The sequence below is a fragment of the Bos taurus genome, chromosome 9 (assembly GCF_002263795.3).
Source record: "Bos taurus isolate L1 Dominette 01449 registration number 42190680 breed Hereford chromosome 9, ARS-UCD2.0, whole genome shotgun sequence".
Taxonomy (NCBI): Eukaryota; Metazoa; Chordata; class Mammalia; order Artiodactyla; family Bovidae; genus Bos; species Bos taurus.
Window position 1 is genome coordinate 79580227 of NC_037336.1, and position 130816 is coordinate 79711042.

Sequence of the window (130816 nt, forward strand, 5' to 3'; positions counted from 1 at the left end):
GATGGTAAAGAATCCACCTGCAATACAGAAGACCTGGGTTTGATCCCTGTGTCAGGAAGATCCATAGGGTCACAAATAGAGACAACTGAAGCGACTTAGTACACACACATACTTAAAATGTGAAATTTTTTCTGGTTTGTTATGTATTTCTTTGCATAAACATTTGCATGTAAAGAAAAGCCATCAGAGACATTCTAACAGGCATGTTCAGGTGTCGGATAAATTGGACCTCAGTGGACTTTTACAGCTAAGCTGCTGCTGCTGCTAAGTCGCTTCAGTCGTGTCCGACTCTGTGCAACCCCATAGACGGCAGCCCACTAGACTCCACCATCCCTGGGATTCTCCAGGCAAGAACACTGGAGTGGGTTGCCATTTCCTTCTCCAATGCATGAAAGTGAAAAGTGAAAGTGAAGTTGCTCGGTCGTGTCCAACTCTTAGCGACCCCACAGACTGCTAAGACATGGCCACGAAATAGAGACCCCTGTCTCCAACATCCCTTCTAGTTCAGGCTACTGCATGTCCCAGTGTCCTCTTACTGTTCTAATCATTCCTGGTATTGAAAGCCCATGAACTAGAACTCAAAATAACACTGACTGCTTCTCACCAGCATGCCCTCAACATACACACCTACAGAGCTTACCTGTTTTTTGGTATGTTCATTGTATTCTCCTGGAAGATTATGTGCACTTTTAATTAAGGTCTTTGCAATGTGATAATAATAAACACTTATGATAACAAGTGGTATGAGGAAGTAGACCAAGAAGATGAGCACTGAATGAATCTTTGGATGTAATTCATCCGTCTGAGGATAGGGTATACACGCCGTGAAGCTGCCGTTATCCAAGCTGCCAACGCGTGCCACCTGGGAAAATATGGCTTCGGGAATAGCCAACAGCACGGAGACCACCCAGATGCCCACGGCCTTCACGCAGGTCCACAGCACTGCCCCTGATGTCTGGATATCCATGGGGTTTACAATGGCTCTGTACCTGGGCAGACAGTACATCTCAAATTACTCTCTTAAGAAAGAAAAATTAAAAAGAGAAAGGAAAAGAGAGAGAGATTTTACTAAGATGCCAACCTGTTTACCATAGCCAAGACATGGAAGCAACCTAGATGTCCATCAGCAGAGGAATGGATAAAGAAGAGATGGTACAGATACACAATGGAATACTACTCAGCCATTAAAAAGAGTGAAATAATGCCACTAGCAACATGGACGGACCTAGAGATTGTCACACTGAGTTAACAAAGTCAGAGAGAGAAGGAGAAATATCATATGACCTCCCTTTTATAAAGAATTAAAAAAAATAATTTTTAAAAAATAATTTTAAAACATAACAAATAAACTTATTTACAAAACAGAAATAGACTTAGAGAATGAAAAAAAAAATTTTTTTACACTTAGTAATGTAAAAAAAAAAATGAATTGTGGTTTCCAGGATTAATGATGAGAGGAAGGAAAGGAATTGACATGTACACACCACTATATTTTAAATGGATAACCAACAAGGACTGACTGTATAGCATAGGGGACTCTACTCAATGTTATGTGGCAGCCTGGATGGGAGGGGGTTTGGGGGAGAATGGATACATGTATATGTATGGCTGAGTCCCTTTGCTGTCTATCTGAAACTATCACAACATTGTTAATTGGCTATACTCCACTATAAAATAAATATTTTAAGTTTTTTTAAACAGAGAGAGGTGCCAACACCCCATTATTCCCAAGCTGTAATGTAGTGTGTGGAATAACTAAGAACCCTGGTGTCTCTCTGTCCAAAAGTCATTCCACTGCTTATGAGCACAGAAAAGATGAGAAAAATATTTTAAATTGTCATTTCCCAAACTTCAATAATTTGCTTACATCCTTCACCAGTATTTTCTCCATCTACACATACTGCAGGTATTATCATATATTGAATAATTTTAATTAAATGATTTTATTTCCAATTACTACTGCAAGTATTATAACACATAATCATAAAATATAAAATATTCACAAAATAGTATTATTAAAATTTACCTGAATACTTTTCTAGAGCTTCTGAGGTTGGGTCTCCTACCTTTTTTTTCCCCTAAGGACATTGAGAAACCTCAGAGAAGAATATATACTGGGGTTTTCTCCCTAATTTAGTCATAAGGACAGAAAGAACTGGAAATGGAATAGCATTCTGTCTTTATAGCTCAAATTTCTTTAATGTCAAGACCTCATGAAGTCTTTTCCTACCTAATACCATCATAGTGGTAAATGAACCACACTCCAGGACACAATAGCTTAAACACCTCATTCAATTACACATGACTATTAAGTAAGTTAATAATAATGCAAAAAGAACAAAATCATATGTAAATCTCAAATTACTTATATCTGTCTTTAAAAGCATATCAGGGTACCCATATACCTAGGATTTTAACAAGATACAGTAAAAAGTGATTTTAGTCAAACAAATTAGCATTGCTATTTCATCTCTGATATCCTTTAGAATATCGCTTAAGATCTTTTTCTGCATCTGTAAGTTGGGGATAAAAACATCTCCCTCAACGTTTTGTGATTAGAAAAACAGTACAGAGTGCCTATTACAATGTCTGGCACCTAGCAGTTAGTTACCATGCCATGATCCTGGGCCTTCTCTTTATTTATGTTTGAGTTAGTCTGATATTTCAAAAATTCAGAATAGTTTAAGCTACAAAACAAGCAGATTAAAGTCTCTCTCTGAGGTTCTGTAAGAATTCATGCCATTGCCCATAGGAGAGGAGCAGCTCCCAACCTCAATAAAATAGTCTCTCTCCTTCCTGACTTGCACCAGGTGTCATTTCCAGACCCTCAACAGGAAAGCAGCAGTTCACATTTTCATCTAGAAGGTCTTCCCAAGAAACATACAGAAATGAAAGCAAAGCAACAACAAGCAGCTTCAACTCCAAATGTAATGAAGTTGCAAACACGATGCAGACCTTGCACGTGGCAGAACTCAACAGGCGTGAGTTTCTTTCTCCTATTCTGATTAACTGAATGTTCTTCCAAAGCTGAAAGAATTACAATCAGTAACTAGAATGAGCTAATGCATCTTCTTTTCTAAACTTTATCAGATGAATGCATTCAAATAGTTTGGTTTGTTTTTCAAATCAGAGAGCACTGAGTGCTACAAAGAAAAGTAGAAGTCTCTCATTCCATCTCTGGTCCCACTCCTGAGTTAAAACAAATTTCAAATCATTACCTCCTTACATCCAAGAAATGTACTTCTGCCATTGTCTCTTGAATTAATTATTACAGACATTAGCTCTTGACATCCTGTTATGATATTTAAAGATTTTCTTTCTCATACCACCTTTATTCTTCTCATTCCTAACTTCCTGATTTAGTAAGATATATTACATTTTTACAAGATAGTCAATGCAGTATTATTATGGCTAAACAAATATTGCTTACTGCAGAGTTAAGTAGTATATTATGATGATGTGTTAAACTTAACTTTTCAGTCTGCTATTAAGTAGGAAAAGCCATTAAGAATTTCTTATACCAGGGAAAGTAATAATGCATCTTAATGGTGAAGAGTCCAGGTTTTGAATTGGGTTCAGACAATGGTTTCATCACTGTGAGATTGTGGAAATGTTGCTTAATTTCAAGTCTTATTTTTCTTCACTTTAAAATGGTAATAATTACAGTGTCTATTTCATAGTGTTGTGAGGATAAGAAACAAACAAACAAAAAAAGTTAGCACAGTACTAAGGGCAATTAATCTTACACCTATCTCCAAATCCACAAGAAATTAAAATGTTCAGTGAGATGAAGTATGAGGAGGTTAATTACTAATCAACACTTGATTACTATGTTCTGGAAGAAAAATAGAAGTGTAAACCTGTAACAAAACATTTCCAAACCATTTGAAGCATATATTGGAATGTACTATGTAATTTCACCACCAGTAATTCCAGTTCCTTGATTTAAATTTTCAAAATGCACACCGAGCAGCAAGAGTAGGCTCTGGACCACACAGAAGAGGCAACCAACTTTATACTGTTATTAAAGTACTCACACTATGTTTACAAAGTACGTGATACACATAAACTGAAAAATGTCAGTAAATATATAAAGAATAGCATTTTCTCTGTCCTTTGTCAGAGCCAATTTTCCAATCTCCAAGACAGTAGATTGAGAAAAGTAGTATGAAATAAACTCAAGCCCTAGGTCTTGCTACTGATATCACTTTTAAAAATGAAAGCATAAAGAGAGTAACTATTATAATGATAGCTCTTCATTAAGTTTTATTCTAATCACTAAGAATTTTTTCACATTCTAATTAAAATGGATTCCATGAAGAAGGGCAACTAAACTAAAAAGTCACATTTTACTTCTGATATACAAAAAAGTGTTTTAAAAGATAATACTGAATAGAAATGGTCATAGAAACAAAATGAGATGCATAAATTACTCAAAGTCACCCATCTTTATAGGAATGTGGTTTTAAAAAGAATACATTACACAAACTAAAAGGTCAGTAGTATTTGGTTTAAAAGACAATGGCTCTCAACTTTCTATTGAATATTGTCTTTCCATCAATGAAGATTAACTTCTCAATGCCAAAGTGATGTAAAGGTATTATTACAAATGCCAAGAAATTTAGATGGACTCATTTTTCATTAATAATTTAATATGTAAATTAAAGTGAAGGATCATGAACACCACCTTAATCATTCAAGTTAAACTGTTTATCTAAACAGCTTAAGTCAACAACCCACTCCTAAGGAAATTTGACCAGGGTTCCATGCAATGATGTCTAATTACACATTTCTCCCCACACCCATCCAGATATTCCTTCTGCTTAAATTCCCCAAATCATGATTGTAGAGAGTCTGGGATAGGGTACTGGACCAAGAGTCAACAGGACTGGATTCTCCTCCCAAGCCTGCCTGGGCTTCAATATCCTCATCTGAAAAATAACACAGTTGAACTAGTTGATCCATAAGGTAGAATAACAGACATTTCCCACTCTTGAAATATATGGAAAGAAGATTTTATATCAAAGATGTATTTTTCAGTACTGTTTTAAGATAGTAAAACTTAGTATCTTACCTGTTGGTAGGGGGAAGAAAATCGTATCACTGGACTTCAGGTAATAAAACTAGAAGAATGTATAAAGTCATGTCTGAAGAATATATACTATTCTAGATGTTTTTGCTTCAAATAAATAGCAGCATTTAGTTGGTGAAATAAGTCTTCTTATTTGGAAAAAAAAATCAAAATCAAACACTTTCCTAGTATTAAGGCAGACAGTCTTATCTATCAGGTTATTAAACTACTGAATAAGGAAAGGGCACCTCTAAGTTTTTAGGGACACACCAAAAGCTTCTACAGGATTGTTGCACATCTATTCTATAGTTTTTCTATGAAATGGATAATGAAGATCCTGAAAGTGTGTGTGACTCAATGGACATGAGTTTGAGCAAACTCGGGGAGATAGTGAAGGACAGGGAAGCCTGGCAGTGCTGCAGTTCATTGGGTCGCAAAAGCTCACACATGACTTAGCCACTGAACAATAACAAAGTGTGTGGAAGGGAAAGGCTAGGCTGTGCAATTTTAAACTAATGCAAATATTTTTAAAATAATGGCTTTCTTATTTTTTTTTTCAAGCTTCACATCTCTGTCCATTTTAACTCCTTTTACTCTAATTCTCTGATAGAGTCTCTCTCCTCCTCTCCCCTCTTCCTCCCTGCCCTTCACTTATCCCTCCTTGCCCAGGTACACTTCCGCCCCTCTCCACGGCCGCAGCCTCTGCCCTTACCTGTCGGCACTGAGGGCAGTGAGCGTGAACACGGACACCCCCACGGAGGTGAGCTGGATCACCGGGATAAGTTTGCAGCCCACCTTCCCGAACATCCACTCGTCGAAGAAGTAGCGCGAGGCATCCACCGGGACGCAGGTGAGCAGCAACAGCACGTCCCCAGCGGCCAGGTTAGAGATGAAGATGTTGGGGACGCTCCTCATGGCGCTGTTGGTGATGAAGATCTTCACCAACATGATGTTGCCCAGCAAGCCCACTGTGATGATGATCAGGTAGAGGGACGGGATCACACAGCGGATCACCAACTCCGCAGTGGTCCCGTCCGGGGCGGGTAGGAAATCCCTTTCCGACATCCCGGGAACGAAACCGCTCCGATTCCCGCCCGCGGGCTGGGAGAGGTTGGAAAGAGACTCGGGTGGCATGGTCTCTTTTCCAGGAGAGTTCGCTGGAGTTTCCGTGGGGCCAGGTGCCCAGAAGAGTGCAACTCACTCTTAGGCTGAATGGATTTCCCTCCCGCCAGGACAAGCTTCCTGCCCGCGAGGATCGGGTCACACCGCCTGGTCCCCAGGAAGACCCGGCGGGTGAGAAGTGTCCACAGGCTCCAGCCCTTCACTTTTAGAAGGGGCGCGTTGGCTCCTGCTGGCTCCGAATTTAAAAAAGAAAAAAAAAAGCAAAACAGTTGAGTCTTTGTTCCAGTCCTCAATGGATTGTCCTCGCTTCTAGCTAGCGGAGAGTAACCCTTTTGTGAATAAAGAGTTATCGCTCTGGAATTAATTGAAGTACCTGTCAGACTTTTCGCGGGGAAGGCAGGAAGTCATCCTGCCACTGTCCAGCCGCTGAAACACTAGGAACTAGCAGCGAGGCGGTTGGCACTTTGCGGGTCCCACAGCTTTGCTCTTGTTCCTGCAGTTCCTGCAGTGTTGTGTGGGATTGGAGGGGCTCCGAGTCCTTTCTCTCGAGGGACCTCCCTCTATAGATGCATCCTTACCCGCCTCCAAGCAGAAAGCCCCCAGGCAGAAGTTTGTGAACCTCTGAAGATTTGGGGGCTGAGCTGGTGAGTCCCTGATCCTCTCACACTGAATTTAGGAAAGCAAAAGAGTGACAAAGGAGGAAGTAAGTGAATGGTAGCCCCTCACTACTTTTCTTCCTTGATCCACTTTTCTCACTCCAAGGACAGAAACTCTTTCCTATAGTCAGCATACTGTTTTTTTAACTTACATTTCATTGAAATAAGATGACACCACCCTTATGGCAGAAAGTGAAGAGGAACTAAAAAGCCTCTTGATGACAGTGAAAGAGGAGAGTGAAAAAGTTGGCTTAAAGCTCAACATTCAGAAAACGAAGATCATGGCATCTGTCCCATCACTTCATGGGAAATAAATGGGGGAACAGTGGAAACAGTGTCAGACTTTATTTTGGGGGAGGGGGGCTCCAAAATCACTGCAGATGGTAATTGCAGCCATGAAATTAAAAGACGCTTACTCCTTGGAAGGAAATTTATGACCAACCTAGATACCATATGAAAAAGCAGAGATATTACTTTGCCAACATAGGTCCATCTAGTCAAGGCTATGGTTTTTCCAGAGGTCATGTATGGGTGTGAGAGTTGGACTGTGAAGAAAGCTGAGCACCGAAGAATTGATGCTTTTGAACTGTGTGTTGGACAAGACTCTTGAGAGTCCCTTGGACTGCAAGGAGATCCAACCAGTGCATTCTAAAGGAGATCAGTCCTGGGTGTTCATTGGAAGGACTGATGCTAAAGCTGAAACTCCAGTACTTTGGCCACCTCATGTGAAGTTGACTCATTGGAAAAGACTCTGATGCTGGGAGGGATTGGGGGCAGGAGGAGAAGAGGACGACAGAGGATGAGATGGCTGGATGGCATCATTGACTCGATGGAAGTGAGTTTGAGTGAACTCCGGGAACTGGTGATGGACAGGGAGGCCTGGCATGCTGCAGTTCATGGGGTCACAAAGAGTTGGACATGACTGAGAGACGGAACTGAACTGAAGGTACACAATTCTTAAATGCACCGATCAGATATACACCATTCAGAACCTACAATCTAACCACTATCCCCCAATGTAATCACTGTTGTTCTGCCTTTTATCATCTGAAACAAGTTTACCTACTTTTGAGCATCATATAAGTGGAATTATAAAGTGTCTAACCATGTGTTAAACACTTCTTTGGGCTTCCCTGGTAGCTCAGCTGGTCAAGAACCTGCCTGCAATGCAGGAGATCCCAGTTTGATTCCTAGGTCAGGAAGATCCCCTGGAGAAGTGATAGGCTACCCCCTCCAGTATTCTTGGGCTTCCCTAGTGGCTCAGATAGTAAAGAATCTGCATGTAATGCAGGAGGCCTGGGTTCGATCCCTGGGGAGGGAAGATCCCCTAGAGGGCATGGCAACCCACTCCAGTATTCTTGCCTGGAGAGTTCCATGGAGAGAGGACACTGGCAGGCTCCTCTGCGATCATAGAGAGTCCACGGGGTCCCAGGGTCAGACACAACTGAGTGACCTTCACCTACTTACTCTGAGCCAGCTTATTTTACTCAACATTATATCTGTGAGGTCCACCCGTGCTTTTGTGTACAGCAGTTTTCATTGCTGTATAGTATTCTAGTATAAATATACCATTGTCTGAATATCCCTTCTAATGTTGCTTGACGTTTGGATTCTTTCTAGCTTTAGCTAACTTGAATAATGTTTCTGAAAATATTATTGTGCCTGTTTTCTTGTGCCTTCTTGGATTTCATTACTTAAAACAGTCTGTTATTGAAGTTAGCTAAATAGAATGTTTATATAATACATTTGAATATGTGTTAATGAACTTTATATATCATAGATAGCAAAGCAATTAATATTACATGTAAGTCGAAAATGTCTCTAGGAATTTTATCTTGTTATTTAAGTTTTTACTTAGCATCCAATCTCATTATGCAAAATAAATAAACTAAAACCAATCGTCTAAACTCTGAAATCTCTCCGCCTTTCAAATTGCAACTATCCATCTTAGCCTATTTTATATGAAAATATATTGTAGTTTAAATTGCTCTATGCATAGTTTTATTCTCTTCTGATTGTATTTGGACAATATTAATGATTTAGACAAGAAAAATGTCTAGTCTAAAACTGGATTAAAAAATAGCCAATTGCCTAGAATTGCAGAAATAAGGCATCTGAATTATTGATCTTTTCCACTCAAGTGAATCCTTATGCATTTACTCAAAGGCTTGGGTTGTGGAAGTAAAGAGGATAATAAATGTGTAAATAATGATGACTGTCCTAATATTTTATTAAAATATGTTACAAATCTATTACATTATGTATGAATTATTTTAATACATCAAAAGTTACATATAGGTACATGAGTGTTGTCTCGTTTGTATAGAGTCAATATCATCAGAGATAAATACTACTGAAAGGACAGACGTTTTTATTGAAATCATTAGGTTCTTCAGCATCATATCTAATTTAATGTGTATAAATTTTGAATCTTAATTTTACATATGAAACAATCAAAATTCACACAGACAAAATAACTTGCTTAATTTCATAAATCACTAGTAAAACTATATTGAAGTTTCTTTCAAAACTAGTTTGAAGTTTATTATATTTGACTTCAAAGTCTATTGTATTGCATTGTTCCCAGAGAATAAAATTGCCTGGAAAAAAATGTGATTTCTATATAATTGAAGGGTGTATTTTTAATACTGACATTTTCAATGTTTTTAAAATGTATATATCACATATTTCATTGCCTTAAATTGAACAAATACTGTTCAGAACTATATATAAACATTTCTTGCTGTTTCAAACTCATGCAAATAAGTTGGAAATCACAACCAAAAATAAGGACAAAAATCAGTCAACTGAAACTACGCCAATGATGGCACAGACAACATATAAGTAGATAAGAATATTTAAAATGTTAGGAAAACCTTATTTTGTGAGTTTGAGGAGGAAGAGGGGAACTAAATTGTAAGGAGAGACATGGAGAGTATAAAAATACATATATGGAATTTATGTAAAAGAAAAAGCAATATTTGTGATGGAAAGCTTTATAGGATGAATGGCTGATCAAATAATATAGTACAGAAAGAAAAAGACTGAAAACAATGAATAAAGTATCAGAGCACTCTGGAAAAATTTCAGTGACCTAATATATCTGTAATTAGGTCATCGAAGGACAGGAAACAAAGGAAAAGGTTTCTAAATAGTTGAAGAAATAACAGCCCCAAATTTTTCAAATTTAGAGAAAGTAGATCCCAGGTAGAAGAAACGTGAAGAAAATTCTACCAAGATTGAAAACTAGAAGTTTTCCCACTAAGGTCAGGAACAAGGAAAGGATGTCCTCCTTCATCACTTTTATTCAACATTGTACTACAAGTTCTAGGACTGCAATAGAAAAAAAGACAAGCAAAGAAAATGAAAGGCATGCTGATTTGGAAGGAAGAAATAGAACAGTCCATGTTAGAGAATGGCATGATTTTCTATGTAGAAAATCCAAAAATTCAACAACAAAAAACAGCTCCTCGCACTATTAATAATAAGCAATTACAGCAAGGTTGCAGAATACAAGGTTAATATATGTCAATGTATTTTTTCATATACCAGCAATAAACAAGTGGAATTTTAACTAAAAATTAGAATTTCATTTACACTAGCACCCCCAAAATAAAATACTTAGGTATGAATCTGACAAAATCTGTACCAGATCTAAGATTATTAAAGCAGATGAATCCATGAGGAATGCAAAAGGGCCCAAATACTGGGGACCACATCACCTGTAACTATGGTGCCCATGGGAGGCCCACTGCTGCTACTGTTGCTACTGCTAAGTCACTTCAGTCGTGTCCGACTCTGTACGACCCCAGAGATGGCAGCCCACCAGGCTCCCCCGTCCCTGGGATTCTCCAAGCAAGAACACTGGAGTGGGTTGCCATTTCCTTTTCCAATGCATGAAAGTAAAAAAGTGAAAGTGAAGTCGCTCAGTCCTGTCTGACTCTTAGCGACTCCATGGACTGCAGCGCACCGAGCTCCTCCATCCATGGGATTTTCCAGGCAAGAGTACTGGAGTGGGTTGCCATTGCCTTCTCCAGGGAGACCCATAGGCACACACAAATAAAAGTATATTTGGGGGTGATCACTACCACATGAGTTTGTCTTGTCTACATTTCTGTGTAAATGTGTTTCCTAATTTCACTCAGGCAGTTAGCATACAATGGATACGACATATATGGGAGATAAAACAAAACTGGACTACCCTGTCAAAGACACCATTACAGGAAATGAGACTAGGCATAGAGAAATCAGCACAAACAGAATTCACCTTTAATGCAAAGAGATGTTCAAAGGATAAAAGCTTCTTGCAAAAATATTCAGCCCCATGATATCTTATTTTAGGGAGAAGGCAAATGATAGCAAGCTTCTCAGTCTGGTAAAGAAGCTTTAACTAAATCTCTTCCAAAGGGAAGAACTGTTAAGAAAATGTGAGTGAACAAAATAGTGGGAAGGAGCTTGTGCTCCAAATCAAACAGGGATTTTAGATATATTATTACAAATAGAAGTTGAAGTAGCCCAGGATGGGAGGACTATGTCTGGAATGACATCACAGACATTCACCCTGTGAAACCCCTGTAATTGGTGAAAATTATAAACAAACATAAATAATCACCTAATGTCTCCAGAAATTTTTCAAGACACATACAGCAATTAAAAAAATATCATTCAATATTATCTACTAAATCAGTGAAAACATCCAAACTCTGACATTTGAGACTCAATCTTCTTTTCCTATCCCCACACTAAGCTCAGAATGACATTGCCCCTCTCCAAGTGGGAGCAGCCAAGAACACAGGGCTCCCTCTCGCCCCAGAAGAGGAACAGATCATTAAGTGCCACGAAGAACCATGGTAACGTGACAATCACACACAAAAAAAGACAATTCTTCAGAAACTAGATTTAAAGTCATAGACTATTATGATCTAACTGATAAAGAACTTAAGACAGCCACCATGAACAAACTCAATAAGCTATAAGAAAACTCAGATGTTCAGTAAGCTCAGGAATAAAGTTAATGAATATGAGGAATATTTTATTAAAGAGATTAAAATTCTAAAAGCAAATCAAACAGAAATTCCAGAGTTGAAGAACTCAATAAATGAGATGAAACATTAGAATGCACTGGAAAGAGAGACCATATGGTAGAGAATATTCACGAGTTCGAAGAAAGAAATCTAGAAATGATACAAGTAGAAGATTTAGAATTAAGATGTTAAAAAATGAAGAAATTCTGTGACAACTATCTGACTTCATTAGGAAGGGCAACGTTAAAACAATGGCTACCCTAGAAGGAGAAAAGAGGAGAGAGCAGAGAGCTTATATAAAGAAATAATAGCAGAGAACTTCCTAAACCTGGGGAAGAAACTGGAGATACAAGTCCATGAAACTAAGAGAACATCTAATTGCCTAAAATCAGAAATGTCTTCTTCAAGACACATTATATTAAAGCTCTCAAAAGTTAATGACAAAGAAATAATTTTAAAAGTGGTCAGGGAAAAAAAGAATATGAGGAACCTCCATTAGACTATCAGCAGAATTTTTTCAGCAGAATCTCTACAGGTCAGGAGAGACTTTGGAATGATACACTCAAAGTATTCAAAGTATTAGAAGAGAAAAAAAAAAAAAAAACTCTCAGCCAAGAATACACAGCAAAGTTATACTTCAGATATGAAGGAGAAATAAAGGTGTTCCCAAAGGAGCAAAAGCTGAGAGAGTTCATCGATGCTATTAATAGATCTGCCTTACAGGAAATAATGAAGGTAGCTCTTCTATCTGAAATGGAAAGGGAAAAAACTACACAAAACTTTGAGTAAGATGAGAGAGACAAACAGTAATAATCTGTATCAGAATAGGTTGTTTAAAACCTAATTGTAGTAAAAGGTTAAAGGGAAAAAAAGCAGTAAAAGTAACTATAATTACTTCAGTTTGCTAACAAACTCACAACATAAAAAGGGATAATTTAAGACCACAAAAATGGGGAAGAGGAAAAGGATGGAACCCACATAAGAAGATGAAGATAAGGTATTATTGGCAGAAAAGGGACTATATTATCTACAAGACACTTTACACAAAATTCATGGTAACCACAAAACACAAATCTAGAGCAGAGACACAAAACATAAAAACAGGAAACAGAAAACCACCAGATTAAAACGGCAGGCCAAAAAAGGAAGGAAAAAGAGACAAAAGAAATACATTACAATCACATAAAAAGATAAAATGGCAGTACTAAACCAAATTTATCATCCTTATATAATGTTATAAATCAACCTTACCTCAATTTTTTAAAAGTTGTTCTTCAAAGAGATAAAACTGAAAAACCTTTAGTTAGATTGACCAAGAAAAAAGAAAAAAATTACCAAAATCAGGTATGAAAAAGGGTCATCACTTTGGTACTTTGCAGAACACAATCAAGAAAGTAGTGAGATGATACACACAATGGAATTTATAAACCACGTGTTTAAAAAGGGACTTGTACCTTGAAAATATAAAGAGCCCTTATAATTCAATCATAAAAGGATAAATAGCTCAATTTAGAAATGCACAAAGGATCTGAAGAGATATTTCTCTAAAGAAGATATATAATTGACTGATCAGCACATGAAAGGATGCTCAACATCATTAATCATCAGCGAAATGCACATCAAAACCACAATGAAAAACTCACTAGGATCACTATGATTAAAAAATAAAGACATCAGGAAACTCTGGTGGTCTAGTGGCTAGGTCTCTGTGCTCCCACTGCTGAGGGTCCAGGTTCAACCACTGGTCTGGGAATTAATATCCCACAAGCTGAGTGATGCAGCAAAGAATAAAATGAAATTTAAAAACTAAAGACAAAATCAAGTGTTGACAAAGATGTGGAGAAATTCAAATCCTTAGAGAAATGAAAAATGGTGCATTCACTGTGGAAAACAGTCTGACTATTCCTCAAAAGATTACACAAATTACCATATTACCCAGCATTCTACTCCTAAGTATATGTACAAGAGAATTAAAAACACATACCTATACACAAATTACGGGCTTCCCTGGTGGTTCAGATGGTAAAGAATCAGCCTGCAATGCAGGAGACCCAGGTTCAGTCCCTTGAATGGGAAGATCCCCTGGAGAAGGAAATGGCAATCCACTCCAGTATTCTTGTCTGGAGAATTCTATGGACAGAGGATCCTGGCAAGCTTAATCCTTGGGATTGTAAACAGTCGAACACGACTGAGCAACTAACACACAATACACAAATTATCATAGCTTTATTCATAATAACCAAAAAGTAGCAACAACTCAAATGTCTATCAAGCAATGAATAAATAAAATGCAATCTATCCATACAATAATATTCCTATATTGCGTTAAGGAATCAAGTACTGACACCTGCCACAATGCCCATGAAGACTGAAAACACTATGCTAGTTAAAGAAGCTAACCATAAAAGACCAGATAATGTATGATTCCATTTATATAAAATGGATTATATGAAATTTATATGAAATGTTCAGAAAGGGCAAATCTATAGAGGTGAAAAGCTGCCTAGGACTGGAAAGCTGGGGGGAAATGGGAATAGGAAAAAATGCTAATGGGTATTGGTTTTGCTTCCCTGGTGGCTCAGAGGTTAAAGCATCTGCCTGCAATGCGGGAGACCTGGGTTTGATCCATGGGTGGGGAAGATCCCCTGGAGAAGGAAATGGCAACCCACTCCAGTATTCTTGCCTGGAGAATCCCATGGATGGAGGAGCTTGGTGGGCTACAGTCCACAGGTTCGCAAAGAGTCGGACACGACTGGTGGTTTCACTTTCACTTTCATGTTTGTGTGCACTCAGCCATTCAGTCATGTCCAACTCTGCGACCCCATGGACTTGTACCCTGAACTTACTATGTATGTTCTTTGATTTATATCAATATACACAACAAAATCTACTACCTAGGAAGAGGTTATTTCTGTTGGAAAGGAGAAATAAATACAACTGTTACAATTTCTGATTTGTTGATTAAAAACAAAAATATTAGTCATTTTCTTAATGAGAAAAAGTTTGTTTGGTGTTAAAATAATGTGATTTCTGTGAGTTTTCCAGCTAATAATGTTACTTGTAAAAAAAATTAGCTAGATTGCCATTTAGTCAAAGTGGTCCATATAGTCCAAGCTACGGTTTTTCCGATAGTCATGTATGGATGTGAGAGTTGGACTATAAAGAAAGCTGAGCGCCAAAGAATTGATGCTTTTAAAACTGTGGTGTTGGAGAAGACTCTTGAGAGTTCCTTGGACTGCAAGATCAAACCAGTCAATCCTAAAGGAAATCAACCCTGAATGTTCATTGGAAGGACAGATGCTGAAGCTGAAGCTTCAATACTTTGGCCACCTGATGTGAAGAGCTGACTCACTGGAAAAGACCCTGATTCTGGGAAAGATTGAAGGCAGGAGGAGAAGGGGATGACAGGGGATTTGATAGTTGGATGGCATGACCAACTCGATGGACATGAGTTTGAGTTAGTGGACAAAGAAGCCTGGCATGCTACAGTCCATAGGGTTGCAAAGACTTGGACATGACTGAGAGACTGAACTTAACTGAGACTGCCATTTATGTAGCAGTGTCTTCACCTTATTCAGAAGAAACTTCAGTGAAATAGTTTTATCCACCTTCTGGTTTCAAGTGGGATTCACAAAAATTTCATTTTATGCCAATTAAGACATAGAATTGGAATGAGATTGGATATGAAGGGAAAAAATGAAGACTGAAAAACTTGGGGTACCAGAAAATGTCAGGAATCTTGTAATCTGTGTAGAAATATGACTTCAAAGAATATGCATTAGTATGTTCTTAGTAAACTCTACCGAAAGATAAACCTCAATGTCTCTTGGTGGGATATCTGTGAAATAATTTGCTCAGAAATCACCAAGGCACTACCTAACACACAAGGAATTTGTGAAAAATTATTATCTTGACAGAGCAAGTAAATATTTCAATTCCTGGTAATTAAATAGTATTTCTTATTCTACAAAGATAATTGAATTACTATAGTACATTAGGTTTTCATTCTAAATGTTTGGTAGAACCACAAAAGAAAACAAAATAATCCCAAATTGGAATTCTTGACCTGAATGTGAAACTGATAAATAATCTGCCAGATATCTCTCAAAAATAAGTAGGATTATAATTTCTTAGGAGTTAGTAGTTCCCAAGCATTTCACCTGAATTCATATTTTGTGCTTAAAGGAATAACCACAGTGTGATTTGATGTTTTCACCTCTTATGGCATATAAATGGGAAGTAGTTTATACAGGCAAACTACTTGGCTTAGTTTTCAGTAGAAGAAGGTGCTTTCTTTTTTTCAAATGTCATGAAGTAAACAAAAAAATATTATCTTCAAATTCAACATCAAGTGGGGATTGAATACATCTCTAAAATCATTTGATGTGGCATCAGTTCAGTTCAGTTCAGTTGCTCATTCGTGTCCGACTCTTTGCAACCCCATGAATCGCAGCACGCCAGGCCTCCCTGTCCATCACCAACTCCCGGAGTTCACTCAGACTCATGTCCATCGAGTCAGTGATGCCATCCAACCATCTCATACTCTGTCGTCCTCTTCGCCTCCTGCCCCCCAATCCCTCCCAGCATCAGAGTCTTTTCCAATGAGTCAACTCTTCGCATGAGGTGGCCAAAGTACTGGAGTTTCAGCTTTAGCATCATTCCTTCCAAAGAACTCCCAGGGCTGATCTCCTTCAGAATGGACTGGTTGGATCTCCTTGCAGCCCAAGGGACTCTCAAGAGTCTTCTCCAACACCACAGTTCAAAAGCATCAATTCTTCGGTGCTCAGCCTTCTTCACAGTCCAACTCTCACATCCATACATGACCACAGGAAAAACCATAGCCTTGACTAGACGGACCTTTGTTGGCAAAGTGATGTCTCTGCTTTTGAATATGCTATCTAGGTTGGACATAACTTTCCTTCCAAGGAGTAAGCGTCTTTTAATTTCATGGCTGCAGTCACCATCTGCAGTGATTTTGGAGCCCCAAAAAATAAAGTCTGACACTGTTTCCACTGTTTCCCCATCTATTTGCCATGAAGTGATGGGACTGGATGCCATGATCTTCATTTTCTGAATGTTGAGCTTTAAGCCAACTTTTTCACTCTCCACTTTCACTTTCATCAAGAGGCTGCACTCCTCAAATAAGACTCAGGACTACTAGCATGTCTTTATCCCCTAAATACTCATCACTAACCTACACTATCCCTTGTGGCTCAGCTGGTAAGGAATCTGCCCGCAATGCAGGAGACCTGGGCTGGATCCCTGGGTTGGGAAGATCCCCTGGAGAAGGGAAAGGTGACCCACTCCAGTATTCTGGCCTGTAGAATTCCATGGACTGTATAGCCCATGGTGTCGCAAAGAGTCGGATACAACTGAGTGACTTTGGGAGCGTCCCTGTAGCTCAGACGGTAAAGAATCTGCCTGCAATGCAGGAGACCCGGGTTCAATCGCTGGGTGGGGAAGATCCCCTGGAGAAGGGAACCCACTCCAGCTTTCTTGCCTGGAGAATCCCATGGACAGAGGAGCCAGGCGGGCCACAGTCCATGTGGTCACAAACAGTTAGACACCACTGAGCAACTAACACTACAGAAAAAACAAAACAAAACACTATAACCTACAATGTATCTCAACTGGCAATTCAGTCAGTTCAGTTCAACCCAGTTACTCAGTTACATCTGACTCTTTGCGACCCCATGGAGTGCAGCACACCAGCCTTCCCTTTCCATTACCAACTCCTGAAGCTTGCTCAAACTCATGTCCATCCAGCCGGTGATGCCATCCAACTATCTCATGTCATCCCCTTTTCCTACTGTCTTCAATCTTTCCCAGCATCAGGGTCTTTCCCAGTGAGTCAGTTCTTCGCATCAGGTGGCCAAAGTATTGGAGTTTCACATTCAGCGTCAGTCCTTCCAATGAATATTCAGGACTGATTAGGATGGACTGGTTTGAGTTGACAATTCAATATTTTATGTCTCATTAGCGCCACCTGCTGAGTTCTGGTCACATTTCAGAAATCTCAGTTACAAGCAAATGTAAATGAAACCAAAGTAACAAAAGGATGACAATAGAAGGATCAAATCTCCAGCATTTTCTTTTTATTAACGCTATTAGAATAGAGGTGAGGTAACCAGAGCAGTGGATGTCAAGTTAAAAAAGAATTAGCTTTAAATTTCATTTATATAACTGTGATACTTGATTAAGATATTTGACAAAAGCAAATATATATAAGCCATGCCTGTCATTAGGCTTATAGTAAAAATTATATAAAATAATGCATGTGAAAAATCCTCCCAAACCACAAGACAGTAAAATTTTTTTTTAATTATATACAATTTAACCCATAATGGAATGCCATTTTCAGTTTAACTTTTTTCAAAAAATTTCAAAATGCCACAATTAAGCATATGATCTAAGCTAGTCTACTACTTTAAATTAATTAATCAAAGCATTTAGGAAAGCTTAAATATTTCATTTTACTGGAAAGATATTTCTATACTTGACATTTAAATCCCTGTCTTGGTATTTTTCCCATTCCTAAAAATAAAGGGCCTAAAGTCGCATTTTATTTTTCAGTTCTGAAAATGCTTTGAATCATATACACTGAACATGGCGTATAGAGACTCAACTGACAAAAATGAGGGGTAATTCAAACTTCTGACTTCACTGAAATTACTGAAATGAAGAACTTAATGTGGTTAAGTATCAAGTTTATAGTATTCATTGTTAGTAAGTTTTATACAAAACAGAATGATTCTGTTTAGAAAAAGTTCTCCTCACAAACTTTAACTCTTTCACCACCTTCCTGTAGAGCTTGTCTGAAGTAATAAAATAACAATAAATAATTTAAAAATAATAATAAAAGTAAAATTAAATAACTCCATAGAACTGATTAAGTACATTTATCACACTCATTTTTTTCTACCATATACAGAATGCAGGTACAACACCAGGACTGAGGAATCAAACAGTGACTGTGGATGAGTCACTGTGGATGTTTTCTCATCCACAGTCACAAATCATATAATAAGCAGCTAACTAAATTTGGAAGCCTCTAAATATCTGTAAACATTTCAATATTTGCCACTTTTTCCTGCACTTTCAGTTTTGTCTGAATGCTTCCTTTTCACATAGAGTCTTTGATGTTTGGAAAATATAAACATAGCCAAAATATTGAAGTCACTCATACTCTCCAAAGGCAAACATGAATGTTTAGCAGAAATCTTCCTGTGGCCCAATTCCTTCCTATATTCACATTTTCCTGGCTGTAAATCTCTGGTGATGCCCCTGAGGTTTCTCAGCATGAAGAGCCCAATTATAAAATAGGAAAAGCTCCACTCAAAGCCAGTGCATGCAGTTACAGAGTGCTCTGGAGAGGTTAAAAGAGGGATATGAATTCGGTCCACTGACTATAACCTGCAGCGATACTGCCAGGGAAGACAAGAATTTGAATGAGAGTAGGTTGGAAAATAAATTACCTTGTCGCCTTCCATCTCCTTGGGTCAAGGCTAAGGGTCTTTTCTTTGGTGTTATGTAGAGATATCATCTCCATCATTATTTTTTTCTCACACAACTAGTCTGTGGTCAGTAATCTGCTATTTTTTTGCACAAATTGTCTTTTAGAGAAGGGAAAGTGTTCTCATTCACTGAATGGGAATGATTAATCATGCTAACAAATGTCTTTCTCAAAATCCATCATAACTTTAAATCAAGGTGAGGGTATTAATAGGACTTTGTATTTATTTTCTCTTTCTAGGTGTGTACATCAATGTGTATCTAGCTAATGTCAACAGCAGAAGAAAATAATATCATGCTTCAAAAAATGCAGTCTTCTTAATATTTAGTTAAGAGGTACTGACCTGATAAGGACCATCAGTAAACATTTCAGTCAAAAAAAAAAAAAAAGCACTTGCATCTACAAATACTTTTAATTTCCATAGCAGAAACTTTAATTCAAGGTGAAATAGACTAGTCCTGAGACTAAGGATGGTGGCATAAAATATAACTATCATAAAGGTCAATACTTACTGATTAGGGTTTCTATGCCAAATATCCAGCTAGACAATTTACATTCATTATCTCATGTCATATTCTTACCGACGCTATGAACATATTATTATGACTGTTTCACAAGGAAGAAAACTAAATATAGAGCGGTAAACTAATATATATATATATATATATATCCCAGGTCATTCAGCTAGACAGTGACAGAAAAGAGAACTGAAATCTAGCGCATCTCCATTCACTAGGAAAAATGTGTCCTGGCAAGGAGCTACATAGGCTAGGATTAAGAGGCACTCTTTTCTAACTCACTTAGAATCAGAGTCGGCTCACCGGGCTCTGTGCCTGTGGGGCTGTCTACCCAAATTCAGTGTGTTCTTCCCATTCATACAAAGATGTCAAGTGATCTACCTGACATCCTGTGTGTTGCCAAATGTTCTAAAAATTCAGGGAGAGAAGTCTGCTGTTAGCTCAGTTGACCAGAAATGGGATCATAACACATATATTTAAATTTAGCCTGAAGAAAGTACAGAATTTGAACTAGGAGTATGAAAAGGAAAAGGGCAAACTAAGACATTTTTGGAAAATGCAAAGGATCCAGATGTAGAAAAAAATAAGGCATGTGCGAGGTACAGGAGACAGTCTGAGTAACAAAAGCACAGATTTTTTTCAGAACGATGGGAGATCAGACTGGAAAAAAAAACAACTTGTGGAATTCTCAAAATGTTAAAGTAAGATGTGGGATCTGTGGTCATAAAAATCTGGGGAACAGTAGAGGATTTAGGAGAGACACAGCAAAGACATAGAAAGATGATTGTTCTAGCATGGGGTATGGAGCGGCGGCTGTGTGGCGCTGGAGCGACTGTGAGGAGATACCCCACATCCAAAGGCAAAGAAGAAGCCCCAGCAAGACAATAGGAAGGGAGAAATCACATTTAGAATCAAACCCCATACCCACCAGAGACGCTCAGAGGGCTCAAACAAACCTTGTGCACACCAGGACCCAGAGACCCCACAGAGACTTAGACAGAACTGTGTTTGGGTTCTCCTGAGGAGGTACAGGTCAGCAGCGGACTGCTATGAGGGCAGGGGCTCTGGACGCAGTAGACCTGGGAATGGCACAAGCCTTCTTGGAGGAAGTTACCATTAACCCACCATAGAGCCACCAGAGCTTACACAAGACTGGGGAAAAAGACTCTGGGAGGGCTCAAAGAGAACAGTGTGCACACCAAGACCCAGAAGAAAGGAGCAATGACCCCACAAGACACTGACCCAGACTTGCCCATGAGTGTCCCAGAGGAGTGTCCGTGAGGAGTCTCTGGCAGAGGCGTGGGTCAGCGGTGGCTTGCTGCAGGGTTGGGGGCACTAAGTGTAGCAGTGCATGCAAGGGACCTTTTGAAGGAGGTCACCATTATCTTCATTGCCTCCACCATAGTTTGGCTTCAGGTCAAATAACAGGGAAGGAACAAAGCCCCAACCTTCAACAGATAGTTGGATTAAAGATTTACTGATCATGGCCCTGCCCATCAGAACAAGACAGTTTCCCCCTCAGTCAGTCTCCCCCATCAGGAAGCTTCCATAAGCCTCTTATCCTTCTTCATCAGAGGGCAGACAGAATGAAAACCACAATCACAGAAAACTAACCAATCTGATCACATGAACCACAGCCTTGTCTAACTCAATGAGACTATGAGCCATGCCATGTAGGGACACCCAAGATGGATGGGTCATGATGAAGAGTTTTAACAAAACGTGGTCCACTGGAGAAGGGAATGGCAAACCACTTCAGTATCCTTGCCTTGAGAACCTATGAACAGTATGAAAAGGCAAAAAGATAGGACACTGAAAGATGAACTCCCCAGGTCAGTAGGTACCCAATATGCTACTGGAGATCAGTGGAGAATTACTCCAGAAAGAATTAAGAGATGGAGCCAAAGCAAAAACAACACCCAGTTGTGGATGTGATGGATGATGGATGTAAAGTCTGACGCTGTAAAGAGTAATATTGCATAGGAACCTAGAATGTTGGGTCCATGAATCAAGGCAAATTGGAAGTGGTCAAACAGGAGATGGCAAGACTGAACATCGACATTTTAGGAATCAGCGAACTAAAATGGACTGGAATGGGTGAATTTAACTCAGATGACCATTGTATCTACTACTGCGGCCAAGAATCCCTTAAAAGAAATGGAGTAGCCATTATAGTCAACAAGTGTCCAAAATGCAGTACTTGGATGTAGTCTCAAAAACACCACAATGATCTCTGTTCATTTCCAAGGCAAACCATTCAATATCACGGTAATCCAAGTCTATGCCCTGACCAATAATGCTGAAGAAGCTGAAGTTGAATGGTTCTATGAAGACCTACAAGACCTTCTAGAACTAATACCCAAAAAAAGACATCCTTTTCATTATAGGGGACTGGAATGCAAAAGTAGGAAGTCAAGAAATACCTGAAGTAACAGGCAAATTTGGCCTTGGAGTACAGAATGAAGCAGGGCAAAGGCTAACAGAGTTTTGCCAAGAGAACGCACTGCTAATAACAAACACCCTCTTCCAACAACACAAGAGAAGACTCCACACATGGACATCACCAGATGGTCAACACCAAAATCAGATTGATTATATCTTTGCAGCCAAAGATAGAGAAGCTCTATACAGACAGCAAAAACATGACCAGGAGATGACTGTGGCTCAGATCATGAATTCCTTATTGCCAAATTCAGACTTAGATTGAAGAAAGTGGGGAAAATCACTAGACCATTCAGGTATGACCTAAATCAAATCCCTTATGACTATACAGTGGAAGTGACAAATAGATTCAAGGGAATAGATCTGATAGGCAGAGTGCCTGAAGAACTATGGATGGAGGTTCATGACATTCTACAAGAGGCAGTGATCAAGACCATCTCCAAGAAAAAGAAATGCAAAAAGGCAAAATGGTTGCCTGAGGAGCCCTTACAAACAGCTATGAAATAAAAAGAAGCAAAAGGCAAAGGAGAAAAGGAAAGATAAACCTATTTGAATGCAGAGTTCCAACGAATAGCAAGGGGAGATAAGAAAGGCTTCCTCAGTGATCAGTGCAAAGAAATAGAGGAAAACAATAGAATGGGAAAGACTAGAGATCGCTTCAAGAAAATTAGAGATACCAAGGGAACATTTCATGCAAAGATGGGCTCAATAAAGGACAGAAATGGTAGGGACCTAATAGAAGCAGAAGATATTAAGAAGAGGTGGCAAGAATACACAGAAGAACTATACAAAAAAGATCTTCATGACCCAGATAATCATGATGGTGTGATCACTAACCTAGAGCCAGACATCCTGGAATGTGAAGTCAAGTGGGCCTTAGGAAGCATTACTACAAACAAAGCTAGTGAAGGTGACTGAATTCCAGTTGAATTATTTCAAATCCTAAATCCTGGATGATGCTGTGAAAGTGCTGCACTCAATATGCCAGCAAATTTGGAAAACTCAGCAGTGGCCACAGGACTGGAAAAGGTCAGTTTTCATTCCAATCCCAAAGAAAGGCAATGCCAAAGAATGCTCAAACTACCATACAATTGCACTCATCTCACATGCTAGTAAAGTAATGCTCAAAATTCTCCAAGCCAGGCTTCAACAGTATATGAACGGTGAACTTCCAGATGTTCAAGTTGGATTTAGAAAAGGCAGGGGAATCAGAGAACAAATTGCCAACATCTGTTGGATCAATGAAAAAGCAAGAGAGTTCCAGAAAAACATCTACTTCTTTATTGACTACGCCAAAGCCTTTGACTGTGTGGATCACAACAAACTGTGGAAAATTCTTAAAGAAATGGGAATACCAGACCACCTTACCTGCCTCCTGAGAAATCTGTATGCAGGTCAGGGAGAAGGTGATGGCACCCCTCTCCAGTACTCTTGCCTGAAAAATCCCATGGACAGAGGGGCCTGGTGGGCTGCAGTCCATGGGGTCGGTAGGAGTCGGATATGACTAAGCAACTTCACTTTATTTTTTCACTTTCATGCATTGGAGAAGGAAATGGCAACCCACTCCAGTGTTCTTGCCTGGAGAATCCCGGGGACGGGGAAGCCTGGTCGGCTGCCGTCTGTGGGGTCGCACAGAGTCAGACACGACTGAAGCAACTTAGCAGCAGCAGCAGGAAGCAACAGTTAGAACTGGTTATGGAAAAACAGACTGGGTCCAAATCGGGAAAGGAGTACCTTAAGGCTATATATTGTTACCATGCTTATCTAACTTATATGCAGAGTACATCATGAGAAATGCTGGGCTGGATGAAGCACAAGCTGGAATCAAGATTGCCTACAGAAATATCAATAATCTCAGATATGCAGATGACACCACCCTTATGACAGAAAGCGAAGAAGAACTAAAGAGCCTCTTAATGAAAGTGAAAGAGGAGAGTGAAAAAGTTGGCTTAAAACTCAACATCCAAAAAACTAAGATCATGGCATCTGGTTCCATCACTTCATGGCGAATAGATAGGGAAACTGTGGAACCAGTGACAGACTTTATTTTGGGGGGCTCCCAAATCACTGCAGGTGGTGACTGCAGCCATGAAATTCAAAGACACTTGTTCCTTGGAAGAAAATTTATGACCAACCTAGACAGCATATTAAAAAGCAGAGATATTACTTTGCCAACAAAGGTCTGTCTAGTCAAGGCTATGGTTTTTCCAGTAGTCATGTATTGATGTGAGAGTTGGACTATAAAGAAAGCTGAGGGCCAAAGAATTGATGCTTTTGAACCTGTGGTGTTGGAGAAGACTCTTGAGAGCCCCTTCAACTGCAAGGAGGTCCAACCAGTCCATCCTAAGGGAAATCAGTCCTGAATATTCATTGGAAGGACTGATGTTGATGCTGAAACTCCAATACTTTGGCCACCTGATGCGAAGAACTGACTCATAAGAAAAAACCCTGATGCAGGGAAAGATTGAAGGTGGGAGGAGAAAGGGATGAGAGGATGAGATGGTTGGATGGCATCACCAACTCAATGGACATGAGTTTGAGTAAACTCCAAGAGTTGGTGATGGACAGGGATGCCTGGCATGCTGCAGTCCATGGGGTCACAAAGAGTCAGACATGACTGAGTGACTGAACTGAACTGAATATGGCAACAAGAAGACAATTGATAAACTATTAATATCAGAACTGAACTACAGTAGAAGCAGAGAGGAGGGATAATCCGTCAGGATTATGGCAACACTGATCTTTCCTAACTATGAATGGTTGTTTTAAAAAGTTCCTAGATGTAATATTTGTCCATGTGGGCAAGTTAAAACACCAAGATCTTTTGGAATTGGACATAGGGATAATGGTCAAGAAAGATTGTACAATTATTAAGATCTCAAATAGTGATTTAATAGAAATACTAAAATCAAAGAAAGAACTCCAACACCCATTGCTCTGAGTATTCTTTAACTCACAAAAACTTACACCAACCCAAACACATACTCCCACACCTACACAAAAAGATATCTTCAGCCTATAATTACTACAGGAAGTTGTGCATAGAATAGTTGGCTCAAAGGGAGAGTGTAGCATTATTAAAGTTCTGCTTGAACACAGATAAAGGTCTCCAAGTGGATCTATTTTTAGAAACTTTTATGAAGGACTTGTGCTCAAACCGTGCTTCCACTGTCTTGAAATCTGAGCAGCTTGCTCTTGTTTTGAGTTGCGACATACCCAGAATCGAGGGACAGTCTCTATCATATCTGTGATATCACTCAATTCCAATTGCTCCACCAACTCTGAGGTCTTGCTTTTTCACAGATCTCCTTGTGTCACTTGACAATAGATAAGCAATTTGCAGCCAGGTAGTACCTTAGGCATTCTTCTATTTTCTTATCCATCAAATGTCTATTCATAACTGTTACATATTTTTAACTGATCTATTGACATAAAGTCATCTTTTAGATTATCATTATTATAAATTTTATCCAGTTAACCAAAGAACCCCATAATTATCCTTGTTATTAACATAATTGCTTCTAACAAATTCACTTCTGATATCATCATTAGAAACCTGCCATCTCACCCAAAGTAAGTCCTATATACATTTTAGAGATAAAAAGTGTTATTAGGAAGTTGCAGCACACAAACTCACCTTAAATTGTTTTATCTCAATAACATAAATGCTGGGACTGGTTTCCATTTGCTGCCATGTACAAGTATGCTTGTGATGATAAGGACAGTAAAGGTCACTACACATTCAAAAACCTTTCACTACATCTTGAAAAGTATGTACCCTGAACATATAAAAGTGGAAGAATCATTCCTTCTAAAACTATCTGTGTGATGATTTTAGTTCATCTGACTCATAAAACTTGAGTAATTATAGTCAGTAGCACATTTATATAATCATCTCACATATGGTTTCATATTTTACCAGCTCCAGTACATTTGCATCCTGAGATATATATTAACATTTTAAAGATAAATTAACATATCCTAATACTTAATAAGTAGTAATTCATAGAAAAATGGACATTAAAATTTGTTTCTAAAGGGGAGCAAAAGTGGTTTATATATCAGGTGTTCATAACAGGGAAAGGCATTAATCAGCTTTCAAAAGCTAAATTTGTCTCAAGCTCATTATTATTCAAAGCAATGAATTTTCCCTGGTAACATGTCACAAAGGGAATAAAGAAAGGAAGTTCTAATGATAGCCCAGCAATTTAGCACAGGGTTTTAATTCAGTAATCTGGAGTTTATGCACATAAGACTGATTACATGCATAAAAGTTTGATTCTACAAGCACTTCATAAATTAAAGGAAAGCCATGTATTTCAATAATACAAAATATGTTTCAATATATACTGGAATTAAGAGGCATTTGGAATATACTGCTTCACCAAACATAAAACAATTGTTAATTTTCTTCACACTAAAGCATGCAACAAAATCATTTACAATTTCTCATTATGTCCAACATTGGAAAATTACAAAGAATTGATCACTTGTAGAACCCATATTGGTGAACATTGGGATGCGGTATGGATGCTGCTGCTGCTGCTAAGTCGCTTCAGTCGTGTTCAACTCTGTGCGACCCCATAGATGGCAGCCCACTAGGCTCCTCTGTCCCTGGGATTCTCCAGGCAAGAACACTGGAGTGGGTTGCCATTTTTAAGCATTAACAAAGGAATATTAAGATTGGGCTCCCGAGTTTGACTTTGTAGCAAATAATTTCACAAAAATCATTGATTGTCAGATGCTTACATGCATGCTCAGTCACTTCAGTCATCTCCAACTCTTTGCTACAGTATGGATTGTAGCCCACCAGGCTCCTCTGTTCATGGGATTCTCCAGGCAAGAATACTGGAGTGGGTTGCATGCCCTCCTGCAGGGGAATCTTCCCGACCCAGGGATCAAACTCGCCTCCGCCTTCATCTCCTGCATTGCAGGCGGATTCTTTACCCGCTGAGCCACCTGGAAAGCCTGTCAGATGCTTAATTCCCTGCAAATACTTGGTACTCAGTTGACTTCTTAATTTTAAATATAAAGTTAGAACCACTGTGCTACAAAGATTGCAAAATTGACATTATACTTATTCAAGGGTCATATGATCTTAACTCTTTGGGACATTGTCAGCCAAGAAACAGTGTGAAGGGGCTTTATGCTCAGATAGAAATGGAATAAAGAGGATTAGGTGTTCTTTTCTGCTTTCTGCTTAACAACAACTAGAAAATTGGATCAAAAAAGGTAGCCATCACTGTAAAACAGGAGACAGCCAATGGAAAACAAGCAGCACAAGACCAATCACAGAGAGAGAAGTGAACCATGGGAGACTCGATTGTTAGAACTCATTACCTACAGGCAGTTTTCAGGCCACTGGTCAGGAAGTGAAAACCCTAACAGAGCCTAGTGGCTTCAGTGAATTGAGGAACCAGAGTCAGTGTTTGAGGAGGCAAAGATGACTAGAATTTGGAGAGCAGAGTACTATCAAGGCAGGAGCTAAATAGAGAGAACTTCGGAGATCTGCAGGGGGCTCCCCTTCAGGCTTTGACCAAGTTGTTGTTCAGTCGCTCAGTTGTGTCCAACTCTTTGTGACCCCATGGACTGCAGCACACCAGGCTTCCCTGTCCTTTATCATCTCCTGGAGTTTGTTCAAACTCATGTCCATTGAGTCAATGATGCCATCCAACCATCTCATCCTCTGTCATCCCCTTCTCCTCCTGTCTTCAATCTTTCCCAACAACAAGTTCTTTTCCAATGAGTTGGCTCTTCACATCAGGTGGCCAAAGTTGGAGCTTCAGGTTTAGCATCTGTCCTTCCAATGAATATTCAGGATTGGTTTCCTTTAGGATTGACTGGTTGATGTCTTTGCTGTCCAAGGGACTCTCAAGAGTCTTCTCCAGCACCACAATTCAAAGGCATCAATTCTTTGGCACTCAGCCTCTTTTATTGTCCAGCTCTCACATCAGCACATGACTACTGGAAAAATCATAGCTTTGACTATACAGACGTTTACCTGCTTATACATAAGAATAAACTTCCCATGGCCAGAGAAAAGAATCACCCATTAAGATTTAAAGTACAAACCAGGCTGAAAGTACCTTGTGTCTCCATAGCCAGACCCAAATTAAACTTCCTGAGCAGGGTTGTCTCCACAAAGATTGGCAATTTTTTTCTTAAAGGCCTGGATAGTAAATATTTTAGGCTTATGGTCCATATAATGTTTGTTGTAAACATTAAATTCTCACAAAAGCAACCACAGACAGTACATAAGTGAATGAGCATGACTATGCTGCAATAAAACCTTATTTTACAAAAGGAGTAGCTGATCCATGGACAATAAATAGTTCACTGACCACTGTCCTAGAGATAAAAAATATCGGAAATGAAAAATGCTCTTAACAGGCTTAACTTCAGATGAGATTCTGTACAAGATCAGTGTTAACATAGTGACTATTCATGATGAAACACAATGAGAAAAAGGATTTATAGAGAGTCAGGTATGTCTGGCAACATATCAAGCATAAAGCATAATAATATCAAACATCAGATCAGATTAGTCACTCAGTCGTGTCCGACTCTTTGCGACCCCATGAATCGCAGCACGCCAGGCCTCCCTGTACATCACCAACTCTTGGAGTTCACTAAGACTCGTGTCCATCGAGTCAGTGATGCCATCCAGCCATCTCATCCTCTGTCGTCCCCTTCTCCTCTTGCCCCCAATCCCTCCCAGCATCAGAGTCTTTTCCAACGAGTCAACTCTTCACATGAGGTGGCCAAAGTACTGGAGTTTCAGCTTTAGCATCATTCCTTCCAAAGAAATCCCAGGGCTGATCTTCTTCAGAATGGACTGGTTGGATCTCCTTGCAGTCCAAGGGACTCTCAAGAGTCTTCTCCAACACCACAGTTCAAAAGCATCAATTCTTCGGTGCTCAGCCTTCTTCACAGTCCAACTTTCACATCCATACATGACCACAGGAAAAAACCATAGCCTTGACTAGACGAACTTTTGTTGGCAAAGTAATGTCTCTGCTTTTGAATATGCTATCTAGGTTGGTCATAACTTCCCTTCTAAGGAGTAAGCATCTTTTAATTTCATGGCTGCAGTCACCATCTGCAGTCACCATCTGATTTTGGAGCCCAGAATAATAAAGTCTGACACTGTTTCCCCATCTATTTGCCATGAAGTGATGGGACCGGATGCCATGATCTTCATTTTCTGAATGTTGAGCTATAAGCCAACTTTTTCACTCTCCACTTTCAGTTTCAAGAGGCTTTTTAGTTCCTCTTCACTTTCTGCCATAAGGGTGGTGTCATCTGTGTATCTGAGGTTACTGATATTTCTCCCGGCAGTCTTGATTCCAGCTTGTGCTTCTTCCAGTCCAGTGTTTCTCATGATGTACTCTGCATATAAGTTAAATAAACAGGGTGACAATATACAGCCTTGACATCCTCCCAGTCTGTTGTTCCATGTCCAGTTCTAACTGTTGCTTCCTGACCTGCATTCAAATTTCTCAAGAGGCAGATCAGGTGGTCTGGTATTCCCATCTCTTTCAGAATTTTCCACAGTTTATTGTGATCCACACAGTCAAAGGCTTTGGCATAGTCAATAAAGCAGAAATAGATGGTTTTCTGGAACTCTCTTGCTTTTTCCATGATCCAGCGGATGTTGGCAATTTGATCTCTGGTTCCTCTGCCTTTTCTAAAACCAGCTTGAACATCAGGAAGTTCACAGTTCACATATTGCTGAAGCCTGGCTTGGAGAATTTTGAGCATTACTTTACTAGCGTGTGAGATGAGTGCAATTGTTCGGTAGTTTGAGCATTCTTTGGCATTGCCTTTCTTTGGGATTGGAATGAAAACTGACCTTTTCCAGTCCTGTGGCCACTGCTGAGTTTGGCCTTGGAATTTGGCCTTGGAATACGGAATGAAGCGGGGCAAAGACTAATAGAGTTTTGCCAAGAAAATGCACTGGTCATAACAAACACCCTCTTCCAACAACACAAGAGAAGACTCTATACATGGACATCACCAGATGGTCAACACTGAAATCAGACTGATTACATTCTTTGCAGCCAAAGATGGAGAAGCTCTATACAGTCAGCAAAAACAAGACCAGGAGCTGACTGTGGCTCAGACCATGAACTCCTTATTGCCAAATTTAGACTTAAATTGAAGAAAGTAGGGAAAACCACTAGACCATTCAGGTATGACCTAAATATCAAACATATCACACATAAATTAATATGTATTTATTCTTAGTCCCAGAACAAGAGGTGAAGGAGAAGGCAAAAATACTTGAAGAAATAATAGCTTAATTTTTTCCAAATGTGTTGAAAACAAATCCATAGACCCAAAGCATTCAACAAATTTCAAGGAAATGAGGAAACCAAGGTTTAGACTTGTTAGGTGAAACTCAGCATTAACACGGAATGTTTAAACAACCAGTAATGGAAGAAAAAGATAGGAACTCAGATCTTCCGGATTTACAGGCTGTGTTCTCCTACAGAGCTTGGTTATATGGATGGAGTAGCTGAAGAAGAAATAAGAGATATGTATTGTATAACTAGAAACCATGCAGTTTAGGAATATTTAAAATATAAACTTGTTGATAAACAAGGAGAGCAATACCTTCGATTTAACCATTAGGTCAAGCAATTACTGGCATCACACAAATTATTGACAGTAAATCTCAGAACTAGTTCAATAACTCCAAGCATGGTTATAAAACTTAGAATCAAAAAGCCATACATAGAAATTATTTCCAAATCATAGAATTCACTCTTTTCATTTTGTTGAAATGGGAACACACCCCAGAAAGTTAAATAACTTGCCTAAAATCACACCATTGGTTATAGACCCTTTCTTTTAAGCTATCCCCAACATCATTCCAGAAAATATGAATTATTCATACAGAAAGACAAACCCAATTTTGGCAGGTCAGAGATTTCAGTGAGATGTGAATTGGTTAAGGATTGTGATTTATGAATTGAGGCATCTATCCAGATTGCCTTCTCTCAGCTGTCCTTCTGTGAAGCACACTGTTGCGAGCACCTAAATTGACCTCTATTTCATCCCATTCAACAGTCATTCCATAGCTCCTGTGGAGGAGGGTAAATTACTGTAACAGTTCAAAACTTATATAGAGATCATTTCTCTTTGTTTGCCAGATATACAATAAGCCAAGATAGATTGTGACTCTACTCTGAAGAAGTTAACAACGTAAGTCATGCCTCATTTTAAGCAAGTTCTCTGCAGGATGCAGTATAAGGCTTCCTAGGTGGCACTAGTGGTAAAGAACCCGAAACATGGGCTCAGTCCCACGATAGGGAAGATCCCCTGGAGGAGGGCATGGCAATCCACTCCAGTATTTTTTCCAGGCGGGCTGCAACACACAGGGTCACACAGAGTCGGACACGATGCACACATGCTGCAGTATACATGTCTGCATACATATGTACAAATATACATACAACACAAGCACACACGCTCTTATGTAAGCCCCACGAAGGCAGGGGTCACATCGTTCTCACACATTCCCTGTACCTTACCTTACACAGCAGTTGATACTGTAGGTGTTCAATATTTACTGAATGAATGAAAAAAAAAAAGGGTAAATAAGCACAAACAAAAAAGCATACCTCTGGAGCAATACATATAATTTGATTTTTAAGTACTGATTTGGAACAGATTATTTAATAATAATAATAACATCAATGGATCAATTTCCATGTGTAAGTTACCATGAATAGTGCTTTTCAGCACTTTTATTTTAGCCAGTGTTGTCTTGAGTTCTGCACAAATTAGAGGTTTATCCCCTTTCTGGGTTAAATCACAAAGGTCTTAAATGTTTTTAGTCTCAGAAATTTTTAGGACACCGAGAATATCTGTCAAAAGATTGTACATGACTTCTGGGGCTTAGATTAGTACTGGAACATAGCAGTGATTAATTAATGCCAGAAGTTTCTGTGTGAGTGTATGTGTGTGTAATAGCAACAGTAGTAATGGTAGTAGCAGTGCTAAATCTGGGCTTGCCTTCTATCCAAAGTTGAAAGCTTTAAGCAAGTTTGAGCAAGCAAGTCGATGTGGTTGCCTCAAATTTTAGGCTATTTACTCAGGAAATCCATTGAGGTGTCCTAATCATGTTTAAATTCTTTGAGGCTGGGAGAACAGCGAGAGTTTTAATAATTAAATTTACTCAAAGCCCACTGGGGTTCAATCCCACTAATCCTTGGTGAGCAAAAGTCCATGTCTCGGCGTCTGAGTAATAGACTCTGATGGAAAAGACATTCCTCCCACATAGATTAAATGGACATGAAGAGAGAGAGAGAGACACTGAAGATAGACATAACATGGCATTTGTATATATTTGGGCTTCTCAGGTGGGTCAGGTGGTAAACAATCTGCCTGCAATGCAGGAGACTCAGGTTTGATCCCCAAGTCGGGAACATCCCCTGGAGAAGGGAATGGCAACCCACTCCAGTATTCTTGCCTGGGAAATCCCATGGACAGAAGAGCCTGGTGGGCCATAATCCATGGAGTCACAAAAGAGTCAGACACGACTTAGCAACTAAACAGTAACAAACAATAGCTATCATAACCTGCTTTACAATTTCTTAAATTTCCCAGAAGTCAGTTCTTTCTCAAACTTTTTATTTTGTATTGAGGTATCAGTTCAGTTCAGTCACTCAGTCGTGTCCAACTCTTTGCAACCCTATGAATCGCAGCACGCCAGGCCTCCATGTCCATCACCAACTCCCAGAGTTTACTCAAACTCATGTCCATCGAGTCAGTGATGCCATCCAACCATCTCATCCTCTGTCGTCCCCTTCTCCTCCTGCCCCCAATCCCTCCCAGCATCAGGGTATTTTCCAATGAGTCAACTCTTCGCATAAGGTGGCCAAAGTATTGGAGTTTCAGCTTCAGCATCAGTCCTTCCAATGAACACTAAGGACAGATCTCCTTTAGGATGGACTGGTTGGATCTCCTTGCAGTCCAAGGGACTCTCAAGAGTCTACTCCAACATCACAGTTCAAAAGCATCAATTCTTCGGCACTCAGCTTTTTTCATAGTCCAACTCTCACATCCGTGCATGACCACTGGAAAATGTATTGAGGTATAGCTGATTATTAAAAGATGCTTACTCCTTGGAAGGAAAGTTATGACCAATCTAGACAGCATATTAAAAAGCAGACACATTACTTTGTCAACAAAGGTCTGTCTAGTCAAGGCTATGGTTTTTCCAGGAGTCATGTATGGATGTGAGAGTTGGACTCTAAAGAAAGCTGAGCACACAAGAATTGATGCTTTTGGACTGTGGAGTTGGAGAAGACTCTTGAGAGTCCCTTGAACTGCAAGGAGATCCAACCAGTCCATCCAAAAGGAGATCAGTCTTGGGTGTTCACTGGAAGGACTGATGTTGAAACTGAAACACCAATATTTTGGCTACCTGATGTGAAGAACTGACTCATTTGAAAAGACCCTGATGCTGGGAAAGATTGAGGGCAGGAGGAGAAGGGGACGATAGATGATGAGATGGTTGGATGACATCACAGACTCAATGGGCATGAGTTTGGGTAAACTCTGGTAATTGGTGATAGACAGGGAGGCCTGGCGTGCTGCGGTTCATAGGATCACAAAGAGTCGGACATGACTGAGCAACTAAACTGAGCTGAACTGATAGCTGATTAACAATGTTGTGGCAGTTTCGGGTGAACAGTGAAGGAACTCAGCCATATATCCATATATATATATATATATCTCCATTCTTCCCCAAACCCCTCTCCCAACCAGGCTGCCACATACCATTGAATAGAGTTCCATGTACTATACAGTGGGTCCTTGTTGGTTATCCATCATTTTGAATACAGCAGTGTGTATATGACCTTTCCTAACTCCCTAACTATCCCTCCCAGAAGTCAGTTTTATTCCGTAGAAATGAACAAGAAAATGTGGAACTAGACAAGAAAGGATGAATACATGGGAAGTTTCCCACGTACTTATCTTTTCAGACTCACCTAACAGGAAGCCCCCCACCCCCCAAAAAGAGATCACTCAATATTTCAGAGAAAGCTCTAGGCTGGAATCCACTGATTTACACACAGGCAATTCTTAGATAACTGAGAGGCAGTGTCAGAGCCCTTACTGGGCTGGCCTCCTGCTTTGCTGGCATGCCTGGGTACGCGGCTGGCTGTGCTGACAGTGTAGGTCAGGGGATTATTAGGTTGACTACATGCCCCAGGCTCTTTGTTTTTGTTTTGTTTTATTTTGGGAGGGAGAGAGGAAAGTTGACTGGGGCCCCAGAGATCTATGAAAAAAAAAAGAAAAGGAGGAGGGGAGAGAAATGTGCAGTGATAAGTGCTTTCTGTTGTAAAAGTCATGACAGAAAATAAGAGTTTGATTCTGGCAGAAGCAAACTGGCAATGTGGGTCAAGGAATAACCCTCAGAGATGCCAGGATAACATCTCCTGAGACATGTCTCTAAATTACATCAAAAACTTCTATGAAGGATGTGTGAGTATTATACAAACAGCGACGATTGTATGAGTCCTCTCTGTGTATTTTAACCTGATTCGCATGAGTGCTGATGAATAGGGTTCTCTACGTGCATGGAGAGTCATACAAATATCAACCATTTACTTCAAAATATTCTGAATCTAAATAACTGTAACTAGAATAATTCAGGAAGTACTTCTAGCTGTTGATGCTTTAAAGCAGCTTGCTCTGTCAATCTGATAGTTGAAGAAGTAGGAAAGAAGATGTAATGACAACCAAATAAACACTTTGGTTAAGAAAGTGCATATACTAATGAGTCTAATGTTGGATTTGTTACCCAACTATTTTAATAGGTACTAGATATACTAAGATTATCTTGATTGTATTGCAAAAGGGATATTGATTGAATTCAAAGCTTTCTACAAATTTCCAAAATTATTTATTTCATTAGCAACAAGGTCCCATTTGACTGTTGCACTTCATATTTTCAGAGTGAAAAGCATTAAGAAATCTCATAACACATGATTTAAACTGGACTCGATGATCCTTAAGGTTCTTTCTTCAAAATTTCATAAATCTTAAATTTTTTTAAAAATGTGATGATGAAAACATCCTTTAAAATGTCCTCCTTTAATTTTTGTTTTCAAAAGATTCTTTTTTCTCCTAAAACTGTAACAGATGAAGCCTCCTACCGTGATTGGCCAATTTCACACCCTTTTCTTTGGATCGGTTCGAATGTTCTTCCTCGGGGTCTTAGGCTTTGCAGTCTACGGGAATGAGGCTCTGCACTTCAGTTGTGATCCGGACAAGAGAGAAATAAACCTCTTCTGTTATAATCAGTTCAGACCAATCACTCCACAAGTAAGTTTTCCTGTGTGTACAAATATAAACCTTACTCTACACCAGATAAAACTGTTTCCTTTTAAAATGTAAAATAATATGTAGACTATGCTAATGAGTATTATTTCTGGAATAATGTTTTTAAAAATTAATCATATATTTCAGGTAAATTAATTTAAGTAGATCAAGAGTTTCTTCCAAGTCCAGCATCCTATTATCTACTGATGTTAGAATTATACTCCAGGCTTGTAATTAGAAAATGCAGATAGGGTAGCTACTAAAATAAAGTATATCATCATTGTTAGTAATTGATAAGTGATGATAGTAAAATACAACTACTTTTTCACAATTATTAAGACATCTAAAGTTTTAAACTTTAAACATCTTGAAAATTAAATGAGATATGTCTGGCATTGCTACTTTCATTATATTATTTTAATTCCTCATAAGACTTACAAAACTTAGAATTTTTAAGTTAGCCTCTTTTGAGGGTCAGTACATTTTGATAGTGTATATTTTCATGACATGCTGATGGATTTTACTAAGATATTTCTGACACACTTTAGGTGTTCTGGGCATTACAACTAGTGATTGTCCTGGTTCCTGGAGCTATTTTCCATCTATATGCTGCATGTAAAAGCATCAATCAAGAATGCATTCTTCAAAAACCCATCTACAGTGTGATCTACATCCTCTCTGTTTTGTTAAGAATTAGCCTAGAAGTGGTAGCATTTTGGCTTCAGATTCACCTTTTTGGTTTCCAAGTAAAACCTCTCTACCTATGTGATGCTGTGTCTCTCGGGAAAAAATTGACTATCATAAAATGCATGGTTCCAGAACACTTTGAGAAGACCATTTTCCTCATTGCAATGTATACATTTACTGCCATTACAATAGTATTATGTGTGGCTGAGATTTTTGAGATCATATTTAGAAGATTATGCTTTCTAATTAGTCAGTGACCGAAAGGATGATTAACTGATGTCATGCCACTATTAGTTACCAACCGTTTTTACTTACTTTTATCAGTGAGCACCTCAACTCCAAACATAAACATCTGTTTTTTAAACTGACCTCACTGTGTCTGAAATTTATGTCTAGTATAAAATATAAGACTAAGTTCTAAGGCAGGGATTCTTGAACAAACCTTTCGTTCCATTTTAATTTTTTTCACACATTAAGAAATATACATGGAACTAATGATAACTCATTTTTTAAATAGTACTTTTACAGAGCCCTTTCATACACAACAACTTAATCAATCACAGTATTTTGGCCAGAGAAACTTTTATCAGCTCCTTTACACCGGTGGAAAATTAGGCTCATGGAAGTTAATGTATGTATCCAAAGTCACATAACCAGACCAGGATTCAGCTTTCTTAACTAGAAAGTCATTTCCCTCTCCACTTAAGTAAGCAGCATACATTTTGAGGATGTAATTATTGTTGCACTCATGTAAAATATAACTTACTGAAGTACAACAGTTGTCAGTTAATTATTAAAAGAGTCATTTTATAATTTGATCACTAACTTGAAGAAATGGAGCATTTACATTTTTAATATTATACTCATACTGTTTTCTTGAAATTTTTAATATTAAAGTATATGGTAATATGGCCACTAAATAAATAAAAAATGCTATGGGAAATAATATGCATGGTCTCTTCGCTTCTTGTTAGATGAAAAAAAATCCCTCTGTGCTCATAGCTATTCTATAACTGTAGTTTCTATATACAAGATTAATGAGATAGAAAATTATATTTATATTGTTAGACTTGCTAAATCACTATGAAATGATTTCTAAGGTATGTTCATATTAATTCAGTGCATTTCATTTTAACTGCCTGTTTTACCAATAATCATGTCCATATAATATCATTTAAAAACTTTATGTATGACTGCCTTATACTAGCAGTTTATTAAGGAAATAAGTATATTCAGTAAAAAACTGAGGTTTTCAATTTTTTTCTTAAGCATTATTCAACCCGTAGTTGATATCATGAATTTTTACATTTAAGGATTTTTAAATCATTGAGGCTTTCTCCACATGATAGCTCAAGAGAAATTCAACGAATAGCTGCTTAGTATCTATTATTAAACACGTACCACATTAAAAGTTCAAATACAAAGATAAACAAGACTTAGCACCTTTATAAGACCAAGAATCCATCTGCTAATGCAGGAGACGAAAGATCCGAAGATTCCCTGGAGAAGGAAATGACAATCTACTCCAGTATTCTTGCCTAGAAAACCCCGTGGGTAGAGGAGCCTGGTGGGCTACAGTCCATGGGCTCATCAAGAGCCAGATACGACTGACTGACTAACATGCACACACACACACACACACACACATAAATAATTGGTGCTTTAGTCGCTCAGTCATGTCCAATTCTTTGAAACCCCACAGACTGTAGCCTAACAGGCTCCTCTGTCCATGGGATTCTCCAGGCAAGAATACTGGAATGGCTTGCCATTCCCTTCTCCAAAGGATCTTCCTGACCTAGGGATTGAACCCTGATCTCTTGCATTACAGGCAGATTCTTTACCATTTGAGCTACAGAGAAGTTCTTACATAAATAATTCTTAAATTCTATTCTAGTGCACAGTGAAATGACTTGATCCTTGGTGCTTCCTTTTAAGCTCTGTGAGATGGGGGCAGGTTAACCCTCACCAAAGGCTCAATTTTGCCCCATTACTAAGCCAAAACCTTTCTGAGTACCCTATGAGATACCCTTTTGATGCTTTGAAAATATTATTTTTCCACTGTTCTCAAATTCTTAAATTCCCTTCTCAGGCTGGTTGACTCACTGTCTTAGTCCAATTGGACTACTATTACAGAATATCTCAGCTGGATAAGTTATAAACAAAGGAAATTTATTTCTCATAGTTCTGGAAGATGGAAGTCTCAGATCAGGGTGCAGGCATGTTCAGGTTCTGATGAGAATCTTCCTCTGCATTATAGTCTTGTCATCACAGCCTCACATTGCGGAAAGACAGAGGGCTCCCTAGGGTTCCTTTTACAAGCACACTAACCCCGTTCATGAGGGTTCCATTCCCAAGACCTACTTACTTGACAAAGGTCCCACCTGCTAAAATCATCACACTGGAGGTTAGGATTTCCAAAATATGAATTTTGGGGGGAACACAAACATCTGGCCCATTGCACTCACAGTTGCCACAGAAATTACTGTAGCTACATGAAGCAGGTCTTTGCTGTGCCCAAGGAAAGAAGGGAGAGGGGTAAAAAGACATTCTTCTTGATGGCTTCTTACAAATTTTCTAAGGGAAGATCATTTTTAAAAAAATAGAATTCCCTTAAATATCATTGCCCATTCAAAGATGAACACTTTGATTTATTCTTATTCTGACTCATCCTAGGACATTTTCAAAGTAATGCCTCTTTTAAAGAGAATTTCTACCCTAGCTGTTGGGAAAAGTAACTATTCTCACTTCTGTGTGACTCTTGGATATTGTTCCTTTTAATCCTTTCAGGTAGTTCTTTTCCTGCAAAGATGTTACATTGATCAGGCCTCAGTCAAAGACCCTTTACAGATCTCTGGGCTCCCATGCTTTGCAGCTTCTCCCCCTGAGGCACTCTGTCCTGTCAGTCTAGCCTCCTCAGCCCTGGACTCTCTCTCCCCAACTGACAAGGAGGAAAGATAGCATTTCTAAGCCACTAGAGAAGGCAATGGCACCCCACTCCAGTACTCTTGCCTGGAAAACCCTGTGGACGGAGGAGCCTGGTAGGCTGCAGTCCATGGGGTTGCACAAAGTCAGGCATGACTGAGTGACTTCGCTTTCACTTTTCACTTTCATGCATTGAAGAAGGAAATGGCAACCCACTCCAGTGTTCTTGCCTGGAGAATCCCAGGGACGGAGGAGCCTGGTGGGCTGCCGTCTATGGGGTTGCACAGAGTCAGACACACCTGAAGCGACTTAGCAGCAGCAGCAGCAGAGGAACTCTGGTCACCTCTGCTTCATTTAAGTGAATAGTACATATGTGTAAAGACGCAGATTCTGTGTGAGTTTGTTTGGAAAGTCTTTTTAATTCCTTAATGATCTATATTATTCTATGATTTCATTTTCTTAGTAAGTATATCAGGATTGTTAGCACACAGCAATATATACCTGGATAATAAATGTTACAAAAAATATAGCATTTATAACATATAAATATCAGATATTTAATTATATAAAATATAAAAACTGATTTTTCTAACTAAACTGCAAATGTATCAAAAATGAATAAGAATGTCAAAGCTAAACAACTAACTAGCCACTTGAAAATATATTTAAAGATATATTTAAAGTTATTGCATAAAAAGTTCTTGGGTCAAATAAGATAATTTAAATTGAAGTTTTTCAGTCTGTTTATAAATGAAAAATGGTCAGGATACTACATATTAAATCCTATAAGATGTTGCCAAAATTGTAGTGCCTGGCAAATTGACAGCAGAAAATACACTTCACATTTAAAAAAGAAACAGTAAATGTAATTCAAGCAGCAAATATAAGAACTTCAAAATAAAACTAAGGAAAACAATAACAATTTAATAAGGATAAAGACAGAAAGTAACAAATTATAAAGTGAACAATATACGATCAGTTCAGTTCAGTTCAGTCGCTCAGTCGTGTCCGACTCTTTGCGACCCCATGAATCGCAGCACGCCAGGCCTCCCTGTCCATCACCAACTCCCGGAGTTTAGATAGATCCAAAATTCGTCTTGAAAATAACAATTAGAAAAATGTAGCATATCAAATCATGTGTGAAAGTATATCCTTGTAAGGTTTTATGATATATATGGAGTTATACATTGTCACCTGAAATACACTGATAATTTAAAGATGTATACTATAAAATACAAGACAACTAGGAAAATAAAAACAACAAAATTTTGGCTACTAAGCCAAAAAAGGAAATCAAAACATTCAGTGAATCCAAAAGATGGCCAAAAAGACAAAAAGGAACAAAAACAGAAGGGACAAACTGAAAACAATAACAAGGTAGTAGAATTAGACCTAAAAATATCAAGTTACAATAAATATAAAAGTCTAAGCATTCCAAAGCAAAACAGGGATTGCTGACTACATTTTAAAAAATATGAACAGATCAAATTATTAACAAGAAGCTCACTTTAAATATTTAAAGATTTAATATTTTAAAAATATTTTAATGAATATTAAATAGATAATAAAAAGTAGAAAAAGATATATCATGCAAACAGTAAGGATCAGAAAGCTGAATTAGCTGCATTAATAAATGAGAAAACGCAAGCAGATTTCAGGATAAGGAATAGTGACAAGGATAAAATAGACATTTCATAATGATTAAAGTATAATTTCATTAGGAAGCATAACAGTTATAAATGTGTATGCCACCAATTAAAAAGTGCCAAAATATAAGAAGCAAAGCCTGCTAGAGCTGAAAAGAGAAACAAATTCAATTATAATTAAATATTTCAACACCAGTAATCAACTGACAAAGTAGAATATCAGGAAGGAAATAGGACACACCAATGAATAACTGGAACTAATTCATATTTAGAGAGCACTCTGCCAAACAAAGCGCAGAGTATATCTATTTTTTCAAGTGCATGGGTACCATTCTTCAAGAGAGTACATTTTCTGAGTCATGATAGAGTCTCAAGGATTGAAATCACAATGGAATTGAACTAGAAATAAATATAAATAAGATATCTGAAATATGCTCAAATATTTTAGAAATGAGCAATACATTTTTATGAACCCATTGATCAAAGAAAAAATTACATGGAAAATTTTAAACATAATTTATTAAAATTTGTAGAAAGTAATTAAAACAGTTATTGGCAATATATAAAAAGCTCTAAATATTATGTTAGGAAAAAAGAAAGTTCTAAAATGATTTTAGATTACACCTCAAGAAATTATTTTAAAAAACAGTTTAAATACTAATTAAATAGTAGGTAAATAAAAATAAGAGCACAAAACATTGAAATAGAAGACTGAAAGATAATAGAAAAATCAATGAAATGAAAAGATAGTCTTTGAAGAGACTAGAAAATTGATCAATTTCTAGTTAGCCAAACTGAGATACATTAGAGAAAGATATTCCTTCAGAATAAAAGAGAAAATGAAAATTACTCCTATCATAAATGAAAAAAAAAGCAAAAGGGACATCAAAACAGAACATTTAAATGATTATAAGGAAACGCCATGAACAATGTTGCACCAATGAGTTTGATGCTTATGTGAAATGGAAAAATTCCTTGAAAGACACATATTACTAAAAGCTGACTCAACAGTAACTAGAAAATATGAATATCTCTATACATATTAAAGAAATTAAATTTAAAAGTCAAGAGCTTTCTCAGAAATAAAATATCAGGCCCAGATAAAGCTATCTCAGAAAGAAAATATCAGGCCCAGATATCTTCAGTGGTGAATTCCATCAAATGTTTAAGGGAAAAAAAAATACAATCTCTTTTAGGAAGGACTATTTGCCATGTCATTAAATGAAGCCAGTATAACCTTGATATCAAAAATGCTTAGCAAAAACAGTCTAGCATATGTAATCCAGCAATATACATAAAAGATTAGACATCATGTTCAAATGGGATTTATCCCAGGAATGAAAGGTTGCTTTAACATTTGAAAACCACTTAATGCAATTCAACTAGATTAATGGAATAAAGGAAAAAACTCACCTAGTCATCTTAGATGCAGATAAAAGCACTGGATTACATAAACATTTATTAACATAATGAAATAAACAAAAACCCATATCTCTCACTGTAAGAGAATTAGCTAAGCTTGATAAAAAGCATCTAAAAATACCTACAGGAAATATCCCACTTAATAATAGTGGAAGAATAAATAATTTCCCCTTTAGTCAGGTAAAAAGATAAGGCTGTGTACTTTTACCACTTCCGTTTAGCACTGAACTAAAGCCAATAAGACTAAACAAAACAAAAAATACATACTTAAATATATACTTATTCATTAATGCAGTAAGACAAAAAATAGAAGATATACAGATTAGAAAAGAAGAAATATGGTCACAGACATAATCATGAAATAGAAAATTCTAAAGGACATACTGAAAGTTACTAGAATTTGTAATTAAGTTATCAAGGTTAAAATTTCTGTAGAGTAATAAAAATGAAATTGTAATTTTAAAATGTCATTTAACATTCATAAACATGAAACAGATAAGAGAGAAATTTTACAACAGATGTGCTAAAGCTGTACAATGAAAACTAAAAAATGTTGAAAGAAATTAAAACTGTTTTAAATAAGTGAGTTTTTGGTTTGGAAGCCTTAATCTTTTAAAACTCAGTCACTCGAAACTGATATGTTGATCCAACACAATTTCAGTTAAAATCCCAGCAAGCTTCTGTAGAAATTAAGAAGCTGCTTTTAACATTTACACGGAATACAAAAGACCTAGAATAGCCAACATAATTTTGAAAAAGTAAAATAAAAGTAGACAACTTACATTACGAGCTCTCAAGACTTGCTATACAATATGAATGAATATATATGAAAAATAGAGACAAACTCACAGGTATGGGGGCTTCACTGGAGGCTCACTGATGAAGAACCCACCTGCCAATGCAGGAGATGTGGCTTCAGTTCCTTGGTCAGGAAGATCCCCTGTAGGAGGAAATGTCAACTCACTCCAGTATTCTTGCCTGGAGTATTCCATGGACAGGGGAGACTGGTGGGTTACAGTCCCCGGAGTCACAAAGAGTCAGACACGATTTAGTAACTAAACGGCAACAACACGACTTCCTACAAAGGTACAATAATCAAAAGAGTGTAGGGCTGGCATGCAGATAGGCACAGTGATTACAGGAGTAATAGATCAAAAATAGTTTAACACATATATAGTTATGTATTTTTTAATTCTCCAATATAACTTAATGGTGCTAGGACAACCAGATATCCATGCTGAAAACATAAATAGCCTTTTTTTTAAAACCTTTATCCTTGTCTCAGCCATGGATGTGTAGATGGAACTGGCCAACTCACTGGTCTTCTCTTTTAATCTTCTGCTAGTAACTGTAAGGGGGAAGGGGGAAATCTATTTTAGGAGATGATAAACAATAAGAATGTGAGTCTCATGTATTGGAAGCCAAATTTCTACCATAGTGTACCCAAAAGAAACAGCTATAAGTATATACCATCCTTATTACTTTGGCTGAGCCCTGTCATTTCCCATAAAAGTATGTGTGGCCACAATCAGAACAGAAAGTTTTGCTGTGAGATGACCACACTGGAGTCCAGGAAATGGTGCAAAGCATTTAACTTTTTCCGTCAAAACACCCACAGGTCCAGTCTCTCTCCCTTTTCTTCTTCCTGTGGTTGCTCCTACCCCATATCTCTGCACTTCTCTAACTTGCCAAAATTCTACCCCAACCTGGAAGGGGATATCAGATCCTTCAGCAATTGATTAGAGTTGGATGGAGAAGAGTTTAGGTCTTTCTTCATAGTAAAATATCAGTAAATTCTTAATAGAAAATCATCAACCACAAAATTCAACCTCGTGTTTTTAATATTTATTTCACAGAATAATTTCCACGTGCTGTTATGTTAACAATGTCTGTTCAGTTCAGTTCAGTCACTCAGTTGTGTCCGACTCTTTGTGAACCCATGGACTGCAGCACGCCAGGCTTCCCTGTCCATCACCAACTCCCAGAACTTGCTCAAACTCATGTCCATCGAGTCAGTGATGCCATCCAACCATCTCATCCTCTGTCGTTCCCTTCTCCTCCTGCCCTCAATCTTTCCCAGCATCAGAGACTTTTCCAATGAGTCCATTCTTCGCACCAGGTGGCCAAAGTATTGGAGCTTCAGCTTCAACATCAGTCCTTCCAATGAATATTCAGGACTGATCTCCTTTAGGATGGACTGGTTGGATCTCCTTGCAGTTGAAGGGACTCTCAAGAGTCTCCTCTTGAGAAGAAGCATCAATTCTTCAGCGTTCAGCTTTCTTTATAGTCCAACTCTCACATCCATACATGACTACTGGAAAAACTACAGCTTTGACTGCTGCTGCTAAGTCGCTTCAGTCGTGTCCGACTCTGTGTGACCCCATAGACGGCAGCCCACCAGGCTCCCCCGTCCCTGGGATTCTCCAGGCAAGAACACCGGAGTGGGTTGCCATTTCCTTCTCCAATGTGTGAAAGTGAAGTCGCTCAGTCGTGTCCGACTCAGTGACCCCATGGACTGCAGCCCACCAGGCTCCTCTGTCCGTGGGATTTTCCAGGCAAGAGTACTGGACCTAAGTTCTCCAAAATATCAATTATCTTCTGGTGAAGGGAGTACAGTGCTTAGAAAGAAGACAGCATGTGTTGGCAGGTGGAGCAAAATCCCAAAACACTGATATTTAGGCTCCAACCCAGAACAATTATATCTGAAAGTCTGGGGGTGTGGGGGTAAGAAGGACACCTAGATATGAGCTTTTTAAGAACTTCTACAGTGAACTTTAAGGAAAATCACAGATGAGATTCAAGAAGTAATAGAAAAAGGGTACCTCCAAATTTGTAAGGACAGAGAGACCATTCTGCTTTGCTTCATTAATTCCTCTATGAATCTAGCAACTTCTGACTGGATAGTGTAAATAAAGGAGAAAGAAACTGTACTATCGTTGCATGATTGGCTGCTTTAACAAAATACCACAGACTGGGCAATTTATAAGCAACAGAAATCTATTTCCTACAGTTCTGAAAGTTGGATGGTCAAGTGCCAGCAAAATCAAGTTCTGGAAGGAGCCTTCTTTCAGGTTGTGGACTGCTGATTTCTTGTTGTATCTGCAAATAGTGGAAGAGCAAGCTAGTTCTCTAGGGTCTCTATTATAAGGGTATTAATCTCATTCACGAGGGCTCTGCCCACATGAGCTAATCATATGCCAAGGGCCCATCTCCTGATATCACCTCAAGCATTACCTTTAAACATATGAATTTGAAAAGTGAAAGTGAAAATCACTGAGTTGTGCCTGACTATTTGCAACCCCATGGACTATATAGTCCATGGAATTCTCTAGGCCAGAATACTGGAGTGGGTAGCCTTTCTCTTCTCCGGGGGATCTTCCCAACCCAGGGATAGAACCCAGGTCTCTGGCATTGCAGGCGGATTCTTCACCAGCTGAACCACCAGGGAAGCCCAAGAACACCGGAGTGGGTAGCCTAGCCCTTCTCCAGGGGATCTTCCTGACCCAGGAATTGAACCAGGGTCTCCTGCATTGCAGGCAGATTCTTTACCAATTGAGCTATCAGGGAAGCCCATGAATTTGGGGGAGACACAAATATTCAGTACATAGTACATACATTCTTAAGAGGTAATAAATATGTTGCTCAAATTGGGGAGAACACAGAACTCAGTTCTTTGAAAAACAGGCAGCCCCCTGAGTAAGGTGATGTACTCTGCAAATAGCAGTGGAAAAAAGATAAATGTGCACTGGAGGTAATACAAGGACATAGAGCAGGTTCTGCTGAGGTTTGGGTGAGGGTAGGGGGGAGTGTTGATTACAAAATAGTAGGCAGAGGGAAATTTCAGAGTTTGAGATCTTGTTTCTTCAAGTGATGTGATTTCAATGAAAACAAGCTTTAAGATGAACTCTCAAAACTGGGAACTGAGATAAAATGAAGATGAAGGTTACTGGAGGAAGTAAATAAAGTGTCACATCCTGACAGTATGTGAGGAGAAAAAAGAAAAAGGATTAATGTCACTGATGACAGAAGGAAAAGTTGATGACTACCTACAATGGTATATACAATCGACATCACCAGATGCTCAACACTGAAATCAGACTGATTATATTCTTTGCAGCCAAAGATGGAGAACCTCTATACAGTCAGCAAAAATAAGACCAGGAGCTGACTGTGGCTTAGATCATGAATTCCTTATTGCCAAATTCAGACTGAAATTGAAGACAGTGGAGAAACCCACCAGACCATTCAGGTACAACCTAAATCAAATCCCTTATGATTATAGAGTGGAAGTGAGAAATAGATTTAAGGGACTAGATCTGATAGACAGAATGCCTGATGAACTATGGATAGAGGTTCATGACATTGTACAGGAGACAAGAATCAAGACCATCCCAAGAAAAAGAAATGCAAAAAAGCAAAATGGCTGTCTGAGGAGGCCTTACAAATAGCTGTGAAAAGAAGAGAAGTGAAAAGCAAAGAAGAAAAGGAAAGATATTCCCATTTGAATGCAGAGTTCCAAAGAATAGCAAGGAGAGATAAGAAAGCCTTCCTCAGGGATCAATGCAAAGAAATAGAGGAAAACAATAGAATGGGAAAGACTAGAGATCTCTTCAAGAAAATTAGAGATACCAAGGGAACATTTCATGCAGATGGGCTCAATAAAGGACAGAAATAGTAAGGACCTAACAGAAGCAGAAGATATTAAGAAGAGGTGGCAAGAATATACAGAAGAACTGTACAAAAAAGATCTTCACGACCCAGATAATCACGATGGTGTAGTCACTCACCTAGAGCCAGACATCCTGGAATGTGAAGTCAAGTGGGCCTGAGGAAGCATCACTATGAACAAAGCTAGTGGAGGTGATGGAATTCCAGTGGAGCTATTTCAAATCCTGAAAGATGATGCTGTGAAAGTGCTGCACTCACTATGCCAGCAAATTTGGAAAACTCAGTAGTGGCCACAGGACTGGAAAAGGTCAGTTTTCATTCCAATCCCAAAGAAAGGCAATGCCAAAGAATGCTCAAACTACCACACAATTGCACTCATCTCACACGCTAGTAAAGTAATGCTTAAAATTCTCCAAGCCAGGCTTCAGCAATACGTGAACCATGAACTTCCAAATGTTCAAGCTGGTTTTATAAGGGGCAGAGGAACAAGAGATCAAATTGCCAACATCTGCTGGATCATGGAAAAAGCAAGAGAGTTCCAGAAAAACATCTATTTCTGCTTTATTGACTATGCCAAAGCCTTTGACTGTGTGGATCACAAGAAACTGTGGAAAATTCTGAAAGAGATGGGCATACCAGACCACCTGACCTGCCTCTTGAGAAACCTGTATGCAGGTCAGGAAGCAACAGTTAGAACTGGATATGGAATAACAGACTGGTTCCAAATAGGAAAAGGAGTACGTCAAGGCTGTATATTGTCACCCTGTTTATTTATCTTCTATGCAGAGTACATCATGAGAAACACTGGGCTGGAGGAAGCACAAGCTGGAATCAAGATTGCTGGAAGAAATATCAATAACCTCAGATATGCAGATGACACCACTCTTATGGTAGAAAGTGAAAGTGAAAGAGGAGAGTGAAAAAGTTGGCTTAAAGCTCAGTATTCAGAAAACTAAGATCATGGCATCTGGTCCCATCACTCCATGGCAAATAGATGGAGAAACAATGGAAACAGTGGCTGACTTTATTTTTGGGAGCTCCAAAATCACTGCAGATGGCTATGGCAGCCATGGAATTAAAGATGCTTACTCCCTGGAAGGAAAGCTATGACCAACCTAGACAGCATATTAAAAAGCAAAGACATTACTTTGCCAACAAAGGTCTATCTAGTCAAGGCTATGTTTTTTCCAGTGGTCATGTATGGATGTGAGAATTGGACTATAAAGAAAGCTGAGCACCGAAGAATTGATGTTTTTGAACTGTGGTTTTGGAGAAGACTCTTGAGAGTCCCTTGGACTGCAAGGAGATCCAACCAGTTCATCCTAAAGGAGATCAGTCCTGGGTGTTCATTGGAAGGACTGAAGTTGAAGCTGAAACTCCAGTACTTTGGCCACCTGATGCGAAGAGCTGACTCATTTGGAAGGACCCTGATCCTGGGAAAGATTGAGGGCAGGAGGAGAAGGGGAAGACAGGGGATAAGATGGTTGGATGGCATCACTGACTGGATGGACATGGGTTTGGGTAAACTCTGGTAGTTGGTGATGGACAGGGAGGCCTGGCGTGCTGCAGTTCATAGGGCCGCAAAGAGTCGGACACGACTGAGCAACTGAACTGAATTGAACTGAAATATGATATAAGTCGGCAGCATTGAGCAAGAACTATTACATGAATGCCTTATTTGTGCATTGACAAGATAGTAACTATCAAAGAACTTTGCAAATTGTTCATTACTCTCCAGAAACAAGCTATCTACAAATGTTTAATTCACTAGTGTATACACCCAGCTTAGAACAAAGGCCAAATATCTTTAAGTTTAATGGGTCACTATTCATGTTGAAAAAGCATCTGGTTATTTTATCCAATGTGTCCATATAGAAGCGTAATTTAAAATTTTAAACACATCTCTCCTCTTATGCAAGAATTAAATTCAAAGTTTCTAAAGTCAGAGAGGCTTCTCTGGACGCTATTAATATAATGTGAGGAACTGGAAACGATAATTCCTGAAGGATGCCAAAGGCAATTCATCTCTTTACCTTTTCTCCCAATTAATAAACATCATTTTATTCCTGTTTTTCCCTTTCTACCAGTCCTTAAGCCACAAAAGCGGGGGTCGATGGCGAAACAAAGAGAAGTAAAACAAAATCTCTGGTCCCTCCTGCCAGCAGCCAGCAGAGAGCGCTGGTTCCATAGGCAGCTGGATGGCCGAAGCGCTTAGCTCCTCTCGGCTCTAACCGCTACGTACCAGGCAAACTGAGGTTGTCCCTGCTGCCAACCCGTAGTTGCCTCGCTGTCGCTGAGCAACGGGGAACTGGGTGGGATTTGCCGTGCGCGTTCGTGCGGGCACCCTCCCAGGCGGAAGCGGAAGTGTCGGCGGCCGGCGAGTAGGAAGTGGTGATTCCTGAAGAGGAGATGGCTGCTCTTGCTACACTCCCCCCGCTGCCCCCACAGTTTAAGAGCATACAGCATCATCTGAGGACGGCTCAGGAGCATGACAAGCGAGACCCTGTGGTGGCATATTACTGTGAGTCCTTCCGAGTCTCCGCGGTCCTCCTTGGCCTCCGCTCCCCACCCCCGCCCCCTGGTTCTTAAGGCCGTCCCCGCCTCCCTAGCTTTAGACCTGAGCTTTGACCTCTGACCTGTCCCCGGGGTCCCGCCCTCCTTAGGGATCCCCAAGTTCCCTGCCCGCTCCAGGCCTCAGAAAGGCAAAACCTCGAAAGTACTTTAGCGTCCACCAACTAAACATTTTTAAACGGAATACATGGGCTCATGGACTCTGAAACAGTGTTCTAAAGTTTTCTCCCTGTGTGTACACACAGGAGCTTTCTGTCTCCACTAGGAAATCGTGAAATTAACCTGGGTAGTTAAGTAACTGAGTTGGGGCTGAAAGGAAGATAAGTGTTCCAAAGACAGTAGTGATGTGGGCAAAAGGAAGATTGACTAATTGAAAACATTGTAATGAGTGTGGGTTACTTATGACAACTTGCAGGCCCATTCATAAATAAAGAGTGGCTGCTACAGAACCAACACTTGTATTTACCGATTTGTCCTTCTGCATTTAAACTGCTGTCTTCTACCAGTGAGAACTTGTAGCCTTGATTTTGAGCAATAAATGAGGTTGAGACATTTGGTGACACACTCTCACTTGGGTTGTGATACAGTTGATGAAAAACACAGATCAGACTTGATCACACTTTTTCCTTTGTGCTAAAGACAGTAGTTCCATTATAGGTTATTTTATATTCCACATTCTAACTTTGCTGCAAATAAAACAAGTGACCAAGCAACCATAGTACGCTGAAAAGGATTTTTAACTTTGAGAAGCTCAGTGTAAGGTGTCCTCTTTCATAGACAGTATAAGGTTAGCCGAAATACGGTCCACTGCTATCCCGGCCATAAACCAGGAGTACCCCATTTTCACTCCTCAAATGTGCAAGGCCCTTTCAAACCTCCACATTCTTCCCTTTCTTGGAAATCTACCCTTTTTTCCACTTGGCGAACTCCTTAATTCAGATTCTAACTCAATGTCACCTCTTCTGTGGGCAGTAAGATGATTACTCTCAAGGCTTTACCTCCTCAGTTTGTTCGGATCATAACAACATTTTTGCGTTATACTTGTTTTTCAGGTTCCTCAAGCAGGGACCATTAGTCATTCATTCAGCTTGTATTTATTGAGATTTTACCTGTATGAGTATTACCAGGCACAGTGCCTACAGCATTCATGAAGCTTACATATTGGGGGGCGGGGGAGGGGTTGGATTAAACAGTAAAATGAGTAAATTTATATAGAATATTATAAGATTGTGAAGAAAATTAAAGCTGGGAAAGAACAGGGAGTACCAGGAGTAGGGTGGTAGGAAGTGAGGGAGGGATTTCATTTTCAGAGTGGTCAGGGAAAGCTTCGCTGAGTTCACATCTGAACAAACTTAACAGGAGTGAAAAGCAAGCTTTGCATCACCTGGGCGAGAGTGCTCTCCATAGAGGGGATAGCAAGTGCAAAAGTCCTGAGGTAGGGGCTTGCTTAAAAGAGGATTAAAGTGACTATTGTAACTAGAGTGAATAGAGCAAGCAGAAAAGCAATGTGATTAAAGTCAGAGAGATTATTTCTTGTAACAATTAAGTGGGAACCCTTGATTCTGTCTAGAAGCAGTCCCTCCATGGGCGCTGTATTCTACACGTTTGTTACTCTCCTGGGACCCTTTATTTCCTGTGTCACTATCTTCCCTTTTTTGCTGTTTCTTCCTAAACTTGCCCCGGTTCCCTTTATTTAAAAAATAAAAGGAGCTCTCACTGTGACATTCCCCTGGAGTTGCAGTCCTGTCGGCCCAGCCTCAAAGCTAGGCTTGAAATAGTTGTCTGTAGTTGTCTTTAGATCCTTACCTCATAGATCTTTTTCAGCCCATTGCAGTCTGGTTTTCAATCCCATTATTTCACTGAAACTGCTCTCAGCAGGGTCAAGAACCATGATTTTTATTGCTAAAACCAGGTGTCACTTAAAAAATATTTTTGTTATGAAGCACTGGAGAAGGAAATGGCAACCCACTCCAGTACTTTTGCCTGGAAAATTCCATGGACAAAGGAGCCTGGTAGACTACAGTCCAGGGGGTCACAAAGAGTCGGACACGACTGAGCCACTTCTCTTTCTTTCTTATGTGCGTGTTAAAGAACATATATAATGTGTACATACAGTTCAAGGAATAGTAAAATGAATGCTAATATATCTACCATGCTTGCTGTGATTAGACTTTCAAATTTTTGCTGATCTGGTGAGTGTGAAATGATGTCTCACTGGAGTGAAATTTGCAATTCACTGAGTCTTAATAAGGTTGAGCATCTTTTCATATGTTAATTAACCATTTGTGATTTCCTATTGAAATACCTACTTATTGCTTTTGACCATTTTCTATTTCATTGTTTTAATCTAGCTACTGATCTTTTGGTATTGCAAATGTCTTTTCAAAGTTTATTTGAGAAGTTTGATTTTTGATTTTTCATTCTATTTATGAAATCCTTTGATGTGCAAAAGTTCTTAATTTTAAAATATGACCAATTGAGTAATCTCTAATGATTTATGTTCCGATTTTCTAGGTCTTGATTTCTTTTTGTGTACCTTATTTGAGATTTTGGCTTCCTGAGTTTGTAGATGGGTGTCTTTCATCAAATCTAGAAAATTCTCTACTTTCAATTATTGTTTCTCTGCTATCTCTGTTCTTTCCTTCAATTTTAATTAGACGTGTTGCATTTTCCTCCTTTAGCTTCTTTATCTCTTAATGCTTTGATAGTTTGTGTCCATTTTCTTTCTATGCTGCATTCTGTGTATTTCTCTAGGTCAGTGTTCCCCTTCATATATTGTATAACCCATCTGTTACATTTCTATTAACATTTTCATTTTTTATTTCTAGATGTTCTCTTACTTTGTTTTTAAATCAGCCTCGCCATTTCTGATAATCTTTTAACTGTTTCAGAAGCACTCATTTCTTTAAGTGCTTTAAAAATATTTGCATTTATATTTGCTGTCTGATAATTACTGTATAGGTTATATTTTAGATCTGATTCTGCTGTGTAACAAAAAATGGCTTATGACAGTTTTTTTCTTGTAACTTAGGCACTAGAACTACTAAACCAGTACTCTTCAATCTTCAATATGCAAATAATTCTACAGGAATCATTTTCACATTTCGCAACTTCTGTGTTTCTTTCCTGACAAAGTTCCTTTGGTCAGGGTGGCAAAGTAGTATGCTTCCCTTCATTTATTTATTTATTTTTTACTATATCTTGTTCTCAATTGCCCTTTTCCTACTTTAAAGAATAAAAGCAGGCTCTCCTGCATCATTAGTATTTTTATGGTGAATTGTTCTGGAGGAGAAAGTGGAAAATCCTCCAGGGTGTCCAGAAAAAAAGGACAGTTCTAACAAATTACTGCTGTTAGTGAAACCTCCATTTATTAAGCTATTAGATAGAGCTTCCTGTCTTTATGTGTCTTATTTGGAAGAAAATCAGTTAGAGCACAGAATAAGCCTTTATCTAAAAATGCTGGGCATGGGAAACAAAGGATGTGAAAGGAACATTCTAACATACAGCTTTTTATAAGAGGAGTCACCTGGAGTCCTCTCCTTTCAGGAATAATTGGTCAAGAATGAATCTCAGAAGAAGGAGGAATTTTTCTTAGCTATTAGCAGCCATTGTTCAATCATTTTGGATTTTATACAGAGGAGTGCAAAGGCGCAGTTTGCAACCAAGGTCAAGTGCAAGATGGTATGGAGCATGTTGTCCTTGTTCTTGGGGAACATGGTAAGGCCATGTTCAAAACTGGCCTGTGTTGAAATTTCAAAATGGTAAGAGTTTTCATTATATGATCTTAGCGTTTCGTTCTCTGTTCCTTATTAAAGTGTCATTCCTGAGGACAGTTCAGTTCAGTTCAGTCGCTCGGTCGTGTCCAACTCTTTGCGACCCCATGAACCGCAGCACGCCAGGCCTCCCTGTCCATCACCAACTCCTGGAGTCCACCCAAACCCATGTCCATCGAGTTGGTGATGCCATCCAACCATCTCATCCTCTGTCATCCCCTTCTCCTGCCCTCGATCTTTCCCAGCATCAGGGTCTTTTCCAGTGAGTCAGCTCTTCGCGTCAGGTGGCCAAAGTATTGGAGTTTCAGCTTCAACATCAGTCCTTCCAGTGAACACCCAGGACTGATCTCCTTTAGGATGGACTGAGGTAAAAGCAAAAGGGAAATGCTGAAGTGGGAGTAACTTATTTCATTCAGGTGACAAGCTCATATCAAGGTCTGTAGGTTATCAAAATTTTAGTCTTAGAATCCAGAAATGAGAAAGAGTGTGTGGGAACATGTGTTAATGTTTATTTGAATTAGAGAAGTCATATTTTTCTGAAAAAAGTAAGCCTCCAATGGCTGATTGGTTTGACTTGAGCAGTTTTGCCATTTATGTAGAATGGTGAACATTCTCCTCAAATGAGGTAAATTTTCAGCTCTGAAGTGTTTTGCTTTTTTCAGAAATACATTTAAAACAAGTGATAAGATTAAAATATTATGACTTTTTTTTCCTACCAGAGGATGTTGAAACAAACACTATTTCAGTTTTCCGAATCCTGTCTCATTCTTAGAATAAAAAGAAGCCTTTGAAAGCAAATGATGAGTCTTTATAAGGTCTTTTCTGTATACTTCAGAGGAATTGAGAAAATGAATACTCTGATGAAGGGGTGACACATTCTTTTCTAGTCTTAAAACAAATTTTGAGGCAAACCTAATTAAAATGTCAGCTAAGAAAGATTATTAAAAATGTTCTTTGATGATAAGTCATGATGTGGTTTTTAGCCTATAACCCAGAAGGAATTTAAAGAATTTGGTAGTTTTGCTGTGACAAAGCTTCCATTCTCATCTGCTGCTTTATGTGAATGAATTTTCTCCCTTGTTAAATTCATAAAAGTGAAAGCAGGAATAGAACCAATACTCTGGTTCGTTATGAGGATAAATCATGTTCATTCATAGATAGGCGGTTTACCTCATGCACTTCCAAGGAAAGTTTACTTTTTATACTTAGCGATTATTAAGATAAATAAAATTCATATTGTTTTAAATGTTACGTTGTTATACATAACAATTGCAAAAACTCAATTCCAGAAGAAACATTTTAACACATAGCACCTTCTCTCAGGAAATTTAATAAAAATTTAAATTTAAATTTTTATATACTTTTGTTGCAGAGCAGTGTGATAGGATAATCAAGTAACACCTTTGAGCTTGCAGATACATTTTTATAATAAAATCCTGTAAAGTACATAGAAATATGGGTTAAAAGAAAATAAGACAGTGTATTCTGACTCTTGAAAAAAATAATTTTTTTATCTGAAAAGATTGTAATAGATACCAAATTGCTATGGTGTTTACAGTTGAAAGAGTGATAAAATTTTTAGATGTCAGTACTTGACATCTATAGTACAGAAATTGCATTTTTTACCTGTTTAAACTTCAGATAAAAAGTAGTAAATGTCAACCTAAAAATGCGTGAAGGGATACATTTCTGTAACCTTAGAGCAAACAAAAATTTTCTAAATTCCTAGAGCAAGGAAGAATTTTTTGTGAGAAGAAAAACTAAAGGTTATTTTGCTAAAGTACTCACTGATTTATAAAAGTTCGGTATTATCTTATATTTCCTCTCTGTATGTTGCGCTCTGCCTGGAATCCCCTATGACTTCCTCTTAATCAAATTTAACTCCTATTGACTCAGTACTTTTTACTTTTTTTCCTTTTGAACTGTGTGTAGCTGGAGTAAGCTATGCATTGGAGGCATTATTCAGACACATTGATAGACACTTAAATGTCTGTCAGTCTTAAATGAATAATCGGGGTTTTCCATCCTCTGGATCACTTTTCAGTATGCATTGTGTTTTGATTTTCAGATATTTGGTTGGTGTTTTTGTTTTCTAATATTTTGTTGATCTCTTAAGTTAGTGGTTTTTTGTGTCATTTTTTGGTCATGCCTCTTGGCTTATGGGATCTTAGTTCTCCAACCAGGAATTTAACCCAGGCCCTCGGCAGTGAGAGCTTGGAGTCTTAACCACTGGACTACCAGGAAATTCCCGACTCAGTATTTTTTGCAGATTGGTTTTCCTGAGCTCATATGATGTCTAGAAATGGTATCAAGTATATCCCTCCTCTTGATCCTCTTGATCCTCTTTACCTTTCAGTCTCCTGGATTCTCTTGAAAGACAGGGATTGATACCTTGTTTTCTCTCACCACCTGACACATAATTGGCATTCATAAATATTTAACGAATGCCATTGTTGTAAATGTTACGAATATTCCAGCCTTACTAGAATATTCACTTTGAGAGCAAGAAATATGTCTTAAATTGATGATCATTGAATCTCTTAACTCCTAATACAGTACCAAAGCCATGGTGGATAATTGGAAATTATGTAGTTTACATGTAATATGTGTTGATTGAATAAATATAGGGTAATTCATAGTTTTTTCACATGCTCTTACTGCAGTAAGGAAACATAATGAAAAGAATCTTGAAGCACAGTATTTCATAGCTTGTGGCTACTAGACTGTCATAGAGATGTCATAGGATGTGCCCTCTGTGCTTCCTCATTTCCAGTATTTTGTGATTTCCAGAAATGATTTAGATCTGGCCTTAATGGGAATACTCTAGTGTGTTATCATTTTTTGTTACCTTAGTATTCCTATATTTCTAAGTTGTTTGATCTTTTATTTTCTTTTTAAGTCAGGAATAAGTGTTGAAATATCATATATCAAATTACTTTTTGACTATATGCTTAGAGTTTACTTCTTCGACCTTTTTAATTAGTAATAACAAATTATTGAATTTACTCTTACTTGGAACATCTCACTCCTGGAAAAAATTCTGTTAGATTTTTTTTTCATTAAATTATTTTGAAATAATTATAGATCCACAGTTAGAAGAAATAATACAAAGAGATCTGTGTGACTTTTACTCATTGTGCCCAGTGGTAATATCTTGCAAAGTCATAGTACAGTATCACAGCCAGAATATTGATATTGACACAATCTACCCATCTCTTTTAGACTTACGTAGTTTTCCATGAATTCATTTGTGTATATATCTGTATTTAGCTCTAAATAGTTCTCTCAAGTGGAGGTTCATGTATCCAACACCACAGTGAAGATAGAAGTTGTCTAAGAAGAATCCTTAATGTTAATCCTGTTGCAGCCAGAAGTTTATGCTTTGGGGATGTTCTTTTGTATACTTGTCAATTTCTCACATTTAAAAAATTTAACTTGAGCTAATGTTGATGCGTCAAAGTTTTCTAGAATATCTTTCATATCTGTCAGATTTTCAGATTTATTAGTTAAGAAATTACAAACTTAACCTTCCCTTCCTTTCTTCATACCTGTCACAGTCAGCCCAGTCATCAAATGTTTAAATTTTTACTTACCTTCTTAGTTTCTTTGACATCATACCCTCATCTTACATCTAAGCTATTGAGATAGCTTCCTACCTTCTACTTCAAGCTAAGTGAAAGTTGCTCAGTCGTGTGCAACTCTTTGTGATCCCATGGACTATAGCCTGCCAGGCTCCTCTGTCCATGGGGATTCTGCAGGCAAGAATACTGGAATGGGTAGCTGTTCTCTTCTCCAGGGGATCTTCCCAACCTAGGGATCAAACCCAGGTCTCATGCATTGCAGGCAGATTCTTTATCGTCTGAGCCACCAGGGAAGCCCCTACTTCAAGAAGGTAGTACCTGTTGCTACCTGAAAGTTCTACTTTAAATGCTCAGTGAAAATAAAATTTTATTCACAGAATAAAAGAAGGATAAAGTTAACTAAACATTTAGAAACCTGTGCTGCACAAGCAGTACAATTAATTTATAAAAGCATTGCATTAGGACAAGAATGTTTCCAATAGATGAAAGACAGAGGGCCAGTGTCCTTGATAGGGAAAACACTCATACAAATCCATTTTAAAAAATGAAAACTATGATCCACATAAATGGACAGAAATGTGTATGTACTACTAAAATAGAGCATACTAATTTTTAACGTTCAGCTGAATTAGTAGCAAGTGTAAATTAAGACGGCATACCATTTTTTGACTAAAGTTATAACTCATACAAAATGAGTATGTGATGAAATTCTCCTTGACATGGCTGTGTGAATTTTTAGAAAGCATTTTATCGGAGTATATAGAATTGTAAAAGTATCTGATGTACAGTAATTCCAGTTTTGAAAAGCTTCTGCCTAGGAAATAATCACTAATATATGAAGAACTTTAGGATTATCTGAACAATTATATACGTTTGTGGCAAGCTCAAAAACAGCCTAAACATATATCATGGTGGAAATGGTTAAGTTTTGGTATATCCATTGCACAGAAAATGATGTAATCATTTAGAAATTAGAAAGCATCTTTTGTAACATGGGGAAAGATTGATATAAAAATGCAGGATATAAAATTATATATATACTATTATTTGAACTTTTCACTGCAAATGGTGACTGCAGCCATGAAATTAAAAGATGCTTGCTCCTTGGAAGAAAAGCTATGAAAACCTAGACAGCATATTAAAAAGCAGAGACCTTACTTTGCCAACAAAAGTCCATCTAGTCAAGGCTATGGTTTTTCCAGTAGTCATGTATGGATGTGAGAGTTGGACCGTAAAGAAAGCTGAGTGCCAAAGAATTGATGCTTTTGAACTGTGGTGTTGGAGAAGATTATTGGGAGTCCCTTGGATAGCAAGGAGATCAAACTAGTTGATCCTAAAGGGAATCAGTCCTAAATATTCATTGGAAGGACTGATGCTGAAGCTGAAGCTCCAGTACTTTGGCCACCTGATGCTAAGAACTAACTCATTGAAAAAGACTCAGATGGCTGGGAAAGACTGAAAGCAGGAGGAGAAGGGGACAACAGAGGATGAGATAGTTGGATGGCATCACTGACTCGATGGACATGCGTTTGAGCAAGCTCCCAGAATTGGTGATGGACAGGGAAGCCTGGTGTGCTGCAGTCCGTGGGGTTGCAAAGAGTTGGACACGACTGAGCAACTGAACTGAACTTTTAAAAATGCATCTATATATATATACATACACAGACACACACACATACATAATAAACTTAGAGGAAAAAATTGCATCTTTAGGTTTCTGGATAGTTTTCTTTTGTCTTTTTAAAAATTTTCCTATAAGTGGGCATGTTTCATACCATCATTACTAAACAACAAAAGCTTTACTAAAAGCAAAAATATTTTTTAAACACCAATAGTAGCTCCATCTGACTATCAGAAAAAATAAGTGCCTTTAGTGATAACTCATGATTTGAACATGGCATCATCTTCTGTAATTTTAATCAAGCTGAATTTCACTCCATTTCTAGAACCTGACTGACCTTCTGTTGTCTCCAGACCTTCCAACATTGTTCTCCAGCCCTTGACACCTCTTCCCCTCCTTACCAAATCCACTCCATTTTTACCCTTAAGATTCTAGCTTAAATGTCACTTTCTCTGGGAGGCTTTGTCTTAAACTCCCTGGTTTTAAGATGCATCATCTCTCGGTCCTCATTGTGCCTTGTATGGCTTTATCTTCATTGCTTTTCATATGCCTGCTGTCCCTTCTAGAGTGTAAACTTAAGGAGACTGTACCCTGCTAGGGCCTCTTGATTCATTCACTGTACCAGGTAGTGCTCGGCCACTAAAGATACTTACACAATAAGGAATAGATACTCCAAAAATGATGAATTGATCTGACTTTTGAGGCAGCCATGGTCCCCATAGCTACACCTTATAGTTGTCATGGAATAAAGAGGCCAGATAACTAACATTCATGGAGCTTTTGGCATTCGTAACGGTCCTTTTCTTCTGGGTATCTGATTTGAACCTTATAGTCATCCTGGTCCTTCTGTTACTAAGTGATGGAACCGGAACCTGAATGACAGATGCTAGATGAGAAGTGGGTACATGAAAAATTGTTGAGAGTAGGTAGTAATTAGAATAGCAGTTACAGAGTGAAGGTAAAGGGACTTGTTAAATCAGTGGGAAAACAAAGGGAACCAGTGCAGTAATCTGGAAGATCCCTGATAAGTGGAGAGTGGAAATGAGGACAGGCTTGATGTTACTGACATCAATTTCTGAGCTTTGTATGTCTCTCTCTTTTTTTTTTTGCCTTAATGAAGCCAGAAAATATTTGAGTTCCTACTAAACATAGGCACCATATGATAAATATTTTGACTCTGTGACATTTGATGTTGTGGATAAAGCAAAAACTAGAAAGATTCCTTCCCTTTAAACTGTGTGTTGATATTTAGTATCAATATCAACTATCAACACATAAAGTTGATATTAAATATCAACATACAAAGTTTCAGATTTGGTTTTTAAAAGTTTCCTCTAGGGGGTGGTATTGTACAATTAATAGACATTCAGTGACCATGTATAAATGTTCTTTGAGAGTCATTTCTTTATATGACCATAGGAAAATCAGATGTGGTTGTTCAGGAAGTTGAAAATACATATGGTATATTTCATATACAAGATGTCATAGGACACCAGTGTAAATGTTTAAAGGCTAAATAATAATGAATTTTTATTGATGGTGATAAGCTACTTGGATATTAGGATTAATAATCAGTTGCCTGTTATTTGCTGTTAATCACATAAATTGATTTTAATGACTAATAAATTTGACTAAGCCAATTAAAGATAAGCAGTTTTTTTGTGCTGGTTTCTGAATCTGTAGCAACTAATTTGAGCTCATAGTCCTTTTGTCTAAGTATGTATCATTTCTTTTTTGTAAGCTGACTCCAGATACTTTACTGTAGCATGACAGGTTAATAATAAAAACCTCGGAAAGTTGGACTGCTGACTTATCCATTAACATTCCATTTCTTTTTTTATTTTGCAAACATATTTGCAGACATGAATTTTATATTGTAGAATAGTCATTTTAATAATTACTCCTGTTTTGAGTAAATCGTTTTGGTTTTAGACTCTTTAAGCTAACACACACACACACACACACTAGCAGTACAGTAACTTGTCACAGGCTGTGTGTGTGTGCTCAGTTGCTTCGGTCGTGCCCGACTCTGTGACCCCATGGACTGTAGCCCTCCAGGCGCCTCTGTCCATGGAATTCTGTCAGCAAGATACTGGAGTGGGTTCCCATGCTCTCCTTCAGGGGATCTTCCTGACCCAGGGCTCGAACACGTTGGAGGCGAATTCTTTACCAACTGAGCCATCAGGGAACCCCTGTCACAGTCAGCTACTATATAAAATCGCATTTCACATATTAGTTTAGAACTTACTTTTCCCTTCTCTTGTCCTTTGGCTGTAGTTATCATATATTTCAATTATAAACCTGTAAACCCTAGAATGTAGTTATTTTTTAATTGTCCTTCTTAAAAAGAAATTTATAAAATGAGGAAATAAAATTTTTAGTATATTCCCACATAAATACCATTTTCAGCATTCTTCATGCCTTTGTAGTTGGTTTTAAATATGGTGTCATTTTTTTGCCTGTTGAAAAGTTTATCATTTCCTTAATAGGATTGTCACCAATTCTATCAGCTTCTATGGTGTGAAACAAGCTTTTATTTTCATCCTTATTGAAAGATAATTTTGCTGGGCAAAGAATTCATCCATCATTTTTGCCACTCCTCCCCACCTTTAAGGGGGTGGACTCCAGTTACATATATGTTAGAGCATTTGATGGTTCCCCATACCTCACTGAAACTCTGGTTTTGTGTTTGTTTTCCTTTTCAGTCTTTTTACTCCCTGCTTTATTTTAGGTAGTTTCTACTGCTGTGTTCTGAAGTTCATTAGTTTTTTTCTTTTATGATATCTAAACTACTATTAATCCTGTCCAGTAAACTTTTCATTTTTATATTTCATTTCTGGATGGCCCTTTTGTGTTCCTTTGTGTATGTTCTATCTCCTCATTTTATTCATGGTTTCCATAAAATACTTCAAAATGATTTCCCAGTATTTTAATGTCATCATCTGCTATTTCCATTATTTTGTCATTGTTTTATTTTTTTATGTTCACATTCTTCCTCTGTTGCCATCATTAGTGATTTTTGATTGATTGAGGGACAAAGTGAATTTTAAGTTCTTGAATGTCTGTTCTTTGAAGGGATTAAATGCAACCAGCAATTAATTGCTGTTCAGTTTAATTCTTTGGTGCCTTGTTTTGTTTTTAGCTTTGGGGGGCAGTTCTAAAGTACTCCTTGCTTTAGGGACAGGTTAACCCTGTTTTATTTGGGGGCTGTCTACAGAATATCCTGGGTAAACCTCTGGGGCTCTCTGCTCCTTTTGGTTGGAACTTGAATGCATCCCAGCCCTGTGTGTGCCTTGGGAATAGTCCAGCTCACAGCTTCTGTTCGCTCTTTGGCCTGCGGCGTTTTCTCCTTCACATACACATGGCAGTGTTCACCTGAGCCTCAGGATAAACTCCTGTCTTTTCTGTGTAGCTCCAAACTCTTCAGAGCTCTGCCCCTCCATTTACAGCTGCCTCAGTCTCCCTGAACTCCAGTCCGTTTTCTCAACTCAGAGCACTGTGTTCTGTTTAGGATTCCCTTCCTACTCCTTAGACTGGGATGTACCTCCAGGCAGAATGCTAGGCTGATATTGGTGTCATCTCATATGTTTCCTTTCTTCAGATGTCCTAATCTTACCATGTCTGTTTCCATTGTCCAAAAAACTCTTTTATATATTTTGTCTAGTTTTCTTTGATTGTTCACAGTAGGATGGCAAATATTACTCCTTATGGCCAGAGTTAGACTCTGTGTTGTTATTTTAGTAATCAGATCATCACTATTATTTACTAAGTACCAGCACAGTCTTTTAGTAGGAATTCAGAAGGAGCTAACTTTTCTTAAAGCTATTATATTATGACAGAAGCTCTAAAAATACTTAATGAAGGAATGAGTGAAGTATATACCCTTTATTAGGATATATTCATTCATACTTTGTTTTTATTTTAATTTTGTCCCTTCACAAAGACAATACTAACCATAGAGCAGGTATTTATAATATACTTATGAGTAGAATAATATATTTGGTTCTATTTACTGGAATAAAATTTGGCTTTATTCCTACTTGAGTGCTATATTTATTTAACCGACTAGTACATCACTCTTAACAATTGCTTTTATGTGCCTTTTGTGTCTATATATCATGCATTTCATATTTTTAGATTTCTCATGTATAAATGAGGATGTCATAGAATGTTAATGTTTAGATTTAATGAAACTTTGAAGTATACATGCCTTGAGGATTAGTAAATATTTGTCTCCTAAATGCTTCACATTAAAGTTAGGTTGGAAAGTATTTAATCCTTTTGCAAATATGCCTCATTACTCATCTTTTAAAAATATTTATTCATAAAAATAAACACATTTCCTTGATGAAATAAATATATTTCCCTATAGGTGATTCTAGCTACATATTTATTCTGTTTTACTAGGTAATTTTCCATGTTGGACATCAATTTTTCTTCATACTGCTGCTTCTACAATGAATTACTTGTCCTGAACAGAGTTTTATATAAAAGTAGTCCTTTTTCCCATCTGTATGACTAAAAGATCTTTTGGTGTATAAATTTTCATAAGTAGATTTAACATCTTTTCACTGTATTAATATTAGAAAATGTGTCTTGTTGTACAACTACAAATTGTAAACCATGTAAGATACTCAGAAATATAGAAGCTAGGCAAATTTGTACTTAAATCTTTTCAATTTTGAGAAGATTCTTTCCAGTCCTTCAATTAAAGGTGTTACTTTGTAATAATGTCCTTGTAGTTGCAAAGACTGAATATGCATATAAGCCAAGAAGAAAATGCGTGTAAGTGAAACCATTAAACTGTGTTGTCATTGCACTGTATTTCAAGTGTCAGCCACTTGTATTAAGGTTAGCTTTTAGACGGTAAGAAGCTTATATTATATTTGTGTTGTGAAGAAAATTGATGATGGTTGTGGTGGTAGTGAATTGGGAATAAATCTGATTCTCACTTCAAAGGAGATACCGATAATCTCGATTTTTATTATGAGCAATGGTGGAAGTAGTTAAAAGTAACAAATCAGAAACAAAATTGAACTTTTTACATAGGAATAAATAACATTCTCTTGATAACAAGAAAATACTGATTAGTTTTCTGTGTGTTTGCTTAATGGACTTTTACCGTTGCTGGATAGCCATTTATTTCCACGGTTGCTCTATTAAATAGCTGACTATGCTCCATAGATGGTAGAGTTCATATACTGTCCACTTGGTAATAAAATAAGGAGAAAGACCTCCCAGGGAAATGAAGCTCACTCCTCTATTTCCTCACATTGTGTTACTATGTTGACTAATAGTATATATAAACAGTAAATAATTAACTGATGTCTATTTAATTTTCTGTGTGTATGTTTGGGTGAGGGTTTGCTTGAAATATGCTTGAAATGGTCATTTGAGAGGTTGAGAAAATAAGGAAATCAGTCTTTACACAATTAATATAAAATGTCTTCAGAGAATGCCAAAATAGGAAAGAAGATGAGACACAAAACAGAGAGCTTAAAGATTAGTTTCAAACCAGATGTTTCACACAGGACATAAAATGTTGGCATGTCATAAAAATATGTATGTTTAAAAAACTGTAGCTTGCTCAGTTTGTAGTGATGGAAAGTATATTTTACTTGCTCAAATAAATAATACTGGAATATTCAATATGAAAAAGTATTAAGCTAATTTGAGGTTGATAATTCTAATATTTATAGTGATGCTGATCTGTCTGTGGTCTGTGTTGCTGGTATGTAGATGCAGGGAGAGAGGATTGTTGGGCTTATGTATGAGTGTACGTTTGCCAAAGGAATGTAATAAAAAGATTCAGGGTTTAGAGATAGGGCAGTAAAGTCCTAGAAAAATCTGTCATAAAATCAAAGCTAGTTACAGAAGGAAGTTAAAGGAGGAAAGACTGATTGTAATGAAGAAGTAGGGAGACACCAATGAACTGGAAGCCTGTTGTAACAAACAGAGTTTAAAGTTGGAAGAAAAGCAGTTATGTTTAGAGTGAGTACATGGTATACTGATATTAGCAGTACAGCAGTTTGAAATGGTAATTTAGTTATGAGGTTACTGGCATATAAGGGAGAGTCCGTACAGTTATGGAAATCAGTATTGATAAGAACTGAGAGCACAGCACTGTATATGCATTAGAAATAGATTTGCTTTCTTATTGCAGAAAATTCAGAATTACAATGCATAAGTAAAGTAAGGATTTATTTCCTCATTTAAAAAAAAGTCTGATATTGGCAGTACCCAGTACCAATTCCATGAAATCATCAGGGACCCAGGCTTTTTCTGACTTCAAATCTATAAACCAGCACATGATTACCAAAGTCGCCTTGTGGTCCAAGCTACCTACTAGAGTTTCAGTCGTCCCATTTCTGTTCTAGGCAGGAGGGAGGAGAAAGGGGAATGAGTCATTTCCTTTCCCCTGCCATCATTCCCGTTTTACAGTCCTTCCAGAAGTCAGTCTCAACCACTTCTGGTTATATGATATTTGTCTTAGGTAATAGCATGGCCATATTTTGCTTTGAGGAATAGTGGAAAATGTACTGTTTTGGCTAGCTATATTACAACTCCCTAGTAATATAGGACTCTTGTTAGTAAAGAAGACAGGGAGAAAGGATGCAAATAGGCTGCTAGCTGTCTCTGTCACAAGTCAGCAAAATTTTAAGATGGTGGAAAGATAAGGAAAGACCCTGAGATACATGAGCAATTACAAGCATAACAGTCCAGTGGAAGAGAATGGGTGAGCACTAGACCAGTGTATTTAGAAAGCCTTGAGAGAATACTGTAATAGTGGGATGCAAAAAGAAAACCAGTCATACTTGCCAACTCTTCTCTTAAATACTAGAAGGAATGTAAGAGAATTAAAACTCATTACTTGAGAGAACTGCAAAGAAAATGATTTCTTAAGTGACATTTAGGTTTTAATTAAGACAAAGAGGAAGAAGGAATCTGAGGAGAGGTAAGACAGTTTGCTGATTCTTCAGAATTGTTTCAACTGTTTTTTCCACAATAGTTCCAGGGAGTATGGTAGAAGGAATAGGGCTGTGTGGAGAAACATGGACTTGGTTGGGGCAAAAAGTATAGTTTACAGTTGAGAGGAGTAAGGATGCAATGAGCAGTGATGCTCAACCTTTTGCTTATCTACCCTCAAGTTTAAAATAATTAAACATGAATCTCCAATATTATGTAACTTTATAAATAATTTTTCTGTATTGATGTACTATACATACATACATACATACATACATACATATGTGTGTGTGTGTGTGTGTGTGTATATATATATATATATATATATATATATATAATAAAAATACTACATGTGCCTGACTCTGCAGCCCCATGAACTGCGGCCTGCCAGGCTCCTCTGTTGATGGGATTTTCCAAGCAAAGATACTGGAGTGGTTTGCCATTTCCTTCTCCAGGGGATCTTCCTGACCCAGGGATCAAACCCTGGACTCCTACACTGCAGGCAGATTCTTTACCTGCTGAGCTACCAGGGAAGCATATAAAAGAAAAGTACAAAGGATGAGATAAACATATCAATAAAAGGCTAATATTTTCTTCCCACACTCCAGCCATTCCCTGGACTCTTATGGGTCTCAAAGTCTGCAGCCTCAGTAGCTTAGGGTGAGAACTGTTAGGGGAAATAGAAGCAGCCTGGCACAGAATTTACCCCTACACTCAGCTAAAAGCCTTCCCCTTAAAAATAAGAGCAAGAACACTTAAAAGTCTTCAGAAAATTTTGGTAATACATTAAGACATAATAAGATTAAATTTCAAGGAAGAAAAAGCATATTATCAGTTATAGGTATTATCATGTGAGGAGATGACATTTGATCTGTAATCTCAGTAAAATCAAATAGCCAAGATATATAAAAAGTAAAAACATACTAAAGACGAATCATTAGACAAATCATTAGAGAAGGAAAGAATTTTTTACCACTTGCATTTGGGACAGATACCAGACTGAGGTAGATGCTAGTTATTAAATAGTTAGATTTGAAAAAGCAGAGGAAAAACTGGAAAAATTATGTAACTGAATTTCCAGTTTCTTGGAGATAAAGAGCTTTCCAAGCTTAGAGTTGATAGAAAAATCACTTTGGGTACATAAATATTTTAAGTTTCTGTATTTTAAAACAACATTCAAAAATTGAAAGATGGCATAATACTTGCATCCAAAATGTTTATTTTCCACAGAGCTCATGTGATGTACTTTTAATAAAAGAAATACAGCAAAAATGCTAGAAGAAAAGACCTGACAGCTCACTAAGAGGATGTGTTGGGGAGTTCTGTCACAGTTATAACAAAAGAAGAGCTGACTAAAACAGATATGAAGCTTGAACAACTCAAGAGATGACTGGTTTAAAAAGGGGAGGGTGATCAGCCATGCTTTTAAAAGGCATGGCATGGGGAGAGGTGATTCAAACCTAGTTCTCAGACGACCTGGGTATGTTATTAAATATGCCTGGTTAAAAGAAAGAGAAAAAGAAAATTTTGTCACATTGTGATCAAAGCAATGAATATAATAAGTGGGTTTCTATTTTTGCTTCCAGATTAGATTTTTTGTGTGTCATTAATACCCAGTGCTGGGTATTGTACAGTAAAAATGAAAGTATCATGCTTTTTACATTGTGAGTCAGTGTAAACCAGGACAGGTCTTTAAGAAACTCCATTTTTGCTTCTCATTGATAACTGGATGAATCAAAACCCTAAATTTGGTACAGAAATAAATACATTAATAAATTAAACTTCAAGCTCTGTGAGAGAACCCTAAAAGCCTAAGCCTTTAAAAGTAGTTCCTTCAGACACAGATATTGAATTTAAACACACTCAGAATACATGATTGTATTATTTGTATATTAACACATCTTTAAAGAAGGTGTGAATTGGAAATCATGAGAGTAACTAACAGCTTGCCATGTTCTAAAGCTGTAGCAAATAAAGCCACGATAGATAGTAGACTAACAAGTTACAAAGCAAGATAGACAATATACAGAGTTGGGGCCTTTTGTCCCATGAAAATTTAATATATGATAATGAATGACAAAAGTGGCATTTAAAGCCATCAGGCAGAATGAGCTGTTCTTTCATTCATGTATTTTATCTATTCAGAAAATGTTTGTCGAAGGCCAAGGACTGTTGCAGATGCCAGGGATCCATCAGCAAACCAAGTAGACTACAATTGCCATTATCATGGAGTTTAAGTTGGAGTTGGAGAATCTTCGAAGAAATAGGTTGAATGATTCCCTGCTGAGGAGAAAAGACTAGAGCAGGAAAGGCGATAGTGTTCACAAGATTCCACTTGGGGGTGTGGGGGACAGGATAGCCCTCTTTCCTACTGTATAAGGAACTGCCGCAAGGCAGTTTGTTAAAAAGAAAGCGACCAAACAGAAAATTTGATGAAATTTTTGTTTTGATAGTTATTCTGCATTCATAAAAGAGGATATAGAGGTCTTCAGTACACCTCTAAGACCTTGAGTAGTGAAAATGCAAAATCAAAAGTGAGATAACACAGTCCTGAGACTGATAGGACGTTTAATACCAGTTTTTAATTTAATGTCAGTTTTTTGCGAGTTTGGGAGAAATGGCTGCTTGCATGTGTTGTTGTAGCTGTAACTGCATAGTGGTGATTTGTTTTGAAGGACAGTTGAAGAGTAGCTGTTCAAGTGAGAAAGGTACACATACTGCAAGCCAGCAGTTCTCCTTGATGTCTCCCAACGGGAACTCACGAATGTGCACTCAAGAAGGTCTGGTAGTGCAGCATGGCTTATAATGATGAAAATCTGAGAACTACCCCGTTGTGCTTTAGTTCAAATGTCGTGTCCATACTGTGGAGCCCTGTAGGGCTACGCAAATCTTCAGAGCATAGTGTTGAAACTGAGAGGAAAATTACAGGCAATATGTATACATACTGGTGGTAATAATTGCCACCGAACTTCACCGCTCTCATCACTGAGAACGCTGTTTAGGGTTGTGGTTTCAGAGAAGTTTTTAGCTTCACCCTTATCTGTAATATTTTTATTATTTTTTTTCAAGAGATGGTATTATTGTAGCCACACATTCCAGGAAACAAACTCACTCAGAAGGACAATGCAGATAATGGAGTTCAGTTTATTACACCGATGGGCCCAAGGCAGAGTCTCCTCTTAGCCAAGGACCCCAACCAGTTTTTGTGAAAACCTTATATACCCTAAGTGTACGTGGTCAAACCCACCTCCCCGAAGTCTCTGAAATTAGTCTGAAGAAAGGAAAAGAAAGATGCAATCAAAGTTAACCCGTGATTCGTATGCCTTAAACCCATGATTCATATGCCTTAAGCCTAGGTAGTTAACAGTGGACAATTATCAATAGACCTGTGGTTATACCCCAATAAGCATAATAGAATTTATGATTCTATTTGGTTACACAGATAATTAGGGTATTCTTTTAGGCGACAGAGACTCTAGGTACGAGCCCTGGGGCTCTTCCATCCGGGGGTCTGGTTTTCCAGTTGATATGTCATTTCCATAGATACTGGGCATATAGCTCAAAGTCCACAGTCTGGCCCAAGATGGAGTCCTGCTTTTGAGATGGAGCCTGTTCTGTCTGTTTCCTCCTTCAATATGTTTATTTTTACGTGTATACATAAAAATGACCAAAACAATTCTCCCCATTAACCTCAGCTCAAGTGGCATTTCCCCTCTCCGAACGCATATTGTGTATTTTATCAGTTATCACGTATCTGGCCCTTGGCAAGTGCTCCTATACACAAGGTTGTTTTTCTGAATGCCCCCATTTATCTACTAAATTTAAATTGCAGGTTCTTTTGACAGCCTCAGACTGATCCTTTTATTTTAAATATAATGTAAAAAGAGAAGGCCTTCCTTCATAGAAATGTGTTATCATCATCATGAATCTTGTATTCTTTGGATAGTGTTTTTGTGTTTGTTATATTTGTGAATAAGATCCATAGTAAATTAAAGTTTTATTTCTAAATTCACTTAAATTTTAAATTATTTATTAGAGACAAAACATATTTTAAACATTCAGTCCTGGGAATTATTCATATCATTGTATTTTTCTTTATAGGTCGATTGTATGCGATGCAAACTGGAATGAAAATTGATAGTAAAACTCCTGAATGTCGTAAATTTCTATCAAGGCTAATGGATCAGTTAGAAGCTGTAAGTTGAACACTGAACATTTTTCTGATTAATGTTTATAATGCCATTTTATTTGTGTGTGTGTGTTATTGTAGCTCTAACTGTTGGTGGCAATCAGCAGCGTCATTATAGCTGAGGAAAAAGTAGACAATTTTTTTTACATTTACATTATAGTGCTTAGGGAGTTGAAGGAAAAGTTGGTTTCAGTATCTTTCCCTATACATTATTTCTTGTTCCAGGTTATTGTAGACCTTTGAATCATTCTTTCATAAGTAATGAATCATTTCTAACCTTCCTTCATGCACTCACAAGGATGACTGATTAGAAATTCTTAAATAGCTCTTATAATAATAAAATGGGGGACCTCCCTGGCAGTCAGGTGGTTAAGGCTCTGCTCTTCTACTGCATGAGGGGTGGGTTTGATCCTGGTGAGGGAACTGAGATCCCACATGCCACTGCTACTGCTCCTGCTGCTGCTGAGTCGCATCAGTCGTGTCTGACTCTGCGACCCCAGAGACGGCAGCCCACCAGGCTCCACCGTCCTTGGGATTCTCCAGGAAAGAACACTGGAGTGGGTTGCCATTTCCTTCTCCAATGCATGACAGTGAAAAGTGAAAAGGAAGTCACTCAGTCGTGTCTGACTCTTCGCGACCCCATGGACTGCAGCCTACCAGGCTTCTCTGTCCATGGGATTTTCCAGGCAAGAGTACTGGAGTAGGGTGCCATTGCCTTCTCCGCCCACATGCCACAAGGCACAGCAAAAAAAAAGAAAAGAAATGGGCTATTTATTTAGTGAAAAAGACAACAAGGCAAGTTTCCTATCGTCTCTTCCTCCCACTCTTAGTCCTGTGACAGGATACTCTTATGGTCCAAGCATTCTCCTCTGCCAGCAGAAATGTGGTAGGTGAACTATGATGTAACATCACAGATTGTGTAGAGGCACCAATCCAGGGAAAACTGAATGCATTTGATTGGGTATCAATATATCAGGAAGGCAATGCTATAGTAATTTCACTTAGCATTAAGGGCTCCACCCTGTGCCTCCCAGTCTCTTTTTTAACAGTGTCAAGGTCTACTCATTGCTTCATCTCCTCCCTGGGTTGGGAAGATCCCCTGGAGGAGGGCATGGCAACCTACTCCAGTATTCTTGCCTGGAGAGTCCCTTGGACAGGGGAGCCTGGTAGGCCACAATCCATGGGGTCACAGAGTCAGACACGACTGAGTGACTAACAAGAGAATTAGAAACCTAAATATTTATTTGACCAGTTGCATTATTTTGTTTAGAGAAACAAAACTTAAACATTAAAAATCAAAACACTTAAACCAGTCAGTCCAGAATCTTTCAGATCAAAGTCTTAGTTGTATGAAGCAGCCATGGATAAGAGTGTTCTTTCTACCCTGGTATGGGTGTCTGACCTTCTGAGGCTGTCATCTTCTGCTATTATCTACCCAAGGTAGGCCTGGTGGCATCACTGATGACCACTCAGCTGCCCTTGGAACCTGTCTGGCCTTCTGCTTCTAACACTGCTTCTGTGAATGCAGGAAAAGTTTGAGTACTCTTGGGAGCGAGGTTAGGAGGTGGACGAAAGAATGTGTCTGACAGGTAGCAGTACTTTGTAAAATACCATCTCTTACAGACATTAATGTAGAATAAACCTCTATTAATTTTACAGCTTAACAATAATAGGTGAAATAACAACAGCTTATGGATAAGACAAAACTTAAATGGTTCTTTATAATACACAAAATGTAAAATCACATTTATAAAGGGACTTACCAGGAATTTTTTATTATCTACATTAAATAACAAGGAAGTTTATTCCATGGTGAGAACGTACCTGCTTGTATTATTATAATGTTTATAGTTGGTACACTTCAGGTATATTATGTTATTGCTGCCAGACATTTTATGTTGAGGATGAGATTAAATGGCATACTCCCACTAAATTTTTCTAGAAATAAATTGCCTCTCCAATTAAATTATTTCACAATGTGGATACAGTAAACTAGTGTTACATGTGGGACTTTTTTTTCCCTGTTTTTGTTGGGAGTAAGGATGCCCAGATGTCCTTAAATTCCAATATTCAGCCTCTTCCGGGCCTTAATTATGAGAATATTTACTTTGATGATTTTATGAAAAATTCTGTGGCTTTTTCTAAATTTAATTCTTTATAATGTTCTTTACAATAGTGTGATATTCAGATCTAATATTCTAGAAGGTCATTTTATTCCAATATGACAGTCTCAGTAAAATATAGGAATTAAATTTGTTGTTTTTAAATTACTTTTTCTGTGTGTAGGGAAGGGATGTACTGACTGGAAATTTACATGGGTGTAAATTGTGTTGATTTGAGGTGTATATTTGACTAAATTTAACAGTGTGCTCTGAGAGATACTTTTTAGGATATAATGATCCTTCTCATTGTATTTTTCTATATTTGATAGGAGATATTGAAATAGGAGTAAATTAAAAATTTATATGGCTAGGAAAGAATTTTTTAACTCCATTTTTCTTGTACATTTGAAATATTTGTCTGATGCTTTACATAGATAGTTGGGCATGTTATCTTTTTTTTTGCTGTTTTTTATTTTGATATTTTGGCTTCCCAGGTGGCTCAATGGTAAAGAATTCACCTGCCAATGCAGGAGACACAGGAGATGCGGGTTTGATCCCTCGGTCAGGAAGATTCCCCTGGAGGAGGAAGTAGCAACCCACTCTAGTATTCTTGCCTGGAGAATCCCACGGATAGAGGAGCCTGGTGGGCTGTAGTCCATAAGATGGCAAAGAGGCCAACACACCTGAGCATGCTCACACAAGTTTTGATATTTAGAACTAAATTATACTTTCAGGTTATCATGAGTATCTTTCTTCAACTTTTTATAAACATTGGATTTGATTATTAGGATTTCTTGTACTTGGTATATGCTTCTCTGAGTCCAGAATCATAAGTTCTATATCTCATTTCATTTTAGCTTAAGAAACAGTTGGGTGATAATGAAGCTATTACTCAAGAAATAGTTGGTTCTGCACATTTGGAGAATTACGCTTTGAAAATGTTTTTGTATGCAGATAATGAAGATCGTGCTGGGAGATTTCACAAGTAAGTATAGAAAGATCAAATAAAAATGACAAGTTTTATTACTGTATAACCAGACTTTATCCAGTTTTTTTCTTAATAAGTTCCAGGATTCCTGATTAATGATTTAGGTGTTTGTTTTGGTTTTTTTTTTTTTGAATCTTAGAATAAGTCTGGGTTACAAGAGTGATCCTGGCTTTTTAGATAACATGGCTGAAAGACAAGTACCCAGAGCAAATTCATTTTCTCAGTAAATACACTCTAACTAGCCATTCTTTAGCAGTTAATAAAATCTGTGTTACTATTAACCAAAACATCCTGGTTCAGTGATACTGATTTTAAAAATTTCCAATCCCACCGACTCAAATGATTTGTCATTATAGTAAAACTTAAATACAAAGAAATACACGTAGCATATCGATTCAGATAGTATTGCCACTACATTTTCTAAAATGAAAAGCGTATTGTAAAAACCTTATTGTACCATTTTCACCTATAATATGTGTTGTCACTTCCTGCTAATACAGATTACAGAAGGAGCTCCATTGTGTTCCTAAAATCTGATTTTATTGAAAACATGAACTTCAGAGTGCTTTTTAAAACATTGGAAGTTTTTTTCTCGTAGCTACAAGACTAATTATGCATCTTACATTTTTCATTTAAATTAGATGAACTCTCTTTTCTCTTCCAGAAACATGATCAAGTCCTTCTATACTGCAAGTCTTTTAATAGATGTCATAACAGTGTTTGGAGAACTCACTGATGAAGTGAGTGTATATTCTTTATTGCCTTATTAGCTAGAGATCAATATTGGTTGCTTTTTATTAGTTTTGTCATTGCATTGTTTATTTAGAGCACTTGTCCATCAGAAATGTAGTAAAAACAAAACGTGTAATTTTTAATTGTCTACTAGCTACATTTTAAAAAGTTAAAAACAAAAGGTGAAATTATTTTTTAACAATAAATGTTGTTTTTTTGTAGTAGGTTCTTTAAATCCAGCATGTATTTAACACTTAGTGAGTGCATGGCTACTAAATTGGTCTCTGAACCCCAGGTTCATTGTTTTATTTTATTGAGTTTTTAAATATTACTGATCCTTGATGCTGTTAAATTTATTTATTGTTATTTGGTAAACATTACTGGAGGCAGAAATTTTTTAGGACTGTTTTTTTTTTCCCTATTTTGTTTCTTGCCAGAAATACTATTGTTAGAGATTTGTTTCTATTGTAAAATGCATATACAACTTGATATTTTACGAGGTACTTCCTATCCGTTTTATCAGTTTGTTTCTCAGAACCACTTTGAGATAAGTTGAGCACATATTCATTTTATGTATGAGCAAATTGAGGCTAAGTGATGAACTTATTGCCATTAGTTCAGTGTTGTTTTCACTGTAGTGGGCTTTACCATTCACATGGAAAAATTGTTTTCTGAGAGGAGAGAGATTAATTTAGAAAGAGAAAGAAGAAAAGGGAGTTATAAACGAGACTGATAGAGGAATGTCTTATTAGTGATTTGAAATCTCTGGAGAGATTGCTTTTTATGAAAAATGATTTTTTTTTCAAAATGGTTAGCTGTTCAGAGTAAAGTTCCAAACAAACGAATCTATGAGACAGTTTACATTTTCATAAAACAGTATATCAAAACTGTGCAAAATATTCTTTGTTTATATGTAAAATGAAGTGAAGCTCCAGGGTTGATGATCATAAGCTAAGTTTTTGAGTTGGCAGAAATGTGCAGTACAGTTCAAAACTGCTAAATGAGGGACACCTTGTACTGAGTGTGACTGTCCCTTATATTTCAAAGCATCCCTGACCCTTGCCCACGGAGCATTCCTCCATCAGTCAGATGACTGGAAACCACCAGCAGATATTTCCAAACACCCTCTAGGATATGGGGCAATGCCCACTGAGGGCCACTTCTGTCAGATTTTCTTGAAATAGAGAAGTACTGAATATAATAGAAAACTGAAACTTGGAGTGTGAAAACCAGAGATGCTTCTCACTTACTTATATTTTATAGGTTCTATAAATCCACTGCTTGGCTCCATTTCTGCTCCCGTCTCCTGTCACTATTTATCTAGATTTTTTCCTGTTTTACTAGTATGCATTGTTGTTGTTGTTTAGTTGCCCAGTCATGTCCGACTCTTTTGTGACCCCATGGACTGTAGACCACCAGGCTCCTCTGTCCATGGGATTTTTTTGGAGAGTACCAGGTGGGTGAAGGAGAAAAAGAGACCTGATTAGAAAAGTAAGTCATAAGCCAGATTAGACAGATGATAAAAAGACTGGCATCTTCAGTAAGGGGACCTTTTTGAATAAAGAGCTATACTTTGAGCAAAAGAACTAGTTAATGATTACTGTGGAACTTCATACAAAGTGGGCTGTCTTTGACCTGAGGAATAATATGTTTAAACTTAGATTTAAAATTTGAAGTGCAGGTATACCAACCAAAAATAAATTGCCACAAGACTCTTGGAATCAAAAGACAAGAAATATGCAAAAGAGAGGTGAAAATTCGAGTCAGGAGAGTAGACAAACTCTCAGGTTAAGAAGATAGTTTTGAAAGAGAATATGGTTAGATAAACATCCTGATAAACACCTGCATGTAAAAGGCTAGAGGAAGAAGTGAATAAAGAAATACAATTAGAGAAGAGGATGGAAATGTCAGATGTCAGAAGAGAACGTCATAATGAGGCAAAGTAGCAGATTGGTTTGCCATATCCTTCTGAGTGTCTCTTCCTTCTGAGAGGCGTCTCCTACTTCTTACTTGGAGGAGCTGCTTTTACCCACATATCTCAGAAGCACACACCCAGTTCCATGAAGTTATAACTGCCAACAATGGGGAACCCAGACAATAAAAGTGACAGATACAGGAAAAAGAACAAAATGTTCACAAATCTTAAGTGAGTAATTGAGATTTTGTTTTGTTTTTGCTTTAATTAACAGACATATAAATGTCTCTATTTAGCATGTAATTCATCTGTATTTCAAAAGAAAAAAGAATCTAAGTTTACATTTAGGTACTAGAGCCAGACATCCTGGAATGTGAGGTCAAGTGGGCCTTAGAAAGCTCACTACAAACAAAGCTAGTGAAGGTGATGGAATTACAGTTGAGCTCTTTCAAATCCTAAGAAATGATGCTGTGAAAGTGCTGCACTCAATATGCCAGCAAATTTGGAAAACTCAGCAGTGGCCACAGGACTGGAAAAGGTCAGTTTTCATTCCAATCCCAAAGAAAGGCAGTGCCAGAGAATGCTCAAACTACCGCACAATTGCACTCATTTCATATGCTAGCAAGGTAATGCTCAAAATTCTCCATGCCAGGCTTCAAAAATATATGAACCGTGAACTTCCAGATGTTCAGGCTGGATTTAGAAAAGGCAGAGGATGAGAGATCAAATTGCCATCATCCATTGGATCATCGAAAAAGCAAGGGAGTTCCAGAAAAACATCTATTACTGCTTTATTGACTATGCCAAAGCCTTTGACTGTGTGGATCACAACAAACTGTGGAAAATTTTTCAAGAGAAGGGAATACCAGACCACTTTACCTGCCTCTTGAGAAATCTGTATGACGGTCAAGAACCAACATTTAGAACCAGACATGGAACAGCGAACTGGTTCCAAATCAGGAAAAGAGTATGTCAAGGCTGTATATTGTTACTCTGCTTATTTAACTTATATGCAGATTACATCATGAGAAACGCCGGGCTGGATGAAGCAAAAGCTGGAATCAAGATTGCTGGGAGAGATATCAATAACCTCAGATACACAGATGACACGACCCTAATGGCAGAAAGTGAAGAAAAACTAAAGCGCCTCTTGATGAAAGTGAAAGAGGAGAGTGGAAAAGTTGGCTTAAAGCTCAACATTCAAAAAACTAAGATCATGGCATCCAGTCCCATCACTTCATGGCAAATAGATGGGGAAACAATGGAAACAGTAACATTTTTTTTGGAGGGGGCTCTAAAATCACTGCAAATGGTGACTGCAGCCATGAAATTAAAAGACACTTGCTCCTTGGAAGAAAAGTTATGACCAACCTAGACAGCATATTAAAAAGCAGAGACATTACTTTGCCAACAAAGGTCCGTCTAGTCAAAGCTATGGTTCTTCCCGTAGTAATGTATGGGTGTGAGAGTTGAACTCTAAAGAAAGCTGAGCACCGAAGAACTGATGCTTTGAACTGTGATTTTGGAGAAGACTCTTGAGAGTCCCTTGGACAGCAAGGAGATCTAACCTGCCCATCCTAAAGGAAATCAGTCCTGAATATTCTTTGGAAGGGCTGATACTGAAGCTGAAACTCCAATACTTTGGCCACCTGATGTGAAGAACTGACTTACTTGAAAAGACCCTGATGCTGGGAATGATTGAAGGCAAGAGGAGAAGGGGACAAAAGAGGATGAGATGGTTGGATCACATCACCGACTCAATAGACATGAATTTGAACAAGCTCTAGGAGTTGGTGATGGACAGGGAAGCGTGGTGTACTGCAGTCCATGGGGTTGCAAAGAGTCGGACACGACTGAGCGACTGAACTGAAGAACCCTTAACAAGGAACAGCTTCCTTAGTTATTTGAACATAGTAGCTAAAGCTGGAGAAGGCAGTGGCAACCCACTCCAGTACTCCTTCCTGGAAAATCCCATGGGTGGAGGAGCTTGGTAGGCTGCAGTCCAGGGGGTCGCGAAGAGTCGGACACAACTGAGCGACTTCACTTGCACTTTCCACTTTCATGCATTGGAGAAGGAAATGGCGACCCACTCCAGTGTTCTTACCTGGAAAATCCCAGAAACGGGGGAGCCTGGTGGGCTGCCGTCTCTGGGGTCGCACAGAGTCGGACACGACTGAAGCAACTTAGCAGCAGCAGCAGTAGCGGCTAAAGACAGGACTATGTAATAGGACAAACGATAGGACTTCAAGAGGAGTTGGGGAAGATTTGTTTAGATACTGAGGATACTAAAGAATGAATGTAGTATAAGCATGAAAGGGACATTTTCCCAAAGTTTTTATGCTATTTTCTTTCCCTATCTCATCACATAACCTACTACATACTTCCTTTGCCTTGCATATACACTAAAGTAGGAAATCAACATCTGTTTTGGTGGTTAAAGGATCAAGAAATCAGGAGGGGTCTGAAATAGTATGGAGAAAATTAGGCTTATAGGGACGGCATGGAAAGGACGTCCCTGAAGTTATTTTATTGGGCTTAGATTTATTCTTTGTGTCTTCATGTAAATCCTGCATTTTAATTAGAAAAGGAATTGTACACACAATTAATGTGTACGTATAAGTAGGTACTTTTCACTGCCTTACATATGTTTGTTACAGCATGCAAAATTTGTATATCCAGTGAAAGTTGTATATATCAAAATTATAATTTCTTTGGCATACAGTACTGACATTTCTCATATCCATTATTAAACGATCTTATCCTTAACATGACTAGTGAGTGGGTTTTTGACCATGATTGAAGATTGACAAGGAAAGTAAAATACTGGCAAGATTGTCCATGCATCAGTAACATAATCCCCCAGCCAACCAGTTTGATCACCCTAGTTTCAAATTCTGTTTTCTCTTACTTTTAGTGTTGTTTTGTTCCATCATTTTCCATTTCTAGAAATGGCATCTCCATCATTATCACTGAGGTAATAGCTTTTTCAAAACAATGATTTAAAGTGTTACAATTGTAAACAGTGCTCCACTTTAGCAGCTGCTACCAAAACAGATAAATTAGATGGTCACCGGCGTTAACTTTCAGTTGTAGGTTCTCGTTGAAGAAATCTAAGGCTTGTATTTATTAATTTATGTTTTAAGCACTTGATGCCCAAATCAAGATGCAAACTATTGGAACATTTCTTATTTCAGAATAGCTATTAATCCCATGAGATGTTTTAACTTACAACAGTTATAACTGTTACTTATAACAGTTGTAACTCATTCCCTTCTTTCAACTTTCACTTCAGTTCATTCTGTACTTTAAAAACACTAGCAGAGACAAAGACAGGAAACAGAAAGGTGGGAAAAGAATGAGTTTAAGGATTTCAGGTAGGCAGATTTTTTTTTAATATATACTCCTGTGGGTAGCTTTCAGGACTTGCTATATCTTATTTGTTCATTTATAAAGGAAATGTAGTGGTTATTAACTGCATAGTATCTCACAGTTTTTTGATAAAACTTAAACTCTTCAAAAAGATTGTTCCTCTTGCTTCTCAAAGAATGCTAGTTGAGAAACATTAAAGCCTACAATAACAAAAAATAGGGAAGGGAAAGTCATGATTATCTTATATTTTTATTTGTATATTTTAAAATAATCTTTTAATTTTGTCATCTTTATAATCAAGATAATGATTTAATTAGCATTAAATTTTTAATGCTGTCTTTAATCATTTTAATTATATTTTCTAAAGTTTAAAAAATAGTATTTTTTTTTTGCTATCAGCTCTGAAAAATTTTAAAAGAACAGAAAGGTAGTTGTCAGAGCCAGGCCTTACTGAACTCCAAGCCAAGAGGTCATTTTACCTCTCTGGAATTGGTTTTTCCTCTGTAAATAAAATGGGAAGCATGGTTGAGCAGATCTCTGAGGTCCTTTGCAGCTATCTAGATCTATGATTATACATGCCAAGCATGCAAGAAGAGATGGGAGAGGGCAAATAAAAAACAAAGATGAGAAAGGAAACAAAAAAGGAAAGGAGAGAAGCAAATATAGTTTTTGATTAAAAGCTCCAAAAGGAGAGATGAGAAATTACCCATATAAGTTGTATAAATGATAATGAAAAGTAGAGCCACCAGAAATGATGACAGCAAAAAACTAATCTCTAGTAATAAAAAAGGAGAAGAAACATGATATGGCATTGTGGGGGTTATCAGTGTAGGAGGTAACAGGGTGAACATCTAGGGCCATCTGTATGGCATTTATACATAAAGATGTGAAGTCTTCTAATTAAATTTATTTAACATTTCAGCCTTTTTTTAAAGGTCAGTCATTCACAAGCTATGTTACTACAGATAACCTAATGAATTTTCCTATTTTAGGCTCTTTTTCCATGCTCTCCTCCATCATTGTTTTAGTGAAGAACCTAACAGAGACTTTTCCTTTCCTGGTATTGCAAGTCCAGGCTCCTTCTTGGTACTTCTTAGCAGTCCCTTTTTACATTTGTCAGACCTATCTGCTTACCGCCATCTCCACTTTCACCGTTGTAAACTGGTTTTTTTTTTTAGCTGCTTTGTCTGGGTCTTGCCTTCTCTACAAGTCTTAGCTACGTTATTCTAGCCCTTATGTGCATTTTTCCATTCTCTCAGATTTTCCATGATTGGGATTAACTATATGATTGTGAAACTATAAATGCATTAACTTAAGGTTTATATATTGTATTTTAGAATAATTATACTGCACATCCTCAAAGGAAGAACTTTGTCTCATTCTACTATTACATCGTATTTGGCAGTAACTATAAATTTGGACATTGGTTAAAATCTCAGAGTGAAAACAGTAGCTATTCAGTAGCTGTTTAGCTATAGCTATTTCAAAAGTTGCTATAGTTTCATTTTTCTATCTATAAAAGAAGATAAGGTTCAGACTTGCTTACACAGAACTTCTTTTATAATTCTTATAAAATGCAATAGATATAATCTTTCTTGGTCTATTTTCTGACTTTTTTTCCTTTTAATTTCATGTCAGTATTCATAGTTGCCCCAAATTTTTAAAGTCTACATTTTCTTTAGTCTTTAGCTTTAAAAAAAAAATACTTTATCTGTTGCTATTCTGTTTCTAAGCTCTCCTATCTGTTTGGTAGACCCTGGTTCAATTACACGGTCGGGAAGATCCCCTGGAGAAGAGATAGGCAACCCACTCCAGTATTGTTGGGCTTCCCTGTGGCTCAGCTGGTAAAGAATCCACTTAGAATATGGGAGACCTGGGTTCAATCCCTGGGTTGGGAAGATCCCCTGGAGAAGGGAAAGGCTTCCCACTCCAGCATTCTGGCCTGGAGAATTCCACGGACTGTATAGTCCATGGTGTCCCGAAGAGTCAGACATGACTGAGCAACTTTCATTTAACTCTTTTAACTGTGCTTTATATAATTCCATCTCAGAATTTGATTAAATTTATAGTCATGTAAACTTTTACCATTCCTATAGCTGTCTTGGAATCAGTGACCCAGTTTTAGGTATAGAGTCACCAGAGTATATGTTAAATTTTTTACTTTTCTGTTGTGAAGCAAGCAATGTTCAAACCATAAATAGGTTATATTCCTACTTGAACATCTTGTGTTAACTACTTATGGCCGCGTTGATAGACTTCCTTTTATTGTATTTTAGGTTTATTTCACTTCTAGCCATGTTTGAGGAGCAGATACCATTTTACCTTTATCTGTTGAATTTCTGCTAATTTGAGGGAATCAAATGGTATGTTTTCCTGCCCTCATGGGGGTAGTGTTCCAACTTGGAAAGAGAAGCAGAATAACTGATTGTGATGCTATACGGTGTAGTAAGGGCAAAATACAGTAAAGGGATATACTCCTGCCGTTTGTCTGGCACTGTACTTAGACACTTTTTTCACTTTCACAACCCTGAATTACAGTGAGAAAACAGACTCAGAAAATATAAGTTCCTTATGCCCAGATGCTATGCCCCAGTGCAGTATTCACAAACTCTCTGTGATAAAGGTCCAGCCTCTTTTTTTTTTTCCTTTTAATAGCCATTGTGTTGCAGACTGATTGTTTTGTAAAATACAAGTTATGATTATCTAGAAAAATAACACTTTAAAGAGACATATAAAATACAAGCCAGATTTGTTTTGTCTGCTAAATGCTCTCAATTTCTGTACTATCTTGTCACAAAACTGGTAAACAGTTTGCGAGCTAGCTCTGGTTCTCGGACCATATTTTGATTGGCGCTAACCTACATTCCTCTATTGGAGCTCCTAGAGAATCCTGTTTATATTTCAATCTGGAACTCTCCCTACTTAAAAAACAGAGCTGCAACATAACTAGGATGATCATGTACATGAATAGCTGGCTTCAAAGGAGATGATCTGTTTAAGGTATTCATTTGCAGTGGAAAGTTTGGAATTATTGCTAGCCTGGAAAACCATGGTAGATTAGAAGAAATGCATCTCCTTACAAAAATCATGAGTTTTTCTTTTTTTGTTTTTATTGGCTGTGTTGGGTCTTCATTGCTGCATGCAGGCTTTCTCTACTTGGGGAGGGAGGTAGGGTTACTCTTCATTGCCATGCTGGGCTTCTCATGGCACAGCCTTCTTGTCTTGTTGCATAGCATGGGCTCTAGGCACTTGGGCTCAGTAGTTGTGGTACATGGGCTTAGTTGACCTGTGGCATATAGATCTTCATATGACAGATCTTTGTGGCATATGACAGACTTCATTTTTTTGAGCTCCAAAATCACTGCAGATGGTGACTGCAGCCATGAAATTAAAAGACACTTACTCCTTGGAAGAAAAGTTATGACCAACCTAGAGAGCATATTAAAAAGCAGAGACATTACTTTGCCAACAAAGGTCCATCTAGTCAAAGCTATGGTTCTTCCAGTAGTCATGTATGGATCTGAGAGTTGGACTCTAAAGAAAGCTGAGCGCTGAAGAACTGATGCTTTTGAACTGTGGTGTTGGAGAAGACTCTTGAGAGTCCCTTCAACTGCAAGGAGATCCAACCAGTCCATCCTAAAGGAGATCAGTCCTGAGTGTTCATTAGAAGGACTGATGCTGAAGCTGAAGCTCCAATACTTTGGCTACCTAATGCAAAGAACTGACTCATTTGAAAAAACCCTGATGCTGGGAAAGATTGAAGGCAAGAGGAGAAGGGGACAACAGAGGATGAGATGGTTGGATTGCATAACCGACTCAGTGGACATGAGTTTGAGTAAACTCCTGGAGTTGGTGATGGACAAAGAGGCCTGGCGCGTGGCAGTCCATGGAGTCACAAAGAGTTTGACATGACTGAGCAACTGAACTGACACTGAACTAACATGGATCTTCCCAGGCCAAGGATCAAACCTGTGTCCCCTGCATTGACAGGCAGATTCTTAATCACTGGACCACCAGAGAAGTCCCCAAGTCATGTGTTTTGTACATATATCATACCTTAAGTTTTCATGCTCTCACTATATACTGAAAGTCTCATTCTTAGTAATTATAATAATAAATAGATCTATGAGGGTAGTATTGTCTCTCTTGCTAGATTAGAAATTTCTCTTTTATTCACCGCTGGATAATAATTGCCAAGAACAGTGGCTTGTATCTGCTCTTCAGTTAACTGTAAGTGAATGGAGTAGTTTTGCATGCAGTGTTAGTATAATGTGGTTAAGAGTACTGCAGGCATTGACCTCAAAATTCCATATGCCACTTTGTAACTGTGTGACTTTGGGTAATTTATTAGAGTTATGTAAACTTGTTCCCACGTCTGTAAAATGAGGAAAAGTATAAAGCCTGCTTCATGAAGGTGTCCTGGATTTTAAATGAGAAAATTCATGTAAAGCCTTTAACAAAGTACCTAGCATATAGTAAATGCTCAACAAACATTAGTTTTTGCTTTTCTTAGTTGGTGGATGATCTTCTAGTGTCCTGTGTTTAGAAAGGATATCCTTATCTACTCAATCTTACATATTAAGGTATATTTATTCAGAAATAAGCATTATGTATTATTACTTTATATTTGGATGTCCAGCATATATGGTTGGAGTTCCAAAACAGACTAGAAAGAAAGTGTTGAAAAAATAATGGCCATACACTTTCTAAACTGGGAGAAAAAATACTTGTGGATCCAAGAAGCTCAGTGAATCTCTACTAAAATAAACACAAAGAAACCATACCCAAGAGCATCATGGTCCAACCTGTAAAGATCACTGATGGAAGAAAGAAATCTTGAAGGAGCAGTCTTGGGAAATAACGCATTACACGCAAGGTAACAGTGCTTTGAAAGATGGTTGATTTCTCTTTTTCTTTTAAACATTCTGCCAAGAAGATAATGAAATTGGCATATTTAAAGTACTAAATATACTTTGGCCACCTGATGCAAACAGCTAACTTATTGGAAAAGACCTTGATGCTGGGAAAGATTGAAGGCAGGAGGAGAAGGGGACAACAAAGGATGAGATGGTTGGATGGCATCACCAACTCGATGGACATGAGTTTGGGTAAGCTCCGGGGGTTGGTGATGGACAGGGAAGCCTGGCGTGCTGCAGAGAGGGGTTGCACAGAGTCAGACATGACTGAGTGAACTGAACTGAAAGTACTGAAAAAAAAAAAAAAATGAGCAAAAAACCCTGACAACTCAGAATTCTATGTAGAGCAAAGCAAATAATGAAGGTAATACTCCAAATAGGAAAAGGAGTACGTCAAGGCTGTATATTGTCACCCTGCTTATTTAACTCCTATGCAGAGTACATCTTGAGAAACGCTGGGCTGGGTGAAGCACAAGCCGGAATCTAGATTGCCAGGAGAAATATCAATAACCTCAGATATGTAGATGATACCACCCTTATGGTAGAAAGTGAAAAGGAACTAAAAAGCCTCTTGATGAAAGTGAAAGTGGAGAGTGAAAAAGTTGGCTTAAAGCTCAACATTCAGAAAACGAAGATCATGGCATCTGTTCCCATGACTTCATGGGAAATAGATGGGGAAACAGTGGAAACAGTGTCAGACTTTATTTTTTGGGGGCTCCAAAATCACTGCAGATGGTGATTGCAGCCATGAAATTAAAAGACGCTTACTCCTTGGAAGGAAAGTTATGACCAACCCAGATAGCATATTCAAAAGCAGAGACGTTACTTTGCCAACAAAGGTCCATCTAGTCAAGGCTATGGTTTTTCCAGTGGTCATGTATGGATGTGAGAGTTGGACTGTGAAGAAAGCTGAGCGCCGAAGAATTGATGCTTTTGAACTGTGGTGTTGGGGAAGACTCTTGAGAGTCCCTTCAGCTGCAAGGAGATCCAACCAGTCCATCCTAAAGGGGATCAGTCCTGGGTGTTCAATGAAAGGACTGATGCTGAAGCTGACACTCCAGTACTTTGGCCACCTCATGCAAAGAGTTAATTCATTGGAAAAGACCCTGATGCTAGGAAGGATTGGTTGCAGGAGGAGAAGGGGATGACAGAGGATGAGATGGCTAGATGGCATCACCGACTCGATGGATGTGAGTCTGGGTGAACTCCGGGAGTTGGTGATGGACAGGGAGGCCTGGTGTGCTGCGGTTCATGGGTGGCAGAGTCAGACACGACTGAGCGACTGAACTGAACTGAATACCTTCAAATAATGAAGGTAAAATAAAAGGCATTTTTAAATCAATTAATTCATGACTAGAAGTTCTGCAATAAAGAACTAAAGAACAGCAGAAAGGAAGCTTTTCAGGATGAAAGAAAATGATTCTAGATGACAACTTGAATTTATAGGAAGGAATAAAGTATAATGATATAGTGTATAATATTGATACATAAAACTATATATTTTTTCTTCATTTCTTTAAATAAATATATGCCTGTTTAAGTAAAAATCATTGTAACTATACATATATATATTTGGTAAACCCAAAAGAGAGCAGAGAAAGGGAATAGGGAGAAACAGGAATAGATAGGACTAATATAAAACAAATGGCAAATTTTAAGCCTACATACAGCTGTATGAGTACATACTATAAATGTAAATGAAATAACATTCCAAATTAAAAGTAGAGATTTATAAAAGAGCAAGCCTTAACTTTATACTATTTATAAGAGACATCCTTATTTTGAAAATGAAATGATGAAAAAATAATCAATGTAAATATACTAAGTTAGAAAGATTGGAAGTGGTCATATTAGATAAGGTAAATTTTAAGGTGTTTTACTAGAGGTAAAATGGGCCATTTTGTTCATCAGTTGTTACAGTTCATTAAGAAGATACCAGTTATAAATGTCTGTGTATCTCTTAAGACTTTAAAACTTTATGAAAAAAAAGTGATAGAAATAAAGAAAAAATATAAAAAATCCTAATTATAGTTGGAGATTTTAACATGCTCCTCTCAGTCATTGGTGGATAAATAGTTTAAAAACAGATTAACTAAAATGAATAAAGACTGGCCACATCTCAAATATTGACTAGAATGTGCAAACAAGAGCTTTCATATATTGCTTGGTGAAAATGTTAGATGTAATAACCACTTTGGGAAAAGATTTGGCTGATTTTTATAAAGTTAAACATCCACCTACCTTTTATCCAGCCATTCCTCAGTGTTTATCCAAGAGAAATGAAAACATATCCAGAAAAGACTTGTTCAAGAGTGCTCATAGGAACTTTATTCATAATAGCCTAAAGCTGGAAACAACCCAAATGTCCACCAACAGAGGAACTGATAAATAAATTGTGCTTCTATTAAGGTATGAAAAGGTGCTACTGACGTACCCTAAAACATGCTTCAATTTTGTAGACGTTATGCTGAGCAAAAAAAAAAAAACAGAAGAATACAAACTGTATGATTCGCTTCATATAAAGTATTACAATATTTAACTTTATTCTAGTGAAGAAAATTAGTATTTTGGTGTGTGTTGTATTTTGATAAGAATACATTATACACTTATGAATCTTTTTGTCAAAACTCAGCCAACTATATACACTTAAGATTTGTACATAGCAAGGTATATCAATTTTACCACACCAAAAAAATGCTGAATATTGAACTATTATTAGTAGGTTTGGTTTTTCTTGATAGTATTTGGTTGGCAGTTCTAAAACTGCATACTCTGTATTCAAGAATTGTGCAATTGAGTAAATATATTGAGGGAGCCGGGTTTCTAACTTCTGGGAAAGGAAGGTACATTAGGGGATGGGAGAAGACTAGATTGTGTTATAGTGTTGGATTCGAATTGGCGATGTCCATATTAACCCATGCTTTTAAATATATTATACAAATAAGGCAAACTAGAATATGTATTTAAATAGTTATATATATATAAATATGTGTATAGACAATAACTATGTTTATGTACATGCAGTGTACATACATAGATTTGTGTATACATGCGCATAAAACATAATATCCATATCTCTGTACTGAAAGGACCTAGAAGCAATGATGCATCAATAACAGTGAGCACGTGTAGTGCCTGAGTTTGGATTCTAAATACCCTTCAGGGCTCACAGAACTGAATCTTGGGCTGGGTCAGGGAAAGTCCTAGATGAAGCTGGGCCTTCTTATTCTGCCAGAAAATAAAGAAGTGGTTCACATAATCACAAGCACATATCGGAAAGATCCAGAAGCCAACTTGAAAGTGTTCCTACTGTCTGTATCAGGGACAATTTGACTACCAAAATATGGTCTTAATAGGTAACCCATTGAAAAGTAAGAATTCATGGCTCCCTACTGAAGCATATAATGAAATAAATAAATAATGAAAGGATAGAGAAAGCTTCTTACAGTAAAGTTATGACTAATAAGTAGAGAAGTAGAGAAATAACAATAAAGTTAGAAATCATTCATGGGGTTTAAAACTAGTAGGTAGAAAATTTGGTGAAGAACAAGATGTTTATGTTAGTATCTAAATATCTCCCCCTCAAATTATTTATTAAGTTTAAAAGGAAAAATATTAAGCTAGTAATGGAGAAAGCTGTCTGATACCACCTTAACCAAGTCGTCAAACCTAATACAGCCAGTAACGGGACCAACTAATACTGTGTGCCTCCTAATGAGTTGAAATAAGAAAGACAAACATCTCACAACCTGAACCTAATCATAAGGAAACGTCAGACAAATCCAAACTGAAATGTCAGTGTCCAGAAACACTAATAACAAAGGCTGTCTGGATCAAAGGCTGAAAAGACCTGACAACTAAATCAGGTTTGCTTTTTAAGTTATTAAAAATAGACCCAAGGGAGGAACTACCAAGGACATCACTGGGCCATTTATAAAATTAATTGGGACTGTGTATCAAATAGTACTCTTGTGTAAGTGTTAAATTTCCTGATTTTAATAACCATTGTCTATGAGATTGTCCTTCATCTTGGAAAATGCTTAATGAAAGGGTAAGAGGGCAGAGTGACTTAAATTAGTACTGATAAAAATGCAGTTAACATTTTGCATACTAAGAAGTCAGGCATATGTAAGTAGATTGATAAAATGTAAACAATTGGGTGATCTGAGTGAAAGATTCTGTACTAGTCTTAAAAACTTTTCTCCCAGCTTAATGAAATTATATAAAATAAATTACTTCTGAAAACATATATATCTGTATAAATATAGAGAGAGAGGTTTTTTTTTCCCCAAAAAAAGATATTAGCTTCTTTTCTTGCCCTGGTGGACTAGGTTTTATATGATTAATGCTCATACCTTCTTTGGATGAAAGTAGAAAGTGAAAGTCATGTCAGATTATTTGCGACCCCATGGACTGTACAGTCCTTGGAAGTCTCCAGGGCAGAAAGAATACTGGTGTGGGTAACCTTTCCCTTCCCCAAGGGATCTTCCCAACCCAGGGATCCAACCCAGGTCTCCCTCATTGTGGGCAGATTCCTCTGTCCCTGGGGATTCTCCAGGCAAGAATACTGGACTAGGTTGCCATGCCCTCCTCCAGGCTGTCTTCCCAACCCAGGGATCGAACCCAGATCTCCCTCATTGCGGGCAGATTCTTTATCAGCTGAGCTACCAGGGAAGCCCAAGAATACTGGAGTGAGTGGTATATCCCTTCTCCAGGGGACATTCTTGACCCAGGAATCGAACCAGGATCTCCTGTATTGCAGGCAGATTCTGTACTAGCAGAGCTACCAGGAAAGCCGACTTTGGATATCTTTTGGCTAATTGGAGTATACATTCCAAATATTGTAAAAAATAGAGTAATTTAAATGTGCATTTTAGTTAAGATTTTTTGCTACAGTTTTACTCTCATTTTTGTTTTTTTTGTAAAATTCTAGTTGCTTTGAAAAATAAAAAGGCATAAAATTTTGAATAAATCTACATGAAATGTGTAATTTGTGATTATAAACTTCAATATTTGAATCATTGTGATAGTAAATTTGTTGAATATGTACTTTTAAAGTGATTCTCATTGTGCTATGTCCAATGTTAATAGGAGTTATATATAGCCCTAATTTTTTGTGTATAATATACTTGGGAGATCATGGCATCCAGTCCCATCACTTCATGGCAAATAGATGGAGAAACTGGAAAACAGTGGCTGACTTTATTTTTTTGGGCTCCAAAATCATTGCAGATGGTGACTGTAGCCATGAAATTAAGAGACGCTTACTCCTTAGAAGGAAAGTTATGACCAACCTAGAGAGCATATTAAAGAGCAGAGACATTACTTTGGCAACAAAGGTCTGTCTAGTCAAGGCTATGGTTTTTTCAGTAGTCGTGTATGAATGTGAGAGTTGGACTATAAAGTAAGCTGAACGCTGAAGAATTGAGGCTTTTGAACTATGGTGTTGGAGAAGACTCTTCAACTGCAGAGATCCAACCAGTCCATCCTAAAGGAGATCAGTCCTGAGTATTCATTGTAAGGACTGATGTTGAAGCTGAAACTCTAATACTTTGGCCACCTCACTCAAAGAGCTGACTCATTTGAAAAAACTCTGATGCAGGGAAAGATTGAAGGCAGGAGGCGAAGGGGATGACAGAGGATGAGATGGTTGGATGGCATCACCAACTCAATGGACATGAGTTTGGGTAAACTCTGGGAGCTGGTTATGGACAGGGAGGCCTGGCATGCTGCGGTCCGTGGGGTTGCAAAGAGTCAGACATGACTGAGCGACTGAACTGACTGATACTTGGGAGAATTGTGGGCCTAAGGGTACAGATGTATTTTCTGTGATGTTGTCACCAAGTTAGAGATTTTTACTTTCTTTCATGTCGCTAACTACTTCAAAATGTTATGAAAACTGTGACCAATCTTCCATCCATACGTGTATTGCTTTTTTGCATATAACTTAGGGAGTTTCAAGGATACCCTTAACCCTATCCCCTGACTTTTCCTTGGAAGCCCAAGTCAACCTGTGCACTCAAGTTTAATGTTCACATGTATTCATTAGCAAAATGCCATTCTAGGACAACCAGCTTCAGAATCATTTGCGGTACTTGATTTTAAAAAAACATGGATTCCAGAATCTGCTCTTCATTCATTCATTCACCAAATATTTGTTAATCTCTACTATATTCTAGACACCATTCTAGGCACTAGTAATACAGCAGTGGATTAAATCCCTGACATAGGAATCACATTTCTCTGGTAAGGATAGACATTAAACAAATAAATGTTTAGTGTGTCAGATAAACATCATGGGAAGTCTCTCATGGTGGGGATAGGAAGTTCAGTTTAAATAAGGTATTTGGGAAAGGTCTCACTAAGAAGACAACATGGAAACGAAGCCCCGAAGAAGATAATGAAATGAATCATACAGATGTTCCAGGAAGAGACAAAAAGTGCCAAGATTTGTGAACAGCAGAGTTACCCATTAAAGTTCAAGACATAACAAGAAAGACAATGTAGCTGAATCGAGAGTGAGAGGAATGGAGGGAGGTGAGGGGGTGGGCAGGGAGTTCAAACATAATTGATTGAATTTGACTGCTGTGTTTAAAGTATTATTACATTATAATGGACAGGGTGAAAATAGGGAGACCTATCAGTATATTATTAATGAAGTGAGGGCAGTGGTGGCTCAGACCAGAATTTGCGATAGAAAACATTATGAGTAGTGGTTAGACTCGAGATATATTTTGAATGTAGAGCTGACAGAATTTAAAAGATTCATTGGTAGAATATGAGAAATCAGGGGCTTAAAAATAACTTCAGAGTTTTGGGCCTGAACAACAAAAACAACAAGGCGTTTACTGACTTGTGGAGGAACAAATTTGGTAGAGGAAGATCTAAAATCAGTTTTGAACTTTGGGTGTTTTGAGCTATCAGATATACAAGTGAAGTGCTGAGCTGAATTATACATCCTGGCGTTCAAAAGAGAGGACTGAGCAGAGGATATGAATTTGAGAGTTGTCACATCGTATTTAAAGCCGTTAGACAGGAAGAGATAGTCAAGGTCAAAGTTTTGAAAATTTGTCCAAGAACTGAATGCTGTGGCACTCCCCACCTGGAGATGAGAAAGAATCAAATCCATATGAAGGACTGAAAAGGAACACCTAGCAAGGCACAGAGCACCGAAAGACCTTAAGAACCAGGAAACCAATGTAAAGGAATTGCAAAGAGGTCAAAGTACTCCACTTTCCACGCTGGTGGGAACAAGTAAGATGAGATTTAAGCTTTGAATTTAGCAAGAGAGGAGTAATCCTCAACCTTGACAAAAGCAATTCCAGTGCATACTGGAGATAAAACTTGCATAGGATGGGTTCAAGAGGAACAATTGTAGACAGATAATATGAAGCATTTTCTTTCAAAGTGGCTTTTTGGTTTCCTGGTGGAGAATGATTTATATCAGATTTTCTATAGTTTAGACCAGGAGTTTATTTTTTATTATACCCTAATATGATTTTTGTGTGCACCAGATTTGAGAACCCCCCTTATAACATATGATTGGTGTTTGCTACCAATCATTCTTCAGTATAGCAAGTGCAAGTGATTTAAAAATAAATGAAAATTCTTGTTTAACCACTGCTGACTCCAGTGGCCAAAATTTGCAGATATCAGCGACTCATCAGCCTAATCACAAAACAGGAACTTAAAGGCCAGGGACAAAAGTTTAAAAAAAAAGAAAAGAAATTTTTTTTTTTTGGTAATTACTATTTCCTTGAAAGGATGTCTGTAGTCAGCCAAAAAGAGTTAAAAGATTTCAAAAATATTAACATCTTGAAATTCTCCTTTTCAAATATTGTTTTATATTTAGCATCGTTTATTTTAAAACAATTGAAAAGTGAATTAGCTTTGCATTACAACTGCCAAAATCTGCTCAAACTGTAAGCACCAGTTTCTAGAGGCATCTTGGAAATAGTGGGGATTAAAAGTTAAAACTATTGTATTGATTTATCTGCTTTGGAGGAATTTTTTTTACTGTGTTTATTAAAATGAACCCATTTCTGGTTAATATTTTTTAAATCTCACATACTAATGAAGGAACCCAAGATGGTTTAAACATCTCTATACTATTCATACTATGAAATTAGGAATGAAGGAACCTTCTAAAATCATTACAATACTACTTGCTTAACTAAGTCTTTAGACAATTTTAAATTATTTCAAGCCAAAGAAAATATGTCTCATTTTAAAAAGATTCCAAAAGAAAGTAACTTAATTCTCCTAAGCAATTTATTCATTTACTTTCAAAGTGATTCTCTCTATTTACCAAAATATGTCCCGTATAAACACACATTAAGTATCTAACCTTTGACTATTTAAAAGCCCGTTTTTCTGTATTTTATATATTCCTGTCTAAATTGCAAATTGCATTTTGCTAATTGTAGCTAACCAGAGCACCTTGAAATGGGATAGCTGAGTTGACTGCTAGTGTGGCCTTGGGTAAGTCATTTTACTTTTGTAATGCCACTTCCTCATTTCTATGATGATGGAATTATAGATTCCTAAGAGAAAAACATGAAGAAAATATTATGGACTTTAGATAATTCAGGCGTCACATTTAATGATGGGAGTTATTGCCTGATTTTCACATTGGACTCCAAAGCACATGGCTAACAGTTCATCTCATTATTGCTAGCACTTAGCATGGTAAGTGACTTGAGTAAATGCCAGATACCTGTGGACTTCCTGGGATTCAGGGTGTCATGGGAATATGAGCCTCAGAGAGGAGGAGACTTTTGACATCTTAAGAGGAAACCTCTCTCATGAGAGGAAGAATAGCATGAGAAAAGACTGAAAATGAGACAGAATCCCAATTGGAGTGAGGGTAAGGGTAGGAAATGAGACTTAAGCCATGTCCATAAAGTGGAAGGCTTTGAATGCTGGGTTAATCTGTATTTTACAATGATTCAGGCTTTAATGTCTCAGAGCCTTAGTGTGAGTAAAATGTAACCTGCTTAAATTTCATGGTTATGGTAAGGACTAGTTAAAGGGACAACATGTGAAAGTGCTTTATAACCTACAGTTAGTTCAGTAGCTCAGTCATGTCAGACTCTTTGTGACCCCATGGACTGTAGCACTCCAGGCTCCCCTGTTTATCACCAACTCCCGGAGCTTTTTCAAACTCAGGTCCATTGAGTCGGTGATGCCATCCAACCATCTCATCCTCTGTCATCCCCTTCTCCTCCTGCCTTCAATCTTTCCCAGCATCAGGGTCTTTTCATATGAGTCAACTCTTCACATCAAATGGCCAAAGTACTGGAGTTTCACCTTGAACATCAGTCCTTCCAATGAATAATTAGAACTAATTTCCTTGAGGATTGACTGCTTGGATCTTCTTCCAATCCAAGGGACTCTCAAGAGTTTTCTCCAACACCGCACTTCAAAAGCATCAGTTCTTCGACACTCAGCTTTCTTTATAGTCCAACTCTCACATCCACACATGACTACTGGAAAAACCATAGCCTTAACTAGATGAACCTTTGTTGGCAAAGTAATGTCTCTTCTTTTTAATATGCTGTCTAGGTTGGTCATAGCTTTTCTTTCCAGGAGCAAGCATCTTTTAATTTCATGGCTGCAATCACCATCTGCAGTGATTTTGAAGCCCCCAAAAATAAAGTCTGTCACTGATTCCATTGTTTCCCCATCTAATTGCCATGAAGTGATGGGACCAGATGCCATGATCTTAGTTTTTTGAATGTTGAGTTTTAAGCCAGCTTTTTCACTCTCCTCTTTCACTTTCATCAAGAGGCTCTTTAGTTCTTCTTTGATTTCTGCCATAAGGGTGGCATTGTCTACATATCTGAGGTCATTGGTACTTCTCCCTGCAGTCTTGATTCCAGCTTGTGCTTCATCCAGCCCAGCATTTTGCATGATGTATTCTGCATATAAGTTAAATAAGCAGGGTGACAATATACAGCCTTGATGTATTCCTTTCCCAATTTGGAACCAGTCCGTTGTTCCATGTCTAGTTCTAACTGTTGCTTCTTGACCTGCATACAGATTTCTCAGGAGGCAGGTAAGGTGGTCTGATATCCCTTCTCTTGAATTTTCCACAGTTTGTTGTGATCCACACAAAGGCTTTGGCGTAGTCAATAAAGCAGAAGTAGATGTTTTTCTGGTATTCTCTTGCTTTTTCTGTCATCCAACGGATGTTCGCAGTTTGATCTCTGGTTCCTTTGCCTTTTCTAAATCCAGCTTGAATATCTGGAAGTTCACAGTTCACATACTGTTGAAGCCTAGCTTGGAAAATTTTGAGCATTACTTTGCTAGTGCGTGAAATGAGTGCAATTGTGTGGTGGTTTGAACATTCTTTGGCATTGCCTTTCTTTGGGATTGGAATGAAAGCTGATCTTTTCCAGTCCCATGGCCACTGCTGAGTTTTCCAAATTTGCTGGCATATTGAGTGCAGCACTTTCACAGCATCATCTTTTAGGATTTGAAATAGCTCAGCTGGAATTCCATCACCTCCACTAGCTTTGTTCATAGTGATGCTTCCTCAGGCACAGTTCACTTCGCATTCCAGGATGGCTAGCTATAGGTGAGTGATCATACCATAATGATTATCTGGGTTGTGAAGATCTTTTTTGTACAGTTCTGTGTATTCTTGCCACATCTTCTTAATACCTTCTGCTTCTGTTAGGTCCCTACCATTTCTGTCCTTTGTTGTGCCTGTCTTTGCCTGAAATGTTCCCTTGGTATCTCTAATTTTCTTGAAGACATCTCTAGTCTTTCCCATTCTGTTGTTTTCCTCTATTTCTTTGCATTGATCACTGAGGAAACCTTTCTTATTTCTCCTTGCAGTTTTGGAACTCTGCATTCGAATGGATATATCTTTTCTTTTCTCCTTTTCTTTTAGCTTCTCTTCTTTCCTCAGCTATTTATAAGACCTCCTCAGACAACCATTTTGCCTTTTTGCATTTCTTTTTCTTGGGGATGGTCTTGATCACTCCCTCCTTTACAGTGTCATGAACCTCCATCCATAGTTCTTCAGGCACTCTGTCTGTCAGATCTGATTGCTTGAATCTCTTTGTCACTTCCACTGTATAATTGTAAGGGATTTGATTTAGGTCATACCTGAATGGTCTAGTGGATTTCCCTACTTATAACCTATAGACTAAACATTTTTGTCCAAGATTTTAATCCTATCTTGAATTTAGCTTACTTACTCCAGTAGTCTCTAATATATATCTTATACCCATGGCAAAATTTATTTCTTTTCCCTCATTCCCTGTCCACCTTGTATGTTTCTGCTTTTCTGACTTTGCTTATACTTCTCCATAGAATAGTCTTATTGCTTTCTACCATTTTTTCACATCATATCCATCCTGCAAGACCAAACTGAAATACTTTTTGCTTTACCATTTATCCTTTATTCCTGTTTTTTTCTTCATTCGGGGAACTCTTTGCTTTACTTACTCCAAGAAAATCTGTAGTACTCCCTCACTACTCTATTTTGTATAGTAATTCTCATTTATATTTTAATTCTATATCCATAACAAGATGATTAGTTCCCTTAAAACAGAAATAATATATTGACTTATTTGCTGAAGTATAGGTTAATAGTAAAAGTTTTAAAATAATGTTATTTTACAGATACTTAATTCAAGAAAACATGCAAACCTAGAGATTTTTAAGTGTGGGAAGAATTCACTCTTTGCAGAGCTTCAGTCCCTATTGTTCAGGATTTTGAAACAGTGAAACTAATAAGGAAACTCCGTGTTTTATTTAGCAGACATTGCTTATTCTGAAAGAATGGGAGTGGAGGGGGGGAAAAGTTGAACCAGATGATAATGCTATTTCTATATGTCAAAAATAGTCAAACACTGAATATTTCATAACATTCTACCTAAGTATATAGTAAATTTAACTGAACATCCTAAACCTAGTAGTCACTGCTGCTGCTGCGGACGAGTCGCTTCAGTCGTGTCTGACTCTGTGTGACCCCATAGATGGCAGCCCACCAGGCTCCCCTGTCCCTGGGATTCTCCAGGCAAGAACACTGGAGTGGGTTGCCATTTCCTTCTCCAGTGCATGAAAGTGAAAAGAGAAAGTGAAATTGCTCAGTCATGTCAGACCCTCAGCAACCCCATGGACTGCAGCCTACCAGGCTCCTCCATCCATGGGATTTTCCAGGCAAGAGTACTGGAGTGGGGTGCCATTGCCTTCTCCTTTGCCACCACAAATAATAAATCTGTATATTAAACAGAATAACTGCCATCCTAATCATTTAAGCTATCATATATCTGAGATGCATGTATTTGTTGGGCAGCTACTGTATGCTAGTCACCAAACTAAGTGCTTAATGTGTCATTAACAACAGACAGACATAGATCCTACCTTTGAAGAGCTTATATTTTAGAATATGCCTGTTGTGGTCTAGGAGGCTTCATAAACATACATATAAAATGCAACTAAATTGTGGTAAATAATGTTTTCTAAAATACGAGAAAATTTTGGGGAAATCAGGAGATTTCAGAGGAAATGATGTTCATTCTGATATATGAAGAATGAGCTTAAGAGTTAGCTAGATGAGAAAAGGGGAAAAGGCAGAGGGAATATAGTGGGACCCATGTGTTTAGGAACAGAAAAAAAGCTGCCAGGGTAGCTTGTTGGTGGCAAGTGAATAGATGAGAACATTAGAGGAAATTGAACAGTCAGGAACCAAGTAAAGTAGGATCTGTAGCTAGAGTTAAAGTTTGTTTTGTATTTTAAGTACACTGGAAGCCATTAAAAAAACTGACATGAATCGATTTATATCTTGAAAGATCATTCTACTCTGAAGACTGAATGATAGAGGTGTACTGGGGATAAGGCAAGAATACAAGAAAGGAGGCAGATTAAGGGGCTGTTACAGAGAAAATGGGGAGATAAGACCAGTTCTAGATAGTTATCAGAAGCATAATCAACTGGGGTCCTGATAAATTAGATGAGGGAGTCAGTAGAGAGACACAGGGTAAGCGAAAGGTGCAAAACTTAATTCCCAAAGACTTCTGACCTGGGAGAATGAAATTCTGTGGAGGAAGGAGTTGGGGGGTGGGTCAAGAGAACAGTTGGGGACAAGTTACTTTGAGTTGTACATGAGACATCCAGGTGTAGTCTCTGGATATTTGTCAGAAGCAAATTCTAGCTAGATATATAAATTTAGGAATAAAGATGAAGGTAGTATTTAAAACCATGAGAATGAGTATGGAGAGGTAAGAAAATAAGCTGTAAGACATGAGTCCTGAGGCCTGCAGGAATCTGGCAGGAAGTACAATGGATGAAGACAGCCCACGGTGAGATAATAAATGACAACTGATAAGGGTATGTGAACTAGAGAGGGAGGTGAGGGAGCGGGGTGGTAGTATAGAGAGAACAGACAAATCTGAACATAGGTGCATCATCTGCAAGGGGTTGCCTCTACTGACTCATACAGTTTTAAATATGAAGTATATTTTCCACATAATTCAATACTAGAAAAGGCACAGAAAATCCAAATTCTTAACTTCTTGTTTGGTACTTTACTAGGATAATTAGTAGCAAATGAACTCTACTAGGATTATTAGTACCAAATAAATATGGCCCTAATGTTATTAGAGCTTCCATTTTTTAAACAAGAAGTTAAGAATTTGGATTTTCTGTGCCTTTTCTAGTATTGAATTATGTGGAAAATATAATTCATATTTAAAATTGTATGAGTCAGCATTGATTTAGCCCACCAAATTACAGTCTCTGCTTGGACAGGGTACTTAGGGTTATTTGGAGATCAGATAAAGGATTAGCAGCCAGAAAGATGTTAGGGAAAACAGAATATAGTGTCATAAAACCAGAAATAGAATGTTTCACAAAGTTTGGATGGTCTCATGTTTAATATGCTGCTGACAAGTTTGGTAAGATGATGCCTGAAAGTGTTGGTTGGATTTACTAGCGTGTGGAATAGGCTTTTGGTGACGTTAGCAAGAGCAATTCCTCAGTCGAACTGACTACTTAAAATTAAGTAAGGTAGAGACTGCCATGCGTGGGCACAGAACAGGAAAGATCCCCTGGAGTGAATTGAATGATAAAGAACTGAAGACTTTAAATATGGATGCTTCTGAAAAGCTTCTTTGTGAAGTAGAGCAAAATATAATTGTACCTGGAAGAAAATTAGAATCAAAGTATGGAACTTTTTAAGGAATTGAATATATGAGATAATTATTAAGAGAAGAAAAATTAAATATGCAAGTTCAGTCATTTGGAGGGTTACTTTTTTTTAGGTTTTTATATACTACTTACCTAGGGCTTCCCAAGTGGCACAGTGGTAAAGAATTTGCCTGCCAATGCAGGAGATGCCAGACAGGTTTGATCCCTGGCCAGGAAGATCCCCTGTAGCAGGAAATAGCAACCCACTTCAGTATTCCTGCCGGGAAATCCCATGGGCAGAGGGGCCTGGCGGACTACAGTCCATGGGGTCACAAAGAGTCTCTTCTGACTGAGCGACCGAGTACACAGACACCAATACTGCTAGTTGATGGTGTGGTGTAGTGTTAGTCACTCAGTCATGTTCGACTCTTTGCGACCCCACGGACTGTAGCCCGCCAGGCTCTTCTGTCCACGGAATCGTCCAGGCAAGAATACTGGAGTGGGTTGCCATTCCCTCTCCAGGGGATCTTTCCGACCCAGGGATCGAACCTGGGTCTCCTGCATCACAGGCAGATTCTTTACCGTTTTAGCTACAGAGACGCACTTATCTACAGCAGTATGTAAAGAATCTCACATTACAGAATACTCAACTGAGTATCTGGACCGTATGCAGTACTTGTAGTTATTGATGACTTAATGGATCTTTACAACAGGCTAATTACAGTTGTTTTCAACATGACAAAGTCATGTGCCTTCTCCAGCTTTCCTGTACATACAAATCACCAGAGGGGGGGAAGGGTGTCTTGATAGAGTATTTTGGTTCAGTGGGTCTCAGTTGGACTTGAAGAGTGCATTTCTAACAGGCTCCCAGGTGATAGCAATACCACTGATCCATGACTATAGAAAAAGTATTAAGAAACAAGCGGTAACTAGCAGGTTTTTCACTGATTTCCAGTTCTCTTTCCAGCGACCCTGTGCTGTATTATTTCCCCCTTTTTAGCACTGAGGTAGGTGATGTTTAGAGCTGTTGAATAACACGAGTTAAAAGGTAAAGCTTGCCTAGCTGCCAGTCAGCTGTTCATGTGTTTGCTTTGGCCACTACAGCATCTTAGTTTTTGTCGATTTGTACAGATAAGTTTTCCCTCTTTAGTGAAAATTGCTGTTTTCCTTTATATTTAATTTTAAATTCCATTTGACCTCTCTCTCCTACGCATTAAGACTTGCAAGTTCGTTGGAGGGACACTCCCATAGTCCCATTGTAGTCCTTTTCTGAAACATGAAACCTTAAAAGAGAACTAGTTATGTGTCTTGAGGAAGATGGCTTTTCACAAAGTTTGTCATGCCCTAGGCAGTTGGTAGAATCCAGTGATGAGGTGGGGAGATTGCCAGAATATTCCAGAGCTGTACCATGCAAAAATAGGTTTTATCTGGAAGTATGATATCGGTCATCATAATGTATAGTTTTATTTGACTTCTTTACTGCAGCCTAACATTGACATAAAAATGTTTCTTTTAGAATGTGAAACACAGAAAGTATGCAAGGTGGAAGGCCACATATATTCATAATTGTTTAAAGAATGGAGAGACTCCTCAAGCAGGGCCTGTTGGGATTGAAGAAGATAATGGTATGTATTTATATAAGTGAAATGATTTAGTGGAATCATAACTGTTCAATATATTATTATTCAGAATTTTTGGAAACCATTTTATTTCCTTCATCAGGTCCAAAATCAGGTGTAAAATTATAAACTTAGGGACAAGTGAAAAATTAAGGCAGAACTGCTCAATATCTGTTTGTGTCAACAACAGAATGGCTTGGTTTTCTCCTGCATCTGATCAGATTTCACTGCTACATGGGACAGGTGGTCCTTTCATAATCTATAAAATGTTTCCAATCCATAGAGAAAACTGAAAACTTATTTTTTAATAAGGTGAGTTTTGGAGGGGGAAGGGGGGGTAGGTAATACTTTCACAAAATTTGTAATAGAGTATGTAAAAAATATTGAGTGAATTTCTCATTTCCACCATAGTCTTTATTATCCCAGATTCTACTGAAACCAAAAGAAGTAAATATTTTTTTAGTATTTTGTATATCTTTATAGAAATTATTTTTTAATAAATTACTAGTAAATAGGAATATATATCCTCACTTTGTTAACACAGTTGGTAATATACACACTGTTCTATTGATGCATCTGGGTGGTTGGCTTATTTATGCATTCACTTAAGAGGTCTATTTAGAATTTTATAATACCATTCAGTTAAAAAAAGCAGCACCATAGTTGTACATGTAGCTACTACATGTAAACTCTTGCAACTCTTCTAGAATGCAAGCTTTCATATAGCATTTCAAGTGAATTTTTTGCTATTTCTGAAGAACACTTGTTTAATCTTTAGATAGCCTTTTATATATAGCACACCCTCAGAAATCTTTGACACTTGATGTTATTCTTGTTTGCAAAAGAGGAAACTAAGGTTTCAAGTTTTAGCTGTCCAGATTTCATAGACCCACAGAGAAGGGAACCAGAAATGGAGTTCTTACTCTTTAAGTCCTATGCTCTTTTTACTAACACTACAGCGTGTATACTGTAATACTAAGTTGTTATTAAGTGTTTAAAGTTGACTGTTCTACAGCATGATTAAGTTTTGGGCTTATTTACATCACAATAGTGAAATTGGATTTTTTAAAGTTTATCGCCACAACTTTATTTCTCACTTTTTCATTTAATATTTTGGAATGTTTTGCATACTTTTCTCCCTGCTTTAATGCTGTCCATTGTCAGAATGTTTTATGTCACTACTGCTTTGTACAGAACAACTAGTCATTTCCAGTTGTCCAAAAGAAAAGATCTGAGATCCTTAGCCTAACAGGCAAGACTCACCATGATATGGCACCGACCTACCTTACCGTCTTTATTTCCTCCTCCTGTCTCCTGTTGGCTTAGCCTGCTAGGGCTGCCGCAGCAAAGTACCATAGACTGAACGGCTTAAACAAAGGGTATTTATTTTCTCACAGTTATGGAGTCTGGAAAATCCAAGATCAAGGGCCAGCAGTTTGGTTTCTGGTGAGATGTTAATGTGATTACTCCTTGAAGAAGTTCAAGGGCAATTAGATATTCTGCCCAAGATTTCAAAAGAAAGGTCTAGGCTAAAAGTGATATTTTGGAGTTGTCAGTTTAAAAGGAAGAAGTGAACCTAAATTAAATATTGGATAACCCAAGGAGAATGGATTGCTTAAGAATTAAAAGCAAAGATGGAACCAGCCTTTCTTCACCTTTACTAATCCTATTAGATTAGAAACTGAAGCAGAGGCACTTCTGTTAATTTAAGTAAGGTACATACACATACATGTAGTAAATGTAAAAAGACATGTAATATTCATAATTTCAGACATTTGATTTATGTCTCAATTCTTAAATACACATTGAAAATGAAAATATCTTAAAAAAAAGAAAATGAAAAAATCTTTGTTGTTTTAAACATATCATTATACTCTTCAGTAGTATTTCAGAGGTGTCATTCTAGACACATTGAAATACCTAATGATCAATTTGTTTTTCATGTACTCTGAGGATCAATGACTTCTCTCATCTTAAAAATTTTAATTTCTCTTGAAAGTAGGAAGTGTTACATTTTGATCATTATCATGGTCTCTTTTGTTCTGAAATGGTTATTTTAGGTCCTCTATAATATTGTAGATTATTAAGTACATACTATATAATTTTTGTTTTAATTTCCCAAAATTAGCTTAAACTGAGTTTGTAGTTTTTATTCATTATTTTCATTCCATTTTATAGAGCTTCTGGGTAGTACAAAATTGTTAGCTATAGAATACTAATAATCCTTTAAAATATAAAAGAGAATATTTTCACTATATACTTTTCAACCTATTAAATAATTTAAAATGTGGCCTGGTGTCATAATTAGGTGTTAATGTCGTAACATCTAACAGTGTCTGCTTAGAAATGGCTTATGGGTCTAAAAGAGGATGTCATGAAATCTGAATACGTATTCAAAACCTTTTCTTTAAAACTGATTTTTCTTTTTCTCAATGTAGCATTGTATTCCTTGTATTATTAAATTTTACAAGATATTCTAGGTATAAAAGATACTATGTTTAATAAAAGTCTAATTTTCTGTTGTTCTATAAGTCTAGTAAAGCTAGTAAAAAATAATAGATACTAGGAACTCCCCTCATGGTCCAGTAGAAGCTTCCACTGAGCTTCCAATGCAGGGGACATGTGTTCAGTCCCCGGTTGGGAAACTAAGATTGTATATGCTGTGCAGTGCAGCCAAAAAATAAATACTGTACCTTTGTTAGTTTAGAGGAAGAGAAAAAAAAATATTCTTATTTTTGAACAGTACTGTATTACCATATTGTCTAAAAGTACAGAAGGAAGTCATACAATTGATACAAAAAAGCATTCTAGGAAAAATTTAGGCTTAGCTGAAGGGGAATCTGTTAACATTCAAACCCTTGAGTTTCCACATCCACTTGCTTTCAGTATCTGCAAAATGGTATTCTTTTTAAATGGTCAACATTAACCTATACTTCAGCAATAAAAACTAATGAAGGTAATTTTGAGTTTTTCTTCTTTTTTTTTTTTTTTTTTTTCATTATGACTACATTTTTCTCCATGGCCTTGAACTTATTTATAGTATTTGCTTTAGAGTTATTTTCCACTAATTTCAATATCTGGGTCACATCAGGGTCTTTTCCTGTGTCTCTTTTTCACCTGCATCTGGTCACATTTTCATCCTCTCCCCTCCCCCCGTATCTCTAATTTTTGTTATTGATAACCTTTGTAGCTCCTCTGCATTCAATTATCTTCCTTTGCAAAGTCTTGATTCTTGTTCTAGCAGACAATTAACTTGCCTAAACTGCCCCTCTTTTGTTTCAGCTTTAAGGCTGTTGCTTTCTTCAGGGCTCCTTAGACCCTTCCCTGAGTCTGCCTGCATAATTTAAGGGCCATATAGGTATTTAGTTGAGGTTCATACAAGCATTTCAAGGCTCACTTCTCTGCAACTCCTTTTTTTGCATACTTTTGGGTGCCCTCAGGTGAAAAGCGACATGAAAGCAAACCTTCCCTGGTGAGATTTCTTCTGTCAGGGCTCATCTTCATTCTAATTTCTACCAACTTTTTTTTTTTTTTTGGTAACATTTTATTTTGTATTGGGGTGGAGCTCATTAACAATGTTGTGACAATTTCATGTGAACAAGGAAGAGTCTCAGCCATATATGTACATGTGTCCCTTCTCCGCCATACTCCCCTCGCAACTTGGCTGCCACGTAACATTGAGCAGAGTTCCATGTGCTACACAGTAGGTCCTTGTTAGTTATCCATTTTAAATATAGCAGAGTGTGCATGTCTGTCCAAACTCTCTTAAATGTCCTTTGTTCACTCTCCAGTGTCTTTATGTTTGTTTGTTTTTTTCCTTCCCAGGATGTTTGTGTTAGAGTTCTCTAATATGGGAACAAATTATGTTAGTATATATAACATCTACAAGTTCACTTAGTAAAATTCCCAAAAGTGGCTAACTCTTTATTACTCCTTTCTACATAGACAGCTCAATGTGAAATTTCATTCCTTTGTTTTTGTTGATTAATTTGTTGAATGACAAACACACAGGTAATCATTTAATAGCTAGTAAACAATAAATCTTGAGTAAAAGGCAGCTGTCAGAAAATAGAGCTCTTAGGGAAAGCATAAATGTGGTATGTTTTGCTGAAAAGTCCTTTTTTTCCCATAAATTTTAAGAATGAGTTTAAAGAATTTACTTTTAAGAAAAATATAATATATGCATAGATCTTACAGAGTTGGAAAGTATTAATTTAAAGAAATGTTATTCATATTGCCAGGGACAACTAAGTATTGTAAGAAAAGGAAAAAGTTAAAACAATTATTTTAAGAGAAGCTGCGTATCGACTGTATTAAATAGAATTGCACTTGAAGGTCTGTCATGTTCATATATCAGAAGAATATTTGGCATTCTTATTTCAAAATACAGATTTCCTCAACTTACAATGGGGTAATATCCTGATAAACCCATCATAAATTTGAAATAACTATGATTTGAAATGCATTTTATAGCCTACCTTACTGAACATCATCGCTTAGCCCAGCCCACCTTAACCTACAGCTGGGCAGAATCATCTAGCACAAAGTCTATTTTGTAATACAGTGTTGAGTATCTCGTGTAATTTATTGACTAGTATACTGAAAGTGAAAAAGAGAATGGTTGTGAGTGTATCAGTAATTTACTTTTGTGATCTCGTGGCTGACTGGGAGCTGTGGCTCCCACTGCCCAGCATCAAAGAGAATACTATACCACTTACCGCTGCCTGGGAAAAGATAAAAATTCAAAGTATAGTTTCTACCAAAACCATATCACTTTTACACTACCGTTTTAAAAAAAAGACAAAACCATAAATCAAGAACTGTCTGGACCTCGTTTAACATTTCATGTATATCATATAGTAGATGTTGAGGAAAATGAAGATGCTGGAGCCACCTCTCTGCCCACTCAGCCACTTCAGCCGTCATCTTCCACATATGACCCAAGCAACATGCCATCGAGCAGCTATACTGGAATCCAGATTCCCCCCGGTGCCCACGCTCCAGCTAATACCCCAGCAGAAGTGCCTCACAGCACAGGTAGGAAGTTGAAACTTAACAGGTTTGAACTCTTCCTTTCATAAATAACAACTGCTCCTCTTATCTTATTTTTGCCTCATAATGATGGTCCTAAAGCACAAAGTGGTCTTTAAATTCCACTTGAACCCACAAAAAGAATCCTTTTCACTGAAGTTTTTTTAATTTATATATTTTTTAAATTGAAAGATATTTGCTTTACAATATTGTGTTCATTGAAATTTTAATACTAGTTGTATTTTAATTTTTTTAAAAATGACAGAATATTTATGTGTAATTGATTACTATTTACTATATATTTTATTAATAAGTAGAGTGTCTATGTCTATAGTGTCTCTATGTCTATAGTGTCCCTGGTGGCTCAGTGGTAAAAAATCTGCCCGCCAAGCTGGAGACCCAGGTTCCATTCCTGGCTTGGGATATCCCGTGGAGAAATGGCAACCCACTCCAGTATAGGAAATCCCATGGACAGAGGAGCCTGGTGAGCTAAGTCCATGGGGTTGCAAAAGAGTCAGATACAACTTGTACCACCACCACCGGGCCTCATAGTGTCTGTACTTTTCGTGTGTGTTTCCCTTTTCTTTTTCTTCCCCTCCCTTTCTTTCCTTTTCACTGCTGTTCAAGAATAGCACTGAAGTGAGTGGGTCTTATTTATAGGAGTGTCAGTCAGACTCCTACTATGATCACAAGATCCATTTTTCTCTTGACTCATTTCCCTAAGACCCTGCCTCTACCCTCAATATGGGTATTATTGGTGAAGGAGCCGGCTTTGAGGCACAGAATCTCAGTAGCACAGACAAGTGAAAGGAGGGGTTTCAGGTTTGTTTGTTTAATATTACAAACATGTCTAAAAATAAACCACCAAAGTGATATCTACTCTTTGGATAAATTAGTACTGCTGCTGCTAAGTCGCTTCAGTCGTGTCCGACTCTGTGCAACCCCATAGACGGTGGCCCACCAGACTCCCCCGTCCCTGGGATTCTCCAGGCAAGAACACTGGAGTGGGTTGCCATTTCCTTCTCCAATGCATGAAAGGGAAAAGTGAAAGTGAAGTCACTCAGTCGTGTGCAACTCTTCTCGACCCCATGGTCTGAAGCCTACCAGGCTCCTCCATCCATGGGATTTTCCAGGCAAGAGTACTGGAGTGGGGTGCCATTGCCTTCTCCAAAATTAGTACTATATACCTTGTTTTCATAGAAAAAAATAATCTGACAAAACTAGTTTCCAAGAATAAGTCAGTGTCAGTAGATAAATTGTTTAAAGTTGCAGACAGCTACTCCTTTGTTTTCTTGTATTGTTGACAGAGAATCACCTGTACTTCCAAATAGAAGGGCGTTTAAAACCGTAATTTAAATAAAGCTTAACTTTAATAAAATTTTTTTCCAAAAATTGTTTTTAAACTTTTACTTTTATCTCAGTCTATGAGTAATCTATGGTAGTAAAATATATATTTCAAAATGTTTAATAGAATAAAAGTTGCCTTTGAGCCTTGCTTTCTACTATTTCTGTTATTCACCGTTACTTCATTGACTTCCAGATTTTCAGCTTCTGTTTACCCAAACCGTTTAGGTTATTTTGCATGAGTTGAACAACATTTAAGTTTTCTATTTTGACCACTGTAGGTGTGTGATTAGTCTCTTCCCTCCTATTTTTCTCTTCCCTTCTATTTTAAAACTTTCAACTTCATATCATCTATAAATACCACAAACATTTTTGTCTTAAGCATATTGATGAACATGGTTGTTTTAATGCTGATCTCTTTTGTGTCATCATTCTCTAAATTTTACCCTGCCTGACTTTTCATTGCGTTATGGTCTATGTAATGGCATTAATAGACCAATTTGCATTAGTTTTGTAAGTAAAATTTCATGGAACATTGTTTTAAATATTTTATTATCTCTCAGGAATGTTCAGTATTTCCATTGTAGAATGAACTAAGCAAAACCAGCTACATACTTAGATGTATTTGCCTTCGATAAATACTGCTCGAATATACTAGTAAGTTTAAACACTGACCTAGAGCCTCCAACAGTCATCCTCACAGAAGGACAAAGTGAAAATAAAATGCACTTGGGAATCACATAGTATTTGTTACTAGTTTCTACTCCTTGTTAGACCACAAACTCTGCTGTTACCATCTTTTCTCTCTCTAGGTTTTTCCTCTTTCAAAATGAAATTAATCATACTTCTTATAGTTGTTTCAATTATTAAAGAGGAAAAAGTATGAAAATTGATTACTGTGTCTAACACAAAATCAGTGTTCAGCAAATTAGCTTCCTTTTTTTATAACCTTCCTTCCTATTTGTGTGCCAAAGAAAGGATATTTAATAGCAAGTTAATGAACACTTAAAATTATTTTGTGAATCAGGACAAGTGTCAGAGTTGTGGATAAGGCCTTGACCTTACAAAAAGATTGACTAAGGGTATTGTTGCTCAGTGTGTCTTAGGGCAGAGTTATGGTAGAGGCATATATGCATATATTTACATTGTGTGCTCCGCTGCTAAGTCTTGTCCGACTCTTTGCGACCCCATGGACTGTCACCCACCAGGCTCAGACTTTGTCCATGGGGTTTCCTAGGCAAGAATACTGGAGTGGGTTGCCATTTTTACATATTTACAGGATGTCTATAATCAAACATATGAGATGGAAAGTATACTTCTAGTAGGAGGGTTGTAACAGGTTGAACCATATGACAATGGTTCATAGGACAGAACAGACACAAACTTTGTGTCTGTTTTTGTACAACGGAGGTGATAGAACATGAATTTCATATATTCAAACTAACAGACTCCTGCTTAGAATATCCAGACATAAAGATAGATATCAAGAAGTAGTCTTCTATTTATTTTAGGAAGTTTTCTGGCATAAATAGTTCATTTCGATCCATTTAAATGTGGCATTAGCCTTATTTTTTTTTCCCCACTTATGTTCTTTAGCATGAGGCATAAAATTGAAAATCTTAGAATTGCTTTAAGGCATCAGGTATATGTTCTTACAGACTTAAATAGTTATTGTGGCTATTTCATAAACTTACGCTAACAGAACTATATTAGATAGTGGTATCCCTAATTTTCAAACTAAAGAAAAGCCATTATCCTGAAAAAATATACATACTAGCATAGCTAATAAGTGACAGTCCTAGAATTGGAACCCAAGTCTTTCGGATTTCATGTTTTTGTCACCTCCCTTCTATGTCCCTTCCTCTGAAAAACTAAAGTTCTATCAGATTAAAACCTACATTTCTCATAATATTTTTCTCCTTAAGATTGGCTTAGATATGGAAATAACCTGTTTGCTGGCAAATTTTTCTATTACATTTAAAACAGTTTTAAAAAATTAGTTCATGGTTACCCAATAGAAAATGAAATAACATTGTCAGTTTATAAATATAGCAGATGTTTCCCTTCTTACTCACTTCAAGAATGATTTACTTTCTCTCATATAAAGGTCCAGGATGTACTTTTATCAAAGGGAAATCCTTAAGATAGCTGCAAAGAATAGTATGTACTAATATACAGTGTTTAGTTCTTCCACAGAAAAGCAAAGAGGGTGCAAGGAGGGCGGGTTTAGTGATTAAACAGCCAAGTGTTTGGTTCTTTGTGCTTTTACCGCTGTGTTCTATCAGATAGAGGTCATACAGCCTACCGTTTTTTCCTTCTCTTGAAATACGCTTTCTACAGTCTGTAAATATCGAGGAAGAACATCTCAGTAGTAAGTCTAAATAGATGAAAAATTAGTTTAGAATTAATGCAAACCTTATAATTATAAAGGCAGCTCACCTCATATCTAGATCAAAAACTTAGCTCTTTTATTGTTGTTCTTTTAAGTGACAGAAGGACTGCATTTGAGCTCTGCTGTCCAGCCTTCACAGTGTTTTGTTTTCTGGCCTGACTGTTTCTGTCAGCACTATTTTCCATGATTATTCTGAAGTTTACTCAACCCACTGTTCCTACATTTGCTTACAGTGTTCCTCGTAGTTACCATGTCTTTCTCTTTCACTGCCTCTTCAAATGTTAATGCCATTCAGGGTTTTGTTTAATTATACTTCTTGCATCATCTCCTCGAGTTTTCTTCCAACACTCATTTCTCTTTTTCTAGAATTCCTACACCATGCAGTCAGGAGAACAATTTAGTACTTAATTAGAAGTCATAAAGTATTTAATTTTTAAGTGTATATAAACTCATCAAATAGGCTGTGTAAAAACCATCTGCTAAAAAAAATTAGCCAGAAGTTACTTGTTAACATTTCCTTTTTGTCAAGTGATAGAAATTTCCAACACACTTCTGCCTTCCCTAGGATTGTTTTTATGGTGACATCACTCCAACATATTGTAATATAACAGGCTACAACCAGTTTGCAAAATAACAAGTGAAACCTTTACAAATTGAGGTAAGAAGGAAAAATAAGTAACTTAGGGCATTTTAAAAAAATAAATTAACATAAACTAAAAACCATTCTTACTAATTTAACTGGTGTTTATACACTTAGTTGAGCCTCTGCTAGGCCCCCACAGGAACATGTCATGGTAACTGCCAAGAACATAGGCCTTGGTCCCTATACATGGAGACAGATGAGAAGCTGTGTTTTCTCACTGCTGCGTAAGACTTGTTGAGCAGCCTATACTGTCAGTTCAAGCTTTGGTTGAATGACTCTGATCAGAGTTCTTAATAAATGCAGACTATTTGTGGGGTTTTCTTTTTTTCGTATCACTCAAATAAAATTTTATTATAATACATAATGGTCTTCCCAGGTGACGCTAGTGGTATAAAACCCACATGCCAATGCAGGAGACATAAGAGACGCAGGTTCGATCCCAGCGTCCAGAAGATCCCCTGGAGGAGGAAATGGCAACCAACTCCAGTGTTCTTATCTGGAGAATCCCACGGACAGACAAGCCTGGCAGTCTACAGTCCATGGAGTCACAAAGAGTCGGATATGACTGAAGCAGCTTAACACACACACACACATAATACATAATAGATTATCTCTGTAAATTCTCTTTTGTTCTTGTTAAGTAATATTGCCTACTTAATAATCTGGAGATGTGCAAGGAAGCATTTAAAAATTAATGCAGGATGCTGACCAAGGAAACTTTGCCTTCTCCATAGAGAAAGAGGTTTGTTAGGAGGATTTTAATATACTCAGAAACACAAATTACTTAGTAAGAAGTGACATTGATATCCAGATTATATGTGAAGAGTTGTCAACTTACTCTTTTTTTCTTAAAATCTGTGTGAAAAATATATGTAGTCACCTACCTTTGTTTTTATGCTCAGCTGCTTCAACTGCCTGGACTTCACTAGGTAGTTTCTAAAGAGCCCTGTTGAATCTTGCATTCTAAGTTAAAAAAAAAAATTATTTTGTGTAATTATTTGCCTTTGAAAGTTCAAGTCTTATGGGAGAATTATGTCATAAGTTTATAACTTAATAAATTTTGTTAGGCCTTCCCAGGTGGCACAGTGGTAAGAATCACCCTGTCAGTGCAGGAGACCCAGGAGACATGGGTTTGATCCCTGGGTCAGGAAGATCCCATGGAGGAGGAAGTGGCAACCCACTCCAGTATTCTTGCCTGGAAAATTCCATGGACAGAGGAGCCTGGTGGGCTAGAGTCCCTGGGGCTGAAAAGAGTTGGACAGGACTGAGCTACTATGCACACACACATATATATATTTTGTTAGCATTTTTTAAATCAAGCAAAACATAGTTGTTGAATTGGTCAATTTAAATTTGTATGTCTCTTGACTTTGCAGTTATATAATTTTTCCTATAAATAAATTCATACATATATATGTATACACTGTATAAGATTATTTGCTGGTATTAGCTATAGCAGAAGATTGGAAACAACCTAAATGTCCTCAGTGATGGATAGCATTATAAAATGTGTGTTCATGTATGTAATAGAACACCATTATATATACCCATTAAAAAGAACAAGGCAGATTTATATATTTTAATCTGGAATTATTGCTAAGGCATATTACGTGAAAAATGCACAGAACAGTACAGTATGCAGACATATTACCATTAGCAAAATCTTAATATATTAACAACACATATGCTGAAGTATGCCTTCTCCACAGAGTGAGAAGTTTGACCAGAGATTTTGATTTAGGCAAGAACACAGATTTCTTAGCAAAGTACATTTCTTTATTATTACATACATACACTGATCTGAAAACACGCATATTTTTGTGTGACTAGAAGGGTGCCCTAGAAACTAGTGATAGCCCTCAAGTGGACTAGAATGAGAGGTAAGCGTTTCACTTTTTTCCACCCTTTTTTCGGGGTTTATTTGTTTGGTTTTTGGCTACTTAAAATTTGTACTTTTCATCCATACCCCTTTGGAAATTTTTGTTCCGTTTTTAATTTAAAAGCAGGATTGGTATGACTTAATAAAAATAGCACCAAGGCTGTGAAAGTGAAACTAGTTTGCCAAAACAAAATTGAATGATATAAAATAGTATATATTTAAACTGTTTTTCCTTTGGGTGGGAAATAATCAGATCAGATCAGTCGCTCAGTCGTGTTTGCGTGGGAAATAATAAGGTCCTTCAAAGTCAAGAAGTCCTTCAAGTAAAATTCGTACCTGCAGAATATATTTGAGAACTTAAGTCAAACCATAGCTCTAGACTCTCATTGCCCCTAAAAACTCCCCAGTTGGTTTTCGCTCTCTCTCCCGCTCTTTCTTGTTGTCCTCGTGTCTTACCTACTTCACGCTACTGCTGTTTAGTCACTAAGTTACAGTCTGACTGTTTGCAACACCGTGGATTATAGCAAGCCAGGCTCCTCCGTCCATGGAATTTCCCAGGCAAGAATACTGGAGTGGGTTGTCATTTCCTTCTCCCGGGGATCTTCCCAACCCAGGGATCAAACTCTCATCTGCTGCTTGGCAGTCAGAGTCTTTACTACTGAGCCACCTGGGAAGCCCCTACTACACATTGCCTATTCAGATTGAACCTCTTGGCCTGGGGCAGAAGAGTCCTGCTTTTCCTTTGAGTCTGTTGATTGAGAGTAATCAGCTTTTCTTCTTCATTTGCTTTCTTATTGATTGAATCATCTTGTTAATTGAAACTCTGGAAGTTTCAACAGTTTATGTTAATTTTTTAGATGATTAATAGTCTTTAGTATATTACTTAGCATTAATTAAGAATGCTAGTTATCCACTGAATATGATAGTCATGACAAGTTCTAATAGGAAGTCATAACTAATTGCTTCTTCGGTGTGTAAAATACTGTCTTAAAAACATATAAACTGGAAAATTGGAATATATAATTTTTAAATTTCATTGACAGAGATGAAATGGGACTCATTCCATAAGTTAAACTAAATCATAATTATATCCTATCTTGTCCTCAAAATTATTCAACTATTTAAGAAATTAAAAGGTAGGAATAGAATCTGTTACTTCTACAGATATATGGTAAGCTTTATTGAGAAGCACCTTTAAGAAGTAGATGTGATAGAAAATGCAAAATATATAATAAGAATATATATTGCCTCATAACACATCTATGTAAATGCTCAAAATATATTTTTCTGCATATTTCCTCTACCAGCCTCCAACATCAAATAAGATGTATATCAAATTACAGTTCATTGAGATTTCAGGAAAGTAATTAAGTGAAGTAATGAGATTCTTCCATGATCCTCTGAGTGCTTTCCTAGTATATAATTAAGAGGATTGAGGGTGTAACACTTGTGTACTCATTTGTGGTTTTCTGATTTGCAGGTGTAATAAGTAACACTATCCAGCCTACTCCACAGACTATTCCGGCCATTGATCCTGCACTCTTCAGTACAGTTTCCCAGGGTAAGTCAGCTATTTTATGAGGTATAGTGTATCTCCTATTTCGGGTCATTGTTTTGTGCTTTTATCTTGGGATGACTATATTTGAATGTCTGGGTGATTTGAAATACACTTCTTTAAATGTCTTTATTTGCCAAATTCTCCAATAAACCAAGATTATTTCTTAGATCAAAAATATTTAAATCCAGAGGCATTCCCCACCGCCTTTTTTTTTTAAACAATTCCTTTTTTTATGTACTGCTGGATATAGTGGTACAAACATGTAACCAAAGCTATCGTGGAAGCTTCTGTTAGTTTAGTTCAAGATTACCTCGTGATTTGATTATAATCTTCTTTACCTGCACTGAGTTAGTAGATTATCTAAGAAGAGAGAAACTAACCATAGTTGAAGATAGAAGTCTCTGAGGATTGTTATTTTGACTGATTGGTTCATAGGCTAAGTGATGAGTTTATTAATTCCAATCTTTCTAGCTTTTCTGGAAAGAAACAGAACAACTCGGGTGTTCTCTTTGTTTAATTTAGTCTTTTTCAGAATTTTCTTCATATGTCTGATGAGATTAGTCCTTTTATATGTAAGATGAAGACCTTGATTGGTTACTTTCAGTAGCTGTCATTGAATTTCCCCTGATGTTATGTCTGCAGGTCTGTTTTCCCACTTGATTTTTCTGTTCTCGCTTGTGAAAACAGGCTATTCAGCTTCCTCCTGCATCTCAGCCATGGATGAAAAGATTTTTTTCTTGGAGGGGAATGGCAAGGGGTGTACCGCACATACCTTGTCAGTCCTAGCTCCATCTAGGAGGTCAATTCCATGATTTTAGAGAGACATTCTCTATGTTTTTAACCTAGAGTGTCATGTGAGAGATGGGAATGCAGTAGGGCTAAGGATGCGCACGTATGCAGAGGCTGATAGAGTGAGGAAGGTGAGACTGATGGAGTAAAGACCCCTAACCCCACTCCTCATATAGCTAGACCATCTCTGAAGTTTCTCTGGGTAAGCTCCACATAAAGGCCTCCTATAAACATATTTTGAGTTGGAATGTTTTTCCACTCTTATCTAACAGCATGTGTGTTAGCCACTCAGTTGTGTGTGACTGTTTGCAACTCCATGGACTGTAGCCCACCAGTCTCCTCTGTCCATGGAATTCTCCAGGCGAGGGTACTGAAATGGGTTGTCATTCCCTTCTCCAGGACATCTTCCTGACGTAAGGATCAAACCCAAGTCTTCTGCATTACAGGCAGATTCTTTACTGTCTGAACCATCAGGGAAGGCCATCTAATGGCATACCTCCATTTAATTTCTAGTTTTCTAGAAATTTCTTTAAATCTCATCAGTTACCTGTTCCAGTTTTTACACTCTTTGACTTCACTGCTTTTCCTTCCATTTTAGGATTTATTTCCTTTTGTTTTACCTTATCATTTTAATATGGTTTCAGAAGAAAAAATTACATATGCTAAGTCTGCCATCTTACCCAACCAAACTGTCAGGTATGAATGCAGAATAAATATTGTTAAATATGTAAGGATTCTGAAGTTTCACCTACCACATACCATTTCTAAAGAAGTTACCAGAGGATATACTCCATCAAGAGAAGAGTGATAACCAAGAAAAGAAATATGAGATATAAGAAATGGTGGAATTAATCTTACGTCACCTAACAGGAAAAATCCCATTGACAACTTTTCCATAGGCTTGAAAAGCAGTTGCTCTAAAATTAGAAAATCAAATCCCCCCCTCTTTTAAGAAAACTGAAGTGGATTCCATGCAATATATACAATAAAAAGCTATAGAATGTGAAAGAAATGGATAAGAAGCCATAGAATTTGTCTGCCAATAAGAACGAAAATATCCAAGAAAACATTTTAAATTGTACAAGAAATTTCAAGAAAGAAGCAAACTGAAATATGCCATGATTTTGAACAATAATAGAATTATGAAATATAAGAAAAGGGATTTTGTTTGACTTGGACACAAAGAACATTCTCCTTGAAATGGCATAGGCTTATCACAAACAGTATTTTATTCAAGACAGAATATGAATCAACACTGACAAGTTGAAGGTAAAGAGAGGTATTTCAAGAGGTTGAAAGGTGGAATAAAAGAAGGCTCTGTTTAGGGGGAGTGTCCAAAAGTAAAATGTTGAAATTTTTTCTAGAGTTGATGAAATGAGAAGACAGAAGTAAGCAACTAAGCAATTTGAAAAAAAAATAATAAATTTAGGAGGAGACAGGGTAAGAAAGAAGGAAAGAGTGTAAGTGGCTAAATCCTTTACCTTTTATAGCAGAGAGGAGGCCTTACAAATAGCTGAGAAAAGAAGAGATGCAAAAGGCAAAGGAGAAAAGGAAAGATACACATCTGAATCCAGAGTTCCAAAGAATAACAAGGAGAGATAAGAAAACCTTCCTAAGTGATCAATGAAAAGAAAACAAAAGAATGGGAAAGACTAGAGATCTCTTCAAGAAAAGTAAAGATACCAGGGGAACATTTCATGCAAAGATGGGCACAATAAAGGACAGAAACGATGTGGCCCTAACAGAAGCAGAAGATAGTAAGACGTGGCAAGAATACATGAAAGAACTACGCAAAAAAAGATCTTCATGACCAAGATAACCACAGTGGTATCATCACTCACTAGAGCTAGACATCCTGGAATGTGAAGTCAAGTGGGCCTGAGCAAGCATCACTGTGAACAAAGCTAGTGGAGATGATGGAATTCCAGCTGAGCTATTTCAAATCCTAAAGGATGATGCTGTGAAAGTGCTGCACTCAATATGCCAGCAAATTTGGAAAACTCAGCAGTGGCCACAGGACTGGAAAAGGTCAGTTTTCATTCCAATCCCAAAGAAAGGCAATGCCAAAGAATGCTCAAACTGCCACACAGTTGCACTCATGTCACACGCTAGCAAGGTAATGCTCTAAATTCTCCAAGCTAGGTTTCAACAGTTCATGAACCAAGAACTTCCAGATGTTCAAGCTGGATTTAGAAAAGGCAGAGGAACCAGAAATCAAATTGCCAACATCCACTAGATCATAGAAGAAGCAAGAGAATTCCAGAAAAACATCTACTTCTGCTTCATTGACTACCAAAGCCTTTGACTGTTTGGATCACAACAAACTGGAAAATTCTTTAAGAGATGGGAATAGCAGACCACCTTTCCTGCCTCCTGAGAAGTCTGTATGCAGATCAAGAAGCAATAGGAAAAACTGGACACAGAACAACAAACTGGTTCCAAATTGGGAAAGGAATACATCAAGGCTGTATGTTGTCACTCTGTTTATATAACTTATATGCAGAGTATATCATAGGATGTGCCAGGGTGGATGAAGCTCAGGCTGGAATCAAGATTGCCTACAGAAATATCAATAACCTCAGATATGCAGATGACACCAACCTTATGACAGAATGCAAAGAGGAACTAAAGAGCCTCTTGATGAAAGTGAAAGAGGAGAGTGAAAAAACTGGCTCAGTACTCAACATTCAAAAAACTAAGATCATGACATCTGGTCCCATCACTTCATTGCAATAGATAGGGAAAAAATGGAAGCAGTGAGAGACTTTATTTTCTTAGGCTCCAAAATATCACTGCAGATGGTGACTGCAGCCATGAAATTAAAAGACACTTGCCCCTTGGAAGAAAAGCTGTGACCAACCTAGACAGCTTATTAAAAAGTAGAGACATTACTTTGCCAACAAAGGTCCAAAGAATTGGTGCTTTTGAACTATGGTTTTGGAGAAGACTTGAGAGTCCCTTGGACTGCAAGGAGATCCAACCAGTCAATCCTAAAGGAAGTCAGTCCTGAATATTCATTGGAAGGACTGATGCTGAAGTTCCAATACTTTGGCCACCTAATGCAAAGAACTGACTCATTGGAAAAGACCCTGATGCTGGGCAAGATAGAAGGCTGGAGGAGAAAGGAAGGACAGAGGATGAGATGGTTGGATGGCATCACCGACTCAGTGGACATGAGTTTGAGTCAACTCCAGGAGTTGGTGATGTACAAGGAAGCCTGGTGTGCTGCAGTCCATGTGCTTACAAAGAGTCAAACATGACTGAGTGGCTGAACTGAAGTGAAAAACTTATAAATCAAGAAACAATGGTATAAGATTATCATTTGGAGTTAGGGAAATAACCTAGAGAAAACAAAATCATTATTTGGTTTAAAGAGAAATCCCTGTATCCCCAATTGATAAAACTATGCCTTTCCAAGGTTGACTTATCTGATCTTGACAGAGGACTGTTGTTCACTCATTAAGTCATGTTTGACTGTTTTCAGCCCCGTGGACTGCAGCACGCCAGGTTTCCCGGTCCTTCACTGTCTCCCAGAGTTTGCTCAAAATCATGTCTATTCATCAGTGATGATATCTAACCATCTCTTCCTCTGCCAACCCCTTCTCCTTTGCCTTCAATCTTTCCCAGCATCAAGGTCCTTTCCAGTGAGTCAGCTCTTCTCATCCAGTGGCCAAAGGATTGGAGCATCACCTATAGCGTCAGTCCTTCCAGTGAATATTCAGAGTTGATTTCCTTTAGAATTGATTGGTTTGATCTCCTTGCAGTCCAAGGGACACTCAAGAGTCTTCTCCAGCACCACAGTTTGAAAGCATCAATTCTTCAGCACTCAACCTTTATGGACCAACTCTCACATCCATACATAACTACTGGAAAAACCATAGTTTTGACTATATGGACCTTTGTTCACAAACTGATGGCTCTGCTTTTTTTTTTTTTTGGTCTGCTTTTTTAATACACTGTCTAGGTTGATCATAGCTTTCCTTCCAAGGAGCAAGCATTTTTTAGTTTTATGGCTGCAGTCCCTATCCACAGTGATTTTGAGGTACAGATGCAAGAGTTAGATTATGAAAGAGGCTGATCTCCAAAGAATTAACACTTTCCAATTGTTGTGCTGGAGAAGACTCCTGAGAGTCCACTGGACTGCAAGGAGATCTAACCAGTCAGTCCTAAAGGAAATCAATCCTGAATATTCATTGGAAGGACTGAAGCTGAAGCTCCAGTATTTTGGTCACCTGATGCGAAGAGCTGACTCATTGAAAAAGACCCTAATGCTGGGAAAGATTGAGGGCAGGAAGAGAAGCAGGTGACAGAGATGAGATGGACGGCATCATTGACTCAATGGACATGAGTTTGAGCAAACTCCCGAAGGTATTGAAGGACAGGAAGCCTGGCATGTTGCAGTTCATGGAGTTGCAAAGAGTCAGACACGACTTAGCGACTGAGCAACAACAACAATCTGTGATTCACAACAGTGAGGACCAACTATGATTGTAATCTTTAATACTCAACAAGTATTTGGAGGCTTTGTATATGTAGCACACTGGTCTAATTACTGTATGTAGATATATAAGTACATTATTTTAAAATCTTAAATTTAATGTTTAATTCTATGTGAACTTAATATTTTTTTAAGTGGGAGATAAAGTAAATATGGCTTTTTTATAGTCATTCATTGAAGTTATTCAACACTTACAAGTGCCTGAAAACTGGGTTAGAAACTTTAGGATACATTACTTCAGCATTCTTTTTTGAAAATTTTAGAAAATATTAATTTGGATAAGAATTTAGTATCAGAGTACCTAGAATTGCTACATACTTTGAAGTAGGACTTCAAATGCCAAAGTTTTCATTTTATGCTTTATTTTCTGGCAAAATTAAAAGCAACTAAAAGAAAAGCAATTATATTTATATATGTTCATTTAGAAAGGGAATCAAAATATATTATCTTTTCTTTATTCTGTACCCCCAACCTTCTGATCAGTTCTTAAGAGTCCTCATAAAAATTTCTAAAGAGAATGCTATTTATTTCCAAAGATAAGACACAAAGTCAGTTTTTAATTTCACTTTTAGAAATATATATTCAAATCTAAATCTTAGATTAAATATTTTCAGTATGATTTTTTTTTCACCCAAATTGTTTGGCTGGGTCTATCCATGTTAAACATATGTGTAGATAGAAAGCCTGATGAGAATCAGTTTTAAACAAAGAACTAATAAGGATTGTTGAAGTTTGATTGTGTAGTTTAATGGTATGTTTTAGTTAATCCTTAACCCTTTACATGCTTTAAAAAATTTAGATAATGTATGTAATATTTGCATAAAGTTTGTTGCTTAATTTTTTATTCATATGTATATTCTAGTTCAAATGAGGTTTGAATGTCTTAGACTGTGTGTATTGTTCCAGAAAAAGAGAGTCTCAGCAATTCTGACGTAAATACCAAAGCTGCTTTCCTTGTTTTTAAAAGCATAAAGAAAATTTATTCAGATACAACTAAGGGTTGGGGAAAGACCTTCATATTTTTATATAAACTTAAACATTTTCTGTAATCTTGAGTATAAGCATTTACCTAACCTAAATAACACTTTTTATATTCTTTACAAATATTTTCATTACTCTGTTTTTCTCTTAGGAGATATCCGACTAACACCAGAGGACTTTGCTAGGGCTCAGAAATACTGCAAGTATGCTGGCAGTGCTTTGCAGTATGAAGATGTCAGCACTGCAGTGCAGAATCTGCAGAAGGCCCTCAAGTTACTGACTACAGGCAGAGAATGAAGCCTTTGTACAACATCCATGCATTTTTGGCTTAAAGAACTAACAGTCCACTACTCTATCTTCAGCCTATCAGGAGCACAGTTTTAAGGAAGACTTCAGTTCCATTGACTTTAACAATGAAATCTGTGTCTGTGTATCAGATTCCTATTGAAGTATTCATCAGCAGCCTCAACCAGTTTTCATTGTCCATTTAGTGGATCCAATAGTCTCTGAGTGTATAGCTCTCTAATGTGAGCAAGGTCCTATAAATGCCCACTGAACCCTGCTTGTTCAAAACATGAAAACACTTCTATAAAATGTATTGGGAATTAGCTTTGTATCTTAATCTAAATAAATGAAGGAATCTTATAATCTATAATTTGAACAAACCGACCATAATCACTTTGCTATAAAATTCTGAACTTAACTTTTAATAAAGACTGCCAGAATATTCTAGATTAGAGATCATGTTTCTGTTTTCCTCAGGATTAATTAAACATATGGATGTTCTAAACTGTTAGATGAATCTGAAAGAGATTATATTCAAATTTCAATTTATACTCAAATGGAGCTATGCTAAAAAGTAAAATGTTCATGAAAGGAAAAAATAATGAAGTAAAGAGGTAGCATCAGTTCTAGATGTAAGAATAATGTTGGTTGCTTAACTGTTTTCCCTTACCCATTGACATTTAAGGTGAATTGGTATTTGCTTCCTAGGCAGTTTGACTGCATGTATTAGAGAATGAAAACAAGATGTTTGTAGTAATGCCTGGAAACTTGGTGCTTTTGAGTTAAGGTTCTCTGCTGCTATGGAATGGATTCCATAGAGTGTATAGCTATAAATGATGCAGGTTATAAGAACATGATTCTCAATTGTTGAGTTTATAAGTTTTTTGTGGGGAATTATGAACTTACTGTGTCACCTACATTTGTGCTGTGTAAAAAATAAATACAAGGTTTCTTTTAACTAGTTTGGCTTATTGCAGAGCCAGATATCATTTTTGCATGCTGAAATTGTCACTTTTTTAAAGTCAGACCATTTTTAAAATGAGAGAAATTTGGCAGATTTACCTGAAATTTATCTGATATATTTCATTCATTACACTGATATTTGGAATCTTTTAACATAGGGGTCAGCAAACTGTGGTCTGTGGGCTGGCCACTTGTATAAATAAAGTTTTATTGAAACTGAATTATATCTATTTATGTTTTGTGCTTGGTTTCTTTCCATGACTGCAGAATTATACGTCCTGCCAGTCTAAAATACATACTACTTGCTCCTTTATGGAAACGTTTGCTGACCCCTGTTCTAACAGTCTATTTGGAAGAAAATGAATCATTAACTCATAATGTCTTTCTGTTTTTCTTTGCATAAGTATAGTGCTATTGTATAGAGTTTGATAGAATGAATATGCTGAATATACAGTTTTAAATTATTATAAAAGCAACAAGCCCCCAAAAACAAGCCTCCTGAAAACTATTTTCATATCTTTCACAGCTAAATTCTTATAACATTTGTAGAGTTCAACATTTGCATCTGCAATTCCAGGGTTCTGATATAGATCTTTGGAACTTTATTGAAATAGAAAAATAACTTGGATGATCTTTTATGTTGTAAAAGGTAAATGTAAAATATGGCTCAGCAAATTTTAGTTCCGATCCTAACATGTCTGGCCACTGGGAAGAAAACTGTCACCTCCCATTTCACACACTCCCTGTTGCTCCCAGTTGGGAGAGCACATGGAGAGGAGAAGATGTATGAAAACCACAGAGAAGTGGGCTTTGTCATAGCAACTCCTGTCTGTAAAATGGAGGTGATACCACTAGCCACCTTAGAGTTCAATATGAAAAGTGAAATACTACACATGAAATACTCAGCAAATAGTAGCATTCCATAAATGTTTATTGTTACTAACATTAATGTTGCAATGATAATGTAAATTAATCATTAATTTCCTGAATATCAGGAAATTCCAGTTGTCTCTGCAGCCCATTACTTTAAAATCCTTTCTTGCAGGAAGAGATTGATCTATAAAGGTTTTTTAACTTTGTGATTCTGCATATAAAACCTGACAGGAGAAAGAAATTTTCTGACATATCACTAGGGTTAAGTAGTTTTCATTTGGTCAATCAGCATGTATTTATTGAGCAGCTACTATGTGCCTGGTATTCTTTGCATGAGGAAACAGCAGAAAACAAGGAAAAAAAAAAATCCCTGCCTCAAAGTTGTATTCTAATAGGGAATAAATAGATACACTTAATAAAAAAAAAATACCATATATTCTATTCAACCAGTCGCATTTGAAAGAAGCACTTTAGGTAATCTGGTGGCTCCTCAAGTTTGAGTAGTCTACCCCTACTCCCATCAGAAAGATTGAGTCTAGGAGGAAGATTCCCCTAAAGTGTGGTCACTGGGCCCCATCAGCATCACAATAGGAATTTGAAAGTGGTAGAATCACATTTTAGGAACTTCCATATTAGTCAGTGATAAACCCTCTAGAGAACACCAGAGTATGGAATGGGAAATGCTTGGGTGTGTGTGTGGGCCTGTGCACAATTGAATAAGATAGGCTAGGCCTCACTGAGGTGACCATTGAGTGAAAAAGGGAAGGAAGAGCATTCGTGGCACAGAGAGGTCACAAGAGGTAAGAGGAGAAAAGTGAGGATGGCTGGTGGAGGAGTGAGAAACTCAGGATCACACAGGATTTTTGTGAAAGACTTGGCTTTTCCTCTGAGCAAGATACGGAGCCAAAGGATTTGGACAGAAGAGTAGCCTGTTAAGACTTTTAAAAAGGATCATATTGCCAGCTGTGTTGAGACAAAGACCATAATGTGGACAAGGGTGGAAGCTGCAAGATGAGTTAAAAGTATTGTGGGACTTCCTGGAGATCCACTACTCAAGAATCTGCCTACTAATGCAGGAGACACGGGTTCAATCCCTGATCTGGAAAGATTCCTCATGCCACAGGCAGCTAAGGCAGTACACCAGCTACTGAGCCCATGCTCTAGAGCCTATGCTCCACAACAGCAACAGCCACCACAGTGAGAAGCCCATGCAGCACAACCAAGAGTAGCCCCGACTCACCACAACTAAGACCCAGCACAGCCATAGATAAATGAGTATTGTAATAATTAAGGGGAGATGTCACAATGGCTTAGATCAAGGATAGAAGTGGAGGTTATAGGATGTAATAGGTTTCTGGCTATTTTTTTTAAAGGTGAGCCACAGTATTTCTGGTAAATCAAATCTGACACATAGGCATAGGGAGTGAAGATTGATCGCAAGATTTTAACTTAAGTGCTTGGAAGGAGTGAGTAGTCGTTAATAGCAGTGGGGAAAGTGGCCGAATTCTGCTGACATTTAAGGCTGAAGTGCAGTGTTCCCGAGTTCTTGTGACCATCCCAAGTAAAACTATTTGATAACATTGTTTTGTCAATACAGACAGAGGAGGAAGGAAAAATAAGATAAGTTCTGTCTACATTGATTGTCACAGACATCTCACCAAATCACTGCTGAACTGGAGCTAGAAGCCAAGAACAGTTCCCAAGCCTATGGTCAAGGAAGTTTGCAGGCTTCAAGATTACACCAAGCAAAAGACCCTGGTTGCAGATCTAGTGTTCATATAATTTATTTATATATGATTTCTAGAAATCTGATGTTACTGTGTGTTGGTTCAGAAAAGGTTATATACTATTCTTTCTAAAGAAATGTAAATCCTAATAGCAGTGTTAACATCTGCAACTCTGAAAGAACAGTAACTGGGTGTTGAACGACTCGGGGTTGAACAGTTATCTGCAGAGCTTTCTCCCTACCCCGTTCCCATGTTTTTTAACTTGACTCATTTTATATTCCAAAGCAATTGGATCAGATATCTAGTTTGGATTGTACATAAACCTCCAGCAGTAGAGGAGTTTTTTCTTAGATCACAAAATTTTAAGGCATCCTTCATAAGGAGGGTAAGCATACCTGGTTGGTTGTAATCTTTGATGTCTGTGTGGGATTCTGAGACTAACAGCTCATTTAATGGAGTATTCTTATGGAGGACTAATTTCAACCGAGTGACACTTTAATAATAGTGAATATAATAACTAGCATTTGAGTATTTACTAAATGCCAGGCACTGATTTGAGTATTTTACATGTATTTATTTAATTTTGCCAGTGATCCTGAGAGGTGAGTCCCTGCTTTACATGTAAGAAAACAACCACAGGATAATAAATTTGCCTCCCAGGTGGCACTAGTGGTAAAGAACCCACCTGCCAATGCAGGAGACGTAAGAGTCACAGGTTCAGTCCCTGAGTCGGGAAGATACCCTGGAGTAGGAAATAGCAACCCGCTCCAAAGTTCTTGCCAGGAAAATTCCATAGATGGGAGCCTGGCGGTCTACAGTCTAGGGGGCTGCAAAGAGTTGGACATAGCTAAGCTCACACACACACACAGCTAGTATGGAAATTTTCTAAGCTCAGACTGCCTATTCAGACAATAATATTATCACCCATGGAGGTACAGGATCAGTTAAATTATTATGAGAAAAGCGAGATGTTATCAAGTTCACTGGACAATTCCTTTTATTAGTGGGAAGCATAGCAACTAGACTTTTCTATTATTGGACGTATTGGACAATATGTTCCAATTATTAGTAACTGTGGTTGAGCCCGTGGCTTGAAAGCAAATGGACTTTGAGTCCAGGGAGAAAACAGGCAGATTTGATGACTGGTCCTATGAATTTATATGTCATCCTGGAGAGAGTCCCACATCACTTAGGGAGTCCTGGGTTTCCCAGACATGCCAGTTTTTCTTAATTTTAAACAAAATATTTTTCCTCACTATGTAGCCATCACTTTTACAGATTTCAAATATATGGACTTCAAAATAAAATTAATGTTTAATTATCAGTTGGTTCTTCAAATTAAATTTCTGTCTGAAAGTCTGAGACAGGAACACCTATCCCTTACTTTAGGTAATCCCTTAAAGTTGGGAGGAAAGACTCGATTGCATAACAATAATCCATGAATACAACTTTCTAGAGAACTATCTTCATATTGATGCTGAAGGCTCAGCCTCTCTGCAGTGGAGCTGAACTGAATCTCAGAGACAGAACTTTGGGTGAAGTAGAAAAGGATAGCTTTATTGCTTTATTGCCAGGTGAAGGGGGAAAGCAAGTTCTTGCCTTGATAATTTATGTGTCTCAACCGGGGAGCATTTGATGAGGAATTTTACAACAATGGTTCAAAGATGGGGTTGCTGACAAGATAGGTTGTGTGCAGGGCTGGGATGATCAGTCTCCTAATCTCGATGTGCCATCTTGCCTCAGGTGGTTTCTTGTGTACTCCTCATTTTATTAGCAACTGTTCGAATCCACCCTTTGGAACTCACAGAAGGTCATGGAGTCTGGAGTCTTGAGTCTTGCCTACTAGAGTAGTAGCTGTAGAATAAAGAAATCCATCCCAGGACCTCCCCCTGTCCCCTCCAGGTTTCAATAGCTCAGCAATATTGAGAGATCTTATAAAAATGTTAGAATCATTCATTGTTCAAAAATATTAATACATATTGAGCATCTCCCATCAATTATAGTTTAATGTTATAATGCTATATTGGAGGTTATGTATGAGACTACACATTCTTCCTGAAGAAAGAAAAGTCCTCGGAAAAGAGATTGGCCTGCAGGTTTGCCAGATAGAGAAGCAGGAAGAACTTAGCAAAACTAAAACATGAGTGTCTGCATGGAGGAAAAAATGTTAGAAATTCAGGGAATTTGAGTAATTTAGTGTTGCCATGGCAGATGGCCTATCAACACCAAAAATAACAAATGTGAGATTGCGCATGTGGGAAGATGTTCAGTTCAGTTCAGTCGCTCAGTCGTGTCCAACTCTTTACCCCATGGACTGCAGCACGCCAGGCTTCCCTGTCCATCACCAACTCCCAGAGCTTACTCAAACTCATGTCCATAGAGTCAGTGATGCCATTCAACCATCTCATCCTCTGTCGTCCCCTTCTCCTCTTGCCTTCAATCTTTCCCAGCAGCAGGATCTTTTCTTGAGATGAGTCAGTTCTTCGGATCATCTCATCCTCTGTCATCCCCTTCTCCTCTTGCCTTCAATCTTTCCCAGCAGCAGGATCTTTTCTTGAGTGACTCAGTTCTTCGGATCAGGTGGCCAAAGTATTGGAGTTTCAACTTCAACATCAGTCCTTCCAATGAAGGACTGATTTCCTTTAGGATAGACTGGTTGGATCTCCTTGCAGTCCAAGGGACTCTCAAGAGTCTTCTCCAACACCATAGTTCAAAGGCATCAATTCTTCAGTGCTCAGATGTCTTTACAGTCCAACTTTCACATCTATTCATGACTACTGGAAAAAGCCATAGGTTTGCCTAGACGTTTGTTGGCAATGGACTGAACAGTCCTACCCTACCCCAACTAAAACTTCACAGGATGAAGCCCTGCCTCCTAATGTGACTATATTTGAAGATATGACCTTTGGGGAGGTAATTAAGGTTAAATGAAGCCCTGAGGGTGGGGCCCGAGGTCCACAGGGTTGGTGTTCTTAGAGAAAAGAGACACCAGAATTCTCTCCATGCAACCCCTGTGGCTCAGCTGATAAAGAATCTGCCTGCAATGTGGGAGACCTGCATTCAATCCCTGGATTGGGAAGATCCCCTGGAGAAGGGAAAGGCTATGCATTCCAGTATTATGGCCTGGAGAATTCCTTGGACTGTATAGTCCATAGGGTCACAAACAGTCAGACATAACTGAGCAACTTTCACTTTCACACACAGAGAAGCTATGTGAGGGCACAATGAAAAGGCAGCTATCTACAAGCCGGGGGGGCGGGCGGGGGGGAAGATTACTGGAATATTGCTGTTCCTCTGGGCAGGGAATTTTCTGCTGCCATTGCAAAGATTGCCAGTGAGCAAAAATCCGATGAAGAATATTAACAGGGACAATGAAAAAGTGCTCAATCAAGAGGACATAACAGATCTTCAAAATAATGAAGCAAAAACTAACAGAATTTCAAGGAGAAATAGACAAATTCAAAATTATAATTGGAGATTTTAATTCCCATCTTGTTAATTGATGGAATAATAAGAAAATATGACCCTTAAAATTGGTCTATGACCCTAAATAAAATCAATATATCTTTTTTCTTTCTGCATTGGGTTCTGTTTGCTTTTCTTCTTTTGGAGTGACACTTACATAGGATGATATGAAAATGAATTTCTGACTCTTTTTCTCATAACTGGAAATTTTATTTCTACAAGTGTGAAGATTGCAAGCAATCCATCTGCCTTCTTTGATGCTGAATTTAAAGGGACATATGTGGTGTGTTACGTTATTTACAAATGGATATACATACATATATATATATATATTATTTTTTTAATATTTTCTTGAGACACTGAAGACTGGCTTCCTTGGTTGCTTAGTGGTAAAGAATCTACCTGCCAGTGCTAGAGACTCAGGTTTGATCCCTGGGTCAAGAAGATCCCCTAGAGAAGGAAATGACAACCCACTCCAGTATTCTCTCCTGGGAAATTCCATGGACAAAGGAGCCGGGGAGGCTACAGTCCATGGGGTCGCAAAGAGTCATACGCAACTTAGTGATGAAACAACAACAATTTATGTAATATGTAGTTATATAAAATACATATATAATTACATATATTACATATGTATACAAAATTAATCTGAGAGTTTCTACTAAAGTGATTCAGAATACATTTTTTTCCAAATTATTTAGTTGACAGACTTGAAAATAGAAAGTCAAGGGATCTTTATAAACAGTGTTTCAAGACAATGTTAGAAAACAAATGAGATTGTTTATTGAATGACAGTAATCCTTTTGAAAATTATTTTTGGAATTATGTGGATCTAGAAAGCAAAGAAAATCATAATTTTACTATTAAAATTATCCTCATCTGCTAAGACTGGAGATGAGTTTTTGTTCCTACCCTAGAGAGTAGTTACTTCACCTCAAAATGGACTGAAAAAGAAAATCCAAACATTTCTGATGAATGATGTTTGAGCTGATGAACAGATATTGCAGGTTTCCAGACTACTTCTGTTCAACAAGCTCTTTTTCAGTTCAGTTCAGTCACTCAGTCATGTCCGACTCTTTGCAACCCCATGGACTACAGCGCACCAGGCTTCCCTGTCTATCAGCAACTCCCAGAGACTGCTCAAACTCAGGTCCATTGAGTTGGTGATGGCATCCAACCATCTCATCCTCTGTCATCCGCTTCTCCTCCTGCCTTCAATTTTTCCCATCATCAGGGTCTTTTCCAATGAGTCAGTTCTTCGCATCAGGTGGCCAAAGTATTGGAGCTTCTTCGGCTTTGCTTAAGAAGTTGCAAAGTACTGAGTTGTGCAATCAGAAGGCACAAAATTTCTTCAGAAGTCTCAGAATCCCAGAACCCTAGAAGCTCAAAATCTACTTAGTGATGCAGATGTGCCCAAATAAAGATAATTGGAAGCATAAAGTGCCAGAAAGAAAACATTCATGAATTGCTATTGAAGTTAATTTTTTTTCTCTAGACTAAGGGAGCTGGAGCTGACATTTCGTTGCATGATGACCTTATTCCAATAGAGAAAATAAGGTGAGTAATTAAGATAAAAGGGAAGCATCCCAGGGGAGAAATAATTGTAGGAAAGCACATGATAACTTTTTTCAATATAGCAAAATATTAATAGCCACATATAAGTCCTAAGGAGAAACTGCTTAACAGGGTAAATGTAGTCACTTGATCCCTGTGAGATAACAATTTCTTACAGATGGAAAAGTAATTACCAATAGAAATCTTCGTATTCTTTCTGAAGCTGAATATGTACCTACTTGTAAATCCCAGCATTGTAAACTCTAGCTCTCCTTATAATCCTCACACACCCTGCCCTAATCCAGACACTGTCTGTCTCTCAGACACTTAGAGATCAAAGTGAGAGAAAGGTTTGCCAAGTAGAGCAGAAAGGGCCAGACAGGGCTAGAAGAAGAATAAAGCGGAGGAAGAAAATGGGAAACAGCTTAAGGAGTGGACTATTCTACCCAGAACTTTAAAAGGCAAAAGTAAGGGTGTAGCTCTTATAAGTCCCAGCAATTGACATGAAATGTTGCTAAAGTCCTGCCCAAAGGATCACTGGCCATTTTGTTGCCGTGGCTGTCTGTGTGACAAATGCTTAAGTCATTAGGACGCTACAGTTTTCTTAAGAAAATTGTTGAAAAGTTTACAAAAATGCTTTCATAAAAAAGTTTCCAAGGACCTCACCAACGAGCCCCTCTTTCATCTACATGTGAAAGAATTAACTAGACTGGGAAATAGTGTGTCAATCCAAATAAGTCTTTTGACAAGAAGGAACTAATGTTATTAGGCATGTGTTTGATACTGTTCACTTTCTTTTTAAAAAATATTTATTTTTGGCTGCTCTGAGTGTTTGTTGCTGCATGCAGGACTACTTTTTAAGTTCTCAAAATTCCTCTGAGGGGGAAAAAAAAGTGTATTACTTCTATTTCCAGAGATCCAGGGCTTCCCAGGTGGCTCACATGGTAAAGAGTCTGCCTGCAATGCAGGAGACCCTGGTTTGATCCCTGGGTCAGAAAATCCCCTGGAGAAGGGAATGGTTTCCACTCCAGTATTCTTGCCTGGAGAATTTCATGGACAGAGGGGAGATCAAACCAGTCAATCCTAAAGGAAATCAACCCTGAATATTCACTGGAAGGATGATGCTGAAGCTCCAATACTTTGGCCACTTGATGCAAAGAGCAGACTCATTGGAAAAAACCCTGATGCTGGGAAAGATTGGAGTCAGGAGGAGAAGGGAGCAACAGAGGATGAGATGGTTAGATAGCATCACCGACTCAATGAACATGAGTTTGAGCAAACTCTAGGAGATAGTAAAGGATAGGGAAGCCTGGCATGCTGCAGTCCATGGGTAAGTCCAACATGACTTAGTGACTGAACAGTTACAGCAGAGATCCAAGTTCATCAAGATGGTAAGAAACATACACAAGAAAGATAGCTAGAATCTCAAGGCAACGTATGATAAAATGTCAGATTAATGAGAGAGGGAAGGGTCTCTTGGATGAGGAAAAAAACACCTTGTTTATTGTTTAACCTCTAGGTGAAATTTACCATTCCCTACAATTATAAATATTAACAACAAAAAACAGTAGTATGAGCATTTTCAGTGACTCTGTTACCAATAAAAATTAGATATTTTCATACCTAATCACAGATATTGCAGTTGTTACTGATATACTGAAAAGTCATTTATATTCACCAGTATTTTAAATTTATGGACATTGTTAGACTTGCTCTAAATCTCATTATTAAATATATATTATTATAGCACAAGTTTGGCTTTTTAATATATTTAATATATTTATATTACTGATTTCCACACAATTATCTTATCCATAATCTTAATTAGGTAGAATAATTGTTTCCAAAGATACCCAAGCCCTAATCCCCAGAACTGGTGAACATGTAAGTTTAAGGACCTTGAGGTAGGGGGAGGATCCTGGGTTTTCTTCGTGGACTCAGTCTACTCACATGCATTCTTTAAAAGTGGAGAACGTTTCCCAGTTGTGATGAGAAAGGGTGATGTGAAAGAACTTGATTTGCCTTGCAGACTTTGAAGATGAGAAAGGGAGCCATGAGCCAAGGATGTGGGTGGCCTCTAGAAACTGGAAAAGACAAGGGAAACAGATTCTCCCCTAGATCCTCCACAAAGGGAACTCAGTCCTGTCAACAACTTAATTTTAGCCCAGTGACACTTCTATCAGACTCTGATCTTCAGACCTGTTGTATAATAAACGTATGCTTTTGTGCTGTGTAAGACACTAAGTTTGTGGTAAGTTGCTATGCCAACAATAGAAAACTAGTATATTGTTTATATTATTCATTTAAAATATTATTCTGAGAATTTCACTGAAAATGGGCATGTGCAAATATAGGTTAAAAGTCTTGCCAAGTAGTAGTGTCTGTTGCTATAGTTAAAAGGAAAATCTTAGTTAACGCTGACACCAGTCAATGTCTACAGGACCCCAAAGGTGAATCTGTGTTATATATGGTTTTTGATAATTGTTCAAATTTTCCAATAAAAATGTTTGTAGCAAAATCACAAGTCCAGATGTTCGAAGTTGGCTTTTTTCTTCATACTTTTCTTTCTCAGCAACTCCTATTTTTCCTGGATTCCACCATTTCCGTATCTGGATTCCATTCATATACCAAACTCATCCCTGAGAGCCAGGGGAAGAGTGATCTTAATCCATTTAATCGACATTGTTGCTTTACGAGCTTCCAAATGAACCCAGCAGCTACTAAAATATCATTCTAGGGAAATGTTGTAAAAAAAAAAATATAAACCCAATAAAGAGGATATATGCCAGCATGTGATATATGAGATGTGTTTCCCATTCCCAGAGGTGATCGGGTCTCTGGTAATTCCTTTGTTGGAATTCTTGGGGTCAGTTTCTAACCTTGGCATAAAGTGTTGATGCGAGAATGACTTTTAAAAGTTTCCATTTTTCCTACTGGTTAAGTGTAAATACCTTTTGAGATATCTTATTAATTAAAATTGATAATGATATTTGTTCTAGGGAAATGCCTGACACAATTTTACTACTGCATTCTTATTTGTTGTTTTGGAATTAAAAAAAAGAAAGAACAATCCTTTACAATTTCGAAAGAGATGCTTCCGTTATGGAAAACCACACCTTGAAAAAACCAATAAGCAGACCTTTGTCCACAGCAGCCTGGTTTGTCTGCTGTTGGCTAAGACTTACAAGGAAGGGAGGGACAGTGCCGGCTTGATATCTGTTCAGAAGCTAACATGCCACAAGCCGCGAGGCCACATAAATAAATATACAGAAAAAAAATCTTAAAACACACTTATCAACACAACCTCCACATGGCTCTTGT

At 37.7% G+C, this 130816-nt stretch overlaps 3 protein-coding genes across 4 annotated transcripts in view; 2 read left to right on the forward strand and 1 right to left on the reverse strand.

Moving 5' to 3' along the window:
- NMBR (neuromedin B receptor) overlaps nucleotides 1-6205 on the reverse strand; it is an 8219-nt gene extending 2014 nt beyond the window's left edge. The window contains exons 1-2 of the mRNA NM_001205710.1: nucleotides 5784-6205; nucleotides 641-989 (exon numbers count right to left, since the gene is read on the reverse strand). Of these exons, the coding sequence (NP_001192639.1) occupies nucleotides 641-989; nucleotides 5784-6205 (771 nt within the window). The remainder of the gene's footprint in view (nucleotides 1-640; nucleotides 990-5783) is intronic.
- Nucleotides 6206-34805: 28600 nt separating this feature from the next.
- Nucleotides 34806-36735, forward strand: GJE1 (gap junction protein epsilon 1). Its single transcript, XM_002690288.3, has 3 exons — nucleotides 34806-34844; nucleotides 35505-35687; nucleotides 36233-36735. Exons 1-3 carry the CDS (start codon nucleotides 34806-34808, stop codon nucleotides 36626-36628), a joined length of 618 nt encoding a protein of 205 aa, XP_002690334.1. The 3' UTR covers nucleotides 36629-36735.
- A 12648-nt stretch (nucleotides 36736-49383) lies between these two features.
- Nucleotides 49384-120097, forward strand: VTA1 (vesicle trafficking 1). 2 transcript variants are annotated; one of them, NM_001038045.2, is given in 8 exon segments: nucleotides 49384-49550; nucleotides 69643-69737; nucleotides 72690-72817; nucleotides 73485-73560; nucleotides 99411-99519; nucleotides 104374-104550; nucleotides 112283-112363; nucleotides 118780-120097. In NM_001038045.2, coding segments are annotated over 8 exon segments (924 nt in total). In that variant the 5' UTR covers nucleotides 49384-49438; the 3' UTR covers nucleotides 118926-120097.
- Nucleotides 120098-130816: the final 10719 nt, after the last annotated feature.

Coding starts and splice junctions, on each gene's coding strand:
- GJE1 (XM_002690288.3), top strand. CDS start 34,806: ATGTCTCTAAATTACATCAAAAACTTCTATGAAGGATGT. Junction 34,845..35,504: donor AAAACTTCTATGAAGGATGT/GTGAGTATTATA, acceptor AAACTGTAACAG/ATGAAGCCTCCTACCGTGAT. Junction 35,688..36,232: donor TCAGACCAATCACTCCACAA/GTAAGTTTTCCT, acceptor GACACACTTTAG/GTGTTCTGGGCATTACAACT.
- VTA1 (XM_005210996.4), top strand. CDS start 49,439: ATGGCTGCTCTTGCTACACTCCCCCCGCTGCCCCCACAGTTTAAGAGC. Junction 69,738..72,689: donor TAATGGATCAGTTAGAAGCT/GTAAGTTGAACA, acceptor ATTTCATTTTAG/CTTAAGAAACAGTTGGGTGA. Junction 73,561..99,410: donor TTGGAGAACTCACTGATGAA/GTGAGTGTATAT, acceptor TGTTTCTTTTAG/AATGTGAAACACAGAAAGTA.